The sequence below is a fragment of the Mya arenaria genome, chromosome 2 (genome assembly GCF_026914265.1).
Source record: "Mya arenaria isolate MELC-2E11 chromosome 2, ASM2691426v1".
NCBI classification, from domain to species: domain Eukaryota; kingdom Metazoa; phylum Mollusca; class Bivalvia; order Myida; family Myidae; genus Mya; species Mya arenaria.
This window is the reverse complement of record NC_069123.1, coordinates 66,875,708-66,982,161: the sequence shown is the minus strand read 5'-3', so window position 1 is coordinate 66,982,161 and position 106,454 is coordinate 66,875,708. Positions and strand designations below refer to the sequence as shown.

The following is a 106,454-nucleotide window of genomic DNA, read 5'->3' as shown; positions in this document are numbered from 1 at the left end:
TTATATACTTAAACGAGAAACACACACCATACACACAACACAGACATACCACACAGGCATCAGCAATGGAAGCAAATGATGGCATAATTTACAATATTCATTCACAGATTAGTGTTTGTTGAAGAGCAATTTTACTCCGCAAATATGACAGTGTCGTCTGCATACAAAAGTAAGTAAAACCAAAATACGTCAAAATACGTCGTCAACATTATTATCACTCAACCATGTCCATGTATGTGATTAGAATGAACATGAAGTCGTTTATATTCAATATGTATCGGATACTAAGTAATTCAGATTTTTTTTACTAGTTGTGTTAATAGTTCACCCTTAAAATAGTTCAGATGAAACATTATTTACTTCATCACAGTGTTTGGTTTTACCAATGATTTTATATAGATTCATTGATATTATGACATAAAATGTTTCACCATAATCAAAATGTATATTTCTCAAACAACATTTAATGTGCCCTTACAACTGCCGAGTTTTAATATCACGGCAAATTTGAGAAACACTGCTTGGTACGGTTTGCGGTGATGTTAAAAATACACACATTATACATCAAATACAAAAGATAGAATAGTTATGAACGTTAAGACTAGTTGTTGTGTTTTTAAATTTTATTTGATGAACATCATAGATAATGCTACATTGTTCATCTCTTAATTGCTAAGACAATCAATCAAGCTTACAGCAGTATTTGTTTTTATAAATTAAACAAAAAAAGTTTGATAGTTAAAACAACACAATTATTTAAATGAACAACAACAGTCAAACAGTTTGAAAATCCATTAAAAACCAAAAGGAATTTGAAGTCTATTTTTGGTTTTTATATAATAAATATTTGGTGTTCAACTATTAACGGTGAATGTAGGTGAAAATGCTTAGTCGTTAGAGACGCTTGCCGATTTTGAAACAGAATAACAAAACATTTATAACGTAACATTTAATCAACATTAAACATTTACAACAGTTATAGCCAACAAAAATTATACATCACATTGTCGTAAAAAGCAAAGACATGCTCGATAGAGACATTTAGCATACTTTAATACATACTGATAAAAATGTTATTAGTTATCACAATCCTTTTCAGGCTCGTGATCGTTTTGTAGATGCATAGAATAAAAATACTAATATTTCTGGAAATTTTATGACATCAAATTTATACACGTGCCATTATTGAAATGCTAGTGATTCATCAGGTGTGAAAAACTGGATGGTGAATAAGAGTATTATATTCTTCTTTAGATCCCGATATTTGGAAGATATGGTTTGATAAGCTAGTGTAGTTTGCAATGGGATTTCAAGCCGACAAGTTAGCTCAGTTAGTAATGACAAAGCAGTCAGTACCGACATTAGTTCGGGCCCTACACCAGCGCATCACTTGTTTGCCTACATATTTCGGTAATACTATGTAACCTGTACTGGAATTAGCTGTAAATAAGAACTTATTCAGAGCAGAGAATCTCCATTGAGTTTTTATAATTTTTGTGAAAGTATACATACACATGCATATTTGAGTGTGTTTATCTAGAGTACAATGGACTGTTTTAGTTCGTAATCTGTATTTATCGTATCTCAAAAATATGAGGGTTACTATATTTGAGTTATACTTTCTCAGAGAATATAACAAAAACATGAAACAACAACTTGAATGAAAGGAAGTTGCTTAGAAAAAGAGTAAAGATTGGTGGATGTTAGTTAGCATTTTAATATATGAATTTGCATAACTAATAAGACAATTCTGTCCTATGCACATAAAAAACAACACATCAACATCGCAATATCGGACCAAGTTATTGGAAATAATAATATATAACTTTAATAATATTGTATTAACAAATAGTTCTTATTATATTTTCAAAATATAGCGAGTAAGGCAAAACTCAAGAAAATAGTTTTTCCGCAAAACATTCTATGTTAACCATTTTTAAAAGCAAAATAAAAAGATTTATTAATTTCAACTCTTCATGCATACTGTTCAATGCCTTAAATGTGAAAGTGTTTTTTTCGGTATATGATTTGTTTCATATTTATAAGATTACTATAAGAGTAAAATTGACACACTGTTTTTTGTGTATTCCACTGAAAAGATAACAAACCTAACTCGATGAAACCAAATTTAATAGCAAAATAACAAGACATAATGTATGAGTAATAGAAATAAGTTGGATTACCAAACAAATAGACAGTTTATAAGCTAAACTCATGTTTGCGATCACTTAAACTGTCGTAAATCATGATTTTAATTATAGAATATATAAATTTTAATAATAATAATAATAATAATAATAGAAAAAATAATACTATTATTACCAACACATGACACATTAAGACTTACTATCTTTTTCACAATGCAGTCTTCTATGCAAACATATCACTAAGTAATAAACAATGATATCTTTACGTGCAAATAATTTCTAATACAACATAAATTCTTTTAAAACAGGTGCTCAGATAATAATAATATATAAAAACACAATAGAAAGAAACACCCTACAGGTATTTCAATAAATAATTTCTTACACTATAATAACAGTATTGATGTATAAGTTACAGAACAACTCAGACTTGATTGAGCATAAGATATAACCTATGTTCCTGCTTTAATCCGGTTAAGGGAGCGACATGTCTGACATACCAACATATGAGAAGGCTGTATTACAATATTGAGTATTGTTCCTAACAAGATAAATATCCATAAGGATAATGGATCTCAATGTGTATGGATAATTGTTTGCAACATGCAAAGTATTTTATTAGTAAGAAGGCGTTGTTTCCTTTGAAATACGTGTTAAAACTAATTGCAGCGTAATATTAACATCGTTTATCAAAAGCAGTTCCAGCTCCTTGAAACTGAAGAGGAGATTGTACGAATAGGTTTTTGAAAATTTATTTAAGCACAGCGTTTTAGCAGAATTGCTATTTTGGAAATGCATGTCTTTTTCCCTTGACGCACCATGACACAACAGTAATCTTTTGTTAGAAAGCTGTTTATTTATCTGAGAAGTGTTAGTTTTGACGTGAGTTAATTGTAAACATAATTTAATTGTGTGTGTTTTCTAATTTATATTGTGATAAATGTAGATACCAAGGACCTTTGACTTGTTTGAATAAATGGGCATATGAGCATGGCATTGGCCTCACAACAGTCAACTCGGCGCAAGTGTCAGTTTATACTTTTTCTTGAGGATACAAGGTACGTACAATTAAGTTTGGTAATATACTAGTATATATATTCGCCATCATTTTTAATAGTGACAGATTTGAATGAATTTTGGTCATAAGTAAAGTAAACGTGTATCTCCTTCTTTTCCTGTATATATAACAGTCACGGGTGTTGTCTGTCGCATGCGCATCGGGATATCCCGTTTACTTACATTAGAAGCAACGCTATGGTCAGATGATGTTTTATCAATGTTATATAGTTCATCACGGTTTTGTACCGGCGATGGAGGTGGTAAATCCCTCCATGGTTCAACATTTGCAATGGAATAACGGGTACTATTTTCTTTTGAAATGCTGTTTGGGTGGGTCATCGGTAACTCATGTAGGGAAACGCGTCCAATATTCTGGGTCTTACTTTTGCTTTTATTTGGCCCAATAAATGACAATATAACGGGCAGAAACAATACAGAATGAAATAAGCCAAATGCAATTACCAAAAACATAACTTGAAAAAAGGATTGAAATATATATGACTTGGCGATAGACAGCATAATAATACCAATTAGAGAGGAAATAGCGCCATTAAAGATTGGTGCGCCGGCCGTTTTCAACGCGAGCTGTGCTCTTTCTTCACGCGTTTGCCCGTCGGCAACCATAAATGCGTGACATATGTGTGCTGTGTAGTCAATAGAAAAACCTACGCTCATTATTAGATGGATCATTGTAATCGAACTAAGAGTCAGTCCCCAGTGATGCATAAAACCTATTATTCCAGTAATTATCATCACCATGGTGATCAGAATATAAAACAAGAGTAGAGGGTGCGGCATAAAGAACAATGTGACCAGGAAAACAGCTCCTAGAGACATTCCAAGTGTCTGCACTGTTTGAGGCAAAATTTCTACATACTGTTCATAGAAAATAAACGATGGGGCAAAAACAATAACCGACAATTTCTTTTCGTCATTTGCAATTTTTCTCATATCTGTCATCATTTTCCCCGAATCTTGAGAATCAGCAATAGTAATGGTGAACACATAGAAGCGAGATGCAACAATAGTTTGGTTGTCTTCTGATATCTTAATGTCATGCTCAAAACGGGAATTAATCGGATCTAAGAGAAAAGAATAAATACCAACTATGAAAGATGCTTCATTGGTATCGTTATAAAATATTGAAGATGTGTATGCATCTAACCAGGAAATGGTCGTGTTTGTCATAAACTCATTAGAAGACGCGGCATTTAAGAGATTCTGAATTTCATTTTGTACTTTCGCTGAAGAATAGGTTACTTTATTGTCGACGACGAACATGATCGGTATATGTTCAGAAAAGTAGTCTACCTCCCATTTGTTAAATTTGAAGAAATATGATTCTTTAGAAACGAGATTACTAATCGCAAGACCTTGCTTCAAATTGATAACGCCCCAAATAGCTACTCCTAAGTAAGCAGCAAAAGCAAACAAAATTATTATTTTCATTGCTAAGGGCTTTACTATTTTAGGGAGAACCCATTTTGGAAAACGTTCCAAGAAGCTATCAATGTCTTTTTCCTCTGACGGTTTCTGACCTGCACAGCAAAATATTGTCATCTTTGATGCTCTCTCCTGTTTGGACTGTGTCTTTGACTTTGTTGACTTACAGCAAAGAACAACGTGTTTTCTTTGTTCAATCCGCTTTTCGTTCAAAGCAATCCATGCCGAAAAGAAACTTGCTTGGTTTATGTAGCAGAAGATCACTGCAACGCCTGAAAAATGAAATCCTCAAGGAAACAGTGTTGGAAGGTGAAAATTCATACTACAAAAATGTAAACAGCATTTTTATTAATCGCATATTATAAAATGGTTGTTAAACACATTTCAAAGGCGTATACCTGTATACACACAAAAGTTTCGAACACTTTTGAACGTAGAAGAAGCGCCGCATCCGAATGCAATGATGTTAGTCAGTGATGTGATTGTTATTGCTACTCCACTATGCCTCATCATTGTTCCAAATCGTTGTTCCGAGGAGTCGGAAAATCCAGCAGTAACCAGACCAGATAGTAATATAAACATGTCGTCTACACCGATTCCTAAAGTGCACATGTAACAACTAAATATATTGTAAACAAAACTTTTATTTAATACAAACACTTATTTGCGTTTACTTAAGGAGACACAATAACCTAAAATACGATTGTTAATAATATGCTTTTAAAATACTGAAGATTCCCATTCTAGATTCTCAACTTATAATATAAGAATTTAATTGCGTGATAAATGTCATTATCAGGGTATGAAAGCATTTGTGCTGGTTAAAGAGTGTAGTGTCCGAAGCGTTCATATCCCCGATAATAACACCAATTACTCAATTCATTACTTATATGTACACAAATAGCTCATTATTTCTTTCCAGAATTGTTAAATAAGTTCATTTTATTTAAGAAAACATTACAGTTATTCTTTCTCATCTATTCTGTATATAGAACGACCCGACCGAAACCGCACACAGTTAATCATTTGACGACATAAAGCGCGGGGAAAAATTAAGCACTGCGTAGTTTAGACGTTAAAACACTTGTTAACGTAAATTTGAAACGCCATTGACAACAATACATTTAACAAATCATAAATGAACACTTTTCAGCTGACGCAGTTAAAGCAGTAACAATACAATTTGCAATTGTTAAATATGCGATGATTCGCGATCCGAAAATATCCGAAGATGTTACACGTATTTGAAAATATTCGCAATTGCCGAAAGGCCGTTCATTTAAGGAATGGAAATTGTGGTGTTAAGATAAAGTACTAAAAGATACCACTTTCGACAAAAAAATATTCACGATTTTAAGTACATGAATTGCAAACCTAGGATTAGGAACGGAGAGTTGCCAACAATGCTGACAAAGCTCATGCCACTCGCGCTGACTAAACCGAAGGAAGCAACGATACCAAGAACAGCAGCGGTCACACCAGCAAACCCCAGCATCATTCTGTTGGCTGAAACAGAAAATACACAGTCTGAATTGCCGATTGAAGCACATTTTTGTCTAAGTTTCTTTATGTAAAAAAACACTTTTAACTTAACAAAGATATATATGTATTTCATACTTCACGGTCGTTAACGTTGAAGTCATTTGGCGTTTTAACAGTACCCCCTGATGATTAAAAAAAAAAAATAGTTGGGGTTTTAATATTCATATCAATATTCATATTAACATAAAAATAACTTTTCAATTAAAAGAGATGAAACTTTTGAACAGAGCATTAATACATATAATCAAGGAAAGTGTATGACAAATGTTTATAATATATATAATTTGATTTATTGTCTAAGTAGACCCAAACATATAAGGCGGTTTATTATTGTGTGTTTCGTTTTGCAAGTATTTACAGTTCATACATGTATAATAATCGGTGTCATACCTACACAGTCGTTACTGGCCGCAAATGTTGCAATACATGCGTAGGTGATCATCAATGTAAAGGTAGCAGAGAAAAGTGCAATATCTCCGCCAATGTTTGCATTTAACTCATTCCCGAGCGAATCCGTATGGGCGTAAGCGACTTTGAGATTAGAGCTTCTAAAGTTTTTCATATTCTCTATGAACTTGTCCTGCCACGCTTGAACTTTTTCTATGGAGTATGAACTTTCTGAACGCAAATAAAACTGTAATTTTAGGTAGCTAGAGCCTTGAAGAGTTTTATCGCTGACATTGACTTCACCAAGTAAGGGCTCTATGTCCGTTGGAATACCGTTTTTATCGGTGAAATATGGATATGTTACATTGTTTCCAGCTACGCAGGCGCTGAAATAGCGGGTTAGAAAAACACTACCATCTATCACACATGCACCGCTGCGTCTTGCACATATTTGTTCGAAAGGAACTTCATCTATAGTAAAGTTTACAATATCAACAATTGTTTTTAGCTTGTATAAATTTGACTGGCTTACTACATTGCCATCAACTGCCCTGACATACACAGTTGCATATCTCGGCTGGTTTACAGTCTGGTAGCTATAGAACTCTGTTTCACTTCGGTCGGGAAACAACGCAAGAATGGATTCCTCGTCTTTCGTTGCTTGACTGTTCATAGGAGTATATACTCTGCTGACATCGATATCATCTTTAAGCATTATCATCCCTACACCAAGAGCCCCGTTTAGTATCAAAATTATTACGATTATTTTAACAGGATGGCGAAAAATCAGTTTACCGTAACGGTAGAATGCGTCACCTATTGCCTTTTCTACTCTTTCATGGCAGACACAGTTCCTTGTTTCCTAAAGAAACGTACGAGTGGTGTTAATTATATCGCGTAAAAGTCAAAACCTTCCAAAGACAAATATGAAAAAAATATTACAATACGGTTATTTCTAATACAATAAATCTTTAAACCAACTTAAATCAATTTGATACACGTAGTTTATATATATATAACTAACCTTAATGGTATCCATATTTTGCACCGCTCAAAGCGAAATCAAAGCTTAATGTGAATCACATTTGTTACTTCTTTATTCGAACTTCATACATGCCAATAACACACTGTAGCTAGCAACAGCTCACGGCGATTCATTGCGCATGCTGCACAGATATGCCGATGTTGAGTCATCAAACGAACAGCGAGCTAAACAGAAGTATTTCTTGGTATTGACTGTAGTCTTGCATACTTATTAAATGCCATCTGATGGAAACTAAAGTATCATTATTGGCATACGGACGAAAACAATAACTAGGGCTTATGCTCAATAGTTATGGAAGGGTGTTATCAAAACAGTCCCAATGGAGATCAGCATGGGATCTTCTGCTTTCATCAAATTTACTGCTTAAGACTGTCAAATATTCTTTTTTGTTATTAAAGCTTACACTATGAATGTAAATACATACACAATTAACATATTATGAAGTCAAATAAACACTATTCCTAACTTTTTCTGCCATTTTCGTAATGTTAAAATTTATCCCGATATAGTGTGCCCGTTTCTGCCTTATGATCTTGTCCCTCTCTTGCAGCACCCTGTCCTTTTTTAAACCCATCTAAAACCGCAATATAGCACACTAAATATGACACCTCGGTTCATCAGGATGTTCTTGTTTTACCTTTGTTTTTATGTGGTTAAATAAATGGGATTTACTATGTTATAAAAACACATAGCCATAGATTAACCAATACATAACAAATGCCGTTGCGTCAAATGAGCTCCTCCTACTAACAAGAGATTGGATAAAGCAATTAATTGTTTATGTATGTAAGAACGACAGTAACTATAAATAAAGCACGCTTCGAATAAAGATTTGCTAACAACAAAATACGACAAAGCGTGATTATGAAACGACGTTCATGTTTTTACTGATAAATATGATGTACATAACGAGGAAAAAAAACACAATAAGAACGTGTTAAGATACAAAAGACACTAGTGGAAGTCGTCATTATAACTTATCTGCTGCGATCACTCATGTCAGTTACATTGTGAACGGTAAAATATCACTGGATATGAACAATGCAGACATAATTTATTTCGATCTTTATCGGTTAGAAAAGTAAGTACCATAGAAAGTTAAAATATTCAGTTTATTTAATTTTATCTTTGTATTTTACACAAACATGTTTACCAATTAGACTATGATCATTATTGTGTTTGCTTTTATTTCTGTAAAAAGTGTCTCTTATTTGTTTGCATTCTTGTATATGTTGTAAATAATTGTTTAACAATGTTTAACATTAAATAAATCAATGCGAACTACAGAGACGAACAAAGTAATCAAAATCCAAATATACCCTCTGTTAAGATGCACGAGGTAAGGGCCCAAACGACACCGTCCGGGAGACGCAGTCGTACACGACACCACAAACATACCACACAGGCATCAAAATAAATAGCTTTACCAATAACTGCCAACGCCTTTAAAGGTAAGTGAAACTTAATCGCTTTCGGGTAAAATTATAGCAAAGTATATATTGACGCACGTTTTGTTCTAATAACACATCGATCCTAAAGCAATGTAAAACAATTTTTGAATTAACACATTCATCACTTTTGCAAGATAGGCCAGTTGGAGGCTAGCTGTAGTTTCAAACCAAATGATGATTTTTTTCTGTATGTATGCTGCATTATTATCAATCTCATTGCTTCTGTCTATATATTTTTACTCATCAACTCACGCTTATTTATTTTACAGTAGTTTATTTATTTAAAAACATATATAATAATAAAATATTCAAGTAATTATTGATAAAATATACCGGCAGTCTTGAAGAGTTTTTTTTGTGGGCATGGTTTTGAAACTAGGCGTGTCTTATCCAATGCAATTAAATTAACATATGGTATCATAAAAACAATGCAACGAAACGTCGGTAAAATAAAAACAAAAGACAAAACGTTAATGTTCATAACCGGAGTCGAATTTGCATCCTCATGATTGTAAATGCTAAGTCAAAACCACTAGGCTATGTGGGCCAATTAAGACCATAGAGACACTGACTTGGTCATGCATATAGATTAGCCAATAGTTAATCCCTGAACGCGTTAGGGAAAGTAGCGCGAAAAAAAACGAATATAAACATAGCTAGTGCACTGGCCGTGTATTTAGGAACCTATAACAGTTTAAATAAATATGTTCATACTTGTTCACTGAACCGAAAAAGAAACGCCTCGGTTGTATTTTTGTAAACAAATAGAAATAAAAACGCCCTGGGATTATTTTATTTTTTATATATTTCATTGAAACATATGCGATCATAAATGCATAGTCAAAATAAATCTCATTTAAGTTGTTTTGTCTCAGTAGAGATTTTAATCAAACGTATTGAAATTCCCAGATACAAAAATACAATTACTCACCGGTGCGATTTTTTCGGTTCAGTGTACATTACTTTATTTCAAAGATATAAAAAATGTAGTTTGTCATAACCTTGAATCCTGCAATCTTGAATCATAATATTCTTACTTCTAATCATTTTCGTCCACGTACATTTTATTGGTACATAAAGACAATCTGTAAGCAATGATTCACATATATGCTTTTAATTTATTATCTATAATAAAGAATGATGGATGACGAGGAAGCAATTGCCGTAGTTGGTGTAGGCTGTAGGTTTCCTGGAGCAGACACTGCTGAGGAATTTTGGCGCGTATGTATTGTTTATGATTATTGACATTCCAGCTAAATATAGCCCTTAAGTTTATCGTTCATTGCTTTCAAAAACTTTGAAGCGAAGACTCGGATTTGCACACAAGATGACTTTCATTTTGTCGAGAACGAGATATAGACAGCACGTATGCCATTGTGATGCGGGCGATAGTATATAAATCTTTACATCCTTAAGGAAAACAGTGCATCTGCACATAGTTCAACATACATAATAGAAATAATAAAACATTGTTTGCTTTCTTTAACTCAGAACTGTTTACTTTCTTCTTAAAGCAATTTTGCACATTAAGATTTGCGGTTTTGAGTCTAATGTATAAAGTAGTAAATATGTATGTATATAACGGCCTATACGCAATTGGGACTTTCAAATAAGTATCCCGCACACATAATATGCATATAAATTAAATGTAGATAACAGTGGTTTGGGTAGCAAAATGGCAGTGCCATCCCTATATTTAACCGCTGCCCCTAAATGATCATGATACATATATTGTGTTTCCATAGGTGCTTGTTAATTCTGAAAACCATGTCAAAGATATCCCAAAAGACAGATGGAACAATGAGGCGTTTTTCAATGAAGACAAAGATGCGGTTGGGAAGAGCTATGTTTCCAAAGCAGGTCTCCTTAAAGAGTGAGTATATTCGTCTGTTTTGGTAGAAGATACCCATTGAACGAAACATTATTGATAACAAAATTTCTTCTTTAAAGAAACGAGAATTTGGGAATGTCAACGTATATATAAACGCAAGGATATAAACTAAATGGTCAAATTACTTCTTTGGTGAACGTAACATTCTTCAAAATCGATTGGTAGTTTCATGTATATAGTTGCGATATTTGATCGCCAATGCTATTAACGCCATTGCTTGTTAAAGAAATGTAATACTGATCAATCTATGATTTGTCTGTGTTTTTGAAGCCATGATATGTGGGACAACAAGCTATTTGGAGTAAGTGATGTTGAAGCTGCAAGAATCGACCCTCAGCAAAGATATGTTCTTGAATGTGTCCACATGGCTATGGAGGATGGGGGCTTCACAAGAGCCAAGATGAGCGGTACAAAGACAGGAGTCTATATAGGTATGTAAATGAATCAGTTTTTAGAGAAAGACACAGGGGGAATATCTACTAAACTTTAAGGTGGATAAGCCAGGACGTAATTATCTTTCAGGGGACTATTTGTAATATGTGGCGGCTTTTAAACGAGGTCCAAATAATTGTGCTGAATCGGACCAATGGGATTTTGGATATGAATATCCTGTCAGGTACAATCTATATTCTATCAACCCTAGGTTGATGAAATTTAAGGGAAATGAGAGTCCACCACAAAATCCATACATTGTGTACAATGTAGACAGATACTTGACCTGACCAGAAAATGATATATTCTAATTTCTACTCAATGACCTCCCCTCACGTGTGCATGTATAGTAGATGTCTCAAGAAACATGAGAAAATGCACAGCCTAGCTTCGCATCTCATTAGTGACACATTCAGAGAAGGAAAATAAAGACATGTCCAATGATTCCGACGCACCAGAAAGTAAATAAGTTGCACATGGTGACCTTTTACTGCCGGTTTCTTTTAACAGTCCTATAGTAGTATTTTTGTCCAGAAAATATCATTTATTTCCTAGATTCATTTTTTTCTCAAGTGATAAACAGCAACACAACTTTGTTTACACAAATAAATGAATTCAATTGTTCAAATAATACACTTTACCATTTCGTCGTACTTCTAATAACACCAATATCCTTTAAGCTATGGCCAGCGGAATGTTTGCTTTTCAAAAAATGTCTAAAAATGTCTAATGATGATGTAATTCAATTCATGTTAGGATTGATCAGTGAGGGTAGTACATGTCTTTTACACAGTAAAACAAGGGAAGTCACTCTCATCTTGCATGGCTTACTATAGGGAAGAATTAATACCCTTAATATAAGTTCAACCATGAGTGATGTCGATAAGGTTTTACATAAGGATGACAATGCAAAGGAATAATGGAAACGGTATCAATAAAACTGTAAATTTGTGCAAAAATAGACGGCATTTTTTATCATGTTTTAAGAAAATTACCAAGGAAATAAATATACAAAACCGATTAGTTTGATTCGTCTGCCGTGTTCAAAACTCATTCTCATGACAGGTTGCATGAACGACGATTACAAGATAATGAGCTCACAGGACCCATCAGGCACCACAAACTACAGCGCAACTGGTACGTCCACCACGGTTATATCGGCTAGAGTGTCTTACGTGTTCAACCTCCACGGGCCTTGTTTAACCGTAGATACGGCCTGCTCTTCTGCAATGATGGCTATTCACCTTGGATGCCAGGCTATAAGATCAGGTACTGCTTCAAAACTGTTTGAACTGATTTTAAATATTCCTGAAAAATAAAAAGTACATTTTTGTAATTGCAAGAAAAAACAAAAATGAAGCTGTCATTTATCATTAACATTATAAGTGGCATGCTCGGCTTTTGCGACTACATTTGTTTATATTAAGGAATAATAAAAAAATAAAGGATTGAAAGCTTGAAGTCTTGAAAGTTTACCCAATTATCTAGCAATAGAAAGTGCCAGCAAAGATGATATCTTTTAAGTATTCTCTAACAACCCACAACAGTCTTTGAGACAATAACAATAAACGTTTCAATGTTGACAAATCTTAATATTGTAATCAAATCTTTAAAAAGGCACTCTCAAAGTGATTGTATACCGCGGTAAAATGGATATGATCCCGACCGCAAACCCACAAAGTAGCCGGGTTCAAAAGGTTGTGTTGCATGTGTAAGAAAAACAATGAACCCCATAGAATACTGACCGTTGGGTTATTTTTCCGTTAGAAATGATAACCTAAACAAATTGAAAAGAGCCCCACTCCTACAGAAAACACCCTCTACATGTTAAATTTTGACTTCCTAGTTCATTATCGCAAAATGACGCCTTAGGAATAAATCATTCAGAAAAAATGGTACCAATCTTCACAGACGATAAGTATGTTAGTTGAATGGTAAATATAAAATATGAATGAACAAGGATGTTATATTAATAACACATTTTATAAATATATATTTATGTATATGAAACAATATATTTGAAATGATAGTTATTAAAAACAACTACTTACTACTACTACTACTACAACGGCGATGGCAACAAGGACGACGACAACAGCATCAGTTACTACTATCACAACAATGGCGACAACAACATGAACGACGGCAACAAGAACAACTTCTTCTACTACAACAACGGCATCAACAACAACGGCGACAACAACAACCACAACAACTACTATGACAACAACGGCGACAAAAACAAGGACGAGGACAACAACCAAAAGGACAACGACAACAACCAAAACTACTACTATTACAAAAACGAAAACAACAACAAGACCGGCGACAAAAGCCACAACTACTTCTATTATAACGACGGGGACAATAACAATGACGACGTCAACAGCCAAAAGAACGACGACAATTGCCACAACAACTACTAATACAAAAACGACAACAAAATGGAAGACGACAACAGCCACAACTACTACTATTACTACGACAACAACAACTAGGACGGCGACAACACCCAACTCTACTATTACCACCACCACCACCACCACCACCACCACCACCACTACTACTACTACTACTACTACTACTACTACTACTACTTCTACTACTACTACTACTACTACTTCTACTACTACTACTACTACTACTACTACTACTGCTACTACTACTACTTCTACTACTACTACTTCTACTACTACTACTACTACTACTACTACTACTACTACTACTACTACTACTGCTACTACTACTACTTCTACTACTACTACTTCTACTACTACTACTACTACAACTACTACTACTACTAATTCTACTACTACTACTACTACTACTACTACTACTACTACTACTACTACTACTACTACTACTACTACTACTACTACTACTACTACTACTACTACTACTTTTTTCTATTTTTCTACATTTCTAGAGCAGAAGCGTGACTAATTATGTTAGAAGCGCTCATAAGATTTTTTTACATCGGCATTGTTTGTTCTTATTCACTTTTTTTCATTATATCAAAAACAAACTATCTTAACTAATCACTTTGTTATGTTTTTCGAAAATTTCAGCATTTTTTTACAATTAAATATATTAAAACAAGTTATGAGCCATTAAAAGTTAAGGTTCAAATACACAGATAACTGTTTTGAATAGTCATTAGTAAGAACATACCGATACGTTAATTTGATATTTCGAATCCGATATTCGCAAGAGAAACAGCTTTGACTGCTGGCTAGGCCCCATAGTTTCCATTGTTATTTTTTAGCAGAAACCTTAAAACGACTAACATTATCTTAAGTTTGATTCACGTTTGCATGTTAAGAGCTTGAATCTTAGGGCCGTTACACCAATAACCATACTAGTGGTTTCAAATCTATTCGACATTTTCAAAATTAGCACTGCACTTTTGCCAAATTCGCCTAGGTATGAACTGTAGAATCAGTTTCTGGGATTCTTAATGAAACTGGTCCAGGTAATGAGGATTGAAACTTGAGATAGATTTTATTTCCTTAGATTTGGCAAAAAGTAGATGACCTATCAATGTTATGAATTTAATAAAAATAAAACAATAAAAATGAGGTTTCTGCATAGTTATATGGAGCTTTGAATTAATATGGATTAGTGTCGACATTTGATCATGATCACACACGCACACGTACACGATACACACGCCCACGCACGCACGCACGCACACACACACACACACCCACACACACAAACACACACACACACACACACACACACACACACTCACACACACACACACACACAAACACCGTGGTTTGTCACCTGGTTTAAGCTATGAAAGAAGCAAATGTTTTTCCTTCATATATACTTTTTTTTATTTAAATGAGTGGATGTGTGAAAGTCCTTCATTAGTTTCAGAAAACATACTTGTTTCACTTTCTTAACAGGTGATTGCTGTCAGGCAATATGCGGTGGAGTGAGCAGCATTATGTATCCAGACATGTTCATACCATTAAGTAAAGCCAGGTATGAATGTAATATGTTGATTCAAATAGCTTAATACTTGCCGTTTACAACGTACTTTAAATTTCGTTCAGTACTATTTCCAAATGCAAAATAACACTTTCATAAATTCCCAACTAGAATGATGTCAACTGTTGGCCGATGCCAGACCTTCTGCGATACAGCCGACGGATATGCCAGAGGAGAAGGATGCGGTGTAGTTATTCTCAAACCACTTAAACAGGTTATTTTTTTCTGTACATATAACCTATGAGATGGTACAAAGCTTTTTTTATGTTGTATCTTGCTCGTTGATTTTTTGGTCTGAGTCTGTCTAACCTTTATGCTATGAAAGTATATCTAATATTATAAAATTAAGCGACTGTTGCCTATATGCGATTATTTTACTATCATACTGAAAAACTTCTCCGTTTTCCCTAAGCAATGTTGTAAACTTGAATAACTTATCTTTTTTATCCGAAAGTTCCTCTTATAAGAAATCGGTTTTGAAATCCGATCGCAGTTCCTTTTCTACAGTGACGTAGCACGCATACTGTGAAGTGAATGGTATTCTGTATAGCATGATATCAATCTGTTCGAACCCTAGTGATGACACTAAAATGTCAGACATGCATATTATTCAAAATATGTAAATTGCAAAGATAATGTCAGATAGCTGATTGTATAATCTAGTACATTGGGATATACTGGATGTTGCCAGTGTTGAACCTTCAATCAATGTCATGGCAATGTACAGTCAGAATCAAACCGAGATTGCTGAATTCTTACTTGAATTGTTCGCTTCCGAATAATATCCCTTCTAGAATGTACGTGCGAAAATATACACTAAACAGGATAGTATTAATGGCTTAAATTACACGTAAGTTGAGGATTGCATTAAAAAATACCTAGCAAGTACATGGAAGAACATTGGCAATACACAACATAACATTGCTAATTTAAAACACTTTTGCATAGTTTAAGCATGATTTTCGGTACTTACATTGTTGAAATAGCTGTACAAAGGCAGAATATGAGCATAAAGTGAACGTCTACGAAAGTAAATTCAAACTCGTAGTTAATGCAGTGTTCTATAAAATATTTGCACATACATTCACTGCATACTCCGAGCAAAATGTTTACGTGAACACAAAACCGTAACATAGCGTCGATATGTACATACTTGGTGATTTTGAGGGTGTTTTCATGTGTGCCATTAGGTTTAGAGCAAAATAATTCCGTAGACAATTATTAGGTTGGTGCTTTCAAAATATGTAAAAACAAGTTCAAAAACAATGCCATAGATAATGAGTTTGAATGTATTGTCTGTAAAACGCATTTACTGTTCATATTATGGAAACATATAGGGGCCATCCGACTGATAACATAATGTGCCTACTGCATGCTTGGTATCAAAAAATAATGCTATATATCAGGACAAAGCGTACAAAGAATTCGCAATACAACTTAAGATAAGAATAATACTTATATTTGAGGAAAACCTTACACCAATATTTATATGAAAAACTGAAGAAACAAGTACAGTAGTCGGGTGTTTTAGCATAAACTCCGTTTAATGGCACAGGGTCAACGCCAGAGACATAGAACACAAAAACAAACAATCACAAACCAGGAACATGAAACAACAGCACAAAACTCCACTAACAACACACTACTTGTATAATATATAAAAAAAACAGGGGTGTCTATTAAGGATTGTTAGGAACACCTCGGAACGGTCAGTAAAATGAAAATATACTCGTGGTTTAAACTAGTTTGTGTGCACAACCTAGTATCAACAGGCTCGTGTTTCGGATTTCTGAAGCTTGATTAAAATGTATTTAATCATTCCTTAGAAACGCATTTGTTGGTTGGTGAAACAAAAAGTTCGTTGTCCTATCAGTACATCAGAAAGAAAATAGTTTTTTTTTCGAAAAGTGGTGATTTTACAAAGCCTTTTGAGTTGAAAAAAAATATAGGGACATATTGATTGATGAGTAAAATCATTTAATTATAAGAGTTTGTTTTTTTAATTTTATATTGAATTGTTACAAGTCAAAATATTTATTGACACAAACATGTCAGGGTTATCAAGTTCATTTCCCCGAGAGTAACAACATTATTTGATAAACTTAACCTGATATTTCCGGGGTTCTTGATGTTGGCTTTGTTTGTGCTCTTGTTGAACTATTTTAAGTGGGTTTCAGTAAGTTTCCAATTGATCACAACTGTTCTATCATGTTGGGAAGCTTGTAATATTATTAGAAGCGTTAACGAAAATACTTCAACATGTTTAATCATTAAGCGCATTGACATTTGTTTATTTTATTATAGCAATACATCAATACACCATCAGATAAATAAGGATGCCAGCAAATACATAATTTTCTTACTCTGTTTAAATAAAACGAGCTGTTGTCCAAATTTAATTTTTGTTGTCGCCTTGTAACGGTTTAATTTGATATGTTTTCAAATTACATAAACTAATAATAAAATGTATTGTTTTTTAAGGCATTACGTGATTCTGACAAAGTATGGGGAGTCATAGTAACCGGTACAAACCAAGACGGTAGAGCATCACAACCCATGACTGCGCCATCTGGAAACCAGCAGCAGGCTTTGCTTAAGCACGTTTACACCAAATACGACATCGATCCATCAACTGTTCAGTACATAGAGGCTCACGGTAAGTTTAAATGGCATTGAATATAGACCAAATGACCTTATTTTTATTACATTAATGTAAAAGTTACAGACTACATGGTTGGTGCCGAGATGAATAAAGTCTATCCGGTTGCCTTGCTCGCTGAGTTTAAGCTCGCCGACTTACACTTTCTAACTAGCCGGATAAATTTCATCCATCACGACACCAATCATGTATTAAATTCATACTTTTTTCCAAATTAGTGTTTTTGTTTTATTCCACTAAAAGGTTTATAACGTGTAAAAAGACAAAGAAACTATATCATTTTTGAACCATGGTACCTCATTAAACATTGCAGTAGAGAATGCATCAAGCACCCTGATAAGATGACACACATATAATAATTATCCTTTCTTTCAAAAGAAGACTTTTACTGACCAAAGACTGGTAAATCTCGAAATAATCGTCCGTTTACAAGCAGTACGTATCAGAGTGGCACATCCAAGCCTTTTATTTAGCTATCTCACAGAGCATAATACATATTACATAATTACCTTATATTATCTGCTATTTATATCGATGAAAATTGCTAGCAAATATGTTTCAGATTTACGTTAAGCCTTGACTTTTCCTGGTTTCCCTTCTTTTTGCAGTGACGTTACATTTATAGGAATATTTACAATGTCTTAGCCCTGTTTAAATAATAAGGTTGTATGTATTCATGAATATATTAGACTGGCTGAAATTGAAATATTATATATTGTGAAAATTGGTTCAAAAAGGAATATAAAAGGTTTTATCATATTTGCATAACAGAAATAGGACATTTAACACTTTTCTTTGGTAGACCTTTATCCTTCATCACAAGGGGTTATAGCAAAGGCAAAGGGTTGATAATATAAGTGGACTTTTGTTTTTACTTCAATCATCCAATCCAATTGAATTCTTCTTTAGCCAAATATGTCTTGACTACTTTTTACATGTACGCCATGCTTCATCAAAAATTGATGCAAACTAAGAAATATAACAGTGACTGGTAACAGTCATTACGTTGAGAGAACATCATTATTCCGAATCCTTAATCTTACTTCGATCTCGTACGACAAAGTTTAATTTTTCGAAATATCCACAGTGATGGCTCCAATCATTTACATATATTTTATAGTGTGCAGTTTTCCGATATTATGGGATATGACGTTTAAACTAATTAATGGGCCCAACTTCACGCAACGTTTATCAACACTAGCAAAAACAAAGGGTATAAACTGTATCGGAGCCAGCATCAACTTGAAGACAATGTCAGTTTATTTAAAACAAGTGCATTAAACTGATGAACTTACTAGAAGTACTCAACGGCTAAATAAGAACATTACCTTCAAGCCCAGGTGCGATACAGTCTTACAATGAAATATATCCAACAAAGTTCGCCTATGTAAGTAAATGTAAAGGTTTTAAACTTATGTGTGTCCATTCATATTATAGTTACTTAAATATGTGAAAAACCTACAGTGACAAGCTCAGTAGCAAAAAGTTTAAACATAAACCCGGTTTAATGACACTGGGTAAACGCCAAAGACATAGAACACAAAAAGAAAAAAATCACAAGCAAGAAACATGGAAGAACATCACAAAAACCCACAAACAGCACAGTGCATATATACTTTATAAAAAAACTAGGTATGTTAATCAAGGAGTGTAAGGTAACGCCTTGGAACGGTCAGTAAAATGTAAGTTACTAGGGATTTAAAGCAGTTTACGTGCATATACCTCACTTTTGTCCCAACAATCCTAAATAAAGAAAACACTTAAAATGAAAATCTTATCAAAGTATGCGTTCACTTGAGGAAACTTTATAATAAAACAAATAATAATAACAAACTAATAGGTAAACCCCAAGTACTTCAATGATTACAGATCCCAACTCTATCTGCAGACGGAGGTATACAATTCAGTGCACCTAATGCAAAACCTTTCAAAGATATGATGCAGTCTTTGTTTGAAACTATGAGCATCACACATAGTCTGCCTTATAAAATAGAAGGTTTAACACCGTGTGATCATACAGTTTCATAATCAAAAGCACCATTGTACTAAAACTGGCAACAAATAAAGAAAACATTATTAAAAACAAGAGGGCCATGATGGCCCTAAATCGCTAACCTTTGTTATCAATATATTGATATTTGTTCTCAAAGCTGTACATATGATCCAAATTTCAAAACTGTAGCTTCAAAAATAAGATGTCAAAAAGGTACAATAAAGGTAATCCACAGCATTGATATTTGTTTTCAAAACTGTACACATGGTCAAAATGTTATTGCTTCACCTTAAAAAAAGAAGTAGGTCAAAAAGTCACAGTCAAGGTCATCCGAAGACAATATTGATATTTGTTTTCAAAACTCTACACATAATCCAAATTTCATTGCTGTTGCTTCATAAACAAGAAAGTAGGCAGTCACAGTCAAGGTCATCGAACCACAACATTTGGTGTTTTTGTTGATACCAAACCAGTTTAAGTTTGGTTTCAATTGTTTAAGCAGATTCGAAACCGGTTTTGATTATTTTGCTTGAAGTAACAAATACATGTTTTTGTGAACAGTTTCAATAACATGACGGAGCATACTAACTGATGTATAAACACACACTTATTAATAGTACATTTTTCATTTAGCTCATTTGTCCATTGTAAGGCATTGTTATAAAAAAACATTCAGTTTCAACAAACGTGGTTGATCAATTACCGCCATATTGTTTTCAAAGTAAACTAGTTTTCGGATGGAATGAACTGATGAACCTGATGAAACTTCAAATACACAGTTTGTGAAACCGAAACCAGTTTATTACCAACCAAAACGGCCATTGTTATTTGTTTACAGAATTGTGAACATGGTCGAATTTTCTTCGCTGTAGTTTCAAAAATAAGACAGTAGGTCAAAATGGGTGGGACCAAATTTCACAAATGCTCACCTTGAGCTCTTCGTGCTCTGGTAAGCTAATAAAAGCGACATACGTAAGCTAATCTTTTCTTCCAAATGATAACCTATGTAAAATATTTGAAGAAAATGACGTCACATGCCGAAACATCCGAGCCAGCTAAAGTCGGTTTAAAGATAACATGAATCTGCAAAATGTTCATAAAATCGAAGGACTGAACGCTTAGTAGAGTCAGCCAGACGGTTTTAAAGATAAAATGAATTTGCAAAATTTTCATTAAATCAAAGGACTGAAAGCTTAGTTATGTAAGGATGCTATATTCAACCCTATATTTTGTTGACGTAATTCATTAATTGGAATAAAGGGCACAGGTTTCACAAAAAGTACAAAAAAAAAATCTCAATCTCAAACTCATTTTTCCACATATACATGTAAGCATGTCATTATTCAAAAATATCTAAGTCTGCTTTTTACTCATGTTCATGAACTGACTCAATACGTTTGAAATCCAAAACTGCGCATGCTTGGGGATCTCAAGATATGCCTAAATGTGGAAGAAAGTAAAGCATTAAGCACTCTGTCCATTTGTAAGAACAAAATAATGCAAACAACAGGGTGTAAAAATCAGTCAATACTTCGAATTCGAGCTTGATGAATTGAATAAACATTACAGCCCAACAGAAACGTAACGAGACAGACCTCGCCAATGACAACAGACACAAAAAAACCGATTTGTAAATCCTACATATGTCTTAGAAACGGATCTCGGTTCATAGAATACGGTTAAGATTTGAATAGTTTGTAGATGTATCAGCCAGCTAATACTGCTTTCATTGTTTCACATAGGAACTGGAACACACATAGGTGACCCTACGGAGACAAACGCACTAGGATCGTTCTTTTCAAAATTTCGAGGACAAAAACCAAACCCTCTTTTGATAGGATCAGTAAAAACAAATATTGGACACACTGAATCTGCTGCAGGAGTAGCTGGTCTTATCAAAGTACTCCTTATGATGAAGGAGGGGAAATTTGTTCCATCGCTTCATATTCAACGAGACAAAAAGAATGTCAATAAGGAAATAGATCTAGGGAAACACAATATTGACATTCCAGTTGAAGTGTCTGAATGGAAAGTGAATGTAAAAGGACAACGGATTGCCTGCATCAATTCATTTGGTTTTGGGGGCTCGAATTGTCATGCTGTTGTCAAAAGTGCTGCAAAATTGGAAAATTATGAATTTAATGAAGTCTTGATTCCTTTATTATTTGGTATATCTGGAATCGACAAAAATTCACTTCAAAATAATTTGGTAAGTTTTATCAAAAATATTTCTGAAAAGAAAGTAAATCTTCCTGCCGCCTCATACACTTCTCTTTTACGGAGGGACCATTTCAAGTATCGCACAATAATTGCAGGCTCAACAATTGTGGAAGTTAAAAACAATGCACGCGTTAAACTTACGATGACCCCTAAAACACGGAAGTATACAAACAACAATATTGTGTTTGTTTTTTCCGGAGTTGGAACGACATGGCCGGGCATGTGTTGCCAATTCATGACAAACCAAACATTTAGAAAAACAATAAAAGAAATCGATGATTGCCTTCAACCTCTCACGGACTTAATATTGTCTGGCCTGTTCACAAGCCAAGAGACGAAATACGACGACCCATTTCTGAATCACGTTGCAATATTTGCTGTTCAGGTTGCTCTTGCACGCGTGTGGATTGGTTTTGATGTAGAACCAAACGCCATTATTGGCCAGTCCGTTGGAGAAGTCGCAGCAGCTCACATTTCTGGGCGCATACCGCTTGCAGAAGCAGTGAGAATCATAGTTCATCGATCAAAGATACTAGCTGAACACATAGGTGGATCAATGATGGTTGTCAAAGGAGTTAACTTGAAACGCGTGGAATTGATTTGCTCAGAACACAGCAATACCAGTATTGCTGTTTACAGTAGCCCCGTTGGTTGCACACTATCGGGCGAGAGTTCAGAAATTGAGTCCATCAAGGAAACTCTACAAGAACACAGTGAAACAGAAGCTTTAAACACTGTTTTAATTCGAAAACTTAATGTAGCCTCAGCATATCACAGTCCTTTGGTTGATTGTTGCAAGAAAGAAATAACCGATGCAATTGGTAAAATAGAACATATCAATAATTTCAAATATAAGATTATTTCAACAGTCACAGCAAATGACGCATCTGATACAGATTTCACAACAGGCGAGTACTGGGCGAAAAATGTTCGAAAATCTGTTTTGTTGTACCAAAGTGTAAAAAGAGCTGCATCAAATACAAAATACAATATCTTTCTGGAAATTGGACCAAAGCCGGTACTGAAAGCTCACCTTCCAGACATTTTTGAGGACAGGGAGTTTAGTTGTCAACAGTCAATGAATTTGAACAAAGAATTGCCATGTATGTTTGATACGTTGTCGGAACTTTTCCAAAATGGAGTTGAAATAAATTGGACGAATTTGTTCGACGAAAAAATGATTCCTACTTCCATACCAAAATATGTCTTTCAAAAATCAAAAACACTGCATTTGTCTGAAAAAATAAAACACCATTTAGCGGGTTTAAAACCAGACGAGAATACTTCGCACATGTTTATAAAATCAGTGTTGCATGGTAAAGAAAGCGAATTTGAAATTTGTCTTTCAGTTTCAACCACAAACTTTGTTTTTGACCATCGTATGTCAGGTACGGTTTTGGTACCAGGTGCCACATACATCGATGCTGCACTATTTGTTGGAACTAATGTTCTTGGTAAAAGTGTACATAGTCTGTCAGTTTCAGTTGAATTTGTCAACCCAGTAATTTTACAACAAAACGAAGAGTCGTCCATAGTCGTGTCAACAGATATCGAAAAGGGGACAGTTGCCCATTTCCGATGCCGAAACAAAACGGGTTTTGTTGTTGCAAAAGGAAAAGTATTTCCACGACAGACGATCGAGACGAAACAAGTGCATATTCAAGAACTTAAAAACAAATGCCGAAAAGAGAAAGATAAAGGCTCCGTCTATAGTACACTTAGAGATTTGCAGTTTGAATATGGGCCTTCACTTGCTATGATTGAACACTCTTGGTGTTCTGGTGCTGAATGCATTTCGGAAATTTTCATTCCTGACAGTATTGCTAGCGAAATACAAAAGACCATTATTCATCCTGCAATTGTTGATGCAATGTTTCAGACTTTTTCAAACTTCATCGATGAAAAACCTGACGTAGTGTTGCCAAAGGGATGTGAAACAATCACCTTATTTGGACAAATCGACCCAGAAGAGAGAACTTTATATGTGTATGTAAAGTTAATAAGTCAAACTGCCAATGAGTTTCACTTCAATCTGGTGTTATTGAATCCTACGGGAATTGTTTTACTAGAGATTTTAGATTTCTACGCACACACACTAGAGAAAAGCATCAATGTCAAACAGACGTATGTTGACCAAAAGATGGCTGTTGAAATTTCAAGGAAAACACAGCAGAGGCAAGTGATTTTGTTTTCAACAAAGTCGCTTGTTCATGAAACATGGTTTTCGGAATTTGTCGGATTACATAGGATGTGTTGCATAGAGGATATCGACACTGAACACGAAAATAGGCTAAAAGCAGCCGCAACACTTTTCTATTCAAAACAACCGGTACAGACACACGACAGCATATCTGCTTCTGCAGTTAATGAATGTCTTAGATTCCGAGAGTTTCTATGTTTGTATCACAAGAATGATCTGAAATGCCCGATTTATATCATAACTGAAAACACACAAGACCATTTGAACAAAGCAAAAGCCTGTGTAACTGTCGAAGGAAGTTACCTTTGGGGTATGATACGAGCCTTACGTCATGAGCAAGACCATTTGGACCTTCGCTTGGTTGATGTCGATAAAAACAATTTGAATGTTGAAACGCTGTCATCCATTTTTTCCACAAGGGATATAACAAACGCAGAATTGATTGTATCTGGAACGTCAGTGCACCATGTAAACATTTCGCGTGTGCAGCTCAACACTATAGGCAGAAAAAGAGATATAACGAAGGATTTTGAATCAAGTGCTTCTCTTCTGTCGACATGCCACAAAAATGTCCAGAAACCGTTTATAGCTGATAGAAAGCTGTCGGGGTTACAAGAACAAAGCAAAACAATGGCAGAGATTGCAATAACTTCGATGTGTCTTCACCCGTTGACAACTTTTGTTCAAACTATTGGAGTAGACATTCAAGAAATTTGGCCTGATACAGATTTAGAAAGCAACACTGTTATAGCGTTGGAAGGCAGAGGGTTTTTAAAGGATAGCCATAAGCAGAATATCGAAATGGGATTTTTATACCCAGTGCCTGTGCAATATCCAACTGTTCGCATTCCAAAAGAATGTACTTGGTCTTTGTCAAAATGTTCTCCAATACCTGGCGTATTACTTAATGCAGAACTGATCAGGAAAAGTATCCAAAACATCCCAAACGGATCGCACGTTCTTTTAATCGGAAATTCAACTATGAATGAGCATATAATTAAACAGGTGTTTGAGCTATTTGGTGCACCAAAATCATATACATTCTCATTTGTTGAAAAGGACAATATCAAAAAGGAACAGTGCAATCAGGTTGGTTTAACAATTGTACCTTTAGTGAAGATGTCTTCAAATAACATTGATAGATTAATCAAGGTTTGCAGGAGTACAACAGGCATCGTTGCCTTTTTAGGAAACGTGTCCAGCAATCTCCAGGCGTATATTCAAATGACATACCCAACACTTACACTCGTGGTTATTTCCCCTGCAGAAGTATTCAATCCGCAAAACTTGTGTAACAGTGTTCAACAAACTCTGGAACAAATTTCAAGGAACGGCTTAGAATCAAATAAGGAAATAGCAAGTTTGTTCCAAACATCAGTCATGCAAACAATGAACATATATTCAGACTCGAATATACACCACAAAGTTGACAGTTTAGGACTCTTTCGAAAGAGCGGTTGCTACATTGTAGTTGGAGGGTTGACCGGGCTTGGCCGTCTACTGGTAAAATATATTGCTGAATTAGGAGCCGGCCAAATTGCAATATTTTCTAGGCGCCAGCCAGATGACGAACAAAAAAGTAATCTCAAAGATTTCGAAACACGATTTTCTACTACGATTCGTACATTTCAAGTTGACGTAACCGAACTTTCGTCTATAAATTTGGCAAGGGAACGGTTATGTGTTGCTTTAAAGGGTATTCCAATACGAGGTGTTTTTCAAGGTGCTGGTGTTCTCGCCGATGGCCTTTATGAAACCCAAACAGCAGAAACTTTTATGAAAGTTTTAAAGCCGAAATTAGATGGGACGTGGAATTTGCACTTGTGTTTTCAGGATCTGCACCTGGATTACTTTGTGATGCATTCATCAGTGACATCTTTGTTGGGTAACCGTGGACAGACAAACTATGCGGCAGCCAATAGTTTTCTTGACAGTATGGCACTATATAGAAGATCGCTTGGAATGAGTGGTCAGGCAATAAACTGGGGAGCATTAGCAATAGGAATGGCAGAAGACGACAAGATTGCCAATAGATTGCAACACCAAGGAATAGGAATTCTATCCGAAGAGAGAACTAAGACATATTTTACAGATGCACTTCTGAGCAATGTTCCAAACATTTGTTTTGCTGATCTTAAATGGGATGTTTTATCACGTTCCAGTGCAGTAAAAAAGCAAAAGAACAAGTTCAGTGGACTCTTCAGGAGCGGCATGGCTGAAACTGAAAAAGGACAACAACAGAAGGAAAACATCAACTTGCATGAATTGCAGGGACTAGCGATTCAAGCAAAGAGGTCTGATGTTCGAAATATAATACTGACACTCATTGGTAAACAGTTTATAATCGATATCATAACACTTAAAGATAATCAAAACTTTGTTGAGCTCGGTATTGACTCTTTGTCTGCAGTAGGGTTTGTAAATGACCTGCGAACTGTGTTCAGTGTTCCATATCCTTTGGTTAATTTGATCTCCGGCACAACTACGATCGGAACAGTTGTAGACTTTTACTGCGAGTGTTCAAAGAAAGCTGAAACAAAAATCAATAATCACACTGAAAACGATTTAGAAGAGTCAAAAAGGCAAGCTGCAGTCACTCAAATACCCGAATTAATTGGCTATTTCAGATCAAACGTCGACCCTGGGCTGACATACATGACTGATATCGAAATTAAAGGAATGACATTAACGCATGCAGATTTCAGGAGCTTTGTTGTACATGTTTTGACTCGTTTCCGAGAACTACGATGCCACATCAAACACGATGGTCTTGAAACTTTTGTTGTCACCGAAGATGACGCAAATGATGTCTCCGATAAAATACCAATTGAGATATTTCCTTTTAAAGAAATGGTCGAAAAATTCAACACAGCACAGGATCAAAGAGGCACTGTTACGTTCGATTTAGAAAATCAGTACCCAATAAAATTTCAGATTGGCGAAACAAACAGTTGTTTATGCATTCGTGTTTGTGTTCACAAAGCTGTGTCTGACATGACGTCGATTGTATTGATATTCAAAGAAATGAAAACATTTTTCGAATCTTCACTAAGGAACAAGCAAAATAATGCACACGTTCATGAAGTTTATCCTAGAAAAGCAATTAACGAAGCTGTTCGAGAAAGGAGAAAGGATGGTCTAAAATACTGGAGACAAAGAATAGCATTTGCATCACCATGTTCTCTTGCAAAGCCAATGAGTGAACCACAAGCCAACTTTTTCAAGTCTACCTCAAAAGCATTAGGTCCCAACATTTACAATCAAATTATGGAGTTTTTGCGTGACTCGGATGCAACCTTGTTCCAGCTATTTGCTTCAGTATACCAGTTATTGTTATCTGTTGAAACGGGACAACCAAATGTGACAATACTTACAGATGTTAATCTTCGAGCAGAAATCCCAGCCATTGCGGGTGAGGTAGTTAGAGGAATAAATGTTATACCTCTTTCAGTACAACCCTCTAAACAAATGACGTTTAAAGAGTTCCTTGGAGAAAACAAAAAACAAATCTTAGCCGATATAGAGCATGGAAGTTTTCCATATCTAGATATAGTAAACATTTTGCAGCCTGAAATTAAAGCCAACATTGGTCGCCATTATCTCATTATGAATGACATGACCCAATTTGACATTCTCACTGGCGGTCCACAGGATCAATCATATACAATATCAATAAAGAACTTTTGGATTGCAAAGATGAGTAAAGAAACTATATGCCAAGTGGAGTACAATACAAATACCAAGAACATTACCATTCACTTCCATTACAATGAGCTTATTTGCGGAGCAGAAAGTGGCAGAAATCTAGGAGAAAGGCTATTTCAGATATTGCACCACGGAATTAATAATGGGCAACAAACGATAGAAGCGCTTTTCCACAAAGAAGCCCGTTCCAAATATATAGGCAGACTGCAACATCATGAACCTTTAGATACATGTATCCATGAAATGGCTACTGAGATAAGCACATTAGCTTCGCCAAATAATTACAGACTTTATCCATCACTGCCGCAGAAAAAGAAGAATCTGCACACGTTGGAAATAATGAATGGTACTCATTTCATTAAACTATAGACTAGTATCGTGTTTAAAAATAGTGAAGCGTCTACTTTCGTTTATTCGCATTCTTCACTTTTCACTCATAAACAATAAAGCAGATATGTTATGTCATACTCGCATTCACAAAAATAAGCAAAACTCATATAAGGTCTAAGATCTTTTATTGACAAAACGATGTACATTGTTTCATAAAAAAATGAACAAACATTAGAAATGATTCTGTTTTAAACAGGTTATTTTCAAAAGCAAACAAAAGCTGGTTGGAGTCACCGTGTCTATGTCACTTTGCTGGAGCATCAAGACAACGACAATGACGCTAAATGGATGACGATTCAGTGGAGCAAAAAACCTGGAAGGCCAACCAAATCGCTTTCAGTGTCCAATTGCGATTCTATCTGCATGTTGAAATTGAACGGTGCGTATACAATTGATATACGACTTAGTATATAATTCATCATGTTCTTATTTCGCTCTTAACGTATGTTTATACAGTTTCAGAAATTATTACAACTTTATTTGAGTATACTGTAATATGAATCATTTCGGTGTTAATTTAGTATAATGAGAATCAATTTGTGTATAACATTTATATCGTTTTTGTTGTAATTATAACATCAAATAACGTTTATGATTCTAGTTTAATATTGCGCTTCATAATACATACATTTTTAAACAGTTGGTCGTCTGTCAGTGTTTTACAGCCACATGTGACTGTTATATTCATCTATATTTACAAAATGAAGCCTTATTGTTATCAGAAATAAACATTGCCGTGTTGTATAAACATTTGAAAATGCGTTTTAGTGTTTTATGTTCGATAACAAATAGTATAATGAAGCAAACCCAAATAAATAACAAACTCATTTCAGGCCAACATTCTATAGTCGTGCAGACACCCGAGAGGCAACTGGTCATACATACCCCGGATCACGAGGTGGCAAACCGGTGGATGACGGTGTTTGAGAACAGTTCATTTATACCCAGTATTGTAAATGCAAAAAATGATTGACTCGTTTTGTTTTGGGAAACAAGCTAGGAATAACACACATCGAGGAATGCCATAGTATATGAACATCAGTAAATTTTAAGTGACCGATATGGTTTAACGTCCCCTCGACAACACTGTTAAAGGAGTTGTCGACGTTTTCAAAATCTATTAAAATTGTATGTTTTGTTGACAACGTTTTGATCATATTTTACCTGTAAATAGCATTTACATAAGGCAAAAAGGTAATGAAATGCCAGATGAATTGTGGAGTAAAATATAATAACTCACTCGGTTTTATATACATGTACAAGTAACTAAGTTTAAGTGGGACTGCTTTTTATACAAACCATTTGTTATAATATGTTCATGCAGACACAATATTCAGTTAAGATCATTTAGATTACACACAAGCTTGATCGAATCCGTTAAGTCTGCCTATGTTTGAGATTATATTTAAAGGGACTAGACACCAGATGGTCCCTAAATCGGTAAATACTGTGTTACCTGAAAACATGCCTATAATTGTCAATACTAGCTAGTTTGAGTCCAATAATCCATCACGTTACATTAATAAAACAATATTTCGTCGCAGCTGAGTTTACCCGTTTAAAAATATCACATAATGGTTTCCCAGTATATAGTGATTATATTTAGAATGTGAAAGTCACGTGATTAGTTCAGATACATATACCGACGCTTTTTTAAATTTACTTGTATTTACGTGGTAGCAAACACAGTAAAATTCGAAATTGAAAAGTACGCAAACACTGGGAAAGACGCATGTGTCGTAAGCGATGTGATACATCAATGCTTTGTAGACAACAATATAATTGTTTGTAAATTTTGACAATGTTCTTGTTTTCTTGAAAATGTATCATTTGGTGTCTAATCCCTTTAAGACTTTTAAATTCACATAAAATAAAAAAGAACATTCTTTACAGTTATATATACATATATGTGATGAATGTATTTAGAGTGTATTTTTCTAAAATTGTGAATTCATGTGTTTGGAAGTACTATTTGTAAATTGACGATATATTTTGATTTCAACCGAGGAACAAATCCAACATATATGACGTATCTTTATTCAGCTCAGCTTATGCGATGAATAATAATACATGTATGTTTAAGAAACAATTTTCATGTTACACCTTAGCTGCGAAATAAAATGACGTGCATCTTAAAAGCTCGTATGAAATGAGTCAATCCTTGATAAGCATACATAGTTTTTTTTTATATATAGTATGTATGTATTGGGCTGTTTATAGTGTTTTGTGCTGTTCTTTTACTATGTTTCTTGTTTGTGATTTTTTGTGTGTGTTCTATGTCTTTGGCGTTTACCCAGTGCCATTAAACCGGGTTTATGTTTATACTTTTTGCTACTGAGCTTGTTTCTGTAGTTGTTCACATAGGTATTGGAATTGTTTTCTTCTTTTGGCAGTTTGTAATATAAATAATACATTGAAAACTATAGAGACAAGCCTAGTAGTTGAAAATAAACCCTTTTTAAGGGGCACAAGGCAAGGGTCCAAACGACAATGAACTATACACCCAAACATATTTTCACCATATACACAAATACAAATACACAGACAGACAACACACTAGAGTTCCCTGCACTATGCGTTGTTTAATTCTGTTAACTACTTTGTTTGCATTTCGACTGTTTTTTAATATAAGAATTAAAGAAAACAACACCTCAAGTAATCAATAAAACAAAGAAAAACAACGACTCCAGTGTTTCTGACGGCTAATGCCCTTGGTACCCAAATATTGTATTATTTGATGGTGCTCAATATTGGTATGCAATTAATCTTATAACTATTGTACTGTCTATGGTAATATAAAAAAATGTGTAAACCGTTAAAGGCTACGAATATTACTAATTCAATACAAACAAAGGGAAGATATTGCTTCAAGTTACCTCCAATATATTGATCTACGTAAATTTAAGGTCAAACTGCCATTTTCCTTTGTTTCAATAACGTAATACTGGTAAAAGTATAACACCATATTTATGAATCTCGCAAGTCATAAAAATAAAGTGTGCGGTATGTTACGATGTTACTCAAAGAAGCCAAGAAACAAACATTATTCAAATTCTCAAAGGTAATGACGAAAATGACAAGTTCCTATGATAGTTGCTTATAGATCACATCGTAATTTTCCTTTCCTTTACTATCATATACACTATACTACCGTACTTTCTATCTTGAACGCACCAATGACAATCTATGTTTAACGAATTTAATTAAACGCGAAATGGTAAGCATGTTTAAGTTGCTGTTTTTTGCAAATATATGGAGCTTTGTTATCTTAAATTGCAAGTAGTACTCACAAGATGTCACTTAGCAAAGTAGGTGTCCTGAATATGAAATGAATTTTCATGTTATTATGGTAAATATATAATGATAATGAACACGGGAATAATAAATAATATTGTTTTCATTGTATTCTGGTATATTTTGATTTTCTGTACTATCATCATATTCTTTAGAATATTTTAAAATTGTAGCTATTGTGTGATGATTTCTGTTCGTCGGTGAAAAGTTGAAAACATATCGTTATTATTGTGTTTGTTCATAACGTTTATTTATTTTTTTATTTTATTTACTTAATAGTCATTGAGTCGTCAACACATGTTTGCCAAAAGTATTTTGTGTGTATTTAGTGTCTAGGTTCAAGTTATATATGTCATAATGTGTGATTTGCCGATGAGTATCTTTTTATATGATTGTGTGTAGTCGAAAAGGCGAGCATAAAACATTAGGACCTTTTCATGAAGTTGTCTTATTTCACTAGGCGATATCTTAACATCGTATTTATTGTGTCCTAGACCACATTATACATAACAAGTGTGTGTCATAGACTTTGGTCAAACTAAAGTTGTATGTAAAATACCATGTTTGGCAAATATTGTAGATGTATTTATCTATAAGTCATAATTAATAGAGGTTGCCAAATGCTACTCGTACATGTACGAGTATCTGTATGAGTTTTATGTCATCAAACTATGTGTACAATGTGCACTTATGATGCGTCGAGTCGATATCGAGGTCTCATGTCAAATGTGTGATCTAGATTGAACAGGCTGGAATACTAAGCTTAAGCAACGCGTGCTTTATGCATCAATAATAAACATAGATACAACAGATATAAAGTGTTAGTTAATTCAACATGTATTTACATGTGTTGTTTCTGAATTACTCGTACAAGGAGTGTTTTACAACCACTCTGATATTACAGTATTGATGATTTTGATTTATGGCAGGATGTAAAGTTGACATAAAATTTAAAGGTTAACACACACTACAATAAAAGGGAAAATGCAAAGGCAAGCGTACATCTATACCTATTCATTCAAAAGTTTCGACTGCATTTGACTTCAGCTTATCCCAGTTTAGTGTAATTAATTCAGGTTTATTTCCTAAACTGAAAAACAAGACATAGAATGCTAAAAGCACCCTCGTGTAAAGAGATTACCTGTGAAACACTGCTTCTCGAGCGCCGCTTTGTCAGAAAAACTGGTAACCTGTTCGATGGTGTTAAAGGGGAAATAAATTGACAATGACGGCGACAATGACTTTTGACCTACTGACTCAAAAGTCAAATGGGTAATTGACGGACATTGTTGCGGAAAACGTTTTCTCCCACCTCAGATAAGTAGATCCAATAATTTAACCATGCTAGAAATTCTTATCTTACCCACGGGCGAAGATAAAATGCCCGTATGGAACTCCTTTAAAATTGTCGCCACATTGTATTTACCTGCCTTGTTGAAGACAGTCGTCTGTAGCATCATGGAAACCTTGTCTCGTGGCAATATTAAGAATGCTAATTAACTATTTCTCGCTTCAAATGTCACCATAAAAAAGTTTTCACGCATATTTCAAGAAATAATGCTCCACTCTCCTCCGAACTATTTAAAGACCGATTTGACTAGTAACATAACCTGAATCACTGCGAGCATATCCATGACAACCACGAATTATCAAATATCCATACGCATTTATTTTCACTACGCACAAAATAGTTCCAGCAAAAAATACATTTTTATACAATTTTGTTTAACTGAGGTGGGAGAAAAGGCCTCTACCACAGCCGCTCGTGTAAGATAGGTTCATCCCGACCCTGCGCTCGGGTCGTAAAGGTCACGGAATACCTACTGAATGTTTTGGACCTACGTTAAACAGTTGGATGGAAAACAAATGGAAAGACATGGTCTAACGACAGATTGACCAAACGTCCGACGGTCCGACCTACCGGCATTTGCAAACCCATGTCACCCTCTTTTTCGAATGGGTCATAAAAAAGGGTCACAGAAAACAGTCTTGTCATATGCCGCTTGAAAGCTGCACTCTCACAGATTGACCGTTTTGAATAAAAATTATTTTGTGTTTGTCTTTAAATTAGAGCAAAGGCTTGCATCGTTAAAATACAAGCAAATCTAAAAATAATTCACAAGTGTAGGAGCAGAAAATATCATAGTATTTTATAGGCCAAGAAATATTTTCATATATTCTGTCAAAAAAGTTAACGTCACTTACTTGTTTGTTTACATCGGTTGTAAACCGTGGAGACCTATGTGAGAACCCTTTTAAGTCATATGATTCCTCACCCTGATTATTAGATTTTTTCCTATTTTGAAGCTTCATTTTCACACGAACTATCATTTGTGTGAATAACAATCTTAATGGAATTGTTTTTCATAGATAATATTTTGTCGGTCTACTTGACTTGGTACAGTTGTCAATTCTGCATAGGCCGTTCTGCTCTCTGCGCATGCGCGAATATTAAATAAGTGAGAGTTTGTTTTGGCAATCTACAGTAAATGGTAGGAACTTACGCACGACCTACGGTTCGCTCCATTTTCTGTAGATGGCTAAAATGATTATAATAATTATAGTAATTAACGGCCCATGCGGTTTATCTTGTAAAACAATTAGCCATAATGGAACATAAGCGTTATTTGTAGAAAAACAAACAGTATAATACACTCTTAAAGGCGACCCCCGTCATATTAGTGACAAATAAAGCTTCACCCGGGCGATATATGACCAAAAACATAACCCCTTTTCACTTTCGTTTTCATGCCCATCATAAGTCGCTAATTTCCTTTTTTGGAGATAACCGAACGACCCCGAATGCTTATGACCCTAGTTTTCATACACGGAAGTGGACAAGCTAAAAAAGAACTAATGTGCGACGTCATAGACGCTACAAATCCCTTGAGAGAAAAGCATGCTCAACCCGGAGGGGGTCGACTGGTCTTTATATGCAGTAAATTCTCAATCCATACGGATCCCGGGATTTGCATACTACCAAACAGGTACATCAGCGTACTATGAACGTACTTCCGTATATAACGGAATTTGATACTATGAACGCACATCCGCCTACAGCGGACCGTTACAAAAGCATCGATTCAAATACGGAAGATACAAGCTGCAAATAATATCGCCGATAAGTTTGGTTTTGTTATATGAACAGAACAGAACAGAACATTTATTTCCAAGAAGGTCATAGACCCATCGGGCAAAATATGCACATCTACAATGGCGACAAAAGCAGCAATAACACAATAAACACAATTTATTAAATAGAATTGATATAAATAAATCATAATGATAAATACATAAGTATGCAGATATAGAGAGGTGCACTAACACTGTGTACTTCTTAACAAACAAATAGACGACAATTACGACAAACCTATACACATTATATGGAATATAACGTAGTATTTCTTAATTCAAATGCTAAAAAATTATAAACACTTACATTTTTCAAAATAGCTTCATTTTCGATATTAAAAAGTTCCATTAATTTATTCATACTGGGACGTTGTCTAGAATATCTAGGTAGATATCTAACTCTGAGTTCAGTATATAATGTGCACTCTAAAACAAAATGATACTCGTATTCTAATAAATTACAAATGGTACATATACGTTCGTTTAATGGTGTTGATTGCGGTCTATTCCATCTACCTGTTTCAATGCTTAACCTGTGGGAAGAAAGCCGCAATTTAGACATAAGACTTACGGAACTTTGTAACATTTAATATTTTGAGGTATGGCTGAAGTCTACCATGCCACTCCTGGATGAAATTATCTTTTAGCCGCTCTTTTTCCTTGATAAAACCATGCATCAAATAAACCTAAACTACAAAGAAGGTCTTTAGTAAGTGAACACCAATTCTGCTTGTTTGCATTTCGCTCCATGTCATTTTTAAGCATAATATAAACCTTTTTTATGTACTTGTTATTATCTGTAAACAATAGTTTTACCCAGTATTTAATTATATGTATATATCTTATTGTTTTAAAACTTAACCTTCCTAATTCTCCGTAAATAAAATCATTCTGGGTTGTCTTTTTGACGCCGAGTAGACGTTTGCAGAATTGTAGATGAACTCTTTTAACTGCATTACCTTGGACAAAACCCCAAACTTCTCCTGCATAATTTAAAATTGGGGCAATAAGTTTGTCGAATAGATCAGGTCTATGCTTTACCGATAGACAAGTGAACTTATAAAGATATTTATTCATTTAGAAAATGGCTTTAAGCGCTTGGCCTGCTAATGTAGTTTAGGCATCCGAAAAAGATCCTTCTTTACTAAACACAACACCAAGATATGAAAACCCATTGGCGATTCCTAATTCCTCGTTATTGTAATAAAACTTTAAATCATTTCTCAATCTCTCTGCCTTACTAAATATCATAATTTTTGTTAACGGTATTTACAACTAATTTCCATTTATTGTAATATTCCAGCAGAACATCTAAACTTGACTGAAGCTCATTTGCTGAGTTGGCAAATATAACAATATCATCAGCATATAAAATAAGGAATACCTTAAACATTTCGATATAAATCCCATCTTAAACTTCATGTATAAAAATATATTCTATGTCATTCAGAAACATCGAGAAAAGGAAAGGCGACATACTTTCTCCTTGTCTTACACCAAGAGTACAATTAAATCCATCGCCTAATACAGTATTATGTTTTACCTTTGATTTGACCTATTCGTACATAGATTTAATTATATTCAACATATTACCCCTAATTCCAAGCTTTATCAATTTATTCCACAAATTGTCTCTCACTATATAATCAAAGGCTTTTGTATAATCTATAAAAGCGCAGTACAAACGTTAGCTTTGATTCAACATATGAGTTATAATGCCATGCAGGATGAAAATATTATCAACAGTTTTCATACGTGATCTAAATCCTGCCTGTGCTTCTATATATACATTATATGTTTCTGCCCAATCAGTCATTTTATTATTTAATATCGTAATAATCGTAAAACGTTTACCAATAGTACTCAGCAATATGATTCCTCGATAGTTATTCTCATCATTGATATTACCCTTTTTATGCAACGGTTTAAAAAAAAAACTCAGACCATGCCGGTGTAAAATACCCAATTTCAAAAAGCTTATTAAACAAAGTAAGAAGATGTGGCAACAAGACGGATTCCCCATGCATGAAAAAATCATTTATATGCATATCTGGCCCTCCACTTTTGTTAGTATTCAATTGTGTTAAAGCATTAAGTAAACAATCACAGCTGATTAAGGGCGTATTAAATTCTGCAAACATAACATCAAACTCATTTTTCTCATATCTATCTATAAAATCCACAACATCCTCGTCTACGCAGAAAAAAGGATCAGTAGGATTTTTCACACTCTTAAAATAGCGTTCAAATGTATCTATTGAAATATTAGTACTCTTGATATGAGCACAACCTTTTAACATATTCCAGTATGTTTTTGCATTTTAAAGTCTTGACTCGTTTAATTTCTTTGGTTATAATTTATCATATTTTATCTTTTTTTGATGAACACATGTTTTATATTGAGATCTAGAAATTGCCATATGTTTTTCTATTTCCCTCTGATTTATCTAATCTATACAGACTCAACATGCTATAGAAACTCCTTCTATTTATATAAAAATCCTCATCAAACCATGGCTTGTCAGAAGTAATAGTGCTATGTTCATTATAACTTGTATCTGAATGCACTTTACGTTTGCGCTTAAAGGGTTTTGCTGAATCATATAAAATTGATGAAAAGTCAGAAATACATAAATCAATTTCAGATGCCGAGTTAGCATCTTGTATCCTTTGATTACACGATTGTAATTTATCTAGTGTTTCCTGGTTTGATAAATTTTGCATAAATGCATCTTTTTATCATAATCCCAAACGAATTTACTATTAATTGAGCTACGAGTTCTATCTTCAATGATGTTAACTGAGATAGGTTTGTTAAATAACAAAGAAAATTTAACAGCACAATTTTTCAGAGAGTATATTTGGTGATTCAACTACAAAACTCAATACATGCTTAAATAAATTATGTGTAGTCAAAACATAGTCTACAACACTTGAACCCCGACTTCCAACGTGCGTAAAATCACCCTCTTTATCTCTATCAAATCTACCATTTAAAATACGTTATCCGGTTTCTTTACATATATCTGACAGCATTAATCCATTATTAGTTACCCTACCTTTGTCTTTTGAACATCTTTGAACATCTAACATTTTTAACGGTACATCAGTTATATAGTTATTTGGTAACAACTCATTAAAGTGCATATAACTATCGCCTGTGACACAATCCGGCCTATCTGAAGTATGAGCATTTAAATCACCACAAAGCACAACATTAAAAGAGTTGACATTCTTAGCTTCAAGATCCGTTATAAATGAAAGTAACCGATCATACGCCACATTTAACGTAAATATATGACTTAGATAAAATTTATGCATACCTAAAATTTGACTGACGCAAATCTCCGCCTGTCTTCGCTTTATATGTAAAATCATTTTTTGAGTAGGCTACCTAGCCATCAAGTAGTTGCTGAGATTTTATTTTAAGATATTACCTTAACCAGACTTTCTAAGGCGATTGCTATAATAAAGGGCCATATGTTTTTATACCCAAAATAGAAATACCAAACTTTGGATTTTAATATAAAAATAATATCTCACTGAACAATGCATGTATACCAGTTTGATTGAGTATAAAAAGAAAAGAAAACTCGTCTGAATTATATGTGGTCCATAATTGCTTTGCTTTAATTTCGAAGCTTAATTAAAGCTGAACTCTCACAGATTTACCATTTTTACAACTTTTATTTTTTTGTATCCCCCGCCTTGAAAAGGCGAGGGGATATAATAATGGTAGGCGCGCTTCCGTGCGTGCGTGTATGCGTCCGTCCGTCCCACATTCATTTCTTTGCATCTCCTCTTACATTTCTCATGCGATTTCTACCTAACTTTCACAGATTGATGATCATAAAGCGAAGCAGCGCATATTGTGGGCTTCCCGATTCGACTATTTTTGAGAGAGTTATTGCCCTTTGCTTATTTTACATTTAAAATTGGTTTCTTCGCAACTGCTCTTACGTTTTTCATGCGATTTCTACCAAACGTTCACAGATTGATGATCATAAAGTGAAGCAGTGCATATTGTCGGGCTTTCCTGATTTGACCATTTTTGAAAGAGTTAATGCCCTTTGCTTATTTTAGATTTAAAATTGGTTTCTTCGCAACTCCTCTTACCTTTTTCATGTGATTTCTACCAAACTTTCACAGATTGATTATCATAAAGTGAAGCAGTGCATATTGTCGGGCTTTCCCGATTCGACTATTTTTGAAAGAGTTTTTGCCCTTTGCTTATTTTACATTTAAAATTGGTTTCTTCGCAACTCCTCTTACGTTTTTCATGCGATTTCTACCAAACTTTCACAGATTGATTATCTTAAAGTGAAGCAGCGCATATTGTCGGGCTTTCGTGATTTGACTATTTTTGAAAGAGTTATTGCCCTTTGCTTATTTTACATTTAAAATTGGTTTCTTCGCAACTCCTCTTACGTTTTTCATGCGATTTCTACCAAATTTTCACAGATTGATGATCATAAAGTGAAGCAGCGCATATTGTCGGGCTTTCCCGATTCGACTATTTTTGAAAGAGTTTTTGCCCTTTGCTTATTTTACATTTTAAATTGGTTTCTTCGCAACTTCTCTTACGTTTTTCATGCGATTTCTACCAAACTTTCACAGATTGATTATCATAAAGTGAAGCAGCGCATATTGTCGGGCTTTCCTGATTTGACTATTTTTGAAAGAGTTATTGCCCTTTGCTTATTTTACATTTAAAATTGGTTTCTTCGCAACTCCTCTTACGTTTTTCATGCGATTTCTACCAAATTTTCACAGATTGATTATCATAAAGTGAAGCAGCGCATATTGTCGGGCTGTTCCGATTCGACTATTTTTGAAAGAGTTTTTGTCCTTTGCTTATTTTACATTTAAAATTGGTTTCTTCGCAACTCCTCTTACGTTTTTCATGCGATTTCTACCAAACTTTCACAGATTGATTATCATAAAGTGAAGCAGCGTATATTGTCGGGCTTTCGTTATTGCAATTTCTACCAAACTTTCACAGATTGATGACTTTATAGTGACGCAGGGCATATTGTCGGGCTTTCACGATTCGACCATTTTTGAAAGAGTTATTGCCCTTTCTTTATTTTACATTTAAAATTGGTTTCTTCGCAACTCCTCTTACGTTTATGACTATATAGTGACGCAGCGCATATTGTCAGGCTTTTGCAATTTGACCTTTTTTGAAAGAGTTATTGCCCTTTCTTAATTTTACGCATTTCTTATGTTCCTAAGAAACTACCCTTTCCATTGATTGTCTTTCGTTACAAAAAATGCCCCCATGAGGCGGGGGATATATCTGTCTGTGACCGCTCTTGTTGTCTTTGAAAGAGCAATTTTTTTTGCGTTAATATCTGCGAATCAATGATAAAAGATTGCTGGCAAAAGATCAGATCGCAGATTTTCATATTTCTGTTCGAAAATTAATGTTTTATGGCTTAAACCGTTACTAACGGTTTAAGAAAAATACATAAAACATCAATTTTGGAACTTAAATATAAAATTATGTATTCTAATTTTTTGTCAGCAGTCTTATATGACTGGTTTTCATTGATTTTTGCACAATTGGCTCGTTCCAAGACAAAAAATAAAAAAAGTTGTCAAAACGTTCAATCTGTGAGAGGGCAGCTTTAAGCCATAATGGGAAATATGACAAGCCCAAGATTTCAATACATTTGCGAAAAAACAAGTAAACGTGGAACGTTTCCAGCAATAATAGAAAATCCGGTTTCCAAAGGGTGGAGGTGGAGACACCGTCATGTGTATTAACAACACACCCAGTGAACAAGGTTAGTTTGAAATAAAACTTGCTTTTATGCATAGTTTATAATTTATATGTACTCATATCGAATGTTTAATTGGTAGCATACAATATATATAAGTTGTGCCACGGGAATGAATCAATGAAGCACATCATAAATATAAAACACCTAATAGCCTCCCTTTAACTATAAATGAACAGTTATTGTGTGCATTTTAAGTCATTAGAAATACCAACCAAAAGGTATTATGTTCGAATATTACTATATTTTCTTAGAATGTGGCAATATTTGGCTACTGGCGAACAAAACCACATGTTGTTTTTTTTGTCAGCCCTGAACATTTTAGCAAGATATCTTGTAAAATAAAGAACTTGCCACAGATTTCGTTCTTATTCCCAAACACAGACCCTCTTTAAACTATTGTATAGAAATCATTGGTCTTAAAGGATGAACTATTGAAACAAATATTTGTACACTGGGCTATAATTATTTTCAGGACACTGATGATCGTAATTATAACATGGCTATCGTTGGAATCGATTTTCTATGTAAGTTTTTATGAATCTGAAATATTTTAGCTTTTTTATCACCAGGAAACACCACAGGTAATGTTAATGACGCTATTCAAACACAGACCATCATGACGTGCTGAAAAGGCTAAGTCGACGAATGCATTGTTCCGATATGGACATTACCATGCTCCGTGGCTTTTTATCGTGGACAAGTCCACTCAACAAATATCGCCGAATGTACAACCTGTTCAGCCCTATGTACTTCCCAGCAACACAATATATCCCGATAACTATGATATCTTATCATGACTGTTGACTTATTACAAAAACAATTATTCATGAAACAATGCATTCTGTCCATTGCCGGTCTCATTCCTCATCTTCTTGTATCTCTTTGGCAGCACCGAGATTCCACTTATGCTGTCGAATTTGCTGCCGATACATTTCGAACTATCACGATGGTGTGCTTGTGGGAACCTTTTTTCATTTCACCCTTTTCATGTAAGTCGATATATAAAGTAAATATATTTGCTGCTGAGCAAACAATCAAAGGTAAGGCGTTTCTGTTTGTGCAAGTGTTTCTCTGGCGTTTATGTGTTCCGATATGTTTGATGGCTACAACAAATGGGTGCCACAACGCACCAAAAGGAGTCACACAGCTCACATGGGATCACATAAAACAGATAGGGTCACACACCACAAATAGAGTCACACAGCAGAAATGGGTGCCACACAGGACAAATAGGGGTTACAATTCAGAAATGGGGGTCACATAGCACAAAAAAGATCACATAACACAACGGGGGTAACACAGAACAAACAGGACTCACACATCACAAATGGCGGTAACAAACCACACACGGGGGTCACATAGAACACGATGGGTCACATTACAGAAATGGGTGTCACAAAACACAACCTGGGTCACAAAGCATAAATAGGGGTCACAAAGAACACAACTGGTCACAATGATTTGATAAGTGTATCACAGCACAAACGGGGTCACACAGCACAAACGGGTATCACACAGCACAAAGGGGTCACACAGCACAAATGGAGGTCACACAACACAAATGGTGTCACAGAGAACAAATAGGGGTCACACAGCAGAAATTGGGGTAACACAGTCCAAATAGGGGTCACACAGCACAAATGGTGGCAAACAGCACAAAAGAGGGGTAACACGGCAGAAATTGGGGTCACACAGCACAAATGGGGTTCACAAAACACAATTGGGCATTTCACACAGCATAAATTGGTGTAACACAGAACAAGTTTGGTCACAATGATAGAATGGGGGTCATACAGCACAAATGTTGTCAAACAGCACAAATTGGGTCACACAGAAAAAGATATGTCACAAGGAAGAAATAGGGGACACAGGGCACAAATGGCAGTCACACAACGCAATTGGGGTCTCACAGCAGAAATGGGCGTTTCACTGCCAAAATGATGGTCACACAGCACAAATGGGGGTCCCAATGAAGAAATGGGGGTCGCACAACACAAATGGGAGTCACACAGCATAGATGGGTGCCACACATCATAAATATGGGTCACACATCAAAATTGGGGGTCACACAGAGCACGATGGTCACAATGACGAAATATGGGTCACACAGCATGGGGGGGGGGGTACACAAAGCACAAATGGGATTCACATATCACACCTGGGGGTTACACAGCACAAATGAGAGTCACACAGCAAAAACGGGTGCCACAAAACACAAAATGGGTCATACAGGACAAACGGGGGTCACACAGAACACGATGTGTGAGTCACAATGAAGAAATGGGTGTCACACAGCACAAATGGGTGCTACAATTGGTACAAATGGAGATCACACAAAACAGGGTGGGTCATACCACACAAATTGTGTCACCAATCAAAATTCAGGTCTTTCAACACCAATAGGGGTCACACTGGACATGATTAGTCACAATAAAAGAAAGAAAAAAATCAAGCACATCGTATAAAACTGTTCCTAGGGTTGATCAACCCTAGCTGATCTCACAAGGATAAGCCATTTAAAAATCGTAAAAAATATGTCCACGTAGAATTATTTGGGCCTAATGGAAATTTTGACCATTATATATAATTGCGTAAACAAACAAAAGTTTTGCTATTTTAATTTCCTATAACCTTTAAAGGCCAATGCCATTCAAAACCATTTGTTATATCTCATTTCCTCTATCTTTCAGAATTCCTGCTAATCAAATCCTTTAATTTATAATATACAACGGATAAAAAAAATATTAATAAATGACAACATATGATAAGCCTCGGTAAATTTTCCCGGTGGATCAATTATCAACAAAAAGCCATTATCAACGAAGTATTATCTTATAAATAAATCGGATATTGTCTCACCGTTGGAAACAAATAAATAATAACACCGTTAAATAAACATGCAACTGTAATTATACAATATATCGTGCCATGCTGATGCGGGTCTAGCGTATCGTAATATACATCGCCATAACTGTTCACATTGACCGGAAGAGAGCCGACATGCGGTTTTTAATTGAAGCCGATAGAATAATATTCATTTTTGTTTTGTTAAATTTCGTTTGTCATTCATAATGGCAAAATAATGAATCAACTTGAGTTAAAAGAGTCGGTCGTTTGTTAAACAGTCACTTAAAACAAAATGAGTTTTGTTGCATAATAAACATATCAAAATAGGTTTAAGGCCCACCCACCCATTATGTATATCAATTTGCCGAGATATCATATCTGATTGCAAGTTTGTGTTGTCACAAGAGCTCCAAATCTGTTGGAGTGATATGTTTTTGGATGCATGCAGAATACTAAACAATATATGTACTAAATAGTTGATTTGAAAAGGGCAAACAATGCGAGTTCGACATTGCAGCTCGACATAGCAATTTAACTGTATAATACCGAATGTCGAGGTAGCATTCCGTCCAGCTCGACATTACTTTTACTGTATAATTGCGAATGTCGATTGCGAATTACCGAATGCTGAGTCAATTTGACACACATTATGTTTAGGGGAAATCCGGGGCTGCGTACCGCTGACCTTATTATGTCCGAGGTCAAACGAAGATTGGATACCGTTGAACTTCGACCCCTGACACGATTATGACGGGTCCAGGGCCTACCGGATTAAGGGATGCGAAATCTGCACGCCATAATTTATATGTGCTTATAAAGGAACAACTCGGGCGCTTTTTTCATTTGCTTACTGTTAAGACATCACATACAACAAGATACATACAACATTCAAAACAACAGACAGATGTATTAACATATCTATATTCATAAACTTTGGGTTACCACCAACAATTGGTTAAACTAGTTTATAAATACTCAACCTCAAACGTGTGCCAGCATTTAACAATTATTGGAAAACTTAAGAAACCTTATCGGGGCCGACACCAACTTCAGAGCAATTGCAGATAAAAGTAAAACAAATAATAATAATTGATAAACTAACTTAATGTTCAAACCGAGCAGATACAGACACCTAGAGTGCCAACTCCTCAAAGGTTCGAAACAGACATTTCCAAAAACATGTATTTCGTCATTGTCGCAGTAAAATGGACCAAATCGTAGTGTTTGATACAAGTGAAACGATGGGTGTTCATAACATAACGCAACTTATGGTTATATCGGTGTTAATATATTTGCAACATATCTCGATATATTAACTATTGGTCTTTAAACTGTATTGTGTAATTTTCGAGGGCCAGAAGGTCTTTATGAGGCCCTTTTTACGGTGTGAAAAGTATTCTGTGAAATTTCCGGGCAAGGGCCAAACAAAAACATTCCTTCATCTACTTTTTATTCCGAAAGTATTGTTTTATGAAAAATGTGCAATCCTTCATAAACATGTAATATTTGATAAGTTAAAATTATTAGTTTCAAAACTTGCAAATAATTGCTTAAACATGCAAAAAGGAAAACTATTTTCATTATTTCATTTAATGGACATTTACCATTACATAACATTACTCAATGAGTTGTTAACTTGAACCCATATACAAACATTTAATACATTAATATAAACATTTCCGAAAAGTATTGCGTCTTTATGTATTTGACCTTGTTCTATTCCATACATTAAGCTTGTCTCCCTGTTTAAGACTCATGTTCCTAGACAACACGCAAGATAAAAATAATTGTGTGATCAGACGAACACGTTTAAATATACTTATCACAAGTTTTGTTTCAAATAAATGAGCAGTTGTATTAACTAAAACTACATTTATTTTCATACATGACACTGATTAACATTTAACCCATACTCTAGGCCAGTATACCAGAGATACCATATTCAATGTTATATTTAAGATACTTAATAGAATGCATGTTAACGTATTCATATATAATGTGGAATGGTAGTTGCTTGATATATTGAAGACTCCTCGTACCTTTATTTGTACGAGTATATATATTGAAAAAACAGCCGCGCTACCTTGTGGGTATGACATTACTAGCTGTTGAATGTTATATATATAAATTACTTCGGCAGAGCCTCGTTTTTATCGTTTTAAAATGAACTCGTTTAATAAATTTGATTTAAAATAAAAACTCATTTGACATCCTCTCTCTCTCTCTCTCTCTCTCTCTCTCTCTCTCTCTCTCTCTCTCTCTCTCTCTCTCGCATTTCACCTGCACAGAGATCAATAAACAGTTGCTCGCACAACTAACTGCCTCGTATTAAATGCGTTTTGCATTGCAAGCGGGGAAATAAATCGCTAACGTTAACCGCAAACTCAGGAAAGGTTTGTGACTGAAAAAAAAGAAGACTTTTACATGATTTTATTGATGTTATAATCGTACGTGCACAAACAGAATTATTTGAATTGCTATAAAATGTGTAAATTACTTAAATGATAAGGATGCTAATAATTCGATATGGAAACTAAATAAAATACAGCAAATAATAAATCACATGTCAATATAAAACATTGTTCAAAAGAAGAAATCATTACATGATGATTAAATGTCAGAAAATGCAACACACAAATAAACAAACTGACAATACATATGTATAAAGAACTGTAACAGTTGTGTGGCATGCTTAAAGAAACTCCCAGATGTCACCTCAAAGTGCACCATTTATAATTTATGAATATGTTTCTCCTACAACTGACATTTTTGTGTGAAACTATTTGATTTGATTTGTCTATGAGTGAAATATAAAAAGAAATCTTAAGCATTCATGTTTTCCGTAGAGTATCACAAAAAAATAAAATGCAAACGAGGCACACTTAAAACAATACACAATAAGAACACATGTCTTGCTTTTATTGTGTTAACAATTTAATATATAATCTCTAATTTAATCACTAAGATAGTACGTAAGAATAACTTAATCGAACTCACCAAATATACCTGACGACAACACAATTGAGAAATTGAAAGATTAACCCCACATTTTTGTAGGCGGTTTTAATTTTTACGGAGTACTCGGGACGCAAGAGGTGGGTTCGCTGTACGCAGAAACTCAAAATTTGCTATTTTACGCAGACTAACCAACTCCTTTAGTATTTTTGATACGAAAAATTCGGGTATAAGATACTGGACCAGTTGGTACTTGCTGAGAGAGGGGCGTAACTACCCCCCCCCCCATTGTGGACTCCTTAATGGCAGCGTTTGTCGTTGAAATTTAGGATCAAATTAATGTGTGAAGCGTTTCCATTATACAGCTTTTCCGAACGCAGATATGAAGTTATAAGTGGTATAAGTCATCTGTTGAACCCATATAAGCGTTATTTGTTTGACCAAATGCTTGGGCATGATGCCCATTCGAAATTTCCGTCATATCTATTTTCTTTTCAACTTTTTCTGACCATGTTTCTCCTGTACTCGGCCCAAAGATACTAAGGACCGTTGGAATAAATAAACAACCAACAAACAATGCTACCACAATGCTTGAACCAAGCCCTTTAAAAATGGTTATAAATACAAATGATTCATTGGTAAACATAACCATTAGGCCAAGAAATGTAGCAAACAGCGTGTTAAATAATGAGGAAGTTGTCTCGACTAATACATTATAGGTTCTGGAAGCGATATCAATGCCTTCTGACTCAAAATACGACAGGTGACTATAGACAATCACATTGCAACTGTATGTTGCACCAAATATTAGAACGATTGAACAGACAGACGTAATATAAACATCAAGTATATTGATTAAACCAAACATTCCTACACAAGCGAAAACATACCAAATACAGGAATAAACTGTAAGTACAGGGTCTCTGCATATTACACCCAAAGACACGATAATGACAAGACACTCTACACCCATAAATACAAGTGTTTCCCAAAAGGCCTTTCGATAGGAGTCAACCCAAATAAAATTCGGGGAATAAACAAAAAAGACCAATTCACCTAGTAAAGCTTCATTGCCGAACTCAGAATGCAATTTGATAATATCTTGTTTTGGCCTAGTTTGGAGGTACAATCTGAAGGACTGGATTTTGGATCCGTCTTCATTAAAAACCAGATCCTGTTTAAACTCGGGGTACATAGACAAAAATCTACGCACTGACAAAGCGAAATCGTGCGACCTATTTTCGTGAACTAGGTTGATATATTCGTCAAACCAAAAAATGGCCTCATTAGTAAGAAGTCCTTTCTTTGCGTTAATAAATTTCTCTAGGTTACTGCGCACAGACTCACAGTTTTCAACAGTGATTTCTGATTGATGTTTTGAGGCCAAAGTTATAAAAATATTATCTGGGAAGTATTTTTCATTTAAAATATTGTAATCATAAAAGTAAGACCCTTCTTTTATGAAGTTTTCATGGTAAATATCGGCTGTTGTTTTACTGGCAAAGAAAATTGATGTTCCGAAAAAGACCAAACAGAGACATGTTGAAAATATTTTACAAGGCAAGGAAAGAACCAAACGAGAGAGAAGGAATCTAGGAATCTTCTGTAACGTGCTCTGTGTGTCTGTGTCTGACCTTGGTGGACGGCCAGTACAGCAACATTTAAAGCAGGAACTTTTATCTTGAACATCTTTGTCGTCGGGCAAATTAATTTTTCTGCATGTGCAGCAATGGCGGTTTGCATCGATGCGTTTTTCATGAATGACCAAACACCCAAGGAACATCGTCCAATGATTGATATAGGAAAAACACATAGTCACCACTGAAAGAACAAATGAAACATTATGAACATATATATCCTGTTTATAGAATTGTAGTAAATTATATTCTCTTTTTTTTCATAACACAGATGATAAGAAATCCAAACTGTTTAAGACAGTCGGTCCTGAGACTTTATATAATACTTGCATTAAATATACCGTGAACTTATTTGCATTGGATTGTTTGGTAGTGCACTCATTAAATCAATACTTTAAACATTCTGAAAAGTCATTTATCTCATCACCTCCTTTTATTATATAATTATTTCTCAAATTAATCACCTGTGTACAGGCAGACTAGTCGAGTTGACTTGTAGCTTGAGAAAAGGCCTGCAGCAAAAGGTACGGTAGCGGTGATCGTTGCCGCACATACAGAAACTGTACTTTCACGGACTGTCTGTTGAATGCGAGTCTTGGCATCAGAAATGCCCGAGGTTCCAGCCAGTTTCATCAGTGTGTACTGTACATTGTTCACCTGTAAAACTAAACAGTACTCGGTTGCTAACTTGGTTTGGTGCAAATTTTCCCTCAATTATTATTATTATTATTTATTATTATTATTATTATTATTATTATTATTATTATTATTATTATTATTATTATTATTATTATTACATGAGTTCATGTATTTATATAACCATATAATTATTATTATTATTATCATTATATTATTATATTATTATTTATTATTATTATTATTATTATTATTAATATTACATGCACTTCTGTTGAACCGGCACTTGTCGAATATGCAAACCTTTTTAATTATGAAATGAGGATAACAGAACAGTGGAAACGTTTAATTCATTACAATATCTTCTGTTGATCATTAATTACAACCTATTTAAATGAAATGAAAGTATAACTTACAAAGCGCGACTAATGGCATCACTCCAGTCGAAGGCAACACCGCAACCAGTCAAGAGACCCCATGCGCCCATTACACTCAAGGGGGTGACAATCAGTCCCATTCTACCGATGTGTGCTTGCTTGGTCAAGCAGTCGCCGCCCGAAAGAAGGAATCCACAGTATGTCATAAACACAGTAAACACTAGACCGAAATATCGAATGTCTATGTAAGTGTCCGAATTGAGGCGATCGTAAAATGATAATGATGTGCTGAACACGAAGCCAATAGTCTCAGGGGTAAGGCTTGTCATCGTTTGAGTGAATTTATCAAGCCAAAGAGTCGATTCTGTAAGGCGCCCTTCAGTGTCCTGTCTAAGGAAGATAGACATTTTAATGTATGTATTCATAACACGTTCTTCTTTGGTCATTGACCGAAGATTCGTCGTTGCGCTCGTGTTTGTTACAACACATGTTCCATTCGAGGTGGCACAAAGGCTCCGCAACCGTGCATTTCGTTGATATGATGTTTTTATCTCGATGTTTTCAATCCTGTGGAAAACATCTTGTACTTCACTCAAATTCAATGGAACCGATCCGTTTTTGCTGTAAAATATAAGGTCCGCCTGCAGACTAGGTTTTATTGTGGCATGAGGTATAAAGTTCAATTCAGATTGATTCGAATACGCTTGAACAATGTACCTTTCCGTTTTTTCCGTTTGTGTATTCTCTGGTAAGTACAAATCTTTAATGTCATTGTTCAGATGCAACGAGAGAAAACAAAGACCAAAAAGTGTTTGAATAATAAAACTTGCCAGAACTATCGGCCAAGGATTCTCGAAGACGAACGTAGACACTTTGTCGAAACATCTGTGAAAACATGATATTTTGTATTTCATTATGAAATTATTATTCACGAATAATAAATGCCTAATTTTAGTGAAGACGATTCGGTTTGAAATTTCGCTAAACTATTTGGAACGGTATTTTCACACTAACGTTTGAATTAATACAAGAAGATAAAATTAGTAGGCGTGTACCGCAAATTTGCAGTATTACTCCCCCCGTTGTTAAGCCGCCTTAATTTTCAAGTCGTATATCCACCTTGACATAAATCTTGCACTCAAATGACAGCGGCTTCCAAGAACACAGTTGGAGGGAAGGGTTAGGGTATTTTTTTCATGATGAGAAACTCTGCTGATGTAATCAAATTTCAATCCTACGCGGATGACGTGATCGGGATATACAAGGGTTTGTTTGAATAGCTGTATATCCACCTTGACATTAATCGTGCACTCAAACGTCAGCGGCTCCCAAGAATACAAGGGGAAAGGAAGAGGTTAGGATATTTTTCCATGATAAGAAGCTCTGCTGATGTAGTCAAGTTACAATCACAGATAGATAACGTGGTCGGGAGATATCATAAATTATATTTGTTGAACGAACATGTTCAGAGAGAAGCTTTTGAGTAGGAAGTCATTGAGTGCGTTAGAACACAAATGACATTGTCTGAAAAAAGCCTTGATGAGGCTTATATCTTTAATTTTGTAATATTTGAAAACTTTTGGGACAAACATGAGGTTATGATCTTATAAACTAGTTTAGAGCCTGAGTAGACTTGTATCACTGAACTTGTGCTCCACTGACAATTCCAAGGCGGTAATCCCATCATTTGACGGTTGAGATATTTTGATGCGTATCTGGTCCGTTTGTGGTGTTTGTATTTTTATGTGTTGTTTATACGATTATGAGTTTGTGCCTCTAGGTCATTTTAGTTTCTGCCATTGCCTTGTGCCTTTATTCAGGGTTAATTATTTCATTTCTGGCAACTGGGTTTCTCCTATTAGTTTTCATTGTATTATTGAGAACAAAGTGAAAGTGTGAAAAATTGCTGAAAACCAAGTCATTGTTATCATTTAATTTATGGGTGTATTAATTCTTTTTGACACAATATTCTATGTTTACTTCGTTTTACTTTACTGTTAATGAACACTTTCAATAAAACCGATACTATTTTGAATGATGGATTTAATTTATACTTCGAATATCTTCTTTCCAGAAAGTACTGCAGAAATCCCTTTTTGAGTTTTTTAACACTCGATGATATGTGCTTAACAGTTACAGTTGTTTATACCCGCAATCTTCCAAAAACAAGCAGAATTCTAGGAAATCGACTAGGTTGAAAAAATTACAGCCGGGTGCTTGAAAGATCCTTATCCATGCAGGCTTCACTGTTAACACAGTGCAAGTAAACAAGTTGATTAGTTAATAAATTAAAGTGTATCCGCAATCTGTCAAGAAACCACTTATAATGTATTAAATGAGCAATGTTGCAGTTTTGGGCTCTGAAAAGTCCGTTGTCAAAACAATCGTGCAGTTTTGCACAAAAGCGCACACGGCGCTGTCACTTTATAAATTGATTTGCCTGAAAGTTATGGTCAACGGTCACTGAGTGCATTTCTGTCAATTTTATAATTTTTACCAAAAACATCCACAAACCTGCTTAAAGTTACTCATTATTCAAGAGATTCAAGAGGTTATTTGCAAATCGGCATCTTTGCCTTTGGCCATTTACAATCTGTCTTTTTATGGCCAAGACACAAAAGTATAATGATATAGGACTATACCATTCTATGGGCCCTATCACGATTAAAAATTAGTTCTGGCGTTTTCAATTTTAAACTCTTTTTCATCGGTTATAATTTTATCAACACAGTTTTCCGTCTTTCGCAGATTGGCTGAGTTTTCTTCAGGATGTTGAAAAAAAGAAGATTGTCTCTCATTGAACGTGATTGAGATCAATTATATCTTCATTTAACTGAGAATTTAAATGCATAAAAGAAAATATTCCCTTAGTCAAAGTTGCATTCTTCTCTTTTTTGGTCAACTTAAAGTTCTCAACACTGCTGAATTGGTCTTCTCTTTTTTGGTCAACTTAAAGTTTCTCAACACTGCTGAATTGGTCTTTGACTCATCGCAAGTTTGGCTATTAAAACTTCGGCTAGCTTCAATTCATTTAACTTGCAGTCCGTGGCATTCACCTTGGACTCTAAAGATATCACCATTGCTCTAACTTTAGGGAAACTTGAGAAGAAATGGTTTTCATGTCCGCTTCTTTTTTGTCAAGTTTATTTAATTTGGTTTCGATCGTGTTCTGCCTAGACGTGGGTTGCGGTGAAATGAACTAAAGATAGGGAGCCTTATAATGGTGTGTGTGTGTGGGGGGGGGGGGGGGGGGGGGGGTCCTGTAACTGGGGATGAAACCCGGCGGGCGTCAGCGCCTGCGTGGTAACGGTTCCGGAAGGCCGCGTGGTTTTGTTCCACATAATTTGGCATTTGTCCGGCTGGTCTGCGGTTGTAAGGTTTGGAAAGAATCATTGTTTATTAATTTTGTGAAAAGGAAGTTAAGACAATTATTAGATTATTTTTGTATCAAAAATGAAAGGAATATGTTTTAAGCGATCGTTGCAATTAAAGCTTTATACATTTAATTTATTTAGGTTTGGTGAAACTTGTTCCGGATTGTCCACTTTTACCTTCTTGACACTTAAAAACCCCAAAATTGTGATGTTTTTCTTAAATAATAATATAATTTCCAGCTTCACATGTGTTATCTTTAAAACTGCCAAAACATAGCATGCCCTTTAGAGTACACCGGACTTGTTCTCGATATGCTAACCATAATGTATTGATTTTCTAATTCTTGTCTTCAAATAAATTGTGCCAAGGTGTTGGTGAAAACGTAGAACGGAACATTATGCAAATGTTATCATTTAAATATACACCCTTCTATGTACGATTCATACCCGGATCGATGTATGTACTGTATAGAAAAACTTTATGTTTATGATATTTTCTTTTAGAGCATTTCAATCTTATCTTCTGGTCATAAGTGTTGTTTTTTAATTTAAATTATGTCTGTGTGATTTGCAAGTGTTTTAAAATGTCAAAAATGTCAGTGCGATTTAAATTGCAAAATACATTATATCTCTAACGTCTGTACTTCATCCTGGTTTTTAATTACTGTGCAAGGTTATTAAATGTGTATAAGGTCTTTTGGTGTTATATGTGTTATCATGGATCTGATAGGAAATGTGCCTTAGTGTGAATCAAGCACATTTTCGAAAGATTAATGTTCACTTATTTGGTGTCCAACGTACTTCATTGCGATATTTCTTAAACATCGAAACTCATTAACGTAGATGGTCTATGTTGACTCTAATATGGAAAACGCAGTTCCAAGAATAACCACCATTGACCTCAAATCTACGGTACCGTACAAACCTAAAATACTATAACATACGATTTGTTGACATTCATTTCTATGTTCCAGCGTTGGCAATAGTGGTTATGCCTTGTAATTTACCATAAAAGATCACTTGTACCATGTTTCAGAGGGTTTCGCTATTCACTTAAACTGCACGATATTTATTGAACGTTTGCCTTGACAACATACTTATTATTAGTACAAAACAGTTACGTCACTCTCAACCTTTGTGATTGAAATTATACATTCGCGCTTAAGCGTTCATGTATAATCCTAATAACTTGGGTTGTTGGTGCCGTAACTATTTCTTGTATACCGTACCGTACAGTACCTTAAAATAACTTTTGATGCGCAACGTTGTGGCCTAGTTAATAAATATGTTTAAAAATGTATCCGTCCAAACGTTTATAGTTAGTGCAACAATAAGACAGTGATCAACGCACGATTATCGTCTGCATCGGGTCAGTAAGACTAGAGTCGTTGCCTTAGATAATAAGGTATTATTGAACTTTACACACAGTTTACGCGTTTAACAACAATGTGATGGCGCACACATAAGTTTTGTTCTTGGTTAAATCAGTTACACCAGAGTTATTTCCCTTTAGTTAATAAAATGATTAGGCCAAAAAATGTTTTTTGTTCCAAAGTAGAAAGTGTAGGTAAGGTAGGCATAACGTTTTCTTGAGAAGCGGGATTTTGTACCAAACCGACCTATTACAGGGTATGTCACTATTGTAGAAAAATAATTATAATATAATTGGTCAAATCTTATCATGTTCACTTAAAAAAATGCACTCTTTATAGGTGGTTCGGGCGGAAAATATTGGTCGGTCGGGTAAGTGAGTAAAATAAGCCTTAGAATTGCCCTTCTGCAATATCTATGTTTTGGTGAAGATAACTGTATGAAGCAGTTATATAAAGCATTACGATCACACAACAATGCAATAACTTAAAAAATAACTTTACACCAAAATGTTTCAACCACTTCACATTCATTATTACTTAATATAAAGCGGAGTTTTGCTTACATTGGAGGTCTGAGCTGTTTATTCTTCTGCCACGAAACCATTGGTGGGGACATCAATTCTATAATTTGCTTGTTGGTAGTAGTGACTTTGATCCAACGGAATGCATATAGAATACCTAGGTACAGGCATATGAGCTTCGTAAATATCGAGTTTTATCAATTTATACCTTTTCCTTATTGCAACAGCTACCTTAATCTGGGACAACTGAATCCCAATTAACGTTTTCGCATTCACATTTCGTTACCATACATCATTTGTAACTAAACAGGAGCTGTAACTTTTTTATCTATATTCTTGGTTACACAAACTTTTAACATTGACCCTTTTACTCAAAACGCAAATCTAAAAGTTTAATTCACATAAAATCTTTCATCACCATACTTAATTAGTATCGCAGACATTTACCCTTACCCTACATATCCCAAATAGCTGCGATTCATTTTTTACAACATTGTATCCTTGTACATGTTTTTTACCTAGTATATTCATCGGAATATTTTGTTTTCTTTTTATTCACAGCTAGACACCAAGGAAAAATTCAATCATCTAAAACATTAATCCAGCGCTGCATTCGTTTCAGATAAGAAACAAAATACAATGAATTAACTCACTTTATCATGAAACATAACAATTGTAAAAGAAACTACAATATCAATATAAGCACGAACTAGAAATAGCAACGCAAGGAATGGTGTACAAATTTAAAATGTAAAATTAACATTTTGGTATTATCATTGGAAAGAAATGATGATATGTATTACATATATTTTACATTCTCACATACGATGAAAATAAACGGTGCATTATTTCGTTCGAAAAGGAAGAAAAGAAGAAAAGGAAGCATTTCATTACTATAAGCTTACAGCCCATGAGTTACATCGAATTTAAACATGTACATTATAAAATATGTAATACTGACATTATAGACTATCACATACAAAGTTTGTGTTCCAAAAACATCTATAAACACCTGAACAAGATAAGCGTTATCGTTATTTACAATTTAATGAATATCGTAAATATTGCTAAATTGTTTATCAGTATAAAAAGCTAAGGAAATCGACCAAACTCTCAGCAATATTCTTGATAAATGAATCGATTAGAGTTGAGAGCCGTTCGAAAAGAAATACTTGGAGATCTGCACGTCAAAGCCTTAAGAAACGAAATATGTATTTGTTGTCTAACATATTATGTTAGATTATTTGTTGTCCATATTTTGGCCTAATAAAAATATTGACCATAATTGTTTTAAAGTGCACGGAATTAGGTTTCGTAGGAACAATGTGAAGCTACAACACAACTTACACATTACGAACGGACAACAATATGAACATGGTTACAAATCACAAGAAAACCATTAATAAAATGATAAATTTAATAAACAGCTAGTCTTTGTTATAAGTGGTATTTAACTTTCCCTGTATTTGGAAACGTTATATGCGTAAAAAGGCGTCCAAATAATAATTATTAAAATAATAAAAATACTTTTACTTTTTCAAAACATCATGCACTACAGACTGAGTGCATTACGATTCTTTTTTGAGGAAACGCCAACTTTTGTTAAAGTAATTTAGAAAGTTCACGTTTGTTTGATTCATTTATACATTTTGACTTAATGTTTCATCTGATAAGTATCAACTAGGCCAATACATGAAATACAAAATCAATGTACAAGGTGGATTGTACTTAATGTTAATAAACATATTTCAATATATGAATGCACGTTACCAATGACACAATTAAATACTATTCAAATAAAAAACACCAATATATCAATATATGCACGATGCTTATAAGTTAGGTTAATAAGATTTGCCACAGTGCTGTATTTATCTTTCTCGAGATTGGTATCAAGATTAAAATGTCTACAAATGATCTGAATTAACTTTCTTATAATAATTGTATGACACATGTTGGTTATTAAACGTAAAAGAAGCCGTACAGACGTTTACATATTTCGCTGCCTTTTATTTCGGCAAAAGTCATTAGTAAATGACCTTTGCATTTTTTTCTGTTCCTGTATATATAACAGTCACGGGGGATGGTTGTGCCAAATGCATTGGAATCTCCGATTTACTGACATTAGTAACAACACTTTTGCCAGATATGGGTCTATCATTGTGGTATCTTTGATCATGGTTCAGTACCGGCGGTGTATGTTGGTAAATCCCTGCACTGTGCACCATTTGCATTACGTTTACGTGTGCTATTTTCGTTTAATCTTATTTTGGAATCGGTCATTGATAACTCATTTGGGGTAACACGTCCAATTTTCTGGCTCCCGTTTTGGATTTTGATTGGCCCTATAAACGACAATACAACGGGCAAAAACAGAACAGAATGGCATAGTCCAATAGCAATTACCAAAAACATAACTTGAAAAAAGGATTGAAATATATATGACTTGGCGATAGACAGCATAATTATACCAATAAGAGAGGAAATAGCGCCATTAAAGATTGGTGCTCCGGCCGTTTTCAAAGCTTGCTGAGCTTTTTCCTCGCGAGTCTTTCCCTCGGCAACCATAAATGCGTGACATATGTGTGCCGTATAGTCAATTGAAAAACCTACGCTCATTATTAAATGAATCATTGTTATCGAACTAAGCGTAAGGCCCCAGTGATGCATAAAACCAACTATTCCAGTAATTATCATCACTATTGTGACCAGGATATAAAACAGAAGGAGTGGATGTGGCATAAAAAACAGGGTGACAAGAAAAACAGCACCGAGAGACATTCCAAGCGTCTGTAACGTTTGAGGCAGAATCTGTACATATTGTTCTTATTAGAATATGAAAGACGGGGCATACGCTATAACTGACATCTCATTTTGTTTATTTGCGAGTTTTCTCATCTCTGTCATCATTTTACCTGAATCTTGCGAATCGGCGATAGTGGCTGTAAATACATAAAATCGAGATGCAACAATCGTTTGATTATCGTCTGAAATCTTAATGTCATGACCAAAACGGGAATAAATCGGATCTGCGAGAAAGGCATAAATACCGGCAATGAATGAGGCTTCAGTGGTGTTAGTATGGTGTTTTGATGACGTATATTCATTTAACCAGGAGAAGGTCATATTTGTCATAAACTTATTTGAAGACGCGGCATTTAGTAGATTTTTGATTTCACTTTGTACATTCGTAGAAGAATACATAACTTTATTTTCAACCACAAACATAATTGGTACATGTTCAGAAAAGTAATCTTCCTCCCATTGGTTAAATTTATGAAAATATGATTCTTTGGAAACAAGGTTTCTAATGACAAGACCTTGCTTCAAGTTGATTACGCCCCAAATAGCTACTCCTAAGTAAACAGCAAAAGCAAGCAAAATAGTTATTTTCATTGCCAACGGCTTCACTATTTTAGGGAGAACCCATTTTGGAAAACGTTCCAAGAAGCTATCAATGTCTTTTTCTTCTGACGGTTTCTGACCTGCACAGCAAAGTATTGCCATTTTTGAGGCTTTATCCTTTTGGTACTGTGTCTTTGGTTTTGTTGACTTACAGCAAAGAACTGCGTGTTTTATTTGGTCAATCCGCTTTTCGTTTAAAGCAATCCATGCCGAAAAGAAACTTGCTTGGTTTATGAAGCAAAAAATCACTGCAACGCCTGAATAATGAAAGCAATGCAACACCGTTGGAGAATGAAAACAAAGACAATCTTTTAAAGATGCACTTTTACTCTAAAAAACCAACACAATCAATACAATTGTTTAAATATGCTAAAAGAACGAGTATATGTCGAAAACAATGGATTTTATAAAGGATACCGAGTTCAATTTGACAGAAAGGTGCAGAATACACGGTATTTCTACATCATGAGTCGAAATAGTATCACTGTAAATATTTGAGTACTCACCAATCATTTTATATTTTTTGCGTTTTAAGCTATAAAATACCTGGTAACAATCTTGTTATGAGTGAAAAACTTTCATCAAAGCATTATTTGGTAAATAGTAAGTAGTAAGAAATTAAAGGTTTATCACTCTGTAGACAACTTTTCAATCAATCGCATATTCTTAATTGGTATTTCATCAAATTAAAAAAAAGCTCATACCTGTAAAGACACAAAAGTTTCGAACACTTTTGAAAGAAGAAGAAGCGCCGCATCCGAATGCAATGATGTTAGTTAGCGATGTGATTGTAATTGCAACTCCACTATGCCTCATCATTGTTCCAAACCTCTGCTCCGAAGAACCAGAAAATCCAGCAGAAACAAGACCGGATAGTAAAATAAACATATCGTCTACACCGATTCCTAAAAATAAATGAAATGACACAATAATATGTATAGTGTATAGATATGAAATAAGAAACATATTTTCGAAGACAAACTAACTCTTTACCAAACAATTTAATTGTTAACAGTATTGTTCAATAAAATACACAACACAAACCTAAACATATCCTTAATTGTATTAGAATATTGTAACATTTTTAGAGTACATGATATTTGCTTCTTTCAATTTATAAATTAATTGATATAGCGATTTAAATTCCACAAACGATTGCGTTTGTAAATCATTAAATTATAAATATTTTTTCGTCATGATGTAAAATTGTGGTTCCTTTTAAAAGAAGTGTAACCGCTCATTAAATCTATGACTTATAATAGGTGTGTTTCTGAATTGTGTTGGAGTAGGTTCTCAGAAATGGTATACTCCTTTGTTCAGTTTAAAAAGTAAAATATGAAAGTTATTCAATGGACCAAGAAGTATCTCTGCATGTTTTTCCCTAAAACGTTGTGCTTTATTTAGGGACTTTGGCAAAAATAGCTTTATAATATTTTAACTTTGATTTGGCTTCAATTAAGAAGCATAGCAAATATAGTTTCTTTAAAAATTATCACATTTGCATGGGTCTTTTAGCATACCTGTTACGTTATTTGTATCATAAGTCGCATGCTTAAATTAGAGTGTTATATGTAAGGAATGATGTTAAATAAAGCACAAACCTAGGATCAGAAATGGAGCGTTGCCAACAATGCTGACAAAGCTCATGCCGCTCGCACTGACTAAACCGAAGGAAGCAACGATACCAAGACCAGCGGCGGTCACACCAGCAAACCCCAGCATTAATCTGTTGGCTGCAATATGAAACAAATTGTTTTCAGCATTCGCATACTCCTGCTGTGATAGAAAATATTGAATACATGCGGGTATGTGAATCACAAACCTAGATATAAGTTGCTTTTGCAATAAAGTGAATATGAATATATCTAGCATGCAAAACGTAATAATTCCAAAGAAAATTATTATATGATCTCAGAAATTTTCATTGTATTTTGCGTTTAGCAAAGTTGGTATTTAAGCTTTCATGCATTTATATTTTTTTAGTTTCATACCGACGCAATCGTTACTGGCCGCAAATGTTGCAATACACGCGTATGTGATCATCAATGTGAACGTCACAGAGAAAAGCGAAATATCTCCGCCTATGTTTGCATTCAGCTCGTTTCCAAGTGAATCAGTGTGTGCATAAGCGATTTCAACATCAGCACTTTCAAAAGTGTGCATACGTTCTATGAACTTGTCTTGCCAGTCTTGAACTTGTTCAGCAGAGTATGAATTTTCCGAACGCAAATGAAACTGTAATTTTAAATAAGTTGCACTTTGAAGTGTCGTCCTGTTGACATCGACTTCGCCAAGTAAGGGTTCAAGGTTTATTGAATTGTTGCGTTCATCAGTGAACATTGGATATGTTACATTTTTTGCAGCAACACATGTGTTAAAAAAGCTCGTCAGAAAAACACTGCCATCAATAACACATGCGCCGTTGCGTCTCGCACATATTTGTTCGAAAGCAACTTCGCCTCTTGTGACGTTTAGAATATCAACAATTCTACTAAGTTCCAATATATTCGTCTGGCTTACTACATTGCCATTTGTTCCTTTGACGTATACGGTTGCATATCTCGGCTGGCTTACTGTCTGGTAGCCGTAGAACTCTGTCCCACTTCGGTCTGGAAATAGCGCGAGAATGGAAGTCTCGTCTTTCGTTGCTTGACTGTTCATGGGAGTGTATACTCTGCTGACATCGATATCTTCTTTAAGCTTGATCATTCCAATCCCGAGAGCCCCATTTAAAATCAAAATCATGACGATTATTTTAACCGGATGACGGAAGATAATTTCTCCATAACGATGGAACGCCTTTCCCATTGCTCTTTCTACTTTTTCATGACAGACAGTGCTGTCTGTTTCCTACAATTAAGTACGAGTAGCATTAATAGTATGATCTCAAACTTTCATAAACAGATATGAATATTATGTCAATACGGTAGTTTCTAATGTAGTGCAGCTTTATGCCAACTCAAATTAATTCATAAACATTTATTATATATCCATACTAACCTCATTATCCATATTTAGGACCGTTCAAAGATAGAATAAAACTAAATCTCAGTAATATACAACTTTTGAATCACAATTTTCAAAAATTCGCATTGGAGCTGGCAACTGCCCTGTTATCTAACAAAACGAATTTTGACTGGGTAATTTCACGATTTATTGTGCACGCTGTCTAATACACGCCTATGTTTACTGATACAACGAATGGCATGATTTATTGCAGTTTTAATCTCCGGTAACAAAACTTCGATCGTGTGAGATATCTGAACTTGATAAACTTCGTTGTCAGTGGAAACAGAAACTGAAGAATCAATATTGACATGCGACTGTCAGACATAAATTTGACACCTCTGTCAGGTGTAATATATTAAGATTATCTACATCGCCAGTTTGAACCCTTACGCAGTTTAACACACATAATAGAGGGGGCATAAGGCTTTAAACCTGGAAATGGTGCATGTTGGTGTTATATATACATTCTCTACATGGTCACTTCAAAAATGTACGTGGTGGAGGGTACAAATTATTTATACTAATGTCAAATGATTTGACGCTGTCCTGTGAGTTTCATTTTGTGGCCTATCAAAGTTTGCTCTTGTAATATGTTGATATAAATATGTTTGTTGATAGAAAAAATGATAAATACACTCAAAATTGTAACATAAATTATAAATACAAATAATATGTTTATAATGTTCATAATTGAACTGAATTGAATATTTGTTCATTTTTATTTGCAAAAAAGTCATTCATAGAATTTTATTTGCAATTACTTCCATATTAAAACCTTTCGTACAAGCCTTTTTAAGAAATTTGAATGAAACAACGTTGTTCGTCTTTTGAAATGGTTATCATGTTTATTTCTAGGCATCTATTCGATAATTATACTAATGTTCGAGTTGGTCAACGTTAAACACAAATTTGTTTTGAAAAGCATGGATACAATTCATTCACAATTCATGTGTTTGTTTACTGAATGAGGTAAATTATAAGGGGTTTTACCGTGAATCTTATCAGTATCAGTTCCAAAACTTTGCTCCCATAAATAAACTTCATAAGGATAAAGTATTTTGTGTAAAGCTCCACCTGCTCATAGGCTATTGGTTGAGGCAATTTAGTAGGTGCGTCAATCGCCCGGTAAAACTGATTAGACTGTAACTATATATAGTGCACGCTCCGATTAAATATTTTTCATTCAAAATAGCCGATGAAACATGACGATGAACTGACTGGTAGGTGTATTTTTATATTTTGTACTGATCACCAGTTAATATAATGCAAACATAAAAAATAAAATAATAGTGGCAGTTGTCGTTATACTTGTAATGTTGTGGACACTATAAAATTGTCGTTCATGCTTTGCGATTCTCTCAATTGTTGTTTAGGACTCACTTGCCAGTTTAAAAAATCACAGTTTATAACAATGCAAACATAATCTGTTTCGATCTTTATCAGTAAGAAAATTAAGGCAATGAAAATTTCATGGATATCCTTTGTTTCCATGAATGGATTTGGTACTGTTCAATAGTATGGATATTTGATTTAATTGTATCTTTATATCACTTTAAAAAAGAGAACACAATGTTTGTTCGTAATTATAATTTAAATTTTCTTTTCCTTTTCTACTAGATACATTTAATTTTTGCTGAAACAAAAAAAAATGCTTCACATTATTTCTTTACAATTCTTAGCTAACATAAAGGGAAATGAATGACGAGGAAGCAATTGCTATAGTTGGTATAGGCTGTAGATTTCCCGGAGCAGACAATGCTGAGGAATTCTGGCGCGTAAGTTTTGATATTTTAGCCAAATATAAACTTCAGTGTTCTCTACCGTTGCTTTTAAAATATGGTATTTGCAATTTTGCGTCCTTTCATCTTGCATTGTTGTGCAGACGATTGAAAAAGTAACGCCATGAGTATTGTGATTTTTATTCTGTTCCATTCTGATTATGTTCTTTTCGTATTGACGCCCGCGACGAAACGAAAATACGTCAAAGCACGTTTTTTGTTAGAGTTAGACACACGATTAGAAAATTGCAGAAGTAACTATAATGGGAATGTCAGCTCAGATTCGAACTTTTATTTGGACCTTTTCATTTACTAATTGTTTGAGTCTCATTTTTAGACTCAGCCTGAGAAAAGCAAAATGTTTAAAACATATTTTAGTATAGTGGTGTCTTTTTAATCAAGTGTTGGACAAATATCGTATTGTTAGCTTATAGCAATTTCACAAATAAATAAAGATTTGCAGATATCGGTTTTCGCAAGTATATATACATTTAAAATCTACATGACAGTTTGTTTTAAGAGCAAGGAGGCTGCTGGTGACAACATGACGTATTAGGCAATCTTTCTTTTTGCGATAGTAACTGCTGACACAATCTTTATAACAGACACAGCCTACGATCTACATCATTCCTATATTTACCCTCTGCCCCTAATTTTACAAAGGCCGTGTAACACCAATTCTTATTAATAAGTACATTATTTCCATTGCATTGAGTCACATACTGTACACATGGCATGTAATTTATATTTATTTAGGTGCTTGTTAACGGTGAAAACCATGTGAAAGAGATACCAAAGGACAGATGGAACAACGAAGCCTTCTACAATGAAGATAAAGATGCCGTGGGGAAGAGCTATGTTACAAAGGCAGGTCTTCTTAAGGAGTGAGTATGTCAGTCTGCCTCAGACTATGTATAATTTGTCCTCAAACAACATTTAGTCAAGGGAAGTCATATATTTTTCACAATTTGCGACATCGATTTTAATAATTTACGCAGACCAAGCGATAACACATGACAAAGCATTTAGACGATGTTCTTTCAATTGCATTTCTATTAAAACTAATAATGATAGTTTGTCTATTTGATCAAAACGCTTACTTTTGATTTTTGAAGCCATGATATGTGGGACAACAAGCTATTTGGAGTGAGTGATGTTGAAGCAGCAAGAATCGACCCGCAGCAAAGATACGTTCTTGAATGTGTCCACATGGCTATGGAGGATGGGGGCTTCACAAGAACCAAGATGAGCGGGACACAGACTGGCGTTTTTATAGGTATAAGCATACAATACTGTATTGTCATCTTAAGGCGAGTGTAGATTTTGGGACAAAATAATGACAAGAAAAATATCTGATATAGATTTCTTCTCAAATAGTTACCTTTTTTGTCAGTATTTGGTCCCAAAATGGCGTTAAGATATCAGTTCAGACCAAACTATGAGTCATATTCCTGTGATATCTACTAATATACGCTTTTACTTTATAAAGGCAGGAATGAATCATCTGTTATACACGCAATATCTTTATTCACTAAATATGTTTTACTGCATCTATCGATTAAAATCTTCACAATTAAGGTATTGGCTAGCGGTATTTTTTGTACAGTAAGATAAAAACCTTTTTCCTTCTCTCGAATGAATATTACAATCACAAGGGGAGTATGTGAATAAACTGTTCAATGACAAATTTCAATATATAGCGTGCGTATATGTGAATAGTGTATGAATGTATCCGTGATATAGATTTTTCATAGTTAGGCTCCTCCTTATTGTTACCGTTTAGATATGGGAGTAGTTGTATTGACACAGACGAAGAAAACCCTTTCTAGCAAACCAGATAGGCATTTCCGGTGAATTCAGCCGTGCTGGAAAATTCCATCTGGCACCCCCTAAGCCAGATGAGTCACGCGCTGTGACGTAATATTATTATTATTATTTTACACTCTTGAAGTAATCATACTTATATGATTTCAATAGATGAGTTTGATAAACATTAACTTTACAAAAATATATCGTCAAAACAAAACAAAATGACCCTTAAAGGACGCGATACTGAAGGAACTTCTGGACTGTGCCGTGAATAAAAATTTCTGCGCGTCATGACGTCAGTAAAAGTCATCGCACGCGCTTACAATAACAATAACACACCAATAGTTTTTACAATGTGGTCGTCTATAAAAACAAATCACTTAACATACCACTTCAACATTTTCTTACATGTCTTCTTAAATTCTGTCAAAAACATATATTTTTTGGCATAAAGAGGGATATAATTCCATATCTCCATTGCAGCATCTGAGAGAGCTTTAGACCATAATTAGTATTCGTCTTCACATGATAAATATTCTTATGAGTGATGGAAAACATGGGCTCATTTTGATTTCTATTCTTTTTCACAAACAGTTTACAATCATGATTTTATTACATGATCCAATAATTTAGGATTGATAATAAATCTTTTAAATTAATCTAGGTTGCATGAACGACGATTACAAGATAATGAGCTCACAAGACCCATCAGGCACCACAAACTACAGCGCAACTGGTACGTCCACCACAGTAATATCTGCCAGAGTGTCTTACGTGTTCAACCTACAAGGGCCTTGTTTAACCGTAGATACGGCCTGCTCCTCTGCAATGATGGCTATTCACCTTGCATGCCAGGCTATAAGATCAGGTACTGTTTTAAAATGTATAATGATGTTATGATTAACAACATACGCTCATGTTAATACAAATACATTCATGGAGTGAGATTTATGAAAACAAAAGTCAATTGTTCATTGACAGCAATCTTTAAACCCCACCTTACTCCGACTTAATCAATATTCCTGTTCCAAGAATCATAAAATGGTATAAAACTATTAAGATGGACCGGGAAATAAATTCCTACACACTTTGGAGAAAATGTACTTTCTATTATGGTTATAAAGTAATTCTTTTAATGGAAGTAGTTTAACTACTATTTTTCGAATTGCACCATCTTTACAGCGCACGAATTGTACGAACTATTTTAGCTACGTATTGTTCAGTTTAAAGGCTTAGTTTAAGCCTTCTATAAGTAACCCCCGCCAAAAAAAAATGTGTACATTACACAACCTCTGTGTATTGATCTTAATTTAATTGCCTTGTGCCCTCTTATCAGATATCAGATTTGAGTATCCTGCTGTGCAGCTTTGGAGGTTTTATTATAACATTTGACCCTTAATGGCCCTGGGCCAATACACAAATACACAGTAAATTGGCCCATACTGTGACACAAGTGAAATTAGCAGTAGATACACAGCAGGGGATTATCATACCAAACATTCCTTAAACTAGGCCTTTAAGCAAAGATTATTTGATTTTGAAAGTAATAGTTTAAATTCAATTTTCGACACTCACTCTATCTTGATATTCTTTATCTCGGTGGTATTATGGTCCCTTTTTTCTGTTATGTTTGTGAAAACGCTGGAAGGTTTAAGTAAAAACCTCGTCAAGAGGCACACTACGTCACAATACTAAAAAGACATAAAGCATAATATACTTTATATTAAATATATGTATTAATACATGTTGGGGTTTCCGATTATAATCGGTCATTGCAACAGGAGTTATGAAGGATAAAACCAGTTTCTGGATCCGAATCGTATATTTTTCCAACATATTAAACTAATAGCAAACTTAAACATATGATAAGCCATCGTGCAGCCAGAGTCAACTTTAAGACAATAAATCATATAAGCTTATAAAGTGAGCTTCAAGTACTCAACGAGCAGATACAGTTTTGTATGAAATCATTACATCAATATATGTTTATTTGGAGGTAGTTTGGTACTAGTGTAAATATTTTTGTTAGTTTCAGACGACAATATTGTTTAATTTCCTTAATAGGTGATTGCTCTCAGGCTATTTGCGGTGGAGTTAGCAGCATCATGTATCCAGACGTGTTCATAACATTAAGTAAAGCCAGGTATGGATGTTATATGCCATCTTATACGAATTAATCAATATTTCCATTCGCTTACATACCTATTTGATATTCAAAATGTGAGTGTTAATATTGTTTTCAACCAGAATGATGTCAGCAGATGGTAAGTGCCAGACCTTCTGTGATACAGCCGACGGATATGCCAGAGGAGAAGGGTGCGGTGTGGTTATTCTAAAGTCACTTAAACAGGTATTTGTATCACAGGCTACTACTTTATTTGTATACAGATTGCCTTTGCTGGCATTCAGATTACATGCGTTCAACAATGTTAAAATACTAAAATGGCTTAAAACGGCAATGTCATAACACATAGCCTTAAACAATAACATATTGATAGATAATGGCACGGTAAAGGAGTATCACTTCTTCGAACATTGTTTTCTCGTTATTGTCACAGGGTCAGAAAAGTGTGTTTTCTCTTACCTAATCAGGTGTTGAGAAGGTGTGTAAGCGGCCCGGTAGCTCAGTCTGTAGAGCACTCGCCCTGATAGCGAGGCGTCCCGGGCTCGAGCCCCGGTCTGGCTGCACACTTTTCTCACCCTGTGACATTTGGCGCCCAACGAGGGACCGTGACTGTATATATACTCAATATCCTACCCATGGTTTTGTCATGTAAACCTTGTTCTCAATCCTGTTAATTCGGGGACGAATTCCAACTTGCAGGGGAGTATGTCACGGTATCGTAACCTAATCAGGTGTTGAGAAGGTGTGTTATCGGCCCGGTAGCTCAGTCGGTAGAGCACTCCCCCTGATAGCGATGGGTCCCGGTTCGAGCCCCGGTTTGCCTGCACACTTTTCTCACCCTCTGACATTATCATTAGTGATTTAGGTTCTCAATTAAGTAGTTATTACTTTTTTATGTCCATCTTCATCATCATTTGTTTTCGTTTTACTTGATATTGGTTAAAGATAAGACTATTTCATTAAGGCACTACAAGACCATGACAAAGTATGGGGAGTCATAGTGACAGGCACAAATCAAGACGGTAGAGCTTCACAACCCATTACTGCGCCATCTGGAAGCCAACAGAAGGCTTTGCTTAAGCACGTTTACACCAAATACGACATCGATCCATCAACTGTTCAGTACATAGAGGCTCACGGTAATTTATAATCTCACTTTATCCATCTATACATATCATAGCAATACTAAATAAATATAAACTAGACTACGTGTTGTTACACGTAAGAAGCGTAAGGCGTTGCGCAGCTGTTTCTCAATATTCATCTTCCACAAAGCGGTGGAAAATAGAAATATGTTCTCATCATTTACTTATCAATGCGACATGCAAAATTTCATATTGGAAACATGCAAGCTGGAGGTCATTATCATATCTTATCACAGATTGATGTGGAAATACTTTCCTAACTATACTTCCATGCGTAGCAGCGAAATATACCTGTCGTTCATATTGATTTTGTAATAGTACGACTATGTTTACAGTGAATAACTCAGTTATAATCATTTGCCAATACAAAGGCTGTTATGCCAAACAATTAGAATGTATGAGCTACTTTGTTCATAGCCGCAATTGAAAAGTAGTCTTATATTGGTGTATTGCTTCTAAATATACTAAATCGTCAGCTGATACCGATGTAATTTTTCACTTAGGAACTGGAACACCCATCGGTGACCCTACGGAGACAAATGCATTAGGATCGTTCTTTTCAGAATGTCGAAGTCAAAAAGCAAATCCTCTATTAATAGGATCAGTAAAAACAAATATTGGCCACACTGAATCCGCTGCAGGGGTAGCTGGTCTTATCAAAGTACTCCTAATGATGAAGGAAGGGCAATTTGTTCCATCGCTTCATCTTCAACGCGATAAAGGGAATATCAACAAGGGAATAAAACTTGAGAAACTCAACATTGACATTCCCGTTGATGTGTCAGAATGGAAAGCAAACGAAATGGGACAACGTGTTGCTTGCGTTAATTCGTTTGGGTTCGGAGGCTCAAATTGTCATGCTGTTGTTAAGAGTTCTGAGATGCATGGAAGTAATTGTTCGAGTGCAGACACCACTCCACTTTTATTCGGTATATCCGGAATTGACAGGAAATCACTTGAAATCAATTTAGAAGAATTCATCAAAAACATTTCTGAAAGGAAAGTTGACCTCAAAGATGTCTCATACACTTCTCTAATACGGAGAGAACATTTCCTATATCGCACAATTGTTGCAGGCTCAACAGTCGAGGAAATTAAAAAAGATGCACATCGCAAAATAACAATGCCCCCACAACGAAAACATACAAATATTAATATTGTGTTTGTCTTCTGTGGCGTTGGAACGACATGGACTGGCATGGGATGCCAATTTATGACAAACTTGAAATTCAGAAAAACAGTTCAAGAAATCGATGAGTTTCTACAACCTCTCGCGGACCTACGACTTACCGACCTGTTTAGCAGCCAGGAAACGCAATACGACGATCCATTTCTCAATCACGTTGCAATTTTTGCTGTTCAGGTTGCTCTTGCAAATGTATGGATAGACTTTGGAGTAGAACCAGACGTCATTATTGGCCAGTCCGTTGGAGAAGTCGCAGCGGCTCATATTTCTGGGCGCATTGAATTGGAAGAAGCTGTACGAGTCATAGTTCATCGATCTAAGATACTAGCCAAACATCAAAATGGATCAATGATGGTGGTCAAAGGAGTAGATATGAATGATTTAGAGACGATTTGCACACACCACATCAATACCAGTATTGCTGTTTACAGTAGTCCCGTTGGTTGCACATTGTCGGGCGACAGTTCAGAAATAGAAGTCATTAAGACACGTTTAGAGAAATACAAGGCTACAGAAACAAACAGAAATATTTTGATTAGAAAGCTTGGCGTTGCAACTGCATATCACAGCCCTTTGGTTGAATCTTGCAGAGAAGAAATCATCGAAACGATTGGTAAAATACAACACAGACAAAAAATCAAATATAACATCATTTCGACCGTGACGGCAGAAGTTGCTTCGGATACAGATTTCACAACAGGCGAGTACTGGGCCAAGAATGTCCGACAACCTGTTTTGTTTTATCAGAGTGTAAAACGAGCTGCATCAAATACAAAACATAACATCTTTCTTGAAATTGGACCAAAGCCGGTGCTCAAAGCTCATCTTGCAGATATTTTCGAGGAAGGATCGTTTAATTGTCAACAGTCAATGAACTTCAACAAAGAATTCTCATGCATGTTTGACTCGTTGTCGAATCTTTTCCAGACTGGGGTTGAACTAAATTGGATGAATTTGTTTTCTGGATGGAGAAGCCCAATCTCTATACCGAAATACATCTTTCAAAAATCAAAAACATTGCATGTGTCTGAAAAAATGAAACAGTATGTTGAAGGTATAAAATCCGACGGAAATACTTCACATATGTTCATGACATCAATGTTAAACGGAACAGAAACAAAATTTGAAGCTCATCTTTCAAATTCAAGGACACCATTTGTCTTTGAACATCGCATGTCAGGTACAATTTTGGTACCTGGGGCAACATACATCGATGCTGCACTTTTCGTTGGAATGAATGTTCTGGGAAAAAGTGCATTTAGTTTGTCAGTTTCAGTTGACTTTGTCAACCCTGTAACATTACAACCAAACGATGAATCTATTCTTGACATTTCAACAAGTATAGAAAAAGGGTCAATTGTCCATTTCCGGTGCCGAAACAAAATGGGGGTTGTTGTTGCAAAGGGAAAAGTATTTCCTAGAGAGACGAAGGGAACGAAACAAGTACAGCTTCAATCCCTCTTCAACAAATGCCAAAAAGTGAAGGACAAAAGTTCAGTTTATCAAGCGCTGAGAGGTTTGCAGTTTGAATATGGCCCCTCACTTGCTTTGATTGAAAAATCATGGTGCTCTGCTACTGAATGTATTTCTGAAATTTTCATCCCAGCCAATATTGCAAGAGAAGTACAAAAGACCATTATTCATCCTGCAATTGTTGATGCAATGTTTCAGACTTTTGCAAATTTTATCAATGAAAACCTTGATATTGCTTTGCCAAAGGGCAGTGAAAGAATCACCTTGTTTGGGCCAATCGATCCAGAAGAGACAACGTTATACGTGTACGTGAAGTTAGTAAGTCAAACTTACAACGAGTATCACTTCAATCTAGTCTTAGTCAATCCTGGAGGATCTGTTTTACTAGAGATTCTAGACTTTTACACACGCACACTAGAGGAAAGCACCAAATACAAACATACCTACATTGTCGGAAAGACGTCTCTTGACGTTTCTAGAACTACAGAACAAAGAGGAGGCATGTTTTATTCCACAAAGCCGCTGGATAATAAAACATGGTTTTCAAAGTTTGTTGAAACTCAAGGAATTCTTTGCATAGAAGAAACTGAAAGCACTATCGAACAGCAAAGCAATCTTAAACCATCAGCAGCTCTTTTTTACGCCAACCAGCCGGTTGTTGCGCAAGACAATCTCTCATCTTCTGCTGCTAGAGGATTCTTTAGATTCCGAGAGTTTCTTGGTTGGTGTCAGAAGAACGAACTGCAATGCCCTATATACGTCATCACAGATAACACTCAAGACCATTTCTACAAAACTCAAACTTGTGTGAATGTAGAAGGCAGCCACATGTGGGGATTGGTACGTGCCTTACGCCACGAAAAAGTTCATTTGGATCTCCGCTTAGTTGATGTCGATGAAAACGATTTGGATTTAGACACGTTGATTACCGTGTTTAGGTCAAGGGATAGTGCAAACGCAGAACTGATTGTATCTGGAACCTCTGTGTACCATATCAGCATTTCCCGTGTTCACCTTAACAACATAGGCAGAACAAGAGAAATATCAAAGGACTTGGAATCAAGTGCATGTTTTCTATCGAAATCACTTGAACATGTCAAAGAACCATTTCTAGCTGATACAAAGCTCCAGGATGCACCAGCACAGGATATTAATGCATCAAGGGTTGCGATAACATCAATGTGCCTTCATCCTTTGACGACATTTTTCCAAACGATTGGAATAGATATTCACGAAATTTGGCCTGACATAATTTTTCAAAGCCACACTGTTATAGCCTTAGAAGGAAAAGGGCTCTTGAAAGAAACCGATTCCCATGATATCGAGATAGGTTTCTTATACCCTGTTCCAGTTCAATATCCAATTGTTCACATACCGAAAGAATGTACTTGGCCTTTGTCAAAATATTCCCCGACACCTGGTGTTTTACTTCATGCCATCCTGCTAGAAAAGATTATCCAAAACATCCAAGACGGATCCCACGTCCTTTTGTTTGGAAATTCAACTATGAATGGGCAATGTGTTAAAGACGTTTTTGTTCAAATGAGTGCAACGAAATCATGTGAAATCGAATTTGTTGATATAAAGAGCGTCGAACATATTCAAAGCAGTAAGGTTGGTAAAACTATTGTTCCTCTCGTACGATTTTCATCAATTGACATCGACAAAGTCATTAACAAATGCAAAAACAAAACAAGCATCGTGGCTTTATCAGGAAATGTATCCGTCAATCTCCAGGCGTATATTCGGATGACTTATCCAACAGTGGCCCTTGTTGTAGTTTCTCCAGCAGACATTTTCGTTGCGCAAGGATTGCGTAAATGTGTTCAATCCACATTGCAAAACATTTCAAGAAACGGTTTGGAATCCAATACAGACATAGCCAATATGTTTGAAAACGTCCGTTGTACAAACACTTGATATACAACAAGACGCAAACATATCCCACAAAGTCGAAATGACAGGTCTGTTTCGAAAGTGCGGTTGTTACATTGTAGTTGGAGGGTTGACCGGCCTTGGCCGTGTTCTGGTGAAATATATTGCAGAATCAGGAGCCGGTCATATTGCAATATTTTCTAGGCGCCAGCCAAGTGATGAACAAAAGCAGTACTTCAAAGACTTAGAAACAGGGTGTTCTTGTACAATACATACACTACAAGTTGATGTTACCGATTTAGAGTCACTGTACCTGGCTAGACAATCAGTATGTTTCGCATTAAACGGTGTCCCAATACGTGGTATTTTTCAAGGTGCTGGTGTTCTGGTCGATGCAATTTATGAAAATCAGACAGAAGAAACGCTTGTGAAAGTTCTCAAGCCAAAACTTGATGGAACGTGGAATTTACACGTATCTTTTAAGGACTTGCCTCTGGATTACTTCGTAATGCATTCGTCAGTGACATCCTTGTTGGGAAACCCTGGACAAACAAACTATGCAGCAGCCAATAGCTTTCTTGACAGTATGGCACTTTACAGACGATCACAAGGAATGAGCGGCCAGTCGATAAATTGGGGCGCATTGGCAGTAGGGATGGCGGTAGAAGACGAAAAGGTTGCCAATAAATTGCAAAACCTAGGAATAGGAATTCTATCCGAACAAAAAACAAAGGAATATTTTACGGATGCGCTTCTGTGCAATGAGACAAACATCTGTTTTGCTGACCTTAAATGGGAAGTTCTATCACATTCCAGTGCAGTTAAAAATGAAAAGGTCAAGTTCAGTGGACTTCTCAAAACCGGTATGACCGATGCTGTAAAACTCCACAACCAAGAGGAGAAACACAGTTTGCATCAGATAAAAAGTCTGACTTTACGTGGAAAAAGGTCTGCAGTTCGAAAAATCATATTGTCAATCATTAGTGAGCAGTTTGTTAGCGATACTACAAAACTTGAAGATGATCAAACATTTTTTGACCTAGGAGTTGACTCCTTGTCTGCAACAGGGTTTCTAAATAGCTTACGAACGATTTTCAGTGTTCAATATCCTGTAGTCAAAATAATGTCAGGCTCAACTACAATACGGGATGTTGTAGACTTTTGCTGCGAGCGATTGGTGGTTTCGGAAACACAAGAAAACCACTTCACGGAAAACTATTCAGAAGAGTCAAACGGAAAACCTGCAGTCACTCAGATTCCCGAATTAATGAATTATCGCCATTTTAAGTACGACCCTGGCCTCACGTACATGACTGATATCGAAATTAGAGGAATGGCATTGACAACTGAAAATTTCAAGAACTGTATTGCACATTTATTGTCTCGTTTCCGTGAACTACGATGCCATATAAAGCAAGAAGGCGACGATAATTTTGTTGTAGTCGAAGATGACACCGTTGCTGCACTCAACAGAATTCCGTTGGAAAGCGTTCCTTTCAACCAAATGCTTGACAAATTCACAGAAGCTCGTGATCAGAGAGACACTATAACATTTGATTTAGACACTCAGTATCCAATAAAATTTCAGATTGGCCAAACAAGCAGCTGCACACTCGTTCGTCTAAGTGTTCACAAGGTTGTGTCTGATATGACGTCAATTTCGTTGATTTTCAAGGAAATGAAAACATATTTAGACTCACTACAGCAAAACAAGTCCATAAATGCACACTTCAGCGAAATTCACCCGAGGAAAGCCATTAACGAAACAGTTCGTGTCAAAAGAAAAGCATGTCTAAATTACTGGAAACAAAGGATAGAATTTGCCACTCCATGTTCCCTTACTAAGGAGGTGAGTGAACCGCAGGCCAAGTTTTTCAGATCCACATCAAAAACAATAGGTCCGAATAGTTACAATGAAATTTTAGCTTTTTTGAGTGATTCGGAGGCCACATTGTTTCAGCTATTTGCTTCAGTATACCAGTTATTGCTAGCTGTTGAAACGGGACAACCAACTGCGACAATACTTACAGATATCGATCTACGGGCAGAAATACCGGCAATAGCAAATGAGGTAGTCAGAGGGATAAATGTTATACCTCTATCAGCTCAACCCTCCAACGATATGACGTTTAGTGAGTTTCTTGAAGAAAACAAAAAACAAATGATAGCAGACATAGAGCATGGACAGTTGCCGTACATAGATATAGTAAATTTTCTACAGCCGGAAAATAAGGCCAGTTTCGGTCGCCATTATCTCATTATGAATGACATGACAAAGTTAGACATGCTCGCTAGTGGAACGCCTGACCACCCATACACGGTATCGATTAAGAACATTTGGCTTGCAAAGTTAAGTAAGGAAACCATTTGTCAGGTGGTGTACAATAAAACTAAACAAAGCATCACCATTCACTTCCACTACAATGAACGTCTATGTGGAGTAGAAAGAGGAAGACATTTTGGGGAAAAACTTTTTCAGATATTGCATCATGGAATAAGGAATAGACATCAAACAATAGGAACTGTTTTTCACAAAACAGATTGTTTCCATGGCCCAAAACAAATGAAACAGCCTGACATTGCAAATGAAAGTCATTCATCTCCGGCTGAGAAAATCCAGCTATCATCACCAAGCAAATACAGACCTCGAACACATCTGAACGTCCAACCGATGGAAATAATCAATGGTACATTTTCTTAAATGATACTAGTATATGGTGCACGTTTTTAAAACACAATTATATAGTTCGCATACAATTATAATGTTTAAGAAGTCTATTGCAAGCGACGTACATTTAAAGGTGTAATAGTTAAACTAAATAAAAATATGTTTTAAATTGTTTTAGTACTTTGATGTACAAAAAAAGAGTTAGCTTGCAAATTTAATAAAATATATTTTGATTTTAACAAAATATAATCATCAGATTATATTCTTATTAAAAGGAATAAGAAAATAAAGTATTGATGACTCAGAACGCGGACCGTGGGTCACATGGTATATACATAATGTAAGTTGTTTATATCATTTTAAACAGGTTATTTTCAAAAGCAAACAAAAGCTGGTTGGAGTCACCGTGTCTATGTCACTTTGCTGGAGCATCAAGACAACGACAATGACGCTAAATGGATAACGATTCAGTGGAGCAAAAAACCTGGAAGGCCAACGAAATCGCTTTCAGTGTCGACGTGTGATTCTATCTCCATGTTGAACCTGAACCGTGAGTACAAAATATCCATTGAGCGTATACTGTTCGTATGCTGTTCTTAGTCTCTGGTTGAGCAGTTCCAGAAAAAAAACAGCTTAGAATAAAATAAACTGGATTAAATGAACTACCTAGTGTCTCAATGTAGTTAAACTGTCCTAATTGCAAAGTATCGTTTGTAACTTGACAGTCAAGATAAACATATATGATTTTTCCTGATACATTTTGTTCTTCTACGCGTATTAGCAAGATCATCAAATCGTTATAATAATACCGGTAAAATGTTGCATTTTATTGATTTTTTTTCTGTAAATGTGGTAGTCTGTCATTGTATATAACAACATTTATATATATACAGCATTTGCCTTACTGTTAATCAGACATGAGCATTTCGATTTTCATTAAAATGTATTGTATGCGCTAAAGAATCGATAAAAAAGACTGTTACTTATTCACATGAACAATATAACATTTCAGGTCAACACTCGATAGTTGTGCAGGCACGCGAGAGGCAACTTGTCATATGCACCCCGGAACACGAGGTTGCGCAACGGTGGATGACAGTGCTTGAGAACAGTGCAAAAAGACCAACTAGACTTTAATTGGATGGCTCCCCAAGCAAAGGTTGATAAACATCTTTTGGCCGAATAAGTCCGAAGAGAACACGTCGGTAATTTCGTGATATAACAAAGAACTGTTTGTTCATGATTTTTTGTTTTGAATTATTTGACTTGATACTTACTAACCCACTTCCAAAGGCTCGTGAAGTACAGTGTTTTTTGCTATTTCTGATATAGTTCTTCAAATCAAATCAGGCCGATATATTGTTAAATGTGTTCACTATGTAGTGATGTTGACTGTGTACACACTCAGGCATTTCGAACGGTTGTACGACGAGGTATTGCAAGACAAATATTTCAGAGTTGAAAGTTTTAGACGTAACATTTGAGATATTTGTCTCAAAATAAATATAATCAATACTCAATTCGAGTAAGTGATCGTACGATAAGTTCTTTGATTACCATATTTTCAGAGCCAGTCAGATAATAGATAAATTTTACAAAGACTAGAATGTCAAAGTTATAAACGCTAGAAACCAGATTCAATTGAAACATGTTTAGTCTCCTGTATATATGTATCCTTCGTCAATATAGTATGGTAAAATCGAATACTTGAACGAGTCCTATGCTTCTATTTTAAGACTGTACTTTACGACTCTTATCTGTACAAGTAATTGACAAACGTGTCAATGTGTTTTTGTATATATAGTGTACTAATTCTTTACTCTGAAAGCATGCATTTGTAAATAGCCGACATATTCTAATACAGCTGCAGCCAATTGTTTACAACTGGTTCATTCTGTGGTTTTGTCAAAATTAGCCAAAATGTTTATTGACTGACCATTGTTTTCCAATAATAACTATAAACCAGTCATTTAATCATTTAAATTCTCCAATTGGCCAAAAGACAACCTGCGGACGACATATCAAGGTTTAATACAATTGGTTGCGGTAGAACTTTGTCCAACACATAAGTATGTGAGTATTGCATTATATAATTGACTAGTCGCCAGTTGGCAAACAATTAGTTGACCAACAATATGATTATATTGTAAATAGATAAGAGCACATGGTTGCATTATCTAATGCATTGACTCCAAAAATCTCCACCAAGTGATCTGGACAGGTTGCAATAATTGGTATTGCGACTGGCCAGTTGACTGGAATTCAGTATATGATACAAGTTGATATAGTGATTCAACTGTGATTACTGACATGCAACAGCTCTCAGTGTTTTTTTTAAGGCCTGATTTGGGGCCGAAATTCGGCCCCATTCCCCTCTCCAAAAAGTATATATTTTTCCCCTATTTCAGTAAAAATTTCCCCTCCCGACGATGTCAAAATCGTCCTCTAAAATAACTTTGCCGATCGTAATTACGGCACTTTTCAATACGGTAAACGCAGTTTGGCGCCGCATTTTACACGTAGTGATCATACGTGCTAGTCTCCCTTGATTGATTGGTATCGTTCAAGCGCTCGGAAAATTAATTATATTACGATTATACGAAAAAACAAGCGTCCAGTCTAGGCCAACTCATCCCGACCTCCACAGCCTGTGTCGAAAGACTCTTCAGTCTTATGAATTCCCTCTGTACGCATTCTAGGAATAAACTACGGGGCAACACACTTGACAGTCTTATAAGAATATGTATGAGAGTGCCAAAAGAACTGTCAGCAGGGGACATTGACAACATAATCAACCTTTACAATATGAAAGAAAGAGATATTGCTTTGTAGATTGCTTTCACTTTCACTTTGATCTTGTTATGTATATGCATATGATCAATTTATTAAAGAGGAAGGCAAAGCTTTAATGATTTTTGCATTTATACATTTTCCCCTTTTTGCCCTTTTACGACGCGATTTTCCCCTCCTGACGGGCCCTGGCCCCATTCCCCTAAAAGTGAACAAAAACACTGGCTCTGTATGTCTGTTATACACATACAAATGAAGATAATCCTTTTTTTTTTAAAACATCACATAATATTAATACTTAGAGATAGTCCGTGTAATATATTCGTAAAATCGCAAACTATGTGAATAAAACGAATTGGTGAGCTGTGTTTTTACAAGACGAATATGCTTGATATGGTTTTATGTTATTAAATGTGCTTACATGTCTTGTTTTTCTATATTCATATTATTTAAGAATATTGTTTAGAATATTTTACTAGAAGTTACCACTTCGATATGGATCTTATTAATATGATAATTGTTATTGTAAATACATTTGTTGTTCAGATTGTATACACATTTATTGTTACTATGTTCAAATGACACTTTCTTATTGTAGTCATGTTAAAGCTGCGCTCTCACAGATTGAACGTTTTGACAACTTTTTTACTTTTTTTCTTGGAACGAGCCAATTTTTGCGAAAATCCGTGGAAACCAGTTATATAAGAATGATGACAAAAAATTATATCGCAGATTTTTATATTTAAGTTTAAAAAATAATGTTTTATGCATTTTTCCTAAACTGTTAGTAAATGTTTAAACCATAAAACATTAATTTTCGAACGGAAATATAAAAATCTATGATTTTTTGTCAGCAATCTAAGATCACTGTTTTGCAGATATTTACGCAAAAATTTGCTCTTTCTAAGACAAAAAATAAAAAAGTTATAAAAATGGTATATCTGTGAGAGTGCAGCGTTAAAATGTGTGCTATACTGGTGACTATTACTTTCTTATGTTTTGGTGTTGATAATGGTTGCACAACTTGAATGTAATGACATCATGCTATTAAAACACTAAAATATAGAAGATGGTTTTACAACCATTTATTGTTAAAACTTAAATGCCATGCGTTTTACTGATGTGGTTGTCTGTATATGCCAGACTGACACCATTATCACCATTTATTCTATGGTGTATTTGTTATTACTTTCATATATATTGTTTATGTTTTTAATTTCTGATTAGTTCAACAGAATTACATTAATAAAATAAAATATTGTTAACTTCTTTTGGTGTTGATTTATTGTAATATCATGCTTAAATTTCCATGAGTGTTTTTGTAAAAGCAACAACAATATATGCACAGGATTTTAAATTGAATGAGTAAAAGGCATATGCACCGTTACACTATGTATTTGGATAAGTATTTGGTACAAGAAACAATAATGGAGTCTCATTTTCATTATTCATAAGAAATGAGGGTTTTGGTTTACCGTTTACAGTGTGTGTATACCACGTGATAAATTGCGTCATAAATGCTCGTCGGAAGGCAATATTTTGATTTGAAAAAGACTTAAAACAGAGATAACTTCACTATTTCTTCACCATTTTAAATGGACATAGCGCAGTCTACGCCGCTTACCGTGCCCTGCCTTCGGTCTTTTACCAGAGTTTGATTGAGAGTTTAGTTTCGTAAAACACTTCGACAAACCTTTTCACAATACGGCCGTCTGACATAGCACTGTCAAAATATTATTTTGGAAATTGGTTTGTCGAAGTGTTTGATGAAACTAATGAGCTTATCAAATTTCGGCAATAAAACAAATACGGGACTCTTTAAGCGGCATGGCTGCCCTTTGTTTTCTTTAAAATGGTGTTATTCAAGAAATGTAATCTTTGATTTAAGTCTTCTTTTTAAGCAAAATGTTGCCTTCCGACGTAGCATATATGACGTAACTTATCACGTGGTTATACACACACTGGTTTAGTAGGTTAAAATATCTAGGCATATTTGAACAACTAGTACAGTGGCCACTTTGTTATTAACATATGTGTAAGGGTATTTCACACTGATTAATTGAGGTATTGCTATGGAACGTATCGGGCTAGTTTCTTTACTGAAATACTATAATAGACTGCTATAATAGACGGTTATATTACCAAATACAGCCACAAAGGTGAAACGGTCATGCCTTCTCCTGTGTAAGATCCGATTTTCTTAAGAAATTTCGCACTAATACTTTTAGAGATTTTAACTTATAATTACCACAAAAGCTATTGAATACTCAGAATATTTAAATAGAAGGTGTGCCACTAATGTGATTAAATGTCCACTACAGGCTCAACTACGGATGCCAACACGGCACAGTGACTTCAAACACGACTTCAAAACCATTTGAACTGTGGAGTCTAACAATTATGTTAATTTATCTATAATCAGATTATTACCTTTATTTACAGCCTTTGAAATATCAAATAAGCCTTTTATATGTACCATGCTTAATAAATCAGTGTTGCAGTTTTACAACTCAAAAAAAAACACAAACACGGACTGCACTCCCATAGATAAAAACTCATAAAAAATGCAAATTAAAATGTCTATTCAGTATACTAGAACAAAGAATACAAATATAATATCAATCTGCAAAAATTATACATAGATGATCAGGTTTACATGCCTTATATATCACAGATACAGCAAACATTATTTGACAAAAAATAGATACATCATTAATAAAGAATGATACAAGACAAAAAATCTGAAGGAAATATATATTCCTGTATTACGGCAGATCATATTTTTTTTGATTTCCACTTACATTCAACTTCCTGGCATTTAGGATATGGCACTCAAAATTGAATGGTTAAACATGATGATAGATTGTTAACAATATTGCTGACATAAAAAATAAAACAAAGAAGTACTGTACATAGGATTGATTCCATGATGTCCTTATTCACGGTTTTCTGGTTTTGACTCATTTCGTAACTCAAAGGATTCCAGAAAAAATTACAGAAATTAAACCGTCATTAAAATAAAGCAAATGTACAGAAATGGAAAAAATGGAATTTGGTGCAATCAAAACAGAAAATAAATTAACCATGTCACAATTTAGGCATATATTTAAGAGCATAGGCACACAAATTTCGATGAGGGGAGCAGAAGCAACATGTACATGTAATTACAATGGTCACTAGGAGATGTGGCTAGAGTCCTTAAGACTATAACTGTGAGCAGATTTGCAAGTTTGTTTGAGACATGGGTGGATGAGTGCTATTATTCAGGTTTTATGTTAAAAGAAAAACGCAGAAGATTCTTGAAATGAATCTAACTTAATAGTGCCAGAATATACCATTTAGTTTTAATTCTCAATTTGTTCAAAACACCTAAGGGGTATCCTCCACCACCACACCCATGCCCAGCATTGGTTGCATGTTAACATTTTAAGGGGAAGTCCCTGATAAAGTATATTCTTTTACCACAGAAATGCTATGAAAACATTATAGTATGACACACACGCACACATTCTAGACATGTTTCTAGGCTGGGTCAGCACATTTATGATCATTTCTAGTGTAGCTTCACTGCTAATGAATGTTAACTGTTCCACTAGAAGTCTCTATCGACCTGTATGAGCTTCTTTATGACTGTGTCGAGTGCACAGAACGTGGGTGAGGCCTTGTAGTGCTGCAGGAAATCCTTACCCTCCTCCAGGGACGCTGCCAAGTTTGGGTCCAACGGGATACAGCCTGTAACACAGCAGAAATATTTGTCTGCATGAGTAGAAAGGGTAAACCAAACAGTTGGGTACACTTTTATCATGTTCCAAAGCTAGTGGGATACAGCCTCTAGCATAACAGAACTAAACATGCGGTGAACAGGTTAACTAACTGCTCAGTTTGATACACTTCAATACAGATATAAAAGATGTCAACACAACAGAAATACTAGTACTCATTATGAGAATTGATAAACCAAACAAAGCATACACCAATATGATCACAGATCTAGCAGAAACAAAAACAAGAGATGCTGTTCAAACATCTGCCATCCTGAGCACCATGTTGTCAGGAATATATGGACAAGTGAAAGCAATACAAATGTATGCATGACAGCTGATTTGTCATTCATATTGGATGCCTTTGAGGCAGTTCTAAGATTATGACCATTCAAAGTGTGAGAATAGTAGGTACAGTTTTTAATCAAGTTCAGATGGTGACTGATATTTGCATATAAACATATATCCTCTTAGCAGCAGGAAACAAGTAAATATGACATAAATTTAAATGATCAATGGGTTATAATTTTTTTATAAGAAACGTGACAATAGTCAAGTTCTTGCAACATTTTAGCAATATATGTTAGCTTATAACCACTACTACTAAAAAAACACAATTTGTCAGTCGAGGGAAAGCTTTTTGCATTTAAGGTCACTGTTACCTTGCTTTTGACTCTATGACCACAAAATCAAAAAGGGGTAATCTACTGGTCATCCACAACCTAAATGTCAAGTTTGCCATGGGTGCAGGCATTGTTGAGTTATCACACAGACAAGATTTTTGCAGTCAAGGTCACTTTGACCGATGACCTCTAAAATCATTAGGGTTCATCTACTGGTCAGGCCCAACCTCCAAGTCACGATTAAGGGCCATGGCAGCAGACATTGTCAAGTTATCACTCAGACAAGCTTTGACAACCTTTTTGTGTTAAAGGTCACTGTGATCCTGACCTGATGACCCCTTAAATTAAAAGGGGTCATCTACTGGTCAGGCCCAACCTTCATGTCAAGTTTGATGACCATTAGTCTAGGAATTGTAGAGTTTTCACTCAGACAAGCTTTGGTCTACCGACGGACAGACAGATGGACGGACAGACGGACGAATGTACCAACTAGTGCAAAGCATATACAGCTGTTTTTTTGAAGGGGGGCATAAAAAGACTATTTGGATACATTATGTTCTACTTTATTACTGAAATGTAGTCACTGTACAAAATAAGCAACTGTAAGTAAGTCATTGCATGACTTCATCACCCCAATAACATTCCCCCATTACTCTAGGTAATGTAGTTTTTGAGTGTCACAAGTTCAGAAATGCTGAATTTTGCTAATTCAAGGTGCAGTCTGCTACGAAACCACAGGTGCACAACTTTATCACCTAAACATCATTCCCCTAAGCTGGCATAACTCTTGGTCATGTAGTTTTGAGCAACACCAGTCCAGACATGCCAATTTTTGCAAATTTAAGGGCCATAAATTTGATTTTGATAAGCACAGCGGGACACCAAACTCCAGGAGCACCACTTCATCATCCTATTGAAATTCCCTCAAGGTTTCATGATTCAAGGTAATATAGTTTGGGAATTTTGAGTGACACAAGTTTGCATGGTAATAACGGATGAAATCAAGGACAGAGCTACAGATGCAATCACAGACTTACGCAGGGGCTCACGCACAGATGGCCAAGGGCAAATCTATATGCCCCTCATTTTGGTGGGGGCATAAAAATATAAACTTACCTAGGAATGGGACCTGTGCTTGCTTGGCTAAAGCCTCGCCACCTCCCTTGGAAAACACATTGGTCACCTCCTGTAGTAAGTAAACAAGTAGGCTATATGCATATAAAACTGTAGAGATAAGCTACACCAAGTTGCTACAGGGGATTTCAGCTGTTTCACTGCAATAACAAAATATTCAATACAAGCACAATAAATGTTCATCAATCCTTAGCGAATTGGCACAAAATCACAAAATTGTGCCTTATTTAGTATATTTTGGTGGAACATTGGACATACATATTAAGTTTGGTTTATCCTTTATTATTTTAATTCGAGAGTGATGAAAGCTGTTTATAAGATCACTCTCGAGTCCTATTCTGGGGCAGAAAACTGTGCTGTGTCCATTTTAAAATGCTATGAGAAAGTACCCCTGGTGTAGATTGAACCCATAACCTATTGGGTGAGAGGCAGACACCTAAACCACTAGACCACTCCCATCACTTAATTCAGTTTGACTTTTACAACACTGGTAGGATCTTCCAGAATATCTCGTATAACGATAAGACAGGTACAAATCACTCAGAACTGTTACTAGCACTTAAAATCATATCATGTTCAGCCTTCAAAACTCATAATAAACTTATACATGTACGTACCCCACAGCAAGGGCAGACAAATCCGCTCATGTTTTCCACAATACCCAGGATAGGTACTCCTGTTTTACGGCAGAATGTTAGTTCCCTTCTCACATCACCAATGGCAACTCCCTGTAATAAACAATGTCATATATGTTATACATGTAGTTCAACATGTCAAATTCTATCTTGTGAATATATAAATGCATTCAATGGTTACCATTTCCTAAGTAAGCTAGAGCTGTCACAGAAGGGATGACTACCACCACACTCCCCCTTGACACCACAGGGGATTCTCTTAAAATTGTTTACTATGTAAATTATCTGTAAAAAGATTAAATATAGGCTAAGAAACCCCATTGCTTTACTCAGGCAAATATTAAAATCATTTTTTTGTATATATAAAGGTTTAATGAAGGAAATTAATTCTTTTTTGATGCATGATAATTCTTAAAAAATGTGGTGGGCTTTTCACATGATTTTCCAGCTCGGCCAAATCTACTGGAAATGCCTGTTTATGGTAAAAGAAAGGGGCCGTCAGATAAAAAAAAAACACTATTAGATTTGAAGTAATAAATCACTTTTTGACAATTTCATAATTTTGTATGACAATTACAGGTAGTAAATTGTGACCTTGACCCTTCACTTTTATAACGAGTTCCTGTGCACACTGTGTCCCTGCAGTTGATGTGGAAGAGCTGCACTGAATTTGGTTCAAATCACAAAAAGGTCCTGAGATTGAAGGTTGCTACATGTTTAGTTTGTGATCTTGACTTTGGACAAGTAGATCCTGTTGATGTAGATTACAGTAATCTTGAACTTCTGATGTGCCAATAAATATTCTGTTCTGTTCAAATTGAAATGCAAACACACAACAGCTTTCAACATTTTGAACTAAGCTTGTGACCTTAAACCTGGCCTGACTGTTGTTCATGGCAAATCATATCAGGATGTTCTAATTCCTAAGAAACACTAAAGCTAGTTCAGTGCTGTTTAAGTTACAAACTAGACAAATCAATCTATAAACTAAGAAAATTGACCCATAAAATTCTAATGTTATATGGTTCTTTTGAAATTGGATATGTAACAGTAAACACCGCTTACTACTCATCGTGACATTCTTAGTACATTATAATGGAAGTTTGGCATATCTGTATATCAAACAATTCCCTTAAAAAAGATGTGCCTTTATGGAACAAAGATATGATGAACAAGGGTGCCAACTGTGTCAAAATACACCCATCCTTTTTCAGGACATTAGGTTTGGTGATAACTGATTATATGTTAGCTAAATTTACAGACCGGAAACTTTAAATACAGTTAATGCCAATTCAAGGGTCATAACTCTGGACCCAGGAGTGACTAAAGCAACATAGCTGGATATCAAACTTTACTGAGACATTCTTCCCTTAAATATTCAGACCAAATGTTCTGATGATTGCACAAAAGCTTCAAAAGTTATTGATCAGACTAGACCAATGTAGGTATTTTTTATATAATTACAGGGTGATAACTCTCATATGACTGGAGCGATATTGCTGGTAATCAAACTTTTCCAGGATATTATGGCAATATGCCCATATACATTCTGACCAAATAAAGTGATGATTGGACAAGGCTTTTAAAGTAATTGATTGAACAAGACCATTTTAGGTAATTTCTATTATCAAAGGGTGATAACTCTTGAGTGACTCAAGTGATACGAATAGTTAACCAAATTGTCTAAGTATTATGCAAATAGACACTCTGACCATAATTGGTGATGATTGGACAAAGGCTTCTAAAGTTATTGATTGGACAGGACTGATTTTAGCTTTCTATAATTAAACTATGATTCAGAATAGAAAGAAAAACCAACAGAAAAAATAAATGACAGACTGATGGAGTGACTGACAGACAGACAACACAAAAACAATTCCCACCTCCTAAAACCTTCCATTTGCAGGAGATAAACAGAAATCACTTATACTAGCAAAAATAAAATAAGGTCGTTAAAAAAAGCATTTGGTCCAGACAATATTGTTTCTTATACATGAAGATTCAATCATCATTCATTATAATTGGATTTTGACTAAACAGTCAACTTTAACATTAGATGTAGAAGGACTTAAATAGGACCCAGAAATTTGTTTCTTATATCTGAAATTTCGTTATGCCAGAAGCAACTATGAGCAGAGTTTACTGCACAAATTTTAAATGTTTTTTTTATATTTTATAAATATGCATGGCAAACTTTAAATCATGAGCATATAACCTGAGGTGTTGTAACGAGTAGAGCTCCATCTGGATTGTAAGCTTTAAGGCCCTCTATGACCGCAATGTGTTCATCGGACGTGCCAGGAGGCGTGTCTATAACCAGGTAGTCTATGTCACGCCACACCACATCACTCAGGAACTGCTTTATCATGGCTAAAACAATGGCTATGTTAAGTACCATCATTTGAAGAGCTGTACAGACCATAAACCTTTAAGACATACACATTGTACAGCCTAATGTTTCTCAAATCATCACTTATTGAAATGGGGCCAAATTAGCCATGGTTGGTTGTGATTTGAATTATTTGATTAATTTTATTTCTACTTAATAAATGATGCAGTAATGAATGACTCTTTCCTGAACTTGGCCTAATGTGCTACCTTTTCTGATAAAAATAGGACATGTCATTTCAAAGTGAAAATCAATTTTATAAATGGACCGATTAGGAAACACAAGTAGAGTCACATTATAATATTACCATTCTTCTTTGGTCCCCTCCATACCACAGCATCGTCACGGTTTTCTATGAGGAAACCAATGGACATAACGCCAAGCTGTTGTTCCTTGTCCACATACACAGGCAACCAGCTGGAATATATACATGAACACATATATTTAAGGTTTATTTTATCATGAACTTGAACTGCTATATTTGACCTGTAAATTTTCAGATTTGACTTTGACACAAAACCTTTGTACATTTTTCATCTCTAAATTGCATTGATTTATTTGACTATTTCTACTTCTTGAACTCCTAGTGTAATAAGAGTTAAGTTGCTCAAAACTATTTTAATTCATGATTTACAACATTACCCTAATCATGCTCATTTGCACAATGTCACGCAAGAATAAATGTGATCTTATGCTCTAGGAGAAAATGGAGTACACACTTGGCCGGCAAGGTGACCACAAACCAAGGTTTCAACATTATTCATTAAGTCATGGCCCATATTTGCCACAGTGCAAACATAAAGAACACTGTCAGTTTAAAAAAATGAACATAAATAATAATGCAAGACAAGTTATGTTAACACCCAACCTGTAGAAAGGTCAGAATTTCAAAAATTGTTTTAAAGAGAATGAGAGAATAAAATGTAATTTAAATATTGCTTAAAGTTTGACAAAATTTGTTACAGAACATTTTTTATTGAGTAAAAGTAAAGTAAGTTTATCATTATTATCATGTTTGTTTTAAATTTCAATGAGTTAAGATAATAACTCATAACTTTAGTAAACCAGAGACATATGATTGTCACTTTGTGCCCTTAGAGGTCAGGCCCCAATTTCTAAAAACTTCCCCTATAACAGGATTAAGCTAATCTGCGTAATATTTACTTCTTTAATAGTTTTCATACTTTAGATAGGAATTATCTTCATGATAATCACAATAAACTATTTTTCATTTATCAAAACTCAATTTAAGTATATATGGCTAATTGAAATAAGCTTCTTAAGCCAGTTACGCTTAAAAGTTTCGAGAAATTGGGGCCAGAAGTTGGAGCGGTGAGGCCTTGTTGAGAAGCGAGAGCACTAACCACAGGGCTTAATCATATCCCATCTTATTCAAACTTACCCTTCTGGGCACTGGTGGACATCATGACCTTCCAGTCCAAACATTTTGGGCACACTTGGACCACATAGATCTACATCCAACAAACCAACCTGTTGTTAAATACAAACATACCATCATTTTCATGATAACAATAAGCATTTCAAACTGCACGCCAAATATCATGAATATACTTAAGTTAAATCTCAATCAAAATCTCAGCTCTTTTTACCACATATCTGCATGATTCAGCATTTTATATACTTTACTTTTTCGCATAATCCATCATAGTTAATGTTGATAAAACATTTGGTCAATCTGTTATAAGAAAATTATTTTAGAACAAAAATTGTGCTTGGGTCCAATTCATTAATTTTAAGTTATTACTCAAGTGCATTTTGTGCTCTAGAAATAATTTTCTTTAGGATATTTAGCAACGATGTTTATCAGCATTATTCACAAAAGAATGTTGAAAGAGTCAAACATCAAGCAAAATAAGGACAACCACAGCATCAGCACAAACAATGATTCCATGTTTTTAAAATATAATACATTAAAAACAAATATGTTTATTTTTAAATAATTATGGGAAAACAAATGTCTTAGAATAGGGGAAAAATACTTTTTATCAATTGGGAAGTGGAAGAATTCCAGTGAAAAAGCGCTGTAAAATTTCTTCTTCCTTATAAAAAATGAGTGAGTGAAAAATGACTGAATGAGTCAGTTTCTATTTTCAAAAATAATCTGTCAATAAACCAGATTGTCAGATACATACACGTACTAAGAGATTTAGATAAATATAGGTACACGCAAATTGTGAAGCATATACCTTAAAATAACCTATAACCTATAATAACAGGTACTAAACATATTCATTTACAGCTCAGTACCATTTCAGCACAAATAAACCAATTTTCACTATGATCTGCATTATGTAGGATGAATTGTACTGGGCCAAAAATGCCTAAAGAATCATTTGAATAATAAAAAGTAATTACAGGTACACAAAAATTAAATGTCAAATTATGGTAAAGACATGGTACCTTTTTCCCTGCATGCTTCAGTCCCAAAGCAAGTTGAGATGCCACTGTGCTTTTGCCAACTCCACCTTTTCCTGACAACACGAGAATAACATGCCTTACAGTTGACAAATGATCTGGAAAAAATGGACGTTAAAAACTGAAAGCATGAACATATTTATTATATACTTTCCAGTGGTTCATACAATATTCTCTATTCCTTGCTAGTAATAGTGATTGTTTAGCTGCCTAGTTTTGTAGTGATGTGGTGTGGTGAGGTCTGGTGGGCAAATACTAAAAATCCTAGGCTTAATCCCCCTACATGACACAAACATTCCCTCACTTAAATGAAGACTGACAATGCTAACAGGTTTTGGGATGCACTTTGAACATTGTTTACAGGACAAAGTTGATTTAATACTATATCATTTACATAACTGGAAAGAACATTCATCTTCTTATCATTATAAGTTAACCTTTATGAAATAATATTCCATTAAAATTAAAAACTAAATTAACAAGAGGGCCATAATGACCCTAAAACGCTCACCTAAGCAAAGGGCCGCAACTCTTGTGATAAAGCATTAATAAAAATGCTGCAATTTAAACATATCTTTACTGATGACGATGCCTTGTTTTATATTTGTAAAGGGTCATGTAATGAAGCTACCTGGAAAGTTTCATTGAATTTGACCTGGTAGTTTCAGAGATTTTTTTAAAGCAAAACAGTAAGACGGCCATTTTGTTGTTGTTGTTGAACAATCTCAATGCCTTGTTGTATTTTGTATAGGGTCATGCAATGAAGCTTCCTGTGAAGTTTCAGTGAATTTGGCCTGGTAGTTTCAGAGGAGATGTTTTTTAAAGCAAAAGAAGTTGGCAATTTTGTTGTTGTTGATCAATCATGACCCCTTGTTGTATTTTTTTGGAGAGGGTCACCCAAGGAAGCTTCCTGTAAAGTTTCATTGAATTTGGACTGGTAGCTTCAGAAAAGATGTTTCTTTAAAGCAAAACAGGAAGTCAGCCATTTTGTTGTTGCTGTTGTTGTTGTTGATCAATAATGACCTGTTGTTGTATTTTTGTAGAGGGTCACCCAAGGAAGCTTCCTGTAGTTTTAGAGGAGATGTTTGTTTAAAGCAAAACAGGAAGTTGGCGATTGCGTTGTTGTTGTTGATGATCAATCGTGACCCCTTGTTGTATTTTTGTAGAGGGTCATCCAAGGAAGCTTACTGTAAATTTTCAATTAATATGGACTGGTAGTTTCAGAGGAGATGTTTTTCAAAGCAAAACAGGAAGTCGGCCATTTTGTTGTTGTTGTTGTTGTTGCTGATCAATCATGACCTGTTGTTGTATTTTTTTAGAGGGTCACCCAAAGAAGCTTCCTGTAGTTTTAGAGGAGATGTTTTTTTTAAAGCAAAACAGGAAGTTGGCTATTTCCTTGTTGTTGCTGTTGTTGATCAATAATGACCGGGCCTTGTTGTATTTTTGTAGAGGGTTACCCAAGGAAGCTCCCTGAAAAGTTTCATTGAATTTGGACTTGTAGTTTCAGAGGAGATGTTTTTTAAAGCAAAACAGGAAGTAAGCCATTTTGTTGTTGTTGCTGTTGTTGTTGTTGTTGATCAATCATGACCCCTTGTTGTATTTTTGTAGAGGGTCACCAAAGGTAGCTTCCTGTAAAGTTTCATTTAATTTGGACTGGTAGTTTCAGAGTAGATGTTTTTTAGGCAAAACAGGAAGTCAGCTATTTTGTTGTTGTTGCTGTTGTTGCTGTTGTTGATTATTCGTGACCCCTTGTTGTATTTTTGTAGAGGGTCACCAAAGGTAGCTTCCTGTAAAGTTTCATTTAATTAGGACTGGTAGTTTCAGAGTAGATGTTTTTTAGGCAAAACAGGAAGTCAGCCATTTTGTTGTTGTTGCTGTTGTTGCTGTTGTTGATCATTCGTGACCCCTTATTGTATTTTTGTAGAGGGTCACCCAAGGACACTTCCTGTGGAGTTTCATTAAATTTGGACTTGTAGTTTCAGAGGAGATGTTTTTTTAAAGCAAAACAGGAAGTCAGCCATTTTGTTGTTGTTGCCGTTGTTGTTGTTGTTGATCAATCTTGACCCCTTGTTGTATTTTCGTAAAGGGTCACCCAAGGAAGATTCCTGTCAAGTTTCATTGAATTTGGACTTGTAGTTTCAGAGGAGATGCATTTTAAAGTTAAACAGGAAGTCAGTCATTTTGTTGTTGTTGTTGTTGTTGATCAATCTTGACCCCTTGTTGTATTTTCGTAAAGGGTCACCCAAGGAAGATTCCTGTCAAGTTTCATTGAGTTTGGACTGGTAGTTTGAGAAGGAGATGTTTTTTTTAAGGAAAACAGGAAGTTGGCCATTTTGTTGTTATTGTTGTTTGATCAATCATAACCCCTTTTTGTAGAGGGCCACCCACGGAAGCTTCCTGTAAAGTTTCATTGAATTCGGCCAGGTAGTTTCAGAGGAGATGTTTTTTAAGCAATTGTTGACGGACGGACGGACAGACTGACACAATCAGACTGTAAAACAACATGAATATCGAACAAATCAGAATTTGTTATAAAATACATGTATTTTTTAACCTTGATTTGATGAATAACACTTTGAAGGGCATAAAAGGAATCTTGAAATAAAGGAATTAAAATTGCAGTAAAACTCCAAATGTACAAATCTTATAAGAGACAACATTTTACAGTACATCATGTACAAAATGTTTCCAAGAGCTGTTTAGAGTTTATGAAAAACATCCCTTTGCACACTGATCTATTATTATAAAACAGCTCTTTTATAAAAACTACATTGTAGTTGGAAAATCCAGTAATGTTTGAACTGTATTTAAAGCAGAATTCTCACAGATTGACCATTTGACAACTTGTTTTATTTTATGTCTTCAAATGAGCCATTTTTGTCCTGGAAAATAGTGATATAAGGCTGTTGACAGAGGAGTAGATCCAAGTTTTTGATATTTATTTCAAAAATTGATTTTATGGCTTTAAAACAAATGAAATTTTCATCAGTTTTTCAACTGACATAATGTTTTAATGTGAGTAGTCTTATATAACTGAATTGAAGACATTGGTGCCAAAATCAGCTTATTTTGAGAAAAAAATCAAATCTGTCAAACTAACCTGACAGTTTTGTTGTATTCTATTTCAAATATCACTTAAAATCATGATTTTGATGTGAAAATTTCATCTTTAGTTTTTTAATGTTTACATTGACACCATTGCAAAATACCCACATGTATAGAACCTGGTTGAATTGTAATGTAACCATATATTAAATATTCTAACATTTATTGAACATAAAATATTTTATATCGCGTAAGGTATTGGCAGGGGAAACATATTACCAAGGTATTCATAAACACTATGACATGTGTTGCATTCTAAATTTATTTGTCAGTTTTGATGGATTATTATCTCATAAAAGCTTACTTATAGTCTTAAATCGATTGGGATTTAAATGCTCTTTCTAGAAACCAGTTGGAGAGTAGATCTTGAACATACCGTATTATATCATGCATAGGACGCACTTTTTTACCTCCAATTATCGTCTTAAAAATTGCCTGCGTCCTTTCTATGCTATTAGAATTTCATCTGTTTTTTTCCAAGTCCATTTCAGGTCGAAAATATCGGACCGGGGAAGAACGCGGTAATAGTAAGTATCTGTACTGCGTCACCGAAGTGAACAACTGACAAAGGTAAAATCATGCCAGTTAACACACGCAGAAATATATTGAATGTTTACTTTAAAATGATTTATTGAGAAATAAATTGAAAACAAACACTAGTGTTTACTTTTTTTACTAAAGGGACGCTACTCACAAAAACTCGATGTGAGTCAGCACTTTAACTGGATTGAGTTATAACGGCAACGGAAAATCGGGAAAGGAAGTTTTTATCAATTAATCGTTGTTCATGATTTTAATGTTTCGATATTTTACAAAACATTTTGTTGTATGTTACTGTTTTAAAAAAAAATAAAGGAATGTGCATAACGCAGAGTAGCATTATTGTCACTATCAAATCTTTTCAAATGTGCGAAGGTGTGAAAAACACCCGATGTCTATCATTAGAAAAACATCAATAGAACAAACTATTGCGATGGTAATACCGTATTGTTGTTTGTTCGCACTTTACCCGAGGTGCCTTCTGCTGGCAAGGCTAATTACCGACAAGCAATAATTATGCTGACATGCTTTAATCCGCGCAGCGACAAGCCTTATCAAAACAATCATTAGTTTTGACAATACACAGTTTTGCAACGGTTGCAACGGTTGACAGTCATTCAGAAGGCATGTCGGGAGATGCAACGGTTGCAACGGTTGACTGTCAGTCAGAACTAGTCTATTACAGCATTTGTATAAGTCTTATATTATGCGTGAATGTTCTCAAAATGTCAAGACATATATCATTGTTGTGTACGTTTAATTACCGAAATACGACGATAATTATCGAAATACACAAGACACTTATCGAAAAATGCCTTTTATACAATTTTTGTTTGTTTTTTTACTTCAATATATGTTATAAATACTTTAACAACCTCAATTTTTCGGCTCCGATTTTGATTATATATTAAGGGGTTTTACCCGTTTTCTCAACGATTTTTTTGCCTGCGTCCTATCTATGCTAGCGTCCTATACATGATATAATACGGTGTTTTTTTTCAAAATACCTTCCTGATTTGTTGAGATAGCAAACATATTTTTTCTAAACAGCACACTTAAGCTAGTTTTTAATTAGAAACATACAAAATCAGCTGGGCTATGGTTCAGAAAAAGGTGTACAAATGGGGTCAAATTCTTGCTTAAAAGTAGTAGTTCTTGGACATTTATGAGCATGTCCTAACATGACATTCCATGATGTCTGACATACTAAAATGTTTGTTGCATACTAGAGCTATTCACTTAAAGCTCGATTCGATTCGATCCCCATATATATATGTTGATTCGATTATTTTCGATTTGATTCAGGCTTTACTTACTGCTGCTATTTAATATTAAGTTGCATATTTAAAGGTTGTTTAATTATTGCAATTATGAAAAACTAAGACAGTGTTTATCAAGAACAAATTTGAATTTACAAAACTTTCTGTTTACAAAGTTAAATAACAAAAGAAACATCACAAACTTATAACATAAAATTATTTTGATAAATTTTAAATGAATAACAAAACATGACAAGGTTTTGTTATTCATTTAAATTTCATTAACAGATAGTTTCTGTTATAAATGTGCGGTGTTTTTCTGTACATGTCTAATTTGACGATTTTACAGACTTTAAGTTTGAGCACATTGATGGAGTGTTTCCATTTCAATTGCTGCATTAGATATGTCGAGCTACTGGACTTTGGATAACTAATGTCATCGAAATAAATTTTACATGTTGCTTTTTTAATCAATCTGTGGCGGAGCCCGAAATGAGACCACTCTCTTGATTTTAGTTTTTAGGAGCATCTTTCAATGAGGGAGACGCCATGTAGGCTTGTAAGAATCAAACTCTATTGATTGGATCGCAGATTAATTATCAACCATTTGTAGGCCGCGTAATAAAAGTTGACATGTTTAGAATGTGGATACAATGGGTCATTTTGGGGTTTCCATATAAAATCAAATCGGGGGGGTTTAAAACCTGTTTTTCGATGCATCGGAGCGAATGGACACACAACAATGCTGCATAGCTAGAAAATACGATTAGTGTTAAAAAGCTTTTCTGAATAACTGAGTGATTTTTACCAGGCACATGATATTCTTCTTGAAAACAAAACAAAAATCTTGACTGTCTGAGAATTATTTCTGCCAGAACCATGAACATATATCCCCTTACTAGTATGTACATTTTTTATGATATTGAATCAACTTTACCTGAGATTTTAATCAGATTCTATCAAACTTATTTTATTCCGGTGTAAAAAAATACAATAAGTCGGACTATCTTATTGCAGAATACGATAAGTTGGACATCATTTTGGAAAGCTATTGGGATTGTCTCAGTTGTAAGTTTTTATGACCGATAATGTCAGGAATATAAATGGTGACCAGTCAGCATAGTAATGGTCATGATTATAAAGACTACAAACCACTCTGCCTGTGCCTTGTGGTCGGGACAAAAACATTGTTCTTTTACTGCTTAACTCCTTTAAAAATAAAACTCTATTGAATCGAAGATTTGATAAAAAAGATTTTCGTTTCATGTGTATACTCCATTAATTGAGCGCCAAGTGTTAAAAGCAAACATTGACATTTTCCGCTTGATATTAAGTCGGAACATTGTTGACAATCGCGAAAATATATAATATTTGATATATAACATTAAAACATATAAAAAAGAGACACACAAAACTAGATTTTATAAGTGATATTAAGTTGGAACATTGTTGACAATCGCGAAAATATATAATATTTGATATATAACATTAAAACATATAAAAAAGAGACACAAAAAACAAGATTTTATAAGTGCAACTATAAAGAGAATTTGCCATTGAGGTGTTGTAAACGTGTCAAATTAAAACAAACCCAGGGGCACACTGGAATGCTTGGGAAATACTCTTACCAGTGGGTGCGTCCATGTTTAATTATTAAAACTCGGCTTCAGAAACAATGTGTATGAAATTGCGGTACACCTTAGTGATTGGCAAGACACCATCTCCATTCACATCAAGTTCGGTTTATGGTCCTATAACACATTGATTTTCCAAATTGAATTCATGCTTTATGGTTATTGTATAAAACAATAAGTTGATTATTTATGTCGGATATGAAATTCCGAGCGATAAAACTAGCATAATAGCTGTTTACTGATCTTGGTTTACTTGAATTGTTGAGTGAGTGAACAAATAGATAGATAGATAGATGGATGGATGGATGGATGGATGGATGGATGGATGGATGGATGATGGATGGATGGATGGATGGATGGATGTGGATGGATGTGGATGGATGGATGGATGGATGGATGGATGGATGGATGGATGGATGGATGGATAGATAGATAGATAACAAATATATAATTAAAAAAATTGATATAAAACATAACAGTTATATGACCAAGAGTTAAGTTTCTTAAGATGTACACAGTCTTACATTGGTTAATTGTCTATTAATGTTCCAAGTTGCTGTATTCAATTTCTTTGAATAGTTTCTGATATTGGGCCTCAGATAGAAGAAGAAGAAGAAGAAGAAGAAGAAGAAGAAGAAGAAGAAGAAGAAGAAGAAGAAGAAGAAGAAGAAGAAGAAGAAGAAGAAGAAGAAGAAGAAGAAGAAGAAAAAGAAGAAGGAAGAAGAAGAAGAAGAAGAAGAAGAAGAAGTACATTCGAAAACTTATGAAAGATATGTTATCTAAGTTAAATGAAGGGGGGGGGGGGGGTAGACGGGAAATGCCTATGCAATTTTATTATATTATTATATTGCCTTTATATTGAAGAAAAAACTAAGGGAGATAACTTTACAACAATGAGTCCAATTAAGAGTTAGACCAATGAATTCGTTCAGGCAGTTTCAGAGTTAAATTAATGCTATGCTTCAGACAGACTTTGTTTGGATATTATATCAAAGAAGAGGGAGGGGGACACTGTTATGTTTACTACTGCTGCTGCTGCTGCTGCTGCTGCTACTGCTACTGCTACTGCTACTGCTACTGCTACTACTACTACTACTACTATACCACCGCTCCCCATCATAATTCCATCAACCATCATCATATCATCAGAATAACAAATCAGAAATCATCTGAATCAGAAATCATCAGAATCATGCTAAGGAGTTAATGTTTATTAAATACGTCCAATTTACTTTGAGAATCAAATAGAGACACGTACATTTAATCACAATTTCGATAAATTTAGCCAATCTAATAATAGTTGACCGCTTGAAACGTTGGTGTACCGCTTCTCCGACTAATTAACATCGTATATTTTCACCAATGAAGTAAGCGGCAATTTCTATTTTTAGTAACATTGCTGGGGGCGAGTATATAAAGCTAAATTGGTCTCCATTTTTGTTCGAGATATAAATAAGTGTCGCCGAGTTAAGCCGTCAGAACTAAGTTTGATTGTATTGAAAAAGGAACACGTAATAAATAATCTTATATTGTGAAACAAATAGACGAAGATGCAGGCGATCAAATGTGTTGTGGTGGGAGATGGGTGAGTTCACTAGAAGTTGATTCAATGATTTTTTTACTTTTTGACACACGAAGACAGGAAGTAGCGTCTCTGTGATTATTCAACGTTTTCTGGTGTATGTTTACCACTCTTGTATTTGGTATTACCGTACAGCTGTTCTGCTAAATGAATATGCAAGGTCTGTTGATTGAATGGCTTATGGAAATTTGATGGATTTGACCTGATTATGATAGTGAAGAACTGACTCATCAGTTTAGTTTGTCATCATCATCTTAGTTTGCACTTTGTGTTACCTTATCTTTAGATGCATTTGGAAAAAAATCCTTAAAAAAATTGTGTTGAAAATTAATGATGGAGGCCGTACACCTCAAAACTCACTAGTGGATATTATTTTAGACGGGGTGTGATGTGTTCGCTAAGGCTCTAAATGATCAAGTTATCTCTAAGTCAATATCTGGGGAAAAAATTGAAAAAAAAAATCACTTGCATGCCTTCTTTCATTCTACAATTGCTATATCTTTCCTAAGGAACAACCTACAGCCTACCTACAGCCCCAATTCACCCAATTGACCAGCATGATTGGTCGCAAGTGTTTTTTCTTGGTGAAATATTTGGAAATATATGACGCTGTTAAATATGTACAGGGACATACACAATATACTTATATTGAACTTACTGTGTGTTTTGTTTTGATCAGTTAACTGAATTATTATTATGGTAAAAGTAAGTTTATTACATATTTTATGTTTCAGTGCTGTTGGTAAAACATGTCTTCTTATCAGTTACACCACAAATGCCTTCCCGGGAGAATATATACCCACAGTGTAAGTAGCATGATAAAATCATTTTAATCTAGTTCCAAAAGACCAACTTAATTTACAGATGCAACAAACTTTTGTCTTTGAATGGTTTAATTGTAGTGTGTGTGGGTAAGAACCAGCCGCCCGGTTAGCTCAGTTGGTTAGAGCGCCGTGCTAGTGTTCCGGCGATCGTGGGTTTGAGCCCCACACCGGGCGCACTTTTCCTCCCAGGTTTATTTTACTGGTGGCAGCGGTAAACGGCAGTAGTGCCTCCGTCGGCCTAAAAGGTTAATGGGGGGAGGAGTGTAGTGTGTGTTGGTAAGAACCAGCCGCCCGGTTAGCTCAGTTGGTTAATAATTTTATTTGAAGGATTTTTTTTAAACTAAACATAAATGTGATTTAGTTTCATATATTAGGATTTTGTTTAACAAATACTGGCATTGGTAGACATTTGATTATGATTGGAAATTTCTTTGAAATAGTATTATCCTATAGTGGCTGTTTCTGTTTCAATCTAAGGACAAATCCTTTGTTGAATTATTCACCCAGCTTGGAAAGATGGAAGCTTTTCCCTTCTTTTGCATTTGCAACATTAGACTTGTCTTATGATAGATCATCATGATCAGTATCAACTTTGCAGAAAAATTAGAATGCTTACCAATCCTTTTTAAAATTTCAATTACACCTTATAAATTATTAACGTGAAATTATTTGACTAAGTACAAATTTAATTCTACTCTTATCATGTGTATTTTCAAGCTGTATAAATGTGCCTGTCAGTGTTTTAATTAAATTTAATTGTTAAGGTTTGACAACTACTCTGCCAATGTGATGGTAGATGGAAAGCCCATTAACCTCGGGCTCTGGGATACTGCTGGACAAGAAGATTACGACAGGCTTCGACCCCTCTCCTACCCACAGACTGTAAGTTAGTGAGGTTACTCTACTTGTTGATATGGAACTATAGGACTGTCATCAAATTATGGTTATATTGAATATTGAAGTCAAAACTTAGCATTTAGTGATTTATGTATGTGTGCAGTGGTCATAATTGGTGCAAGCAAATTCTGTATTGTAATAGATAGTTAAATTTTTGATGCTTTGGAGTTATTAGAATTCAGACTTGGTCATCCAAAAGTCTTATTTCCATGTCTGTATTTGTTTTATTGAATTTATAAGAAGAATATAACCACAAGCTTGAAAGTAGAAACAAATCCTGTGTTTTTTCCTGATAAACTGTGAAATCATTAATATTCAAAAAACTTTCTCGGGGATAATGTGGGTTGAGTTGTCCACTAATTCAAGATCCGAATGACAATTGTACCTTTAATTCTCAAATTATACTGCCTATATAAAAGGGTAGACATGTATGATTTTGCAGACACATGAAATATACATTGTTGCGACTCACCATTTATGTAACATATCTTTATTCGGCATTAGCGGCATACTTAATACTTATATTTATAGCCATAATATAAAGCACAATTAAGAACAGTGCAGACTTAAATTATTTACAGAGAAGTGAAGCATTCTAGTTAATTAATTATTTACAGAGAAGTCAAGCATTCTAGTTAATTAATGTCATGTAACAAAAAGAAGTGATCTCAATTTATATATTCAAATTTAAATATGTTAACATTTTGATAACTGTATAATTTCTTGAAGTGTCATTATTATTATGTATTTGTTCTTTATCAAAATTATACAGCGGAAGTTCCTAAATCATTGTTTATATCACTATTATCATGTTATAATGTATTTAACTTCAATGATAATTATATAAAGACAAGTGCTTGTATTCAATGTTTTGGTATGACATTGCTGGAACATTAAGACTAGCTGATTTAATTTAATATAAAACCCTGTGCAGGAACATGTAAAATGTGCTGATTATTTACCCGATGTGTGTTGAGCGTGGGCACATGACTTTTTCATTGACCTAATATTTAATCTATTATCTCTGATTAAATCACACACCATAACTGTGTTTTCACAGTTTGCAAAATATATACATTTTTATTTATGACCCTTTATTTACCAATCAAGCGATCAATTAATTCCATGCTTAAACTGCAACTCACTTTTACACCACATTTTTGAGTTTCAATTTTAGAATGATGTCATAAATCAATCGTATTAATGATATAGTATTTGCCTAAATAAAAAAGATACATTAACCATTTTTTAGTAAATATCATATAAACTTAAACATGTGTAAAGGCTTAAGCAGAGCACTTGACAGACGGCACTTGTATGAAACAGGATCAGGATAAAAAAAACAACACTGGCGTGATATGGCATGCTTTATTTTCACTGTTGAATATGGAAAAAGAAATTGATAGGCATATAATAGTAATAACATTGATATCAATCTTACATATATCTGAAAAATCTTTTATAAAAACATTGATTGATGGTTAAGTATTTGAAATGTTTCTCTGTGATGTTGCAGGATGTCTTCTTGATCTGCTTCTCACTGATAAGTCCAGCCAGTTTTGAAAACGTTCGAGCAAAGGTATTGTAACAATTTTTGTTAATATACTGTAGATATAAATTAAGTGTATCATTGATTATGGTCATGGTCCGATTTTCAATCACTACTTGCAATAGTAGACACCTTAATACATCAAAGTTATAATTGTAAAACTTATTTTCTGTTGTTTTTACAGTGGTATCCAGAAGTGAGCCATCATTGTCCAAATACACCGATCATCCTCGTTGGAACAAAGCTGGATCTGAGAGAAGATAAGGAAACTGTGGAAAAGCTGAAGGAGAAGAAGTTGTCTCCCCTTACTTACCCCCAGGGCCTTGCCATGGCAAAGGAGATAGGGTCAGTAAAGTATCTGGAATGCTCCGCCTTAACACAGAAAGGGCTCAAAACCGTGTTTGATGAAGCCATCAGGGCAGTTCTATGTCCGAAACCAAAACCCAAGAAGAAGAAATGCAAGCTGTTATGAGAATGCAGATTGGTGTTTTTCTTTTGTAGTTGTTATAATGTTAATGCTGGAGTTTCTCACATTAAGTTTCAACTGTTGTTGCCTTCGCTCTTGTTAGGAATTAGATCATGCATACTTTTTATGTTCACCAATGCATGTTTCATGGCCTAAGGAAATTGGTTTTTCAATTTTGAGAAACTAGTGAATTAAAACCAGGTTTACTGTGCACTGTTCTACCTATTCAAAACCTCATTAATGTCAATAACTGTAAGGTCTTTTTATCCAGAGAAACGTTAACACATTTCTGTCATCTAAGTGAAAAGATAACCGACATTTCAGAATCATGCCACATTTTTTTCCTGTAAATGTAATTTTGAACCTTTTGAAATTGAAATGCACATTGCAATTATGAAAAGTTTATGTATAAAATGGCTTATTGATGAATAATTATGTAAACGTATTGTCTTAAAGCTGATTATATAATATGCAGATGGAACATCTTTTGTTACATATTTAATATCAAATTCATAACATCATCGGTTTAATGACTGTTTTATCAGTTACAATAAACCAAATGTTTACTCTCAGACTGTTAATAAATCCTGGCATCAGTGAGTAAATAACTTCATGTTCGGGGCCACAATTCATGGTCACTAATCTGCCTTATTGTGACACACTTTGAAATAACAACTGTGAAATAAATGCCTTGTGAACAAAACTAATGGTTGAGGGTTATATGATATGCATGCATATATTAATTTATTTTTAGTGCCTCACATAAAACAGGTATAATTATATATATGTGGCTACTGCAGATAGAAAAACAGGTATAATTATATATGTGGCTACTGCAGATAGAAATTTGATTTCTTTTTTAATATGCAATTGACGAATTGTTTTTTGTTTTTGTTATATTTAATTATATATATATATATAGCCTTGGCATTGTTGTCAACAGGGTGCAAAAAGATGATAATCGGCCACAATTCAAAAGCCTTTAAGATATTTACATGAAACTTAGTATGCATGTTACCAAAGACAATATGCACATGCATTACAAGACCCATAACCCTGGCTTCAAAAGTCTTAGTCAAGTTTTGCCACATTTACGAACATATGGGCGTTGATATTTGCTTTGATTGCTGTGCTTTTGTTATAATTTTTGCAGGAACATACAGCCAGCTATATTTTGTTTTTATTCTGAACATTTCTACTGCTTTAATGGTTAGTGCTACTTTGATCTTCAGTCAATCCACATTGCTTTGATTTTGTATCTGCTCCATGAAGTTATCTCGAAAAGGGACTCTTCCTGGAAACTATACGTTCAGTACAGTTACGTGTATTTTTATGTTCATGTCACTTTGACTGTTACAGCTGTGAACAGGAGCCTTTGTACTTCATGTATTAATGAATAAGACTGATAAGGCCAGAGTTTAATTTGCACCCAATTCCATGTAATAATTACTTCCACACCTTTGGCAATTCAGCCTAGAAATGAAAACATTATGTCATTACCAGTTGAAGCATATCTTGATATAGATATCTGTGATTCATTTTGAAAACTGCCTGAATCCATGTCTTGGTCACATGTAGTCCTGAGCCAAAAGAAGTGATCAAGAGTCCCAGGCATAGTTTTGTGCACTGAATAGGACTCTCAATGCACAGCAGAATGAAGCACTGGGATATGTTTCTTGTGTTGACACAGTTTGCGGCTTATAATGTTACTTCACTTGGTGTTTTGGTAAATTCATTGGTAAATGTAATGATACAATGTTCAACCAAATGATTTTTTGTATAATGAAACGAATCAATAAAGCACACAACCTTATTGTTAAAAGTTTGTGTGTATTGGGATACGAGTATGCAAACTTAAGTGTGTGAGTGTGTTGCAGGTTGCTAAATACAAATATACATAAATTGTTAGCTCATGCATGTAGTAAATGATGGTGGAACACAGATGAATTATCATATTTTTATTTTAACCTTTTTATCTACCAGTATGAGCATATTTCCATAAACTTGTATTGAAAATGATAATCATGTTTTGCACTATTGTATCTGAATATAATGTTCTATACCAGAAACAGAATTTATTGCTTTTCATATAATTATATATATACATCAATGACATCTTTTGGTCAAGTTTTTGTGTTTCAAGGTGTAGTTGTGATAATTCGGTTGTTATAATCATGAAAAAATGAAATTTGTAATAGTATTCTGTGAGTAAAACTGCTATGGAGTAACTGAATGATACGGCATTTACACTGATATTTCACAATGCCAAAATGTAAGCACCTGCTATAAGTGATAACTTCTTTTAAAGGGATTCCCACAATTTTCGTGCTGGTTGCAATTTTATTCAACTATGCTGAATTGAGTTAATTATATTATGTGTTATAAGAATACAACAAACAGCAATGGAAAATCTTAATTTTTGAACACAGATTCCTGTAAAGTTGTTTAATCTTCATAAGTGTTGCATTTATTAACATTTTCAGCAGTCAATCATTTTGGTCATATTTGCTATTTATTATGAAAACAACGGCTCATACTGGAGCTTTGATGATGTTTCACATTTGAAGGAAGTGGTTTGTTTATATTGCACACAAATTTGATTTTTCTATGCCTGACCCTTTAAAAAGTGAGTCCCTTTAATGATCATAAAACATTCTTAGTCTAGTATTGTTTTTGCAGCATGGATATACAGACGCTAATTTATGCATTATTGCTTAGATTGTATAAGAAAATCAACTTCAATGTTGTAAAGTTCATTGCAATACACATGTATGTAGAAAGAGTATATCTGTGTTATTCAGGCTCGATACAGGTACTTCCAGTGTGTACTTGTGCATAGCATTGGTATACTAGGTTAGATGTAGATGGATGTACAAATTATTACCATGTACAAATTTCAGATTGTTACTGTACTCTTTTTTTTAATGCTATATCTTTATAAAAAATAAAACTGACCTTTGTATTTTTATCTTTTCTTGTTCATTTTCATTGAAATGGAATTTCAGCTTGTATATATGTAGAACATTTGCAATGCATTACATGTGGAACATTTGCATTACATGTGGATTTGCATTACATGTGGAACATTTGCATTACATGTGGAACATTTGCATCACATGTGGAACATTTTAAGTCAAAACCTTCTGGCTAATTAGAAAAAATAATATAATTCACAACTATTCATATAACCTTAGATTCAAATGTCACAGGCTAGAAAAGTATGCAGCCAGTCAGTGACTGAACTCTGCTTGCAGTGCTCTGCCATATGAATTAACAGGCCATGAATACTTACATACTCTCGGACATGTGTAAGTCGGTACTATTATATGTGGTAAAGAATTATAAGTCTAATTGAAAACCTAAATTAATATTAATTACATTGCATCATAGATAGAGTCAATGCCTGTGTTGTATTGACATGGTATCTGCACATCATCAACGCTAGTAGAACATGTGACAAAAGTTTCATTAAAGTCCTTGTATCATGTATGACTGTAGGAGGTATAGAGCAGGCACAAAATGCTAGGGTCAACCTATTGACATAGCTTTGTAATCCTTGACCTGAACCAGACATTTGTTATGTAGGTCACCTTGACTCCCCATGATTTCATCCATATACTTCAATTTGTGTAAGGGATGCAATGGTTGCCATGAGGACTGCTCCCAGAGATGTGTTTGTCTGGTTTACGCGGATATAATGTCTCCAGGGACATTTTTTAACATGATTAAAAAAAACATAGCTGAAAGCCTTTGATTGCTACATTATTTGTTAGTATTGACACTCAGTTTGCTCAAGTTTGAAGGCGGGAGAGCTTGAAAAAGTCATTTTGCATTGCTGCAGGGTACTCCAAACCCTTTAACCCCAATCATACAGCTGCCGGGTCAGTCACATCCCTGCGTAAACTATCACACAGCTGCTGAGTCGGTCACATCCCTGCATCAATAAACAATCACACAGCTGCTGGGTCAGTCACAACCCTGCGTCCATAAACAATCATACAGCTGCCGGGTCAGTCACATCCCTGCATCAATAAACAATCACACAGCTGCTGGGTCAGTCACAACCCTGCGTCCATAAACAATCATACAGCTGCTGGGTCAGTCACATCCCTGCATCCATAAACAATCCAAGGTTCATCATGATTGGATATTACCAAGTCATTTGCAATCAATAAACAAAATGTTTTGTTTATAAATGTAAGAAGTTTATTTCACAGGTTTCATTGACCACCTCAATTTCAAAGTACATTATACATGGAGCAGTCATGTGTCTAAATTGTCTGCAAAAGAAATGAAGCAGCCATATTTAAATGTGAAATGGAAAATGATTCATCCAACTATTGGCTTTTGCCTGTTAATTATCATGACGTTCAACAATGTTTGGATGACCCCTTTTTGGCAATTTATATCACCATCAAGTTGACCGCATACAAAGTCCTACTTGCATAAAATAACTATTTGAATGATAATTATGCGATTGTTTGCCCAAGAAATGTTTTTATTAACCTAAGTTTGAAAGGGGCATATTGGAGTCACCCTGTGGTTTGGCAGTCAGTAGGTTGTTTGGTCGGTTTCAATGCATTTTTTCTTGTCATTAGGATAACTTAAAAACTACTGGATGGACTTGAATAAAACTTTATACAATGGTAAAGCACAATGAAAGGAAGCGCAGTGTACATAACTCTATTTTAGCTAAAAGCAGAGTTATTGCCCTTTGTTATATTTTCTTGTCCTGAGCATATCTTCAAAACTACTGGATGGAATTCAAAAACACTTACTGTAATACAATGATAGACTATAATGAGAAAATGTACCACTATTTTAGCTAATAACAGTTATTGATTTTTGTTACTTTATCTTTTCCTGAGCACAACTTGAAAACTGCTGGATAGAATTTACCTATACATACTGTTATATGAACCACAATGAGATGATGTGCAGTGTTCAGGAACCATAACTCTATTTCTGCCAATAACAGAGTTATTGACCTTTGTTACTTTTTCTTGCCCGGAGAAAAACTTCAAAACTATTGGATGAACATAATGAGAGGACGTGCAGAATGTAAGAACCATGGCTCTGTCATAGCTTATCAGTATTAGTATTAGCCCGTTACTTTTTCTTGTCCATATTAAAACATCAAAACTACTGGATGGAATTCAGTAAATCCTCATACCAGTACCATGATAGAACATAATAAGAGGAAGAGATGTTTGCAAGAACCATAACTATTTTACCTTATTACAGAGATATTGCCCTTATTACAGAGTAATTGCTCTTTGTCACTTTTCCTTGTCAGGAGAATAACTTGAAAACTGACAGAATTCCATCAAATTTCATACTTTGATTAAGCAAATGAAAGGTTGTGCAGTGTACAAGAACCATAAATCAATTTCAGCTAACTACAGAGTTATTGTGTCTAATCCAGAGCATAACTTGAAAATTACTGGATGGAATTTAATTAAACTTCATACTTTGGTAAACTGCAATGAGAAAAAGTGTAGTGTACTAGAACTGTAACTCTATTTCAGCTACTCACAGACCTTATTGACTTGTCTGAAGCATAACTTGAAACTATTAAAAGGATGGAATTTAATTAAACTTATATTAAAGGTATATTTATGTACCCCTCAAAGAAGAGGTGTATATTACTTCATACATGTCATTCATTCGCCTTTCGATCAGAAGACCAAACCTTGTCTGATTAAAAACTTGATAGGGAGGTTGGTCATGACCAACAGGTGACCCTTATTGATTTTGAGGTAAAAATTCACATAAGTGGTGACACAAAACACAAAAAAACTTGTCTGGTAGAGTATGCTTGGTTCTACTGTCTTTATACTTGGTAATGAGGTTTATCATGAC

The 106,454-nt window shown here is 34.9% G+C and overlaps 8 protein-coding genes across 10 annotated transcripts in view; 4 read left to right on the top strand and 4 right to left on the bottom strand.

The window, feature by feature from the left end:
- LOC128209500 (patched domain-containing protein 3-like) overlaps positions 1 to 8,166 on the bottom strand; it is an 8,400-nt gene extending 234 nt beyond the window's left edge. Inside the window, exons 1-5 of one of the 3 annotated variants that reach the window (XM_052913549.1) lie at positions 7,603 to 8,166; positions 6,582 to 7,440; positions 6,024 to 6,155; positions 5,048 to 5,248; positions 1 to 4,921 (exon numbers count right to left, since the gene is read on the bottom strand). The exon at positions 1 to 4,921 is cut by the window's left edge and continues 234 nt beyond it. In XM_052913549.1, coding sequence (XP_052769509.1) covers positions 3,288 to 4,921; positions 5,048 to 5,248; positions 6,024 to 6,155; positions 6,582 to 7,440; positions 7,603 to 7,617 — 2,841 coding nt within the window. In that variant the 5' untranslated portion in view covers positions 7,618 to 8,166 and the 3' untranslated portion in view covers positions 1 to 3,287. The remainder of the gene's footprint in view (positions 4,922 to 5,047; positions 5,249 to 6,023; positions 6,156 to 6,581; positions 7,441 to 7,602) is intronic. The other 2 variants (XM_052913557.1, XM_052913564.1) reach the window with 2 other exon arrangements.
- Positions 8,167 to 8,475: 309 nt separating this feature from the next.
- On the top strand, positions 8,476 to 32,292 carry LOC128209479 (phthioceranic/hydroxyphthioceranic acid synthase-like). Its single transcript, XM_052913530.1, has 12 exons — positions 8,476 to 8,704; positions 8,954 to 9,074; positions 10,211 to 10,295; positions 10,820 to 10,947; positions 11,236 to 11,396; positions 12,463 to 12,666; positions 15,312 to 15,390; positions 15,508 to 15,610; positions 17,878 to 18,052; positions 21,791 to 28,519; positions 28,760 to 28,942; positions 29,397 to 32,292. The coding sequence occupies exons 3-12, from the start codon at positions 10,212 to 10,214 to the stop codon at positions 29,534 to 29,536; spliced, it is 7,986 nt and encodes a 2,661-aa protein (XP_052769490.1). The 5' UTR covers positions 8,476 to 8,704; positions 8,954 to 9,074; position 10,211; the 3' UTR covers positions 29,537 to 32,292.
- Positions 32,293 to 46,161: 13,869 nt separating this feature from the next.
- Positions 46,162 to 49,289, bottom strand: LOC128222042 (uncharacterized). The gene is made up of 3 exons (XM_052930801.1): positions 49,267 to 49,289; positions 48,679 to 48,879; positions 46,162 to 48,398 (listed from the first exon to the last, which is right to left on the bottom strand). Exons 1-3 carry the CDS (start codon positions 49,283 to 49,285, stop codon positions 46,966 to 46,968), a joined length of 1,653 nt encoding a protein of 550 aa, XP_052786761.1. The 5' UTR covers positions 49,286 to 49,289; the 3' UTR covers positions 46,162 to 46,965.
- Positions 49,290 to 55,924: 6,635 nt separating this feature from the next.
- On the bottom strand, positions 55,925 to 61,006 carry LOC128221943 (patched domain-containing protein 3-like). The gene is made up of 5 exons (XM_052930657.1): positions 60,901 to 61,006; positions 59,892 to 60,750; positions 59,502 to 59,633; positions 58,605 to 58,805; positions 55,925 to 58,157 (listed from the first exon to the last, which is right to left on the bottom strand). Exons 1-5 carry the CDS (start codon positions 60,910 to 60,912, stop codon positions 57,325 to 57,327), a joined length of 2,037 nt encoding a protein of 678 aa, XP_052786617.1. The 5' UTR covers positions 60,913 to 61,006; the 3' UTR covers positions 55,925 to 57,324.
- A 1,592-nt stretch (positions 61,007 to 62,598) lies between these two features.
- LOC128208827 (6-deoxyerythronolide-B synthase EryA2, modules 3 and 4-like) lies at positions 62,599 to 72,345 on the top strand. The gene is made up of 8 exons (XM_052912457.1): positions 62,599 to 62,684; positions 63,444 to 63,571; positions 63,803 to 63,963; positions 65,161 to 65,364; positions 66,561 to 66,639; positions 66,744 to 66,846; positions 67,586 to 67,760; positions 68,270 to 72,345. The coding sequence occupies exons 1-8, from the start codon at positions 62,604 to 62,606 to the stop codon at positions 72,343 to 72,345; spliced, it is 5,007 nt and encodes a 1,668-aa protein (XP_052768417.1). The 5' UTR covers positions 62,599 to 62,603.
- A 37-nt stretch (positions 72,346 to 72,382) lies between these two features.
- Positions 72,383 to 78,877, top strand: LOC128208837 (uncharacterized). The gene is made up of 3 exons (XM_052912468.1): positions 72,383 to 74,987; positions 75,336 to 75,518; positions 75,981 to 78,877. The coding sequence occupies exons 1-3, from the start codon at positions 72,383 to 72,385 to the stop codon at positions 76,103 to 76,105; spliced, it is 2,913 nt and encodes a 970-aa protein (XP_052768428.1). The 3' UTR covers positions 76,106 to 78,877.
- A 1,271-nt stretch (positions 78,878 to 80,148) lies between these two features.
- Positions 80,149 to 95,328, bottom strand: LOC128208842 (cytosolic Fe-S cluster assembly factor NUBP2 homolog). Its single transcript, XM_052912481.1, has 8 exons — positions 95,269 to 95,328; positions 88,722 to 88,834; positions 87,703 to 87,791; positions 86,608 to 86,717; positions 86,127 to 86,281; positions 83,894 to 84,004; positions 83,259 to 83,328; positions 80,149 to 81,490 (listed from the first exon to the last, which is right to left on the bottom strand). Exons 1-8 carry the CDS (start codon positions 95,282 to 95,284, stop codon positions 81,351 to 81,353), a joined length of 804 nt encoding a protein of 267 aa, XP_052768441.1. The 5' UTR covers positions 95,285 to 95,328; the 3' UTR covers positions 80,149 to 81,350.
- Positions 95,329 to 96,660: 1,332 nt separating this feature from the next.
- Positions 96,661 to 103,554, top strand: LOC128210915 (ras-related C3 botulinum toxin substrate 1). The gene is made up of 5 exons (XM_052915263.1): positions 96,661 to 96,859; positions 97,591 to 97,662; positions 98,445 to 98,562; positions 100,094 to 100,156; positions 100,311 to 103,554. Exons 1-5 carry the CDS (start codon positions 96,825 to 96,827, stop codon positions 100,596 to 100,598), a joined length of 576 nt encoding a protein of 191 aa, XP_052771223.1. The 5' UTR covers positions 96,661 to 96,824; the 3' UTR covers positions 100,599 to 103,554.
- The last annotated feature ends 2,900 nt before the right edge of the window (positions 103,555 to 106,454 follow it).

Coding starts and splice junctions, on each gene's coding strand:
- LOC128208842 (XM_052912481.1), bottom strand. Junction 87,792..88,721: donor TGAAGCATGCAGGGAAAAAG/GTACCATGTCTT, acceptor ATTTAACAACAG/GTTGGTTTGTTGGATGTAGA. Junction 83,329..83,893: donor TTGTCTGCCCTTGCTGTGGG/GTACGTACATGT, acceptor TACTTACTACAG/GAGGTGACCAATGTGTTTTC.
- LOC128222042 (XM_052930801.1), bottom strand. Junction 48,399..48,678: donor ACTAGTCTGCCTGTACACAG/GTGATTAATTTG, acceptor TTGTTCTTTCAG/TGGTGACTATGTGTTTTTCC.
- LOC128221943 (XM_052930657.1), bottom strand. Junction 59,634..59,891: donor GGCCAGTAACGATTGCGTCG/GTATGAAACTAA, acceptor TTCATATTGCAG/CCAACAGATTAATGCTGGGG. Junction 58,158..58,604: donor AAACTTTTGTGTCTTTACAG/GTATGAGCTTTT, acceptor TTCATTATTCAG/GCGTTGCAGTGATTTTTTGC.
- LOC128208827 (XM_052912457.1), top strand. CDS start 62,604: ATGAATGACGAGGAAGCAATTGCTATAGTTGGTATAGGCTGTAGATTT. Junction 63,572..63,802: donor AAGGCAGGTCTTCTTAAGGA/GTGAGTATGTCA, acceptor TGATTTTTGAAG/CCATGATATGTGGGACAACA. Junction 67,761..68,269: donor TCAGTACATAGAGGCTCACG/GTAATTTATAAT, acceptor TTTTTCACTTAG/GAACTGGAACACCCATCGGT.
- LOC128208837 (XM_052912468.1), top strand. CDS start 72,383: ATGACAGGTCTGTTTCGAAAGTGCGGTTGTTACATTGTAGTTGGAGGG. Junction 74,988..75,335: donor ACCGATGGAAATAATCAATG/GTACATTTTCTT, acceptor CATTTTAAACAG/GTTATTTTCAAAAGCAAACA. Junction 75,519..75,980: donor CTCCATGTTGAACCTGAACC/GTGAGTACAAAA, acceptor ATAACATTTCAG/GTCAACACTCGATAGTTGTG.
- LOC128209479 (XM_052913530.1), top strand. CDS start 10,212: ATGATGGATGACGAGGAAGCAATTGCCGTAGTTGGTGTAGGCTGTAGG. Junction 10,296..10,819: donor CTGCTGAGGAATTTTGGCGC/GTATGTATTGTT, acceptor GTGTTTCCATAG/GTGCTTGTTAATTCTGAAAA. Junction 11,397..12,462: donor AAAGACAGGAGTCTATATAG/GTATGTAAATGA, acceptor TTCTCATGACAG/GTTGCATGAACGACGATTAC.
- LOC128210915 (XM_052915263.1), top strand. CDS start 96,825: ATGCAGGCGATCAAATGTGTTGTGGTGGGAGATGG. Junction 97,663..98,444: donor GGAGAATATATACCCACAGT/GTAAGTAGCATG, acceptor TTAATTGTTAAG/GTTTGACAACTACTCTGCCA. Junction 100,157..100,310: donor TTGAAAACGTTCGAGCAAAG/GTATTGTAACAA, acceptor TTGTTTTTACAG/TGGTATCCAGAAGTGAGCCA.